The sequence below is a fragment of the Diprion similis genome, chromosome 11 (genome assembly GCF_021155765.1).
Source record: "Diprion similis isolate iyDipSimi1 chromosome 11, iyDipSimi1.1, whole genome shotgun sequence".
Lineage (NCBI taxonomy): Eukaryota > Metazoa > Arthropoda > Insecta > Hymenoptera > Diprionidae > Diprion > Diprion similis.
In genome coordinates, this window is record NC_060115.1 from 1,856,292 (window position 1) to 2,000,470 (window position 144,179).

The 144,179-nt window shown below is 44.1% G+C and overlaps 5 protein-coding genes and 1 long non-coding RNA gene across 9 annotated transcripts in view; 2 read left to right on the forward strand and 4 right to left on the reverse strand.

The window, feature by feature from the left end:
• The first annotated feature begins 1,172 nt into the window (after positions 1 to 1,172).
• LOC124412724 lies at positions 1,173 to 85,554 on the forward strand. The gene is made up of 23 exons (XM_046892846.1): positions 1,173 to 1,233; positions 45,739 to 45,812; positions 47,338 to 47,438; positions 48,191 to 48,309; positions 49,319 to 49,474; positions 50,453 to 50,606; positions 51,877 to 52,031; positions 52,494 to 52,622; positions 52,924 to 53,006; positions 55,752 to 55,922; positions 55,989 to 56,226; positions 56,779 to 56,919; positions 57,788 to 57,945; positions 60,788 to 60,913; positions 61,279 to 61,295; positions 61,394 to 61,513; positions 61,722 to 61,781; positions 62,330 to 62,785; positions 63,190 to 63,611; positions 63,648 to 64,847; positions 77,018 to 77,251; positions 81,715 to 81,780; positions 85,236 to 85,554. The coding sequence occupies exons 1-23, from the start codon at positions 1,210 to 1,212 to the stop codon at positions 85,407 to 85,409; spliced, it is 4,578 nt and encodes a 1,525-aa protein (XP_046748802.1). The 5' UTR covers positions 1,173 to 1,209; the 3' UTR covers positions 85,410 to 85,554.
• Positions 20,203 to 39,408, reverse strand: LOC124412599 (head-specific guanylate cyclase). Its single transcript, XM_046892611.1, has 11 exons — positions 39,190 to 39,408; positions 37,192 to 37,265; positions 36,422 to 36,504; positions 28,316 to 28,661; positions 27,556 to 27,946; positions 26,114 to 26,293; positions 24,995 to 25,133; positions 24,404 to 24,570; positions 22,681 to 22,824; positions 20,994 to 21,148; positions 20,203 to 20,844 (listed from the first exon to the last, which is right to left on the reverse strand). Exons 1-11 carry the CDS (start codon positions 39,406 to 39,408, stop codon positions 20,649 to 20,651), a joined length of 2,094 nt encoding a protein of 697 aa, XP_046748567.1. The 3' UTR covers positions 20,203 to 20,648.
• LOC124412601 lies at positions 58,044 to 59,544 on the reverse strand. Its single transcript, XM_046892613.1, has 2 exons — positions 59,278 to 59,544; positions 58,044 to 59,104 (listed from the first exon to the last, which is right to left on the reverse strand). Exons 1-2 carry the CDS (start codon positions 59,405 to 59,407, stop codon positions 58,212 to 58,214), a joined length of 1,023 nt encoding a protein of 340 aa, XP_046748569.1. The 5' UTR covers positions 59,408 to 59,544; the 3' UTR covers positions 58,044 to 58,211.
• Positions 85,555 to 85,741: 187 nt separating the features above from the next.
• Positions 85,742 to 109,146, reverse strand: LOC124412603. Its single transcript, XR_006929809.1, has 3 exons — positions 109,109 to 109,146; positions 92,302 to 92,308; positions 85,742 to 85,957 (listed from the first exon to the last, which is right to left on the reverse strand). It is a non-coding gene; the product is annotated as an uncharacterized LOC124412603 (long non-coding RNA).
• Positions 91,380 to 108,759, forward strand: LOC124412600 (synaptotagmin-10-like). Its single transcript, XM_046892612.1, has 10 exons — positions 91,380 to 91,530; positions 104,648 to 104,910; positions 105,000 to 105,146; positions 105,245 to 105,376; positions 106,182 to 106,329; positions 106,416 to 106,591; positions 107,131 to 107,251; positions 107,368 to 107,539; positions 108,093 to 108,293; positions 108,395 to 108,759. Exons 1-10 carry the CDS (start codon positions 91,440 to 91,442, stop codon positions 108,396 to 108,398), a joined length of 1,455 nt encoding a protein of 484 aa, XP_046748568.1. The 5' UTR covers positions 91,380 to 91,439; the 3' UTR covers positions 108,399 to 108,759.
• A 23,130-nt stretch (positions 109,147 to 132,276) lies between the features above and the next one.
• The window catches only part of LOC124412479 (neurobeachin), a 243,182-nt gene continuing 231,279 nt past the window's right edge, over positions 132,277 to 144,179 (reverse strand). For all 4 annotated transcript variants that reach the window (XM_046892370.1, XM_046892371.1, XM_046892369.1 and 1 more), the window contains exons 41-53: positions 139,190 to 139,302; positions 138,936 to 139,076; positions 137,158 to 137,277; positions 136,926 to 137,078; positions 136,779 to 136,851; positions 135,884 to 136,068; positions 135,635 to 135,812; positions 135,472 to 135,552; positions 135,216 to 135,383; positions 134,535 to 134,798; positions 134,266 to 134,462; positions 133,958 to 134,109; positions 132,277 to 133,814 (exon numbers count right to left, since the gene is read on the reverse strand). In XM_046892370.1, coding sequence (XP_046748326.1) covers positions 133,724 to 133,814; positions 133,958 to 134,109; positions 134,266 to 134,462; positions 134,535 to 134,798; positions 135,216 to 135,383; positions 135,472 to 135,552; positions 135,635 to 135,812; positions 135,884 to 136,068; positions 136,779 to 136,851; positions 136,926 to 137,078; positions 137,158 to 137,277; positions 138,936 to 139,076; positions 139,190 to 139,302 — 1,916 coding nt within the window. In that variant the 3' untranslated portion in view covers positions 132,277 to 133,723. The remainder of the gene's footprint in view (positions 133,815 to 133,957; positions 134,110 to 134,265; positions 134,463 to 134,534; positions 134,799 to 135,215; positions 135,384 to 135,471; positions 135,553 to 135,634; positions 135,813 to 135,883; positions 136,069 to 136,778; positions 136,852 to 136,925; positions 137,079 to 137,157; positions 137,278 to 138,935; positions 139,077 to 139,189; positions 139,303 to 144,179) is intronic.

Here is a 144,179-nt window from a genome sequence, read left to right on the forward strand (position 1 = left end):
TTATTCACAATCAGCAGGGTAGCGTTCGCCGGAAAAACTATCTACTCTAATATTCAACTTCCATTTCTAGAGGACGAATTATGGGGTAAGTAAACCAACGCTTGTACTCCTCCCGTCAATCTTATCGCGGGATTTTTAATCGACCATGTAATACCGAGACTCGTTGTTCATGTGTTTGCTCATCCTGAACCCTCGGCGTAAAGAACGTGGTCCTTAGAAGGGTGGTGCCCTGGTCGATTTCGACGTTGATGTATGTGCTTATCTACCAAATATCAAAGTCTGCGTATCTCGAACGCGAAAAAGACTTGACGACCCCATTCTACACGCAAGTATGAATAAAAAAAAATAAATAAATAAACAAACAATTCAACATATTTTCATTTGACGAAATAATGAAGGATATCACATGAATTCTACGGGCTTACTGTGTGTTTATTTATTTCTGCGTCTGAGAATAACTACGCGTTGGAGTGTTTTTGTTCAGAATTGCGTATAGAATAAACCATTTTTCGCGAAATTCGATATTTCCAGGTATCGAAATGATGAGAAGGACACGGAAAGAGACGTATTTCGTCGGGCGGTCAAACGATACGTGTAGAGCTTTGTTTACAGTTACGCTGCAGCGTTTTTCAAGGGGTGAGGGTCAAACTTTGGAAGAGTCAGTATTGCGAATGGTCGATGTATCGAAATTTCAAACAAGGGAAAATAAAATAACGAAAGATGATTTGTTGGAAATTTTATTTTCGAAAGTGTCACCGATTAGAATAGCTAGTAATCAGTGACACTTTCAAAACTCAATATTTTGAACAACTCATTTCACTTTATTTTATTTTCCCTTGTTTGAAAATGCAACTGAATGAATACTCGTACTAGAATCAAGAAAACTGTTAATTTCGTGAAAATAATTTCCTGCCAAGAAATTACATGGAAATGATCAGATACTTTTGAGAAAACTGATATCATCCTGTAAAAAAATCACACTCGAAGTAAATTTTGAAAATGATTTTAATTTTTTTGTGATTCCTGATATAAAATATTCTAACACACCCATGCACCATTGAAACTGATAAATATTTTGCAAAATTACAGTTATTCGTACGGCTGGACTACCTGAGGGGGATTCTGGGAGTCTGCCTGCAGAGAGCTGCCGGCATTGTTCGTGGCTAAAGCATGCTTCCACCCTAGCTGCAGCTTTCATTCCATGACCAGATGCATCGGATTCTCAGATATGCGGTAAGGATGTCCTTCTATCGTTCAATATCGAAAATACGGAAAAAGGGAAAGAGAATTTTATCGTCAGCCTGCGGCATGAGTTTATTCCATGTAATATGTGTACAGATTATTAAGTTGCGGGAGATGAATTTTATTTTCTTATTTTCAATCTTTGAGAAAAGAACGAGAATATTCAACTTCTTTACCCGTTTCATATCGTTCACCTTGCAAACAAGCGATGGCCGATATGAGAAATCAGTGGCTCGTAAATAAAAGGTGTAAAATTGAAAATTGCGGTTGCATAGGCGTGTATGTGTGTGTGTAATACGCTAAAAGCGTACGAATACAGGTATGCAAATAAACAGGATTCAGTGATATACGCGATATTGCGTTTCTCAAATGGCGAATGAAATTTCGCGCCTGTGCGAAACGTTTTCACCACGCGTCGCTCGGCTTTGTACCGTATATTAAACATATATCAGTACACAACAAGCGATAATGTACGAGACGCGAGGAGCCGAGACCGAATACCACATGTCAACGAGAAACGCGTGTTTGCGAAAACGACGAATAAAAACCCACACGCAGAAGATGGAATGCATAAAATTTATCGCAAAATTGGATTAACAAGCAAACGATCACGTTTCGATTTTTCGTTTATTCTTCATTCTCTTTACGCGAATAACGTTGCACAGAAAGAAGAGATAATAATAACATTATTATACCTATATATATACAGTTATACACACGAGGTGTAAATTGCAGGGAACAAACGCAGGGACTTCGTTCGGTCGCAGTACCAAACCGAAGGGGTAAAATGGAGGGCGAAGGTATTTTCCGCGAATGATACACTCCGGCGATTGGAAATTTTGGGAAATTCCAACCCTCGGTCGGAGGCTACGGGATCCCGTTTCGAGCCTGAACAAACACCGGGATTTCCGGAGGGGCTGCACTGCCCTGCAGCGTAGCCGTACAACGTAGCAGAGACGATATAACAGAAACCGCGGGGTTTTATTGCGGAGGGGATGAGCGACACCTGGTTCAAATGAGCGCCATAATACCCGGGGGAAATAATTCGGTTCGTTGGTGAAAGTCCCGCACCTTTGACCGACGAATTTTACAAGTTTTGATTGACTCGACGGGAAATCGACGAGCGAGCATCGCCATGAAGGGAAGTTCCATCCGCTACTGTCGACCGACTTGAAATTTGGAAAAAGAAAAACGTTATAAAAGTAAGAGTTTTTCTTTTCCGGTGCAGCAGCTCGACCACCTCCGGCATCCATTAGAGCCGCGAAAGCACGTCGTCAGCGGGATTTTCCAAGCCACTTGATCCGCGGTTCGAACAGCTCGACCCTTCGACTTCTGGAAGAGATTCGCCTCGCGATCGAACTCGGTTATACCCTGGCACCGAAAATGGGACTCGAGGAGCCGGGTCAACTTGGCTGTGAAATTCCGCGGCACTCGAGAGCCGGAGGGGTCACATGTGCACACGTGTCTACGCGCAAGGATCCTTCTCCGCATCCGGTTCCGGAGATCTCGCTCGAATTCACACTCGGATCATTTTCATCTGCTCGGAATTCTCGTCTCTCTGCACGCGGCAATCTGGCTGAAACCGAAGCTGCGTCTCTCTCTCTGCTTTTTCTCTCTCTCTCTCTTTTTTCGCTCTTCGACGATTTTGCATTTATTCTACCTGCGGCATATATGCAGCGATAAATCCTCGCCCGTTTCGCCAATTGAACGGACACTACCTGCTCTATAGCGTCGGCAAATTTTGTCCCCGTTCTGCAGCAATAATTAATAGGTTTACGCCGCGTTATTATGCCCCGTTTGTAATTAAATCCCACAATGCGGCTCCGTTCACGGGTCGCAGAGGGCGTGCAGTCAACCAAGGGTCGAGAAAATTTTCGCGTTAGTTCGAACCGTGCGGATTCGGTGCCGCGAATTATCGAATATCCGCAGACGTCGCTGAATTACTTACCCGAGATGGTGATTCGGATGTAGATTCTCTCGGAAAACTTTCCTCTGCATGATTGCAAATATGCGATCGATCCAAGCATGTGTGTAAATGGCTGCTGCACTTCCGTTCTACCGCACCACCGCATGATATTCTTCGTTTTTCTCCCTCTTCCTTCTTTCGGCGTAGGTAAAGGTAAAGGTAAAGGTAAAGGTTCCGTCCTCCCGACGGGCTTTAAAATCGCATTACTTTTCACTTGAACATTCATACTTTTCGCGCACGCCGCGATATCTGGCTCTATATGTGCTCCGAGAAGCTCTTTAAAGGTCGTCGTCTCCGGCCTCGAAGCCAAAAGCGCATACGCCACAGGTCTGAAAAGCTTTTCCCATTGCAGAATGGCGTATGGAGGGGGGTAGGGGGGTGAATTTGTTGCACTGAATATGACCTGGAACGCATAAAGCCGGCATACGGCCTCGTAACCGTGAATAGAGATATCGCCCTGAATCGCGACCCTTCGTCGATGTAGGTTGTAGGTAGGCACCTTGTAATATACCCTCGCGATACGTGCTCCGGGCGAAGCGTATATATTCTTATCTGGAGAATGACTCTTGCAGCTGTTTTCAGCGGCGGAAGGATTGAAAAAGTGCTTTTTACGCTCGCGGGCGATACGTGCGGATATACTGGGAGCGAAAAAGTACGCGCGTTCCCGGATGTCGTCAGGAAGATGACGAACTCCCTCGTCGAGACCAAGCTTCTACCTACAATACACCCACATTTAAGCCTTCGAAGCCGCTCTTCCACACCTCCAATTCGACCAAGTTCGCGGCAATAATTCCTGAGTTTGCCCGATAGGAACGTGACTGCGATTCCGCAGCAGCCACGGGATGAGACCTGGTGAAAACTCGACGGCGATGCTTTGAGTCCGGGTTTGCGGGGTCCGTACCAGCGGGGAGGATTAAACCTACGGGCGGAATAACGTCGTCGCCTGGGAACGCGGCCTCTGATCCAATCATGTCCCTTTTATTTGCTGTAACTAGTGGGTACCAATAAATAGTATTTATTAACGTCAATTGAGTTAAATTACGTTTTATTCATCGCGTCAAGCGCATTGTGCGAGACCCAACGAGCACTCCGAGTCCTGCTTTGATTCGTCAATCAGTCCATACTTCACCGGCTGATCTCCACGTTCGCGTTTCCTCTCCCCCCCCCCATTCCCCCCATAAACTACGGATGTACAATGAGTTTATAACCTAATGGTTTAAAAAAAAAAAAAAAATGCAAGAATGAGGTTATATTTCAGTCTTTCTTATATACGTATATCACGTGTATGATTGTGCAAAATAATTGTCGCAATTATATACAGTCGAGACGTCTTTCATTGCCAGCCAAAAACTACACGCTCTTTGCTATTCGTCTCGTCAATTGGGTTTTCCGGTCAATTCCCGAAGGCTTTGGTGAACCTTTTTGTCGGTCGAGGTGTGTTGGGATGAATTTTCTTTTTCTCTTCTTTTTTCTTTTTTCCCTTTCGATTTCGCAAAGTGTAATACGGTCCTCGCGCGTATTTTCCTGCACCTATTCGAAGAAAGGACCATCAGCGGGGGATGCGGGGGCTTCTTTTTTCTACGATACATAAATTATTTCACGGCGATATCGCGTATTCGGACATTGTAACCAGGCACAATAGAGGTCACTGGGTATGCATGGCGGCTCTGAGCCCTGCGGAGTTGTTCCTCCTCCTCCTCCTCCTCCTCCTCCTCCACCTCCTGGAGCAGAAACTACATTCCTACATAGATTCGTACGTGGGTACGGACACCCTTGAGCTATACCTCCTATACTCGCCTCGTGTAGGTCGGAAAATACGAGTAATTCACTTTTTCCCTGCTACGTGTATATCTATACTATACTCGACAGTCTTGCCGTTGCTCACGCCGACCCTTCCTCCCTTTTTTCAAGGGCTCGTTGTAGGCCCGAGGCTCTCCTTTACTACGCAGTTGTCAACCCTTCTTTGCCTCTCTTCGAAAGAAATGGTAAAACCGACGATGGAACGGAGAATGCGAAATAAAGGCCAAGAGATATACCTATATGTATATTATATGTATATATGCTCTCTTGACTTATCTGTGTCGTAAGGATGCTTTTTTTCCTAAAAAAAAAAAACAAACAACAATTTGATGTATAATTACACATATATTTTTAATTATTTTCCTTAAACTTTTTTTAGATTCAAAATTTATTGCAAAACAAAAAAAAAAGAAGGAGCCCGTTGCAGATGTCATTATTTTTTATTTTATTTTTTATTTTTTACGAGATTTTCAGTAATAATTGTACCGTAAAAAATTCTCTTATAAGATTTACGGAAGTTCGTTATGACTAATTAGTGAACCGACCGCAATAAACGGCAAGACGCGCGTAAACACAATCCGTGGTCGATTTACGGAAAATTGTCACAATTCGCTAATTGGATTCCGTCTAACGAAGGTCGCGTCACCCTCGTACAGATTGAGTTATCGCCCAACAGCCTCCTCTTACACGGTCGAATCGGAAGTCGTCGTTTCGTCGACAGAATTTTATCCCACGTTAATTGTGAGCAAAACTCTATTCATCAGCAATACGCTGTTGAATAAATTTAAAATGGAATTCACAACTTCGAATACGGTCTCTACTTGTCGAAAGTCAACCTTTCGAATTACGATAATCTTGGAATTCAGTCGCGATTTGAAGCAATGAAATAGCCGAATAGAATCTTCGTTAACGCCTTCACGAAACTAATCATTCGCGCGTGAAAAATATGGCACCAAAATCTAATCCGCAGTCCGAGTGTAAAAAATTGAAAATAAGTAACATAGAAACGCCGAAACATATTAGGTATACAGCAAAATCTAGAATCTGTATAAGATATATTCTACGTTTGAAATTCCACATTCTGGCCTTTTTTTTTTTTTTTTTTTTTTTTTTTTTCTTCATTGACTTTGTTTTTTGATCTTTCTACATTTTCACCCCCGCCAAAATTCTCCCGCCGGATAGAGGATCAAACAACGCACGCAAAGATGTACGATGGCATGGTGCTAAGAATTTGCGGGGTTGGGTATAATTTCGCGGCAGACAATGGACGGATATTTGTCTCGAGAGGGCGAAGGGATCGACGATGCCACCCAGCGAACTCTAAACTCTAAACTCTGAAGTAATATAAAGGGTAATGGGAACTGACGAAATATCTCCTCTCGATCGGCTTTCCAGGGTTCTAAAGCGTCCTTGAATATTCAATCCCGGATTTCCAACGCCTCTGAGAAGAAGAGATGTCGAGATGCATTTTCGGGGGAACAGTTTCCAAATTGAATTTAACCCCGTAGGTACTGCGCCGATGCGGAAATCCGTTTTTCACTCTCTTTTCAATGATTATACACGCGAGTTCGGCTACCGACAATCAATGTGTTTCTTTCGTTTTGATGGAAAATAACCATTAATATCCACGGAGTTAATGGCGCTCTCTTCCTTCTTCCCTCTTGCGGGTTCAACGGGGGCGAAACTGATAGCATGACGAGTACAAATCCACAAGCGAATTTCTCTCCTCCCTCTCCCCCTCCCCCGCACCCTTGCAACAATAAAGACAAAAGCTCTTTCAAACTCCGAATCTTCTTTCCTGTTCATTAATTCAAAGAACATTTCGCGTTAATTGACGAGCCCTCTTCACAACGGCTCATCGAACCCGCACTTATACGCATTATACGAGCATACCCTGTATATATATATACCAATTGACAACAATGGGAAAACCTCCGGCAGACAGAGACTCATTCCATTAGCCAATTCCCCCCCCTCGTCGTATCCACGGAACGCTTCTACACTCGTATTAATACATCAATGTTATATGTATATACCTATATATAGGTATAGGAAGGTTGCATTATGCCGACGAAGTTCCGCCGCTAATTCACCCTTCGGTCTTATCAATTTTTCGCGGCTGCTTCTTTCGCCGCCTTTTATCGGGAGGAAGCCGCTCTGTCCACTTCCAAAATCGTTTCATTTTCCACAATTATATATCCACAATAGAGTAGGGAGAAAATGAAGATCCGTGGCACAAAAATGCCTGCAGAAAATGGCGACGTAATGCTGCTGTCAAAAGGAGACAAACGAGAGGCGAGAGGTTCGATATTGGCCAAGTTACTTCCTGATTCTATGCCTCTATTCACCGGAAGTTCGATGTCAATTTCAAGCACGTCGAGCTGCTCGCCATGAAGCGTGAAAGACGAGCTATTGACAAAATTTGTTCGGTACGTGGCAGATAAATAAATTACCGGGCAGTTTCTTAATGAAACCCTCGGCGTCGCTTCCCTCACTTTCTGGCTGACTGAAGGGGGGAGGAACGCGCCTTCTCCGAGGCTATTTTTCAACCCTGCAGCCGGCGTCTCCTTCTCCTCGTCGCCTCGAGAGCCTCGAGGAAGAAGAACCGTCTGCACACCGAGCCCAAGAATTACCTTTGAAACATTGATATTGCGGTTGTGAGACGTCTCGATAGCTACACACCTCGGTGTAATTACTCTTCTGCTGCACATTCATTCGTCACGAAGCTGAGAGAAGAAGAGAATCGCCAGCGAGCATCAATCGAAGACTGTCTATTAGGGTGTTTAAAAAAAAAGACGAATTTTTTGTTTTCTTATGGCGTACAAAAATTGATAGTATACCTAAAACCAAAAATTTTGCCGCCAATATAAGCTCTTAATATCAATAATAAGGATTGCTTCTATCCATTTCTTTATTTTCTATTTCTATGCATCCCCCTTGTGCACAACTTCAGAGCAAGGAAACTGTGGTGCCGCCGTTATTGTACCGCCGTAGAAGGGGTGGAGGTCAAAGCTTGGAAGGTACGATATTCCGAAATATCAAAGATGCGAGAATAAATTAACGAAAGTGTTTTATTCAGTGAGATTTTCGAAAATCAAGATCTCGAACAATCTTTCTTCTTTCGTTATTTTATTTTCGCATCTTTGACATTTTGATGTATCGAACAGTCGAAATATTGAGGATTTCAAGTCTTGACTCCCACCTTGTACAAGTTGCCGAGGAAAAGGAATCGATGAAGGAAAAGAGACGAGCTGCAGCCCTGAGACAACGCGAGTTGATTACCCGTAAAGTCAAGTGCCCAACGCTCTTTAAACTCCCATGAATCCCCGGAAGTGTCTTACGGAGGCTTTGAAATGCGGGGAAATTTAGTGAAATTTCATCAAGTGGGTACTCAAGCTGAAATATCGTGAAATTCGTTATGAAGTCTGCAGATTGCGTCGAATCAGCCGAAATTCGACGAAGTAAGCAAAGCGAGGTTATCCTGGAAGCTCTCCAAAATTATAAGGATCCTTAGAGTCCCTTTTACCGGACGTAATGTATCCTTGAAAAATCGTGGCTGATCATTTGAGGTCCTGCGAAGACCTGGCCAAGGTCGGTCACACCACGAAGTCCTGAAAAGTTGTCCAAAGCTATGAATCCATCTCTGAAAGCATTTCGAACGATCAGAAACTAGCTACCGTACCTACATACTACGGAGGGTGGAGGTAAGGAGAAGGATCTCATATGAGTATTGAACTGAACAAGTGAGAAATAGTCGTTGAACGAGCCGCCAGAAGCCACGCTCTTAAGTAACAAGAGTTAGAATCTGATTGGCGCTTTCTAAAACTTTTGCTCCAGCAACGCCATCTTAATTTCCCTCTACTTTATGGACACTTTCTATATACACGAAGATAGTCCTCCTTACCTCCACCCTCCGTACCTACACCCCTATATAATATAACTGCAGATGAGATCTGAAAGTTGGCAGAAATCGTCAAACCCAAAAGTTCCGGGTTGGCATTTTCTTCGAGCTGATTGCCGCTCGGCGTGTGAGTGAAACGTGCAAAAGCTCGCAGAGTGCCAAATAACAGGGTTTATACGCAGGGTGGAAGGTGGAAGGTGGAAGTTCGCAATCAGTGATCGATCAGTGTTTTCTCGATGTTCCGAGATCCTCGACTGTTCTTGAAGCGAAAACAAAGCGGTACAAAGCCGACGCCTTCCTCGACGAGGATGGGCTCTCGGGTATCTCGAGAGTCTCTCCTCGGCTCGCCCTTAGCCTTAGAGTGCGAGTAAATCAGTCGGCGGGTCGTCCTGCAAGCGGCAAGGTATTTCCCGCGGCTTTTGTGTCCGTGCGAATCGAATCGCTACTTAACTCATTTAGCGCAGTCGCTCGGTCAGTGGCATCCTAGCCCTTCAATTAGGTCCTTCATACCAACGAGGGGTGGATCCCTCTTGGAGTCCCTAACCGGAGACCGCCTCGGACCATAGCGTGATTCGGACTCTGTTGTATAACTACATCTCGATCTTCCTCCTCGCAATCACGTTCCTCGTGTTATCTGTACGTACATAAGTGTGAATGAAAAATTTCTCGCTATGATAATCCCGTTTGGCTGATTGAAACGAGGTGCAACCGACGATTAGAGAAGCAGTCGAGTCAAGCGGTGGTCGGAGTTGTTTATAATTCCAACGAACTTTGATTGCTTCTTGTATGTTTTTCAAACCACGCCACATGCAGGTTTTCACTTCGTTTATTTAACGAACTGGCAACGGTCAGGAGAATGTCTCATCAAGCTCAGAATGCGAATCGCGTCTCTGATGGCGGTGCACCGCATTTCTTGTTTTAAATGTGTTAACACGTTCTGGGTCATACCTCGCGAGAATATCTCACTGAAATACTAGCGTTTTGCACATAACGCGAAAGAGATTAAAAGTGAATACCTAAGAGAACCCCGATGAGTACAGGAGACCCTTTCGTCACACTCTTCTTCTCTTTTCAAACCACATCGGCGAAGAACGGTCTCGTCTTCCCAAGATCATCCCTTCCTAATCATTTCCAATCCGGCCTTCGCGATGAGGAAGAAGAGAACCGCGCAGAAAAGAGGGTTCGCCTCAATCTCCGACGGCACGCGGTCAGCTCTGTGGCTGAGGTATTCCTCGTCGAATTGTGCCGATGTGGAACATATTATACGCATAATCGGATCAGACGGGAGCCAGGCGAAAAGCCCGGAGCTTCCAAGGGCGAGAGAAGAAGAAGAAGAATAAGAAGAAGAAGAAAGATGCGGAAAGAATAGCACCGGTATTCCGGCTGGCGTGTAACTTCGGTCTGCGTTTGCTACCTTGATGATAAAATTCCGGTATTTCAAGAATTTCTAATTTCTCGCAGGCCGTACCACTAATTTCTCCCCCCGCCTGCCTTCCCCTTTCGTTCGGCGATCCAGGGCGCCGGTTTTTCGACGGGCCCAAGGCTAAGAATACCCGACCTGCCCTGGTCTTCACCCGGCAGACTGGAGTCGTTTTTCAGTTTCACCCAATCCTCGAAAGGCATCAGCTTCCGTTCTGGCATTTGACGACGTGTGTTTCAAATTTTTAATCACCCGCCCTCGTCGTGCAGGGAGAAAATCACCGGCGTGGCGTCGAGTGCCAATTAGGCAGAGTTTATACCCGTGACTTCTTATCGTTAACCCGGGTTTTTAATTACCAACAAAAAAATTTTTAAAAATTTCAGTGTGGAGGGTGAGGTTTCCATACGTCAGTAAGCCGCTCTTATTTCACGGTGATTTTACCCAATTTATTGACTCGTTTCGAAATCGACTGCATTTATTACGCACGCGCGTAAGTATGTATATATATTAGGGTAGCGCAAGAAAACCGACGCAAGTTTCCGAAAGTTTCAGTTCAAAATTTGAATTTTGAAAGGTCGCTCATAATTTTTTTTCAATTTTTTGCTGCATTTCTTTAGATCTTTTCGAGCGACCTTTTAATATTCATATTAAAATTTCATACATTTTTTTTCTTCAATTTAGTAAGAAAGAATCTATAACAATACACCAGGACATGAATTAAAAATCGAACAAAATACTGAAAATATAATTTTTTCAATTTAATTTTTTGACGATTTTTGACATTTTAAAAAATTTGGAGCGACCTCTTGAAAAATTTTTTTTTGCGCTGTCCTTTGGAGTGGGCTCTTAAAACATCAAAAACTAACATTTTGTCACACGAGACTCAAAACAAAAAAAATAGTCGGTTTTTTTGCGCCACTCTAATATATTTACATGTCGTGTATAGCGACGCGTAATCGTTTGCCTAGTGTGACGTTAATCCAGCGATTTGTAGGGATGGGAATTCAATTTGTCAAATAATGGGTGGATATACGGAATATTTCATTCGCGGGTTTCAATTATTATTTTGTCGGAAAAACTTGTTTCGGTTCGATCGATCGTCACACGTGGTGGAAAAAAAAAAATTGCTCTCAATTTATGTGTGTTTTTTTTTCCTACTCGGAAAAATCGTTTTTCATATAAGTTGTTTTAGTCCCTTTACCGAAGTTTCCACGTTTGTTTTCATACACGCAAATCAAACACACGCTATTTTCCGTCAGTCACCTCCCGTATGCTTTGAAAATCGAATCAACGAGAGCGAATAATTATTTACATCACCGGTTACCGGTTACATATATATGCTGCATGGTTTCAATTACTCGTACTGATTTGCAATTAGTTGGACCATTTATTCGCAAATTGTCTTCCATACATCGACTTTATTCCACCGTTTAACAACCAACTCTCGTCGGGTCAGAAATAACATAAAATTCTCGCCACGCAGTTGGCGTGATTCACGGATTGTAATCGATCACAAAAATTGAAATAAATCAAAATAACATTTTTCTCATTTATTCTTGTATTTAATCATGCCGTGGGAAAATTTAATCGCGAGTCTAAAGAATTTTTTCGCAAAACTGATATTAGACAATTTTCATTAAAACTCGCATTCGCGTCAAACATAATTTATTACTATAAAATCCTTTTGAAAATTTCAGTGCTCTTTCAAGTACTTAATTTATCCCCGAATGAACGAGAGTGTTGAGTGAGATCTTCCAGCAGACACATTGACCGTATTTCGTGTCAAAGTTGTGGGGTAGTTGATATTTCGTCGCCAGTTTACGGACGTTTATTATACCCCGTCGCTTTTGGAGTTAGAATTCCAATTTGGAAGGCTCGTTCGTTATTAACTTGCCGCATAATAAACGACAAATGATCTCCAGCGTAATATCCTTTGAACCCCTCGATCCTTCCATCCCTGATTCACCGGACCGGCGGCGAGCGGGCAACTTTGAGGAAACAGTTTTGACCGCCGAAAATGGTTCCTAAAATGTTACGTCAGCGGGCGCGGTTTCAAATTACGTCACGAATACGTCGGCGTCGGTATAATACATACACGGATCCAAGTTGTTGGGTTCCCGATGCATTTTAACGCGAATTTCCATCTCCGTCCCTTTTTCGTGGCTAACCAAACGTGGCCGAGACCAAAGCGATCATATTCCAGGCTGCTCCAGCTTTCCTCTTGAGCAGTCTGCCGTCCATAATTATCGGAAATCATTCGAGGACTCCACGTGACATACAATATCACCTGGAATGAGCACGTGAAGTAAATTCCTAGAAATTCATGAAGCCATGCCATGTAATACGACCATGTAATTTCGATCTCTATCGAAATTGAAGCAACGCTCGTTTTCGCCTTCGATTTCCTCACGTCAAGTTGCCAATCCTACATTTTCTGGTATAAATTCTCACCTGTAATCAACTCTTTTAATGTAGCTCCTCAATTTTCGTATCAGATTGACTTTCAACCTGTGACGAGATGCACGATGTATTACATGACGTCCAACAGACGTCAACTAAATTGGTTGTCAGTTGTGTGAATCGTCGCTCATATTTCCTCGGTTATAGGTATATTCATCTTTAAACTCGTGGAGTCTCCTCGAACTGTCATATTCACGTCAACTGTTACCTACTCGATGGTCTTCTGCACGCTAGTCAACTCTGACCAGTCGGTTTCCTTCGAAACGTCACAATGTCACTATTCTAAAAATCAGACCAACATTTTAAGCGATTACTTTTTGGTGTAAAAAAATGTCTGTTAACCCAGCAAGTAATCTTTGAAAACGCAACCCCATCTCTCTCTCCTTCTCTTCTTCTCAACTAGCAATCGACCTGATTCCATTCCAGGGCGGTTCCCATTGTGCAGTAACCCATTGTTGAACTTCGCCTTGGTCCGAAACTCCGAAACCCCTTCATTGCAGGGAGAAGAAGGAGTTCCCCGCATTTTATGGACCCATTGTAAACCCTAACGTATCACCCCGGGAACCTAAAAAATCCCCTCCAAGTCGGCCTGCCTCATTCTAGGATCCTTACAGCTCCCTGCCGTCGGGTCGCAACGCGTGTCATCGTTAAAATTAAACCCGAGCTTTCTTTTCCATTGCGTCTCGCTTTTTCTTCTTCTTCTTCTTCTTCATCTTATTTTTCATCTAATTTTATACACGCTCAACGATACAGAAATTTTCATTTCAATTACGCGCAAGTTTGAACGAAAATTCAAACCCATAATTGGGTATACAACGAAAGAAAAGCATTCTTGTTCAAACTTCAGATTAAAGAATTTTCCAATTCCACGCTGTGACAAATTTCAGAGTCAGGATTTGTCTTACTCAATATTTACCTTACGCAAGAAGACGTTTCACGGACGGGGAAATATTTCCAGGAACGATTGCCTCAGATTGGATGTACACTCGTACGGATCGCGAAGGGCTCTTCGAGTGGCACTCACGCCATATTGTCTCCAAATTCACCAACTTTCGAATTCCATTTGTTACATGTGTAGCATGCGTGTACTGACATAACCGGAGATCCTTTCCTTTTATTTCTTACCGTGAATCCAGGATTCCTCCACCGCTTTTCCTGCCGTTCATCCTCTTATATTCTATATTTCACCTCATACGTACCACGTGGACTCGTCCATGGTTCAGCCCCGATTGGTTGGGCCAAGTTTATTACCCGTCGTTACGGGCAAACCGTATATATCTATAAATCCACGGCGCCCACATCGGCATCCTTTCCCAACACAGCAGCCTGCTTCTTTCCTTCCTCTTTTGATACCTCGGTTGGAGGCGTTTGATTACGACTCCCAGGCCTCCAGCACGATGTTTAATTTCTTTGTACCATTCCGCAGCTGCACCGCAGCTCTATACTCTTGGTGCACCTTTACATACGCGTGGAATAGTAACCAGGGCCTACCCAAGGCGTATTCTCTTTGTCAGGGAGAACGCGGGTTGCCTCGTTTTTAGATATTCCACCAGGGTGTACCAAAATAAAAACACAAAAAATTAAAGTCTCGATGAAACTTCAACGATCGTAAAACAGAGGGTGAGATTTTGTCCAAAACGTACATGTGGAAACAGTGATACACACTTAATCAAAGAAGTCGCGGGATTGAAACATTTGAAAAATCAGAGAGAACTCCAAATTTCTTTGGCTAAAATCTCGCTCCATAAAATTTAGTCTAATGATAATTTGTACAACATAGAAAAGCACGAATTAAACGAGTTTCGATGCATTTAAGCTTCCAAACTGTTTTCGAAATACGTGTCATTTCGCGGGGTTTAAAAAACGGTGGTTAAATGGGCAGCGGAAATGGCGTTGAAGGATATGTAGGAGAACGCGTAACGGTGCATCAGCAATAAAGTTAGGTACGAGTATATGACGTGGGCATCTCGCTGGGCGATGGGCCGTATCACGGAATTACGATCCGAATAAATTCCGCACCCCAAAGCCGCGTGCTTTGCAGGGTTGATATGAAGCCGCGTTGGCATGCGGCCGGTGCATCTGGGATCCACTGCATGGCACTCGTCGAGCCGAAGGCGATACAGACGTGGAACGTATCGGTGCTAAGAATAACGAGACGACCGCCGGCTTTTGTGGGAGGAATTCGAGTGCGTTCGAACCCATAAATGATAGATGCGGCATAAACAGTCTGCAGCTTCGTGATCCTCGGAGATGCTCGTCCCAAATACGGCTTGCACTGACAGTTGCAGTGAGCTGATGACGGATCGACATTTTTGCAACAACTGTTGATGCAAAGTGATGCGGAACCCCCCGAAGTGAGCACAAACCGAGGATGAAGACTCCGTGAGTTTGTTCCGTGTTGTGTAAACGGACCTTGACTGTAGGTCGGAACAACTCTGCTTGGGATGCAAAGTTATTCGTTCCGTATGCCACTGGAGGAGTCGAAGATACCGAAACGGGAAACTGGATCATGATCCGTCAGAGAGTCAGACGTCCGTGAGAATTGAATTCACGTCTTAAATCTTCGAGTGCACCTGCGGTAGTTTCAGGATTTGTTATCGAACGCGTGAAGGAAGGTTGATTGATTAAATACTCGGAGTGGTTTCCTTCTTCGCGGGTTTAGTTCATCGGTTTTATCGATTACGCTTGGTTTATCAACTCCAAGATCTCGTTGAGACTACAAATCGCCTCAAACTCGATGCGCGTTCTTTCCTTTGTGTTACACGCTCCTGAACTGATTCATGTCGAGTTTATTCTACGGTGTTATCGTTGTCTTTGTATACTCTGTGAAGACACTCGTCTTTCGTTGCTTTCTCTTTCTTAATCCTATAGACACGTTGCCAGTACGGAGTAGTCGAAGCTTTGTGTGAATAATTATTGATGCATCTGTTAAAGAAGATGCGAAAGTCCGCGAATGTCCGTGAATTTATCGTTCCTTGAAAAGCGATTTTTCTCTCGTTCCCATTCGAAGATAAAAGGATTATTGACGCGAGGTCAGCTCTAGCCTGAATCATTCAACGTTGATGTTGGTTCTTTGTTTCCAAGTCTAGACATCATCCCTTATGCTCACACGCACGCCCGATATTCATGCGGTGAAGAAAGGATCGGACTCAATTGATCGATAAGAATTATCCCAACGTAGGTTGGCCACGCATACGTGGGTCTGAGGTAATATTAGAAATGGACGAAATCGTTCGTAGCAGACGTTGCGTATGTCTATACGTACGTAGTTTGCTACCAGATATGAATATCGCACTAAATCCACACGAAAAACGTGATGGAAGATTCGCAATTGCGTTCACAGCTCAACTCGCTTTGTTCATGGAATAGAAAAAAGTCAGGGATCGATGCTACGCGTGTAGAGCCTTGATCGTTGTCGATCATTTTAACAAGTTTTTATCTCTTCGTTCTTTCTCATCATACCCGTTCATTAATTTTTCCCTTTTACCCAGCGTTGAACTTCTAACCATTTTCCCATTATTCGAGCATAATTTGCGATCAGAAAGGTGAAAACGTGAAAACGTACAAAGGCAACAATGAACACGCGTCATTATACCCACGTTAAATCTAGCTGTTCCTGAACTGACGGAATCCCAATTTTAGAAGTTATGGATCGTTTGAGCTGGAGTCTGAAAGAGGAGATTCCCCGAAGTGATCCAACGTCGCGTACAACTTTCCATGTAATTTCTAATTTGCTACTTCGATACCTTCCTCCTCGACTTTTATTGTATTTTGACAGGGTAAACGCGTTTGTTTTCTTTTCTCGGAAAAAGCTTGCAGCGATTTGTGTTCGACATTTATTCGACTGCTATAATGTACGCGGAGCCGTCCATAAACTAGGTCACCAGTTTTTAGCTTTTTCTCACCCCCTTCGCCCCCCTAAAAGTAACGATACTTTTTCGAAAAAATTTATTTTCAAATTCACATAACGTAGACAATAAAACAAGACCGTAAAAATGCAAATTGCACTTTTTTTAAAAGTTACGTTACTTCGGTGGATCCCCCTCCCCCATACCTTACCAATCGTAGGGGGTTATCCCAGTCCCAATACGCTGCGAGAAACGGATCAAAAGTTACAGCCGAAAAACTGCAGATTTTCATCGTCATTTCTCTGCTGTTGTTCCTACGCTCTTTTTAATGTGTTTTTTGAGTTCCTGGGGTCCCAATTAGTCAAGAAACGGTCATACAAATCAATTCGGAAACCAGAAATTTTCGGCTTCAAAAATCGCAAAAAAAGTAAGGCTAACCCCTTTGGATTTTTGACGAAAATTTCGCCTATTTTGAAAAGTGCTACAATCAATTTTGTAGGGCACTATTCCGACGTAATTTTGCGAGAGAAATCGATTGAGCGCATTCCCGATACGCCGCGAGAAACGTATCAAAAGTTACAGCCGAAAAACTGCAGATTTTCATCGTCATTTCTCTGCTGTTGTTCCTACGCTCTTTTTCATGTGTTTTTCGAGTTCCTGGGGTCCCAATTAGTCAAGAAACGGTCATACAAATCAATTCGGAGACCAGAAATTTTCGGCTTCAAAAATCGCAAAAAAAGTAAGGCTAACCCCTTTGGATTTTTGACGAAAATTTCGCCTATTTTGAAAAGTGCTACAATCAATTTTGTAGGGCACTATTCCGACGTAATTTTGCGAGAGAAATCGATTGAGCGCATTCCCGATACGCCGCGAGAAACGTATCAAAAGTTACAGCCGAAAAACTGCAGATTTTCATCGTCATTTCTCTGCTGTTGTTCCTACGCTCTTTTTAATGTGTTTTTTGAGTTCCTGGGGTCCCAATTAGTCAAGAAACGGTCATACAAATCAATTCGGAGACCAGAAATTTTCATTCAAATAAAAAAATAAAAAAAATACAAGTCGTAGATGCGAATCTTGCGGATTAGATAAGCTCAATTAATAATTGTTAAGTATATCGACAGCTGTCTGGGACGGAATTAAAAACAGGTCGATATCACGCCATAAGCTGTAGAACACACGTATAACACGTGATCCTAGAATAGACCGGATGTAAGTGCAGCTCGGCAGCTGATGAAGGCTTTTTAAATCGCCCCCGATGCAGCGGCGGCAGGCAGGCAGCATCGCCGAGATGAAGATTAGCCACGGCGGTTCGCACCGTGCATGTGTTCAAGACTCGGGGGTCGCTCTGAAACGGAGACGATGAGAAAAAAGGGGAAAAAGAAAAAGAAAGAGAAAAAGAGGAATAGAAAGAAAAAAAAACGTGCAGCCCGCGGGAGAAAATGAATTAAATGTTATTTAGCTCGGCAGTTCAGGTTTTATCGCCTGCACGGAACCAGCAGCAACGGGCGGAGACAGAAGAATAGGTTTGCCGGTTTTTCCATCTCATCCGCAAATTATTGCGCGCCTCGGGCCACCCGAGATACCCTCCAGTTTGCCTCACTTCTCCGGAGAAGGTGGGTGTATGTAGGTGCCTGTAGGTATATGTATAGGTACTGAGATACAGGTGCATGCCTGCATGCGAGGGATAATAATGAAAATGTGTGGACGCGGGATTGCATTGTACAGCAAACTGCATAAGTAATTCATATTTACCGGGGACGATGCTATATACCTACGCTTGTCTGTCCATTCCGTCTACACATGCGACTACGTCATACTTGCATTTTATATATGCATCATATTTATTTAACGCTGGCTATCCACCGGCTCACATAGTATATACGATAAAAATTCATAAGCCGAGTTGCGACGCCGCCGTGCAGCCTGTAACCCGATATTCTATGTATGCGAAAAATTGATGTCACAGCCTCCACGTGCCCTTTGCATTTACTATGCATTTGTGTGATACCCGCATTTTTTTCCCACTCATATTTTATGATATTCACTGGAATGACTATTTCCTCGACAAACTTGAGCAAATTTTTATACTTTTTATACAATGTAGTCGATTTGTTCGTTTCTTTTTTTTTCATGTGATGGTATTACGGAAACGAATTTTCATTAGGGTGGCCCTTATTTGGGGGTTGGAAAAATTTTTATCGGGACACCCCCCAGATGTGTTTCAAAGCGTTAGGAAAAAATTTGTGGCTTCTAAGTCAATTCGAACACGTGCCTCTAAGCTCCGAAAATCTTAAATGTAAAGTACGTGTAGTTTTTGTAATCAGTTATTTCGTTTTGTATAACTTTGGTATGAATTGAGGGATCGATTTAAAACTTGGCAGAATTGTTGCTTATAATGATAGGAACCAACCGTGAAAATTTCAAAATTTTATAATGATTTTTACGTGGATAACTAAAGAGCCAGTTTCCTTAGTGAACGTCGGTAACGAATCGAACCTCTGATATCCAATGTTGGTAAATCGCTTAATACGATTCTTAAAATATGATCAGATCCGCTAATTGTAAGTATAGCGCTTAGAGTACGCGATCTTTTTTTTGCAAACTCTCTCTCAACTTGGGAGAAATTTTTGTAGCCACAATTGACGTGATCGTAACTTAACGGCGGCAGTTAACGTCTATCGTTGTTGAGTGTTTTTCGTATCCGGAAGTTGGAAAGGCAGACTCCGTTTTACTTACCATGCGTCGATATAAAGTTGAGCAGCTTAAGAAGTGACTAAGAACTAAAAAACTCAAGTAAAATCTTGAATTCCATCATGGAAACCTGCGTATCTAATCAAATCACTGAAAATATCGCATTCTTTAAACTTATACTCACAACTGGTGGGTATTGTTGAAATTTTTTTATAATTACGCAGCTATCATCGCGATCTAATGATTTTTGTCGCAAAATCAAGGCTTCCATTATTCCGCAGCATCGTGATAATGTTGAAGAAGAAAAGGTGAATCATCTTTGAGAACGTGATTGTTTTATCTAAAGTTTCGAGTCTAAATCATTTGTACAGCGATGAGATGATTTTTTACTTGCCATCCCATAGATCAACATCCACAACAAATTCCAATTGTTGCTCGTGTACGAAAAGTTAAACAGAATAAATGCGACACATTCACGCGATGGTAAAGTAGATCGAGTCTAGCTTTTTGATCGATAAAAAAGATCGCTGTAAATAATTTTCCCCACATACTGTAATCGAGAAGTCACATCGCGTACGATATATGTATACCTAAAATGATTATCACAGGAAAAGTGGTGAAAGATAATGTATTTCACATACATTGAGACGTCGATCATTGTTTGCACATTTTATTCATAATAATATCATTTATACATTATATATAATATCCATTTACCGTAAAACTCTGCGTATAAATAGTATATCGGCATATAATAATAACATATTTGCAATAATTCTTCACGTAAATTATAATCTGGCCTTACAGTTTTTCCTTAAGGGAAACTTACGCTGATTTATTGCCTAACAACTTACACGTATATTCTTGCTTTAATATATTTTTTCTTTGTTCAAATTATCCTTACTGTAGTACATATTACTTGCGGTATCATTCTTCATCTGTCGTTATATAATTATATTTTCCAATGTTAACTCAATCACTGGACATTTATCATTACATAATACCATAACCATTATCGTCATTATCATTATTGTTATTCTTATTATTATTATTATTATTATTGTATTAGCGATACAGTATACGTAATAATAGTACATAATGTGTATATGTATATACGACGGTGTGAGTCTATGATAGCATAATTTAGCGTGGTACAGTAGCAGAGAATTTTCCTCGCGTAACATAGCACATGTATACATATGTATATACATATACGTTGTACGCGGATCAACTCTTGTTATTACACGATCATGATAGCTATACAAATATTGTGTACGTGTATACTTATAAGTATGTATAATATTTGGGACAGGTCGACTTCTACGTGCCGTTGCAAATGCCCAACTCGTCTAGGGCCGCGTTTACGTGATCGTCAAGGGGCGCGTCGTCCTCGACATCCCCGTGTTTATAGCCGTTCAAGAAGTGACACGTACCCGGTAAACTGGCCGGTATTTCTTTGGGTAGATTGTCCTTGGTCCTTGGTTCCAGGATGAAACCGGGTCTTTCCGTCAGGCACCTGCGGCAGATGGAAGAGTGGGGGAAAGGGGGAATGCTTAATAGGGTGGAAAAGCGTGAAATCCAGACTCCTTCCTTTTTTCATTTAAATTCATTGAGAGTTTATTTTTCAAACTTGCATCTGCATCTTAAATTTGAATACACACTCACGGATAAGTCGTTGGACTGACGTTTATTCTCAGGGGCTCGCTGGTTGACTCGAATTTGTTCGCCAGCGTGACGTTGTGTCCGAAAAGACAATAACGTGGCATCTTCTTGCCAACCACACCCGCCAGTACTGTCCCCGTGTGAATGCCGATTCTCATCTGAAATAACGTCGCGATGTATGTTTGGTGAGGACTTACGAAGACACGAAGTTAGCTACGCGAAATGACGAAAGAGGGAAAAGTTTTATGGATGCTGTTGGACGTTCGTTGTGGACTGGTTGAGGTATAGCGCAACAAATGATGTGAAATAAAGCTGGGAACCATTTGAGAAAAATGGCTTACTGCCAATAGACAATGAGAAAAAATATGTGGAAGCGTTTCATATTTCCAACAACGCAATGCTGCGGATGAAACGATTATTATCATTCCGGTATTATGGAGCAATTTTCTGAGGCTCGAATCTGTTCCTTTTTCTCGATCACCTGACGACGGAACCTTTTTCCCCCTACCCATAGATCAATACTCGTTTCCCTTTTTTTCACGGCTTCGTTATTTTCTGCCGTTGCGTTATAACCGCGGGAGTTATATTTATTGTATATGAAAACCGAAACTGCGCTGGGACGCAATTTTCTCAGGCTTGGATTGCGGATTTGAAAAAAAATATTTTTCTTGGTTCACGACGAGCTGATATCACGGTCGACGACTATAAATTCGACGCAAATAATTGCAAGGAACTTTCATAAACGGACAGAGAATTTCGCTACAGCGTGCAGTCATCAAAAAGATTTCCCGCATGGCACAGGAATAATCGATCCGATTGTCAGCGATTGTACGGACATTTTGTCTCGATGAAAAATGTTTATCATTCACATTCCGACTTGTAAAATATTACGCAAGAATTACTTCTACCCCTCCCTCCCCTTCGACTCCTCCCCATCCCCCGATATAAGGTCATGTATAGATTTTTAAACCCTCCGCCTTCCCCCTGGGACCCTTGCGTAATTAATGAATGGAAATTTGAACGATACTATAAATTATGAAAATACTTTTCCACTATTAAGACTACATACTGAAATATCCGAAATTTTGGTTTTATGTAAACCTTGTCAGAAAGAAAAAAAAAAACAAAATAATCGATTAATTTTTACCGATTGAATCGAGTCGTGTTCGATGATTTTTCTGGACTCGATTAATCGTCGAAACGATTCTTTTCAGCTCGGTGCCCATCGCTAGTCAGGGGGCTTTAGGAGGCTGACGAATCGCGTAATAACCCGACCAAGAGTCGTTGACGCTGCGGCAGGTTCGCCTTGGTAATTTCGGAAATACAATCGGCCTCTATTACACCGCAATTCTCCGATCAGCCGTGAGTAATTGTGTTCCCGGCAGCAGTTAGCTGGGAATTGAGTATAGCTACCGCGGAATGGAATCGCGATGGTCGAAGGCACGCGTTCCTCTAAGTGACCCACATGCCGTTCGCCATTAGGCTTCTGCACCCATCGGCTCTCGGCTCGTCCAGCTTTCGAGGACCCCCAGAATTCGAGGATCCTTCACCAGACAATAAATAAATAACCTGGCACAGCGGAATGCACGAGGCGTGCAGGAATAAGGGAGGAGTGGGGGTGGGGGTGGGGGTGGGCGATCAATGGTTGGCAGCGGCATCAGTAATTAGTCCGTGACCTCATCCCTCTCACCTTTATCGGTCGGCCGTCGTGTGTCAGGTGCCGAGAGCACGTCTCGATCATCTTTAAGGCCATCCAGGCGATCTGCTGAGCGTGGGTTTTCGTGTTCCTGTGGAGTCCGCAGGCGACGCAATAGGCGTCACCGATCGTCTCGACCTGGTGCGAACAAAACATCCGATAGGGTGCAGGGCTGGTATTATGCTTGAGAACCGGGTTATTCACGCCGCCCGACCCGCTTCGGAAAGCTCATTTCGACTGCCGATCGATCCGTCGTTTCACCTCGACGACGACGACGACGACGACGACGACGACGACGACGACACCGAACCCGTTCGTTGCATGCAACCATTTATTGATTTATTCGCGAAACGGAATTCCCTTGTCGACGAATAATTTACCCCCAGCCCCCCCTGTACTTATGCTTCGCGCGTGCGATAATAAAAGTCGTGAAAAATTTCTACGCCTCGAAACTTTTTCCCGATTAAGGTAATTGTCGAATTAGTATGATGTATATAATACACTTTTATTATATCCTTCCTTCTGCAAGTGCCGAGGGCCTGCGTAATAACAACGAGTTTTATTCATTTTGAAAGTTTCTTTTTCCACCAACCCCTCTTCGAACGAGCGCGTTTCAACCCCGAAGGCATCGGCAGCCGTTTCTACAGGGTCTCGCTAATCGCGCCTTTTTCCCGCTGACTTTAAGGCGCACTTGATCTAGTCTTCGGACCGCGTGGTATTGTCAGAGAAAACAGAACGTCGCGTCGTGACGGAAAAATGGAACGAGGGTGTCCGATAAAACGTTGGATAATCCGCTCTTTGGTGGAAGCAGTGAAAATATTTTTACACTTTGGCAAAAGGCTCGCCAAATATCGGTTGTAAAAAACGCTCTCATCCCTTGGGTTACAGACGGAGTTTATACGCTTAAATGTGTTGTTCCATACCCGGAGCTTTCAATATACGAGGAGCGTATAAATTATTCGGGGATTTCACGAGCGTTCGATTTCGAATTTTCGGATGAAATTTTCCCAGTTCCACGCACGAACCGTTAACCAAACCCTCACGATCCAAACTTTGGGCTGCTTACACAGGACCGCAGAAAAAATTCCGCTCCGGTTCTGCCGCGGGGAGCTATCGAGCGCCGTCCTTCGTCGCTGCTGGTGCAAAGAATGCTAATTTCAGAGTATCGCTTCGGCCTTTGTACGGGCATGCATATGCATAACGCTGTGACACACGCGCTTTTCAACTCGCCCGTTTCACTAAAAAATCCCATTTTCCCGCGTCGACTAACGAGGAAGAACAATAACGTTCGAGTCGTTCCGTTGCTTCGTGTTCCGATTCATCCCCCCTCCCCTTCATTTTGCAACCTTCCGCGGTGAAAAACGAGAAAATAAAATCCATTTTAACTTTTATACCGCGATCAGTTTCAATACCCGTGGCGTAATATAATAATAAGGTAAGTGTACCTGGTATTGACACCTTTATACCCAATTATCGACCCTTTTATCTTTCAACAATATAAATTGACGTCACAAATTGTGAATCTCTCGATGACTGAGACCAATTGCCAGAGGGTTGAACACTGGAAATTCATTTTTTTTTTAATTTTAGAACCAAGGGTCAAAAAGTTGCAACATCAAAAAGGTCAACAATCGGCACACTTACCTTACGCCGATACTTCGATGCACTGCAATACAATGCAAAGAGACATATATATATATAGCGTGTATAAACGTACCTTGTAGACGTCTAACTGGCCGCAGTATATGTCGAATTTCTCGTATATATTCTGAAGCATGTTGATGACCATCATCGGGGTGGCGGTTGAGCAAATGGCAGTGAAGCCGACGATGTCGCTGAATAGCATCGTCACGTCGGCGTAGGTCTTAGCTTCGATCGGCTCTCCTGATGTATAGAGGGGAAGTATGTGTATAACGGGGCGGGGTCTCGCGATTAATACATCCACTTACACCATGACGGTGAAACGTATACGTGTAAGAGGGTTTCCTGCGGTTCAGTCAGGGTGGCGTATGGCTCCGGGTAACGCTCGGCCCATCGTCGTCTGGTTCAATTCAGAAAACGAGAATACTAGAATCCACTCGCTCGCGGGGTTATCGGTTCTCCCCTTTACTTCACCCCCATCCCCACCCCCACCCCCCTTCGAATCATCTCTTGCAAAGAAGAGATATAAGTGCGATTCTCTCGCCTTTTCTCGGTCAATAAGTCAGGCGACCACGAGCTTCGCGTTACACCCTCTAGAGCTGCGAGTGTCCATGTCGTACATACATACGTGGATGGATCATACATGCACGACGTCCCGAAAACTTACCCAGCCAAAGACGCTTCGCTATGTCTGGCGGGAAGATAAGGTGGAGCAGACTGACGTTCTTCTCTCTTTCCGCGTCTACAGCACGGTTCGCTTCCTCGATGGAACTTTTCAATTTATCCATGCGTCGTCTGAGGCCATCCTGCGAAACAAACAAACAACACATGGTCGAGAAACATGAGAGAAGACTTTGGGAAAGTTCGGTCTTATTTTGACCTTTTTTACGATCTGTATTACTGTTGAAGAATATTTTCTGACTACATTTTGGAAATCGATTTACTATCATCGATTCGCAAAGCATCGAGCGAAATTAACGCGAACGATTTACCGATGATCGGAGGTAAACGGTTCTTTTAGCTTTGATCTTAGCGATTTGAGCTGACGAATTGCACGAAACAAAGGTGATCCTTCGAGCATGCGTAATGATCGCTCGTTTTTGTTCCTGAGATGAAAGTGCTCGACTCGACGATGCACGGTGAAGATTTTCTCTAAATCGTGATCAATCAGCGACCAAAAGATGCGGTCACGTATCCACTGGGATGGTAAAAAATTGTAGGTCGAGTTTTTAGAATGCATCACGGGCGGAAGAAGAATTACGGTTTTTCAAAAACGTGTTTATCGCGTTGTCTCGCACGCGTGATGCGTAAGGTGCTACGAAAGACTGGAAAATTGAATGTCAAAGGTATATTATGCATGTATTATACAGGGGACTGATTGCAACCCTTTGTGCTCTGCAAAGGTTGACGAAGAGCGAAAGAGAGTAAAAAAGAGACAGATAGATAGATGAATAGATGGGGCTTATGGAAACACGTATTTAAAGCAGTATCAAGAAATTACAATAAATAGAGATAAAACCAAATGTAAAAGTATGAAGATAGAAAGAAATTAAATGAAATGATCGATGGGTCGATGGGAAGAATAATATCCCGATTTTGAGCTTGGGAGTTGGGGGAAAAAGTCCGCCTTCGTGTCCGGCTTTCGGTGCGTATACAAAAATCCCGAAAGTCCGTAATTCCGTGGCACGAAGCTTTGTTCCTTCCCGTCGTCGGGTGGAATAAAGGAAGCTCTCCACCCGTGACGAAAAAGGGTTTTCCACCCCCGCATTCACCCCGCCTATCTTACCTGCGCTCTTGCCTGCTCGCCGACCAGAATCACGTCCCTGGTAGCGTCGTGGAGCGGAATGTCCGAGATGAAGAGGCCCCGGCCAGTCAGGCCCTCGAGGCCGTTCAGGAAGGGCGAGCTGACGAACAGGATGGAATCCGATTCCGGGCAGTGCACCATCTGACCTTTCAGCTCCAGACCCTGCGAAAACAGCCGATTAACCACCCCGTGAAACTACCCCTTAGAGAGGACCGCCGGCGACCCCCATGAAAGCGAAAGAGCCTTGGACACCCTAAGTGGTAATAACTGCCTATGTATACACTGCTTCTGTATTTCCCAGCTTCGGATGACCGGGAGGATGGATTGCGAGCAGCGGCTTTGATCGCGGGGGATGAGCTTAACAAGTTCATTTCAGTCTCGGAGATCGTCTCGATCCAATCTCGGTCTACCAAGTGCGTATCGAATGACCAAGTTTTTCAACGTCGAGACCCGCACGACCGCGGAAAGCTCTTAAAGACTTTTCCGAGGAAAGTTTTACAGCCCAGATTCAAGCCCGAGAAGTTCGTTCCGAGTGAACAAAGTGAAATAACTCGTCCATTCGGTCAGCGTATGGGTGGTTGCTGGTCGGGCGGTGGAAGGCTTGAACCCAATCAAGTTTTTATTTCGATTATGGTGTTGCTCGATTTTAATGTCATTGATTTTTACAATCGTATGAGAAGCAAATTCTTCTGCTTTTTGCGTCCCCTGGACGGGGTTCGTTTGGTTTTCAAAATTCTTAGGACATTTTGGATCTCAGGCTCATTCATGAAGCTGGGAAACTCGTGGGATTGAAATTCATCGTTATGAATGAACAAATTTGTTGGATATCTGCACCAAAGATATTCAAACAGTCCTCCTCCCTGCCGCTCAGTTTTCGTTTCCTCAGCCCCGAACTCCAATTGTTTGATATAATCGAGATGCAAATAGACCGAGGCAGGCAATTTCCCGAGGTATATACGATATTAAGAGAAAGTTATACCATCCCGGTGGTAATCGTTTCTGATCGTTTTCACCTTGATGAATAATTTCGCATCGGTGGAGAGCCGGTTTAAAGGATTAAGCGGGCTCCATAGCCGACGGAGTGTGAGAGGAATATAAGGGGGTGAAAGGAATATAAAGGAGTGAAAGGTGAACCACGAGTTTAACGCGATAATTAAGCAGCCATAGTAGGTCATTAATTACAAGCTATTATTGTATCAAAACAATTCGAACGATCGAGGCAACAAAAGTTCAAAGAGTTCAAACGCCGAGCCAAACTCCAAGTTTTCGAGTTTTCGGATCGCCCCGGAAAAGTTTGAAGACCTCTATAGATGCGCGTGCCCTACATCCGGAAGTAAATGGATCCCGACCCTTCGACCTTTTCGTCCTTCATCTTCTTGGCCTCTCACCTTCCACCGCGGTAGTTTATAATTAAATTTTCAAACCTCAGCCGCGAATTTTTCAACCCCTGGCGGCTTTCGAAGCGTCAGAACGAACGGCGTGTTGGCGCGCTTCAGGATCTCGTGAAAGCTGATCGTCACGCCCCTCGGTCGGCTGAAGGCGAAGTACGTCGATATGTCCATTCCCAGCCTGTTGAAGAGGTGCCCGAATATCCGCATGAAACCGGCGCCCAGCTGGACGAGCTCGAGTCTTCGGTCGACGACGAAGTGCCAGGGGAAAGCCTTGCAGAAGCTCGTCACGCCGACCATCAGGTCCGAAGCGTGCTTTGACAACGGTTGGAAGCCGCCCGATACGACGTCGCAATCATCCCCCTCATCCTCCTCTTCTTCCTCGTCCCCAACCGTCTTCTCGTATCTTTCCGGTGTTATTCGATATCTGAGGGCATCAAGATCGAGGCATCGCCTTATCTCGCTTGTCAATAACCATGCTCAGTCCCGAGAGAGGGTAGCAGAAGAGAAAGGGATGCCAAGGGGAGGGCAAGAAATAAAACGATAATAAAAATTTGAGAACGGAGAGAAAAGAGCGAGGCTCGAACCCCAGCGCGTGCTTCGAATTCTACGTCGAAACAGAATTGGCAAACCGGGGATTCGACCCGGGCTTTTTTCACAACTCGCAGCGCTGCAGCGAGGGTTGCAATTATAATAATAATCATACGTGCATGCGGACATTTTTTCTTTTCTTTTTTCTTTTCTTTTTTTACACGTACAGACATACTCACACGTCTACACTCGTATGTATGCTTACCTGAAGAATTTCGAGTTATAAGCGTCGGGTAGAACGCGGACGTCGGCTTTGTCGTTGTAGAACTGCCTCGCAATACCTTTCAGGCTGCCAACCAAAAGGTAAGCAACCGGCGGGTGTTCGGTCGTGAAGTGCAGCTCGAGGGCTCCTCGGTTATCCGTGCATACGAACTCGGCCTCGTTTTCCGAGCCCGACTGATGCTGAACGACGTCGTTCACCCCGTCGAGGGTCTTCAGGAAGGTGGACAAATCGTCGCCCAGACACCGGAAGGCTCGCTCCAGGATTCCGACGCACGCCGTCGCTATTAATTCCTGACCCAATTCGTCCAGGAAGCTATTTACATCCGTGTCTGAAAATCAGGCGTCACGACGGTCAAAGAAGTCGAGTATCGAGATATCGAGACTCGCCGGTTTGAGGGGAGGATTCAGCCGGGGGGGGGGGGGGGGGGGAATTCCGGATTTCTAAAGTTCCGGAAGCGCTTAATTCAGAATTATTTGCTGCCGAAACTTTGAGCTAAGATATCAAACTCTGGCGAGACATCAAAGTTTTTAATCGTTCCAAACTCGACGCTTGAAGTTCCGAAAGTGCAAATTTCCCGAAAGACTAAATGCCGAAAGAGCACAAGTCGAAGTTCGGAATGTGCGAAAATGAGAAAATTTTTAAATACGAAACGGCGAAGTTCCGAATGATCGAAAATTTACATTTCTGTGATTGTGAAATTTTACCACTTTGATCTTTCTTTTTTTTGGATTTTTGATATTTTTACGGTCATCCTGATTTTCGGTTTTTCTTATTTTCTGCACCCACTCGTTGAACAAACTACGCCTTGCGAAAATAATTTAATTTTCAGAATTTTACTCTATCGAAAGTACAATTTGAATTTTCTGAATCTTTCATTTCGGAACTTTTGACTAATCGGACTTTCGACCATTCGAAATTTAGTTGTTTCGTAAAACGTTGATTTCTTCACTTCGAGTTTAGACATTAATTAATTCGGAATTAGACGCCTTCGCACCTTTTCAAGTTCGGAAATTCAACCCCAGCCCAAAGGATTCCGCTTCGTATATATTGTTGTTTGAAAAATCGGGAGCCGATATCTTCCCAGGGGATGCATTCCAGAGTGAAATATCGAGCGACTGCAGGGGCCGATTCATCTTCATGAATCGCAGTCGAATCCATCTGTTCACTCGGCTATTTTTACTAAAAATAAATCGCGCCAACAAAAATCGCGGTTCTCGTAGATGCGAAGGTACCGAACGAGTCCCGTAGCTATATACACGGTCACGTGACGAAACTTGATCTAACGATAAAGCGTTGCTCCGAATTAGCGTGAACCCGCACTTCTGGAGAAACGTTGAGCCCTTCATTGTGCCTCCTTCTTCCGGAATAACTCGCAATGTTTCAGGGATCGTCACCAAAACGATGTTCATCCCCGGGAGTATTAGGGTACTCAGAAATCCCGGGTGACGGGAGCCGTGTATACAGAGGGATTAAACGGCACGGGGAGCGAACTAAACGATCCGTGACACTCGGGAACTGAGTTAGGTACGAAACCGTTGTGTGCGAGACTCAGGAGAGGCGGGGGGATAAAAAGCTGGGAATCAAGAAGGCGCCGTGCAATTTTAGCCCGAGGGTGAAGAGTCTTTGCGGGGGTGCAAGTGAGGCGACGTTTCCGGGTCCGCATGCGGAGTGGAGGTCGGTTTAAGCTTGCGCCGGAGATCAAGTCTGCGGAAAATTTCATCTCCTGGCAAATTGAGTGCACCTGAAAACCCTGTTTTTCTTTTCCTGCTTCTCGTCGTCCCGTCCGCCTCACCTTCTCGTCGGTTTTTAAACAGCCGTTGGTTCCAGCTCCATTAATCATTCGGCACGCGAACGCGAACGCGAACGCAGTACAGCCGCCAACCTCACGCCTACTGCAATTAATTTCTGCTCCGTTTGTTCCTCGACGAGTTTTCCCTCCTTCAACCACCGCTAACGATCATCGTCTCGACGACGAAACTCGTCATCGTGACACGTGCCGTACGTGGAGGTATGTAACTACGCGAAATACCATCAGTCGCTGCAGGGTCTCAGATGACGAACTTTAAAACTTACCGACTTTTGGCAACTTTCGAACTTGAGAATCGAATTCATCAAATGATTTTGACTTTTTTTTCTTCAGGTACAAATGCTTACACCCTCTCGAGACAAATTGAACAAGCTATCTGTGAAAAATAGACTTTCTGAACTTTTTTCACAAACGTGAAACAATCCTTTCATAGATCAGAGAAACGATCTAGACTGACCGGTAAGTTTTATCTCGATATAAATGATGATGATATTTCTAAGCACGTGCGAATTATGAACTATAAGTTTCGCGAAATCGGACCGCATCCAGTTTTTTTCTCGGCGTACATCTTTCTCATCGCTCTCTCTTTCGCTCTCAACTTCTGCTTCTTTTTTTCAGTTTTATCTTCTCCTCCTCTATCAGGCTCGACGCGCGCGAGGTAAGGAAAGATTGATGAAATCCGATAGCACGTGGCCGTCGAGCCGTGCAGCGCAAAAACGTCCAGGTCGGTGGCTGGGCGGGTTATGGATATACGAACACTTTTGTCCCGGCGGGTTTCGCGGTTCTCATCGCTAGAAACCTCCCCATCCCTTATTTCGGACCGAAAAAGGTTTCATCTCATTCCCTCCCGCTCACACCGCCAGCTCTTGCGGTCCCTATCTTGTTTTCCTTTTATGAGCATCGTGCTCTACCGATTCCTTCTTCGTTTTTTCGTTTCGCACGTTTCGGACCGCGCATACGCCTCTGAAAAGCGTGAAATATAAAACGTGTAAAATTAAAAGGATACGGGCAACGTAAGGAGAAAAGAAATTCGCGAAATGCAAGAAGGCAAGAGAATGACGCGGCCTAAAGTATATAGCATAGGCCAAACAAAGCGACGCTACAGGAGCTCTTGTTTGTTCGTATAAAAGTCCGATCCACCTGTCGTTTATTTTCCTCCTTCAACCGCTCTCCCAGTTTACGTCCGCCCCTCCGAGCCCCGGGACGAAAAGTCCTTTTCCACCCCTCGGCTTTCGCGAGACACGCTTTTCCCCTGCGGGGTGTAAGGCGCGTTCTTCTTTACGAGCGTCCGTATGCCTTCCATTTTCCGTGCAACCCTGGCTTACACACCGTATGAGCAATTCTGTATCGCAGAAATGGCACTACGGATGACTTCCGGGGTTTCCGATCGTAACCGAATCACTGAATAACGTCCTTTGCAGGAGGTATGGAATATGGATGGTACGGGGAGTAGGATGAAAACGCAGTTAAATTCACCGCCATCGCTTCTACCTTCCTCGCCAATTTTCTATTCGACATGCATAATGACCGAGGAATCCAAGCTTCGAGTATGCAAACGAGAATGCGAGTTCCAATGTGCAGGACTAAGGAAGAAAAATTTTGCTCGAGAATTGGGGAAACGATTTTATATGCAAGATTAATTCTTCGACCTGAAAATCACTTCTTTGTCGAATATTTGTTTATCGCTTTAGTTTTTAAAAGTCTTTACCCTGGATAAAAATTAATCGTAGGCTTAATACTTTGAGGAAAATATCTTCTTTTTTTCTGTACTTCGAATTGCTTCCGGTGATCGATTGAGCTCTCAAATTAATCACGCGCCTTGTCAAGTAGGTGAAGAATGAATGGCTATGAGTTGTTTGTCGTAAACGCGCCTTTGGCCGGGTTCACAGGTTTTACAACTTGACTTAGCTCGGACTATTAAGTCGCAAAAGTTAAACAAGTAGACAAATGCACGAGCGCAGCTAGGCAGGCGATGTAAAATATAGAAGCGACCTAACGCGTGACGGGACGGAGATCGTAAATCAGTAGGCATACACGCGTGTTATGGATGTACGTATGTACTCACGCGTGTAATATATCAGGCGAAGAGGGAAGATTTAAATTGCTCCGTTTCACCGATATTATTATACGCGCGGGAAACGTAGGTATAACACGAAAGCCATGAGCGATAAATCAGCGGGTGCAGGGCGATAAAAAAAAAGGCAATAAATAAATGAATAAATAAAGAGGAAAGAGGAAAAACGATATACGGTATAATTGCGATATTTATCGCGACGGTGAAAATGAACAAGCGAGAAAAAGAGAAAAGAGAGAGAGTTGGGAAAGTAAAAAAAGCTCGACTCTCATCGAAACGAATATAAGCTCCAGCTTTTCCATATCCTTCCTGGCGGATTTCGTGGCACTATAACGGCTGTTGAAATCCTCTACTCATATCTCGACTTTTATAAGTCGTAGTGAAATATACGACTTTGTTATACAGCGCATAAATTGTGCATGCGACTGACACTCGACTATCTACCTTATATGTATGTCCAAACATCCGTATAGATAGATGAAAGGAAAAAGCGGACAAACAGAGGAATTCGCGAGGATGAAGTGTCGGGTAAATTCTCATCCGTGCAGCAAGCGGTGGGTAGGCTTTGAATCTGCGTGTATAATTGTGTAGCAAGTACCGGGTTGATTTGTTTGCTCAGCACACACGAGGGTTGGGGCGCAGAAGCTGAGCTGCTCGACGATTAGCTCGCGAGGCTCGTTGGATCGTCGTGTAAAAAGTGGCTGGATTGTTTGTCGGAGGAGGAGGCGTGCAAGGCACTTGGTCCAAACCGCTTGTGACAGCTGGAAGAGAATTATACCCCGGAGGTATCGGCCACCGCGACGAGCATCGCAGCGTCGAGGGGTGAATCCGCAAATGGAAAAGCTCCCGTTAAATATTTATCGGCGGTGTAGGCGGCGGTATTTATTTCTCTCTTTCCGTCTGTCTCCTCCTCGTGCGTGTTATTCCGATTGCTGATACATCTTCGCTACCATCGCTCTTCCGTTTCCACCCCCGCCCCTTCTTTGCCAGGTTATGCCTACCATCAACTCTCAAAAGTCGGACGTACGCGGCGCGAATTACTCTCCATACGAATTCGTATCAACCCTCGCAACCTACGACGACGATTTAACTTTTACAATCTAACTTTCTTCAAACGCCTCGCGCGTAGGCATCCGCCTAGAGCGTTAAGATCCGACGCTCGTTTCGCGAGCTTCAAACGAGGATTTCACCGCTTCAAGCTCTGCTTGGTAGTCGAGCACGTTTCGTTGTTCCCTTCATCCGCAGAATGTAGGATTCGAGAGAAAAGCTCAAGTCTTTGGAACGACGAAAACTGAAACCTCGAATTTTTACGAAGTAGCAAAATGACTGAAACAATTAGCGTAACAACAGCAAGCTTGAACTTTGGGTTTGCGTCACTGATTCCAATTTCTTCGGTGTATAGCTTGAGGAATTGATTTTTTTTTCCAAAAATAATTACGCCGTGACCCGAGGCTCCGCATTTTTCTCCATTTGTCAAAGTTAATTCGTACCGGTCTTCTGATTAATTATTCTTGCGTCGTCGCGAAGACGGTGGAACAAAATGAGGAGGAGGAGTTGGAAGGAAAACGTGGTACCAGAGTTCCTCTTATTTTCCTTTAGTATTTTCGCATCATCTTTTTTCTCCTCATTCTTCCTTTCGCCTTAAGCGCCTTCCACGAAAATAGTAATTCGATCATTTTTCCACAAGTCTTATCCCAGATTTCCGGCTATACTCAGAAACCACTGAACTAGTTCGCAAGTTTTTTTCAACTTGAAACTGACTAAGCGAAGGATAATATTTTCTGCCTTATTTTATCTCAGATCGAAATCTTTCCAGAAGTAATTTCTCTCACCGTCAATCAGGCTGAAAAATCCTCGCATTTATAACATAAGACTTTGAACGTGAAAGCTCACAACAAGTAGATATAACGAAAACGGCATCCAGATTTTACGGACACGAGTAGTAAAATTGAATGGAATGTTTTTTTAACACCGCGAATTCGCGGCACGCCGAGAGGGAAAGATAACAAAATGAAATTAATCCACGGCTCGTGAAATCGCGCGATTACTCGTCTGCGAATGAAGTTTATATACCTATCGAGTTTGCTTTGAACGGGGGCGGAAAAGAGGCGAGGGGTAGTTCGGCAGTGGGCATCCCCGTCCATAAACTCACCGCGTGGCGCTTTCATCTTTGAATTTAGCCCCGGGTTGCTGGAAGGATGCCGACACCAGCCGACTATAACTGTCCGTGGAAGTTTCGAACTTCCTTTTCAGGCCCATCATGCCTATCCGTCTCTCAAACAAGACGATAATCAAGCCACTTGGGCCACGCTGTAACCGTTACACAAAGCCCTTCTCATACCTATCCGAGGCTCGATTCAAGGGGGCGAGAAAGACTTCCTCGAGTTAAGCGAAAATGAAAATGAAAATGAAAATGAAAATGAAAATGAGAACAGCGGGACGCCTCGAAATGCCGCCGAGTCTAGACGCCGTGGCTTCTTGTTAAGCCCCATAACTTGAGGTGTAAACCGACGTACTCGGCAAATAGTCCAATCCAACTATCTCATGTCTAAAAAGTTTCTCCCTGTTAAACCGGGAGGAATTCTGGAGCACAATTTCGCTTCGAACCAAACTTCTCAAAGTGAAAAGGCCTGGAACTGTTGGAAGGAATTAGGTAGACGAACGTCTTCGATGCAGCGGTAACGCATCCATTTGTTTGCGGATGTAAAGTTTTCCTCGCAGCACGAGGCGGCAGAAGGGAGAAAAATTACCGCTTTTTATCCCCCGTCAACAAGTTTACAAGCCATATACGACCGCGTCCGCACTCTCGGCGAGACGGTAACAACCCCGCGGTAATACGCATAATACGCCCGATACAGCCCTTGGCTGTTGACACCTTAATGCCATTATATATTGACATAATAGTAAATTCGTTACGTTCCACCAGCTCGCCGCTCCCTTTGATCGTCACTCGTCAGGATCATTATTGTTTCGGTTTATACGGCTAGAGCAGTAAAGCCTAACTCCCGTAAAATTGTTTGCTCACGCTTTCGGTCATAATTTACCTCGTTACGGTACAACTTGTCCGCCTCCCTGTCCTCTTATAATTGCACTGTACAGGCCACGTGGCATGCGCCGGCGAAAATTGAATATACCTTAAAAAAAATGCACTTTGATGGAGAGAAAATAAGCTAATGTGTAAAGAAAAAGAAAACGAACAAAGAAACGAACGTCACAGAGATAAGATTGAAATGTATTTTTTCTTCCTTCGTTATGATTTATTATTACTTTTTGATTTTTATTTATAATTCTCATTCTTCTTCTTCTTCTTCTTCTTCTTCTTCTTTCCCCTGAGTCTTTTTTACTTTACACTTTTGCATAACGAAATTATTAATGCGCGCGGGACGCGATGAAAATAATTCAAGTTTAACTGCGCGAGGAGAGGTGAAAGAGAGGGAGGAAGGGAGGATATGGAGGAGGAGGGAGGAAGGGGAGGCGCGGAATTACGCTGGGAAATGGATCGGAATGGAACTATTTAAACCGGGTGAAATTTAAAAGTGGCTCTCTCCCTCCTCCATCTCCTACTTCTTCGGCTTTGAATGTCAACGGAGCTTTTTTGTTATCCCTCAAGATCGTTCGACGCCTCGAAATGCAAGTCGCGCGCGCGCTAATTGAGGGGATTTCGAAAGAAAAATTGTGGCAAATTAAAAAATAGATATATGACGCATAGCCAGGCTAATATAATTACCCTCGACGATTGGATCGATGAAAAATTTTTATTCCAAAGAATTTTAACCCTCGCTTCGCTTTGAGGGGTTGTGAGGGTTGTTAGGGAAATTCAAGGGGCTAGTTAACCCTCGACGAGTTACCAGTCAATTAGTGCCACTGCATTTTTTACAGCCTTGTAGCCAGCTGGTATCGACTTTTAGACATATATATACAGTCAATTATTCAGAAGCTCTAACGATGGACTGATTATACTAAGATAAGGGCAGACAGAAATTGACGATTCGAGAAGCTTTTTCCGAATATCTAAAGAGGAACTTGAAATTCTTACGGCTAGCTGAATATTTTACAAATTTTCAAAATTTTCCAAAACCTTGAATCACGTTTAACAGACCTCAGGTCTGTTCCACTTTAAACAAAATCGATTCAACCAGACAGATTTAACCTATTTCCGTTGACTGAAAGAAGTTAAGAATAATACCAAAGGTAACGATCATCTCACCACAACTGCAATTCAGGGTTTCGTAGACGTCCTGAAGAAGGTTGTAGTTGACATCGGTATCGGGATTGTCGAGTAATTTGTTCCTGAAATAAGAGAAAAGCTCGTGAAAGTATCGTCGTAGACAGAAATCGAATGGAGGGTGTATCCATTAGAGAGAAGTACTGAAAAGAGGGCGGCTAATTCGATTATAAACTGAGCAGCCGGCCCGCGCTCGGTTCAAGGGAGGTTCGGGCGTTTGTCGCTATCGAGAAGAAAGCTCGGAGGGTTATCGTCCATTAGGATCACGTTTTCGGGAGTCACGTGTCGGCGACGTCGCTCCTTTCTTATTGTCCTTTCTCTCGTCGCAAAGATGGAAGACGGGGGTCGAATTCGGGGCGAGAAAAGAGACGCGTGCGCCTCGCGAGCACGCATCGGCCTCTTTGAATGCCATTTCCGTTGCGGTATGGCCGCACGAAAAGCGCGCGGAAACCCGCCGTGCCCGAAGCGAAATACGAAATACAATCTTCCCCGAATTTATCGCCCGGAAACTCATCCTCCAGAATCGCATGGACGCGCGTTGGGCTCAAACGAAGCGAGACGAGGACGAGGACAAGGACTTTCCGTCTCCTGGCCTCCTCTTCACCCCCAGGACGCAGGACGAAAAAATCAGGTGCCAGCGTTTCATCCCTTATATATTAAATCGCCGGCTCTTTGCTCCTCGCCGCTTCTACGAGGCATTGAAATTCGGACGTAGATTGAGATTATTAATTATTAATAATTATCATACTTACAAGGCGGCCGACGTCGAGATCGGCAGCTTCTCCTTTTTCACCACCGTTCCAAGAGCCGTCGCAATAGCTTCGTCCTGAAAATCGAAGATAAAGATGCGAATCGGAAAGACGAAATTCAACACGCCGTCTATAAGCGGAGATATTACCAACGCCACGGACAGAGTCGGGGGAAGATCGTTGATTAAGATTCGGAGAGAAAAGGCGAGGGTGGAATTAGGGGGAGGAAAGAAACGTCAAGCAAGCAGCAGCGCGGGGCGAAAGGGGTGCAGCGAAACTTTTCAACCCCCAATCACCGTGAATCCGAGTTCTTGCAGACGCTCCCTTATAACTCAGGGGGTGATAAAAGAATTTCAAGAAGGAAAAATAAAAAAGAATATGAAACGAAAGTAATGAGAAATATTAGCGCGGTAGAGCAGAATGACTTTTCTTTTTCGAATTCTCTTTTTTCCTCTCTTTCATCGTCCTCTTTGCTCTCTTCTGCATTTTATGGAATACTCGATGCGACTATCAATTCGAGTTTCACAGAGCTTCGGAAAGTTCCCAACTCCGATTTCAGCTTTTTTCTCTTCGACGATATATGTAATATAGCTATAGACTTATGTATAACTCGCCTCGTGTATTTACCAAGTTTTCTCTTCATTTTTCCCCGAGCAATTTTCTCCTTCTACGAACCGTTTTATGCCCCAAGTACCCACGTTCCCGCTCTCAAAACACTCCGGGATGATGTTTATCCCTTTTTCGATAATAATAATAATTCTTTGCCTCGGAAGTGACAATCTGACGGTATTTTTTCGCTTTGAAATATCTTATTTATTTAGTATATCTACAGACCGCGATTTCAGCGGGATTTCCGCAACGTTTTTTTCGCCTCGAAAGTCTTATACAATCCGGTGAAAAATTGTACCAAACTCAACTTCTGTCGTGGCCGAAATTTTTTTATTGAAAAATTTTTACTTTTACAATTCCATTCAATCAGAGCTTCAATCACGAAGGATAAACGAGCCGCTGAAACTTCGTTCATTAGTCGTTGCTACGAGTCTGAAAAATTCTTCTATTCAGAAATCAAGCACTTGCATGACTCGATCTGCATTTCCAAGGTACCAAGGCTTCAAGTAAGCGCATATCAAGCTTTAAATAATCCATTCCTCTACGAATTCGTGGGGAGTGACTCATAGCCACGAGTATTTTCCCTCAACCCCATCAGGCGGGGGATTTCGGCCGGTCCGCGATGATGATGGATCCGGTAAGTTTTACATACGGCTGATGCTGTTCGGGTTAGATTGATTAGATTTGCGAGGATCGAGCGAGTCGGCGCGAGTTCCCTTTTAGCGTGCAAATCTACCGACAGGCGAGGGCCGCGCACACATCACGGGGGTGTTCATCATTCACCCTCACTCTCGGAAAAGCTCCTCCTCACCCCGTCGAGATGCATAATCTGAAAGACTGTCAGTTCGCAGTCATGTTAGCATCCCGGATCCCGGATCCCGGAAACCACCGGGTGCAGTCGGCATTGCCATCCATCTGGCGAACGTCTTGGGCTTCCGGTTTATCCGACGCGTTTCATTACGCGTGGGACGGAAAGTCGTTGGGTCATGACTGCACCGCAAACGTCGCGATCGGCGGCGAATTTTCCCCAGAATACAGCATATCGATAACCCGATTTGCCGATGGGGTGGCGAGTCGGAAGGGATGTCAGCGCGGAATCGGGAAGAAAAACAGCGGACATGCGGGGCGCGACTAAAGTGGGGATAATTGAATCAGTTAACCGAGAATCACACGCTTTCGGCGAAAAAACTGGGTGCTCGATCAGCGAAGCGGAGGTCCTTTTGTCAGGTGAGGTCAGCCGAATAAAGGACGAGGACCTATACCGAAAGGGAGCAAAAGTCCGGCTATAAAGCGCCTCGGTTAGAGACCCTGGAAGTGCAGAATGATCTGACGAAATCGGCAAAAGAAAAATCGGAGAAAATCGGGGGTAATTTCAAGTGCATGGCGTATTACCGAGGGATTGGTAAGAACGAGGACCGCCGCTCTAAGGTGCTTCAGGTTCAGGGTCTGCGTGGCTTCTTGATCGTCGACTTCGTCGCCGACGAACGACGTGATCTGCACGGATGATTGTCGCGGCGGTCTCGTTCGGTGATCGTGATCCCCGGGTCGACGTTCCTCCTGATCGCCGCAACCAGTCGCCGGCACGTGTCTCCAAGAGAATGGACAGGCCATTTCGCACCCCGTCCTGGTCCTCTTCTTCCTGCTTTTTATCCCTCGATCCTCACCAAAACTGCTGCACGTACTGTCCCGCGGCTTCTTCACGGCGTCGTCTGCACCATCAGCTTCTTCGACGAGGTGCAGGGATCATGTTCATCGAAAACGATCACCGGCGCTGAGGAAGCGAGAAACGCGCTACTGTCCCATCGTAAATTCGGCGCGTTTAACGAGCCGCGAATCTGGGCACAGGTGACTCTCGCGGTCCCAAATCCGGGTTCTTAAAAACGGTCCACAGCGGTTGGATTATCCCTGAAACGGTCCTCCGGTAGCCCCGCGTCTCCATGACGCGGTCATTAAAATCACGGCGTTTAATCCGGACTCGATCGGAATTACTCGGTGCGCGTTAGGGGTGGAAAAAAATGATAAGAAATAGACGAACACTTGATACACACATGGGTGTGATTCGACCCGTTACGCCGGCCTGCAGCCCCCTATTAAGTGCCGATTTTAAGGTATCCAAGGAGGAATCGCTTGCGACGATGGCGCGGTATTATGGCAACATGCCGCAGCGCCGGTGGTGACGAGGCGCGTAGCGCCATACTGGATGAAAATTGACCGAGGGAGTTCTGCCAGCTCCGCGACCACCACCACCGTCGTCACCACCACTAGCGCGAGCAGCCACCCTCCGCGAGTTCGGGGGCTAACGCTGCGCGAACCCACCCTGAAACGGGTGGAGAGGGATGAAGAGGAGAGGAGGGGGGAGGGAGAGAGGAGAGAAGAGTGGGCGACGGGGGGAGGAGAGGGGTGCGCGTGCGTAACACGCCCTGGCCACCTCGACTTCGCCGACGACGACGACGACGACGACGACGTGCCTTGATCTTCATCCGTCCCAATTTCCACCCCCGTGAAGACGGCGTGGTTGCCTCTCGTCTTACCGATGTTGTTAGGTACCCGCGTTTAGAAGCACTTAGCTGCCGTGCAGCAGGCCAATTCGATCTTTCGAATGAACCGAAGTCACCGTGTAAAATAAACGCCTTTACTTCTCGCCACCCCTCTTCCTCCCCCCCCCTCGAATTATATTTCACCACGCCACCCACGCCGATCGGATCGCTTATCCCTGTAGAAATATTCTTCGCCCTCGATTATCTCGCCGAAAGTCATTCCGTTATGCCACGATGAGATTCTTTTCTTTTCTTTTTTTTTTTTTTCTTCTTTTTCTACTTTTTTCAACCCCCCCCCCCCCCCCCCCCGGCAAAGTCGTGCCGATTTAACTCACCCCCGCACCCTCCTCCGCTTACTCGGTACCGCGGAGTGTGACTAATAGACTAATCGAGTTTGGCAGGCTGTCGATATTCTCAGGGAAAAATGATCCTCCCGACGACGGGCGTGCACCGCTTTCCTTCGCAACCCTCCGCGTAGGTACACGCTTAATAAGACTTTGGTGATACCGAGGCATTTCTCAATTCTGGTTAAACGACGCAGGATTGCATATAAATTTTAACCGTGACTACAAATTACTTTATTATTCCGTGATTCTCTCCTATATGGTCTCTCTGCCGTTCCTCTATTCCTCTTCCGCGGTTGAATTTAACCCGAGTTAATCCCCACGTGTGACACCCCTTCCCAGCACCTTCGTCCTTTGCCAGATTTCTTGAATATGCATAAAATAAATTAATGTCTAAGCAACCAAGTTAATTGCGTATCGCGAGCAGAGACGACTAGAGGACAACGCTGTGATAATTCAAGGCGAATCGGATTGCTGGAAAAATATATTCCGAATTTGTGAGAAGGTCAGATTTCCATCGTGGATCGAGAGCAGACCGCGGTATTCATTCCATCTAATTCGACGGTGGAGCGTACTTGGCAGCTACTAACCCTCCCCAGAAATTCATTTCTTCCGCTGGGTTGAATAAAAATCAATAATGGGAGCAGGATCATCTATAATACATATAAATATCGTATACGTGCAGGGAGACATGTGGGTTGGGGAGAAAAAAATTTTTGGACACCGGTACGTCTGTGACTATCCATCCGTGGCGGGTCTTCTGACTTGGAATATTCAGCGTATGATATCCGTAAAAAAGAAAGTGAAAAAAAAGTGAAATAAGGAAAGGTAGAAATAAATAAATATAGGCAGGGAATTTTCTCGGGGTTGCAGGTGGTCGGACAGAATTTCACCCCCTGTCACCTTCGTCCGCGCGGCCGGACGCGGGGTGAAAATTTATACGAAAACGTGCGCCCCGCAAAACTCGAGGGGGCTGCAGGCTATCAAACTCGCCCCAGGCTCTCCCTTTCGAAATTTTAATCCCGCGAATTCACACCGGTCAACATTTACCCTTGAACAAACACACCCGGCTTCGACGAACCTGCTTCGAATTCTATATTAACACCTTCGGGTTCGATTCTGTTTTCGCCGCGTTTGATACAGCCTGGAGTTTAATATTAGGGTGGGTCCAAAAAAATAAAGACTTTTTTTTTTGTTTCGTTAGTCACCGTGAAAATATCGTTCAAGATGACGGACAAAAAATTCTGAAAAAGTTTCAGCTCTTAATATTAATATTAAGAGGTGCCTGTTTGTGATTTTTCATTTCGAACGATCTACAAACTGAACGATCTACAAAAAAGGTCTCTTGAAATTTCTTCGTAAATCTACTGGTTCAAAAGTTGATAAAAATATAAATTTTATACAATAGTTTACGTTAAAAACTTATTTCTTGTAAAGTAATCGGAAATTTTAGGAATATTTTGATGTTTCAGTAAAGAAGATAACATGAACCTTAAAGAATATTATATTTTTTTCGTTTTTCAATCATTATTTCATAGTGGAAATGAAAAAAATCGTGAAATTTGACGTAACTAATTTTTAACCTTAAACAGTTTTTGAACCAGTAGATTTACGAAAAAAACGCAATAGACCTTTTTTGTAGATCGTTTAATTTCCTGCAAAAAAAAATTTTTCTTCTTTACGATACGCTAATCCGTTGTTGAGGAATAATATTCCAAAATAAAAAAAAAATTAAAATTTCCTCTTTTATTTAAACGGGAAATGGAAAATCGCCAACGAGCACCTCTTAATATTAATATCAATAGCTCAAACTTTTGCGGAATTTTTTTTTTTTTTCATCATCTTGAACGATACTTTCATGGTGACTGACGAAAAAACAGTAATTTTTTTGGCCCACCCTAATATATATATATATATATATATATATATATATATATATACAGTAGGGGAGGTTGAGGTAAGGGATATGATGGAGGAAAACTAGGATGAGATGAGGAGACAAACAAATGGGCAAAGTCGCTAGCTTACCAATCGAGCTTTTCCGAGGCGATAAATAAATCCGAGCTCGAAGGGTTTATCGCTCGACGTCACGATATCAACGAGAAATCCATCGTAACGAGCTTATGCCTCGTGTGCGTGTGTCTGTGTAACTACAGTTTCTGTGTTCGATCGTTATAAAAATCTTGTTATTTTTACGATCATCCGCAATACAAACCCCGTGATTGCAAATCGATTTATACGACGTAAAGGCGACGTGAACGTTCCTCTCTTCTCGCATCTTTCATTCCCGTTTTACCTTGCCTCAAATTTTCTCTTCCATTTTCCCCGCTACTCGTACACGAACTTTCACGTCTTTCCAAGTCCCGCATCGACGTTCGTTTAACTATGTTGATCGATCGGCGAAGTTGGATACTTCGGGCAACCAACCGGTCCCGCGGGAATATCGCGCGGGACAATTCCTAGGGAACGTAACCGATTCCCGGTTCTGTTTAACTATTCAAAGAACGGGATGCGACGCGGCCCGAGGCGCGTGTCGTAAAACAATAAACCAGGCGCGATGGAAATTCGACAAAACTCACCCTGGATGCAGGACAGGGTGGATCCGTGGCCCCCGCGGTTACCGAGAGTAAATATTCGGGAGCTGGGCAGTAATGTAACCCCTCACGGTGACGTCGAAAATCAACCCCTCGAGCCTTTTTTCCTCCGTGACGTAAAGAGCAAAGTTCGCGGAACGCCCGCGGCGCCGGGACAACTCGAGAAAATCCGCAGAAGGGTTTTTCCCTCTTTGGAACCTGCAATCTGCGGGCTTATGCATTAATTAATCTCTATGCATTGCTCCAGCCGCGCCGTTTCCTCGGCTCCAAACCCCCGCCGCCACCCCCAACCATCCCCGACTCGGAAATTGTTTCCTCATACGTTACGCGTTCGTCTTTCTCTAGGCGAGCTACACCAGCTCATCCCCATTACTCATCGATATCCTTCTCGGTCGTATATCAACGTTTCAACCCCTCCGCGCATGCTGTAAACACTTACCCGCCGGCTAGATTTGTCCGTCTATCTGCACGCCACGCGGTGGAAACCAACTCTAGGAAATTTGTTTGCCGAACATTCTCTCGTCTTTACTTCCGTTTTTATAATGCCTGCACAGAAATTTACGACCATTGGGAGGCGTGTCATTTTTTATTTATTTTTTCCTTTTTTTTTTTTATTATCATTCGTTAAACTCCCCCACGTATAATTTACTTGCCCGAGTTTTCCATTTCGTTGTTGGAAAATTTTCGTAATTATCATACTCAAGTTGAGAGCTCCTGATAATGCTGATGCCGATTCGATCCACACCGGGAAAATTAATGCCGGCTATATCGAAAACGTCCTCGACTTAGACGGATGGAAATAAGAAAAACTTTGAGGCGTGTCAACCTCCCTCTCGGGCGGGGTGCGAATTTCCCATTTACTCGGATAATTTCCAACGACTAACCGAACGTCTCTCGGTCAACGTGATAATTTGCGTCGGTCCGTCTTTTGCAGGGCTTCGACTCGGATTGCGCAACATGCAGGAAGCTTCTCGAACCCCCGGCCAACCAGGGATGCGTGTAAACTCCTGAAGGAGGTGAGGCGGGGGTGAGTCGCCGCGAATGAACCGGAGATAACGCTTTATAAACCCAGCGACCGATTCCCGAGGGTTCACGGGTCTGTGGATATCTTCCCTGTGGAGTATCGGATCAGATCCTTTCCGCCCTTGGCTCCGCCTAGACGGAGCGTCATTTCCGTGCGGGCAGGACAAACTTTAATAGGCAAGTTTCCGATAAAAATCCGGCTCGAGATTGAAACCAGGTCGTCGAAATAATTCAAGTGGGTAGGTAGGTGTATACAGAGCTAACTATATAGATATATACACGGTACAGGTCTGGTCGGGGAATCAGGGAACAAACAAACGGCGAATCCTCAAATAATTCACCCCGTGGGGCTTGCAGACTGGTTCTCAACGCATTTAATCCCATTATCGCAAACAAGTCCATGTCCATCGATCAGCGTGGCCTAGGAGCCGAAGGCGAGGCGAGAAACCTACGAGCGAACGAAAATCACGAATAGTCGTTTCCTCCGTGACATTCGTTTGTATTCGTACGATCATTCCTCGAGTATACGAATAACGAGGGAATTTTCTTCATCCCCTAATTATTTTATTCGCCAACCAAGCTGCCAGTAGTACCTCCATTCACTTATTATTAACAGCTCGTTGCGAGGAATCTTCGCACCACTCACCCTCCTCTGCATTCGCGGGGTGTGTTTTACGCCGGCTGGGTGCGTTGCCGAATCTACACACGCCTAGTCCAACCACCCTCGGGCTCTGTCGTATATCTTTACATATTGTTGGAGGAGCGGCGTAGCTTCACTCGAGTAAGTTAAGCGGATTGAAGTTTTCGCGTCGGGTGAAAGAAGGAGCGAGAGAGGAGCGGCAAAGTGACGGGCGAGGGGGTAGAGAGAGGGAGAGAAGCTTTCATTGAGGGGCGGGAGAACCGAAGAGGGAGAGAGAGTCGGCGGCTATCTAGGTGGCGCAGCTGGAGTCGAAAATCGATACCTATCTTCTCTGGCGGCTGGTTTGCAGTCACTGCCTCGTGTGCACGAGGCGAGCACCATTCCATGGTTGGCTTCGACGCGAAATGGAATGATATTGGCAGCGAGCACATCGGGGGGCACCACGTTCTCGTACATTGTACATAAATTGTAAACAACTATGGTACGTCCGACGGAGAGGGTGGAACCACTGCCTCGTCACTTTGAATAATATCGACGTTCTCTCAGAATTTTTGAAAAAACTGCACTTGTTTGAACGAGAGAGAGGATAAAAAAAAATTTGTCCTTTTTTTTGGTTACGTTCGGTTATTCTAGCCAGTTTATTGTTTTCGATCTGTTTCTTTGTTATCTTCAATCGGAGACAACCCGTGAACGATTCTACGTTTAGTCGACGAGACGATGTAGTTTCATCGTTCGATTGTACCGATTTTTATATTCTTATTATTGTTTGATTTTGTAACAAACTTGTCTCGTTTGTTGTGCAGTATGGTTTTGTGAACTACGCCCTGGAATTGCTGGTAGTGAAGACATTCGACACCGAAACATGGGAGATTATAAAGTACGTAATTACCGTCATGCACTTGCCAAATTTCAACCCCTTGTCAAATTTTCACGATGTCTGTGTGTCACTGTTTTTCTACAATTCCATTCCCACCCCTTCGCACGCGATGCACGAAACCAGACACCCTTGAATTTCGATGATGTCACCTACGAAGGAAATAAAATAGACGTTTTGTGTCTGTTTTTATTAAATTACATTTTTATCAAAGTTTTCATTACATCTGATTAAAACTTCACAGAGATATGAGATAGATGACGAGAACACGAGTTGAAACGACGCGACGGCACCGATTCGCAAGTTCCTCGGTCTTTATAAAAATTCAGTATTTATTAAATCCCGTGCGATATTCACTCGGAATTCATATCGTTATTATTATTATTATTACTATTTTATCCGTGAATTTTTCACCCCTCGTATTCACCGATAGTCGGATACAAATTAACGTCAATTAAAGTCTGGCGGATTGAGTAGGGGTATCCAGGCTCGCTTTGGTGGGTGTGACAGAAAAAAAAACAAAAAAAAACAGGAAAATTTGAAACGGCTTAGAAATTAGTTTATCGATATCGAAACTACAGGTATCAGCCGGCCTGTTGACTGCTCTACGTTGTTAAAGCGGTCCAGCCTCGTTTCCACCTCTAATTCAATACAAATTGAAAACGGAAATTGGCTTAGATGTAATCAAGATCGAAAGATGTCACTTGTACCAGGAGATAAAAATTCTTTCCGTCCTAAATCCCGAGAGTAAATAATGAATATCCCACGGTGACAACAATAACGATGGTAATTGATTGATAGACGAGAAATGAAGAACGTGCGTGAAAATGACATGAAAAACGAATGATCGTGAGTGTGACTAAATTTTCATGAATATTTCAAGATTAATATTCGAAGAAGTTTCTTTTCAAGTTCGTCTTATGAAAAAAATTTTAAATACATTTCTCCAACCGTCGCGCAACGCTAATTCAAGCACCGAATTCGATTTACTCTTTAAGGAGCTTTTAAAGTTGTTCGGAAAATCGTTCTTCGGTGAAATCTTGGCGTCTTTCCCTCCTTATCGTCACGCGCAGATCGGCTCTCCTGCAGCCGGTGTGATCTATGCATGGATTACGTTTGTAGGTTATTTAACACAGGCAAACCGAGTTACAGAGATCACGTCAACTCGTAATGTATCATGTATACAGCCTGCAAAAGGAGGTAGCTCGGTACAATCGACAGTATCCGCGAAAGCTCGAGTTGCGTGACAGATAAGTTTTAAGGAAGTAATAACTGTAGTGATAATAACATTAAGAGCAACGAGATTTTGGTGGGAAATATTTCGCCTCCCGACATGATCTGGTATCTATTTAAATATTTTACAATTTTAAAACCGTTTTGTCCGAGTAAACGCCGAACGAAAGATCGTTTTATAGAAAACTTTGTTACCTACCGATTGGGGAGGAATTTTTTTCGTTTGCAACAACCCGACATTAGCTATTTTATACTCGGACGTGTTTATTCGTTTAACTCAATTTCATAACTGCAGGAAGGACGCCGCCGTCAATATGGAGGGCCAGTTTTTGGTCCGGCAGATTTACGACGACGAGATTACGTACAATCTGATCGCAGCCGCGGTCAACCGCCTCAGTAGGTATTATCGATACATCTATGATCCTTCGGGGTATTGATACTTCATTGATAACCCTCGGCCCGATAAACGCCCGACTCCCTTCCAAATCTCCCCGGGGGGTCTTTTCTTCCCCTTTCTAATTACACCCCTGACGGTGAGGAAGAAAAGAGAATGAAATCGGAGTGGAGGGATCAGGGAATCGCGAAGTGCGGTTTGACTCGGGGATTTTTATTATTACATACTTATATATAATATACATGTATATACGAGGAATAAAAGAAGCTGAAAACAGTCTGCGCAATTTGTCAAAAAAGGAAGTAAGTTGTTTTTTTTTTTTTTTTTGTTTTTATTTCGTTTCTCTTTCGCATGCTATATAATACAGACCCGCATAGAGACCGTCAGATTATGCAAAATGTGATTTTTCCATTCCTTTCTGTCTCCCCAATTTGCACACGATTCATATCTCTGCATTTCGCGTTGTGCGAAATGAAAGTTCAGGGAAAAGCTTTAGCGGGGATGCCGAGTTATTTCCGGGGAATTTACTTCCCGACGTTTTACATTTCTTTGCTTTTTCATTCTATTACCTGTATCGTTATTATACATTATTTTTTTAACTCGATTTTGTCCCCTCTTGACTGCAAGGAAACTCGCGAGCGCAGAGTAAAAATCCTCCGCCATTTAGGTCGAGCAATTTAGGTGTACGCATGGAAGAATTATAGTGCCGGATTAAGTTATTACATTAATGAAATTGCCGTGTAATTTATTGCAGACATCCCGGCTAACGAAATACTCGAACTATTCGGTAAAATGTTCTTCGAATTCTGCCAGGATTCCGGGTACGACAAAATTCTACAAGTACTTGGCGCTACCCCGAGGGATTTTTTACAGGTAAATATTTCACCGCCACCCCCACCCCCCTTCCCTTACCTCTTGTACAGAAGACAGTAAAAGAAAAAGAAAAAAACGAGCGCAGAGGATAACGAAAAGTTCCCTCTTACACGATGAATTCCTCGCAACGTCGCGACGTCAGAGATCGTCAGACCGGATCAGCGGCACTTATTCAAATGCTGCGGTTTTTCCTACGCGTTTCACGCCAATCGAGTTTGTCCGTCGCTCTATATATATATATATATATACACACAAATCTACAATTGAAATACGTTTTTAATCCAATTTCCATATATACGGAATCCCCTCATATACGGGGACGAAATCCGCCATTTCTACGTCGCGCCACGTCGGATTTAGAGAGGGAATTTTCACCACCTGCAGCCGCTCGTTTCGCCTATAATGTATTCTACGTGTATTGTTTTTTTTTTCTTTGTTTATTAATTTTTCTCTTTTTTTTTTTTTTTTTTTTTTATTTGCCTCGTATTCATCCGCGATTTCCGCCTCTCTTTTTTTCTCCGAATTCAATATTCCTCCGAGTAACGATACGCCGTCAAGCCGTACATATTATACCATTTTGTATACGACAATGTGTATTATTACGGCGATCAAATTCGATTAAAATACAAAAACGCCACTTTTGTAACACACAGAGAGAGAGAGAGAGAAAGAGGGGGGGGGGGGGAAGGGGGGAGAAAACGTTAAAAAAATTCTAAAACTCCTTGCGATTTAGTCGCGAGGCGTGAAGCGACAATCCGTCAAAACGCGGGGAGCTCTCAAGGCGGGTTATAACCGGGTCGCGAATTTCCACCTACAAAGGGCTGGGGCACGTCTCTTTGCACGGGTGTAGTTAGTTGCGCGCGGGAAAAGGCGACGAGAGACGTGCTTTTGGCGGTGGAAAATACGGTTTATTATGCTGGAGAGAACAAAAAGCGAGGGAAGGGTGGGGGAGGAAAACTAGAATGAGGAAAGAGATGGGAGGAGGGATAAAAATAACATGCAATCCAAGAATTTGGACGCCCTCCACGACCACTTGGGCACGTTGTACCCCGGAATGAGGGCGCCTTCTTTCCGATGCACGGAGAGGCCTGAGGACGGGGCTCTCATCCTGCACTACTACTCGGACAGACCTGGACTCGAGCACATTGTCATCGGTATAGTCAAGGTGAGGTTCGTTGCTTCGCAAAAAGGGTGAGTTTAGGCCGTAGAGTACATTGGAGACATTTTTAGAACCGAGTGATAATACGATCGGGGCTTGGGAAGTTAGGCTTGAGTTAGTTCAGCTGAATTTTATCGCGATGTGAATTCTTGGTGTTTATTTTGGGGGAAAATAGTTGGAAAACTTGGAATTTTTCTTTTTTTTCATGGAGAATGATTTTGGAGTTTATTCTTGTTCGTAAAAAATTCTTGGAGTATGTTTCAATAGAGAAAATAAAAGCTTTTTAATAAACTTATTATCACACTTTTTATACAAGCAGCACAGAATTTTGAGCTAATCTGCGTCAAGATAATTAGAAAAGTGTCGAAAATGAACGAAATTTTGAATGTCTGGCGGTCGTTCGACGAAATGTTTCAAATTTTTTTGAAACAACCTGGAATTCATACCGTTTTGAGTTGACAGTCTGTATGAGAATCTCTTCTCATCATCAGCATAAGACCAAAAAAATTAGAAGCCCCAATTCTTTTTTATTTTCACCACAAATTTATCCACCCGACTGTTCTCCAACACGTGTCAAAAAATTTTCAGCAAAATTTGATCAAACTTCCTGAATTTTTTTCTTCAAACCCAAATACTGCCGTGATAATCTGATGCAGTGAGCGATGTTCCACTCTCCGCATCTTGCAGGTACACACTCGTCGGTTAATTTCCCATTAATTTGCATGAGGGGAAATTGACGTTGAATAAGGAATACCGGCTCGGAAGCTCCGCAGAGGGATGAAGTTGCCCGGGAACCGGCCGGTTTTCTTCCTCCTCTCAAGTCTCCCGATCCTCATCCATGCTGAAAATTTTCTCCTACATTAAGATTCGCTCCTCTCGAGGATTAAACCGGAAGTTCTTTTCACCCGACCCCCACCCCCTCCCCACCACGAACTTTAAATTTTCAAAATTCCGTACAATTAATGGGATGTAAACTTTGCTCAGACCGTGGCGAAGAAGCTGCATGGAACGGACGTCGACATGCGGATATTGAAGACGAAGAACGAGTGCGATCATGTCCAGTTTCTTATAACGGATTCCTCGACTCCGGGAGTCGTTTCAAAACCGATGATCGCCGAACTGCAAACTTTGTCCCGAGGTAAGTGGAGACCTGGTCCAGGACGAATTCCGCTGTCCTTTGTCAAGTTGTTTTTCACCGGTTTCTTTCCGTCTACTTTCTACCCTCTTGCATTATGCCGTACCGTCTGCAGAATTTTATTCAGCACGAAAGTTTCCCGGCAAGATTGTTTAACATATCCTGTTTACTCGGTGAGTTTTTGCCGCGAGCTTGCGGCTTTCGAATAGTAAGAAACTTGGCACGACGAAACTTCTGGTCGCTCTTTTCAAAAGTTAAAACTAGGACGGAAAATTCCGGGCGAACTATGATATCCTTGCGCTTGGTTTCACCGAATTTTCCTTTGTTTTTCGCGTCGCTTTTTAAAGCCTCATGAGACAGAGTCGCTGATCCCAAAAGGCGCCAGACAAGCGCCGACGCTTCGGTCTCATGATTTAAAACAATACCCTCGACTACAATTTCTGGGTAATTAGCTTCGCCGCTTAGCGATGCGATATCATCTTAATTCTTGGCTTTCGCAAATTTTACTTTATTGTAAGACAGGACAAGCCAAAAGCTCCCTCAAGCGCCGGCTGCAGAGACGTGGAATCTTATTATCCGAGTAATCTTGTGTGCATTGAACGAATCATTCAGACTCTCCGCGTGTAGAAGTGAAATTAGAGAGGGGAAAATGGGCTTCGGGCTTTATTGTTACATTGACGTAATAGCGGTGGTAATGATAATAACAACAACAACGAGAACCTTTCACGATTTCGACATACGCCCGCACCCTCGCGCTCTGCTCTGAAACATGGAAAACAATGGGGACAAAAAATATGTGCTTTTTATTTTATTTCAAAGCTTCGCAAATCCAGCCGACCTGCCACACGCCAAAATTTTGCGCAAGATAATAACAACAAGCCGAGGCACCGGGCAGTTTTCTCCCCCATTTTTAAAATTAAAACGGTTTTACATGTACGACTGACTTTACATTTGCGATGAAGTCCTTTCTCTCTCTCTCTCTCTCTCTCTCTCTGTCATCTTTTTAATTCCTTTTATTACGATCGAATTGTCATCGTCACCGGTATATCCTCATTAATATCGATTGGCAAAATTTTATCGTCACACGTTTAAACTTCCATCCATTGAAATATTCGACTCTGTATCGAACGAATAAAACGACTTGGTTTTCCGCAGGGTGATAAAAATTTTATTACACCTCCAGTGACCGTATAAAGTTTCCTTTTGTCGAGCGGCACTCTTCTGCAGATCTGCACTTCATAGACACCGTCGATGTTGTTCATTGATGTTGCAGAGCCCAGGGTTAGTCCAGCCACCTTTTGCCGGGTTTTTCCCTTTCATCTAATGTTCAACAGACAGCTGACGATTGTGCAAACCGGCAGCACCATCACCCGGGTCATCCCTCAGGTTTCGACTGGTAATTGCAAGCTGAACGACATCCTGCTAACCGTAAGTCTCACTATTCTCGTATTTGTTTCTCAACATCTCCCTTTTCTCTCTTCTCAATTTCCTTTTTCTTCCCCTACGGACGTCGAGTCCACCTCAGAAATTCGGGAGAGGATATTTCCGATATCTGTCAAGTCACGTGACACTTCATTACTCATTGCTTCGAGTTTCTTTGGATTAAACTAAGCCCGTTCGGTCCGGGTGATGTAACGTTGCGTTTTGCTTTGTCGACGTTTTTTTATTTTTTTTTATCGGTTTAACGAGTTTATCCAAGCCCCGTGGAATATTTAGGGATTAGGCACTTACTCGAGGGCTCTGAAATATTAGAAATCTGACGACGCCACGGGGACGAATGTTTGGAACTTAAAGAAATCACGAGAACCATTGGAATTTTTTGATTATACTCTGACTGTCCAGCCTTCTCCTTATATTCTCACTTCTCCTTTAGTCAATTCATTTTTCCAGGTCCGGCCCCACCTCGAGTTGACTTTTGAAAACATATTGTCACACATCAACACGGTCTACGTCTTGCGAACTAAAAATGGCGTGATGAGGGTCGAGGCAGCTGAGGAATTCTCGAACATGCGTCTTAAAGTGAGACTAAAACACGTCATGCTAACAATGATTCGAGTCTTTTCATGGGGGAAACCGTTTCAGTGGAGATGAGTGTTACAGGATTTTGGTGAATCAGTGCGAGGAATAGTCGCGAGTTCTTGCGGGTAACGAGAAGATAAAGAGAATTGAATTGAATTGAATTGAATTCAATTGAATTCGCCGGTTGGCGGCGGTAGTTTGAAGGGGGATAGAAAAATTACTGAAACGGTAACGCCGACTGCGTAATGCTAAATAACAAAGTCGAGTAATCGGAGTAATCGGCATTCGCTTTCGCTCGCAGGGCCAGATGCTTTACATCCCGGAAGCGGATCTGGTAACTTTCTTGTGCTACCCGAGCGTGATGAATCTCGACGATTTGACCAGGTAACGGTAATATTTATTTATGTTAGGTCATTCCTCGAGACAGCGCATGAATAAATTGTGTGTATAGAATTACGTCACCTTATACCATACACGCGATCTGTCTCTCACAGAGCTCGTAAGATTCCCCCAAACTTCTTCCTCCGGCTTATAAGATTCTCTTCCCCTGTTCTATCTTCGCACACGCACATTTTCTTCTTTTTTTTTTTTATCATTCTTTCGTATTTTTCTTTCATATCTTTCACGCCCGACTCGTTCCCTCCCAGGCTTTAAATCGCGAATAAATTACTGCGCTGCACCGAAACCGGAAGGTAGGTAAAACCTTCTCCGGAACGTTCGATAAATTTTACCCTTTATCACCGCACCTACCCTTCTCCCTTCATCTCTCGATTATACACGCATCAATTAAACCCTCCTTAGTCTGATTTCAGCCGGCCTTTGTTCCTCGCGTATGCCAAATCACGCAAAGCCTCGTAGTTGGCAAACGTTTGTTCATTTTAGTTATAGTCTGTTGAACCAGTCGCTGGTCTGTAATATGCCGAACTTGAAACTGTATTACCTTTGCTCAATTTTCCTCAGTATTCTCCGCAGTTCAGGGATCTCGTGTTGCCGTGAATCGAGGGGGAAAAATTGTTTCGCCCCTTTGAATTGGTTTCATAAAAAAAATATTTTTTTTACCACCGAATAAAATCCCTTACGCAGCAGTATATATCCCGGGTGAAATTTTTTTAGGATCAATTTTGCTGGTATAAGTTCTCTGAAAATCCTTTCCACCGTCCCGTGTTTTCCACTTTCTTTTTATTCTCTCACTTTTTACGTTTCTTCTTTTGCTTATATTTCGCATGAATTTCAGCCTGCGAATTTGAGTGATATAAAAAAATGAAGTTTTGGGGGGGAGGATTTGCCGGGAGGAAGAGGGAGGGCGAATTTGTCACGTAATATCAGGAGGGGTGAACGTCTACGTGACAGAGTGTGATACGGAAGTGAGTGGGGCGAAAGGGTGGAGGGCTGGTTGAAAATGGAAGAAAACAGCCTGACGAACCTTTTGAATGGTTCCTGAGATCTCGTCATCGCTCCCTCGAACTTTCCGCCTTTCGTGTGAATATCCCTTTTCTCAAATATATTATTTCTTATTTTCCGAACGAGAAAATGGCTCGCCAAGCTTCACGCGCTTATTTTACGTCTCACCAGTCGTGAGCGTAACTATGAAGGTATTTACCTCGAGCCCCTCACGGGACATAACTCACCCTGAGATATGTCGTTTAATTCCATTGTTTCTACGGGGTGAAGTACCCCTCTGTCGACTCGCGAGAGCTTGTAACTCCCCCATACCTGCCCCTCGCTACCTCTCTCTATCTCTCTCTTTCTGTCTTCTCTTCTCTTCTTCTCTTTCTCTATCGATCCCTCCTTGCAGTGCAAGAAACGCCTTTGTTTCACTCGGTTCTTTCCAGGGGGCGACTTTTAGTGCAGAAGGAAACGAGCCCCGTATCAGCCCTTTGGCTGCAGCGAGAAATATTTGCCTCTGACACGCGATGTTCACCTGGTTTTTACTGCGCCAGCTGTTTTAGGGAGCAGGAATTTCGCCCGGAGACGAACCGTGAATTTTCATCCCTTCGATACCCGGCAAAAATTTGTCGACGACAAATCGGGCGGTTTCGATAACTCGCCCTTTTTCTTTCACCCCGTATTATCTTCAAATCGATTGTTCGCGCTTGCACTTTCCTGGGAACCTTTCGGCAAGCTTCTAGAACATTTTCACCCCCGATAAGGTCTCTTATCTCCCTCGGCGACCCGCGAGCAGTGAAATATGCTTCACCGGCCACGACCGAGTCTTAAGGCAAATCTGTACCTTCGAGATAATTTTCCCTACACTTTGTGCACCTGTTTATACTGTACAGGTTATGCATACGTATACACCTCCTTTATCTCTTTCTTTCCTCTTTCGCCCCTTCTTCGTAGCGAGTAATTTCCCTGGCACTCGTAGCTTTCCCTGGAGGGATTCGTAATTAGCGTCTCGGTACGCAATTATTATCAAATTACCTCGCAGGTCTCGTCAAACAGACGCAATTGTTCTCATCTCATTAACCCTTGCTATGCTTTAGCTTGTCTGTAGGCATATTTTGCATTATTCTGGTCTCTCTGAATAATTCGTGAATCAGGGATGACCGAGTTTCCTCAACGCCTTCCAAAAGCCTATAGGTATAGAAGAAAAAAAATCGTCGCTTCCAAGGAAGGTGATTTTTTCCAACCGACTCTGGGAATAAAAAAAATCCAAAGAATCGAATTTCGCTTTGAAACAAAGTCTATATAACCGCCCAGAAGTTGAACTACCTTATTTGTTTGTCTGTTTTCATCCCTGAGAACATTGCAGTGACGCAGATCTGATTTCATAGTAAAACTTTCTCTCTTTTTTCGCTTCATGTTTTTTTCATCTCCAAGTCTCTCTCAGTTCACTGCGAAATGGGTCAAAGAATCGAGCGAAAAACAACGCTGTAGTCGTACGATGAAGAGTTTTTTTCCCTCCCCCTCGATATGTATACGTACCTATATCTGTTCTTTATGGATATTCAATGACGATTTTATCGTACCTCGACGGGACAGACAGACGCCAGCTTCACCCTCGCAGTTGAATTTCATCCCCTACCAAAGTGAACATTATTTCTCCATGTCCCGTGATGGTAGTAGACGGTTTTTTCTACGGGTCACCCGTACAAGTGATTTGCTCGAGAACTCGTCTTGTTCCTTCAGGCGTGGACTCTATCTCAGCGACATCCCCCTTCACGATGCTACCCGGGATCTCGTCCTGATGTCCGAGCAGTTTGAGGCCGACTACAAGCTCACCAGGAACCTTGAACTGCTGACGGACAAGCTTCAACAGACGTACCGTGAGCTGGACGGCGAAAAGCAGAAGACCGACAGGTGAGAATTTGTCAAGGATTCGAATCACGTGACCTGGTTTCTCATTGTTTCCATCCTTTGTGACAGGCTCCTCTACTCCGTACTGCCGATATCGGTGGCCAGCGAATTGCGACACTCGCGACCAGTTCCAGCCAAAAAGTACGACTGCGTGACGCTGCTGTTCTCAGGAATCGTTGGATTCGGTGCCTACTGTGCTGCCCACACGGATTCCAGCGGGGCTATGAAGATAGTCAACATGCTGAACCAACTCTACATCGCCTTCGACGTGCTTACGGACCCGAAGAAAAACCCAAACGTCTACAAGGTGCGATTATTACCTCTCGTGCAAAACCCCGGCTTTGTTACGGTATGGTAACTTGTTGAAATGATTGTCGATTCGGTTACACGAGGGAAACTTTACAGCGTCTGTAATTAAACGCAACGTGCTTCTAATTGATGCATTTAACTATATACTCTGAGAAACGGACGCCAAGACTGATATATACCGAACCAGTTGCGTTGATGTGAGACCGGCAAATTAACCACTTATTGCCCAGCAACACAACACGCGGTTGGTTCTGCCACTTGGTATTAAGGCAACCGTACCTACGTCGATATATATAACTTGACTCGTGAATGGTGCTCCATCGACATTTCGTGTTTGGGTACAGTAATCGAAGCATGTCTCGGTTACGAATTGTCACGCTGTTGAATCGAGGGCTTGATGGAGGAGCGGGATGAATGATTACAAAAGGCCTCCAATTTACCAAAAAATTCCACACCATGCTTTCTTATTCGTACCAATCATCACCCTTGTAACGAAATGTATAACGAAAGTAGCGACGCTCATTTCCAACCTGTTCAATGCCTCCGTCAGGTGGAGACTGTCGGTGACAAGTATATGGCAGTCAGTGGATTGCCGGAGCCGTGTCGAAGCCACGCTCGCTGCATCGCCAGGCTGGCCCTGGACATGATGGATCTGGCAGCGGACGAAGTTCAAATCGACGGGGAGCCGGTGGTGAGCATTTTCTGTTTTTATTATCATCATTCCCGAAGCGCGGGCGGCAACTCGTTGAAATATTCATTTGGCTGTCGCTCGAAGAAAAGCCACCCCGACGATCAGATCGTTCTAGGATACGGATTTCATTTCCGTACATTTTCTTACCACCGTCAAAGTTTTCCTCTAGCTTGTATTTATTTGCATTACAGAACTCTCGCCCATCGAGTTTCTGTCAATTCCAATAGATCGGAACTTGATATATGCTCACAAGTTTCTGCCTAATGTTTACACTCAATTCATAAGGTTTTATGTTCGGTTATGATTAACGATTTCAGGGTAGTTAAAGTTGGCTCACTGTAGAAGTGGCGTCTTTCTTAGAGCGATCGACTTTCCTTCACTTTCCTTGTCAACGTGTTTCTCAAGTTTCGCACAAAGAGAACAGATTTGTTTTTTTTTATACGTTTTGACTTAAATTTAGATACAGAATATGTGCAACCTCTGGTGCTTCAAAAAGCACGTAATTCTTTCGTAGATCAGGGTTGATTGATCGGTTGATATAAAAATGTAAAGAAAAAAAAAGAGTGAACGGTATAAATGATGAATCGGAAAGCTTTTTTGTAATTATTGTAGGGAAGCTTTTCAGTCCGGAAGGAAAGATTGCGAATATGAGATTTCGAGGTAAACGAAGTGTATTTTTAGGTCGCCAAAAGTTCGACGGTGGAGAAGGGCTTTGATCGAGCAATTAAAATCTTGAATACATAACGGACGATAAGTCAGGCAGCCCGCCGAGTTAAAGGTCTGCCTGTTATTAGCAACCCCCGCAGTAGTATAGCTGTATAACGATGGGAGGAAAGAACCGAATGAAAAACGATTGTTCAATTTGCAGAAAATTACAATCGGGATTCACAGCGGGGAAGTCGTCACCGGTGTAATTGGGCATCGAATGCCGAGGTACTGTCTCTTCGGTAATACCGTTAACCTCACCAGTCGGACCGAAACTACAGGGGAACCGGGAAAAATCAACGTGTCGGAGGACGCATACAGGTATGTATAGTACATGACGAACATCGAATTCACTCAGCGACACTCACACCCGCTAATTGGCAGGCTTTTCCGAATCAATGAATCCAGGGCGCGGGTTATGTTCCGTCTGATGAATAACCACGGATGATAATTTATTGTCAAATCCCACGGTACACACGGCTCGACGGCAGTACAATAATTTATTCATAAAACTAGAGTGTTCGCGACACGATCCGCGCCTCGTCACCGCCAAACAATGCTGATCCCTCGATCAGGAATTCCGACTGTCAGTCGGCGAGGAGGTCCAGGTACTCCCGGAGGGATTGGGGTATTCTAAGTTCCTTAATCCCGTGGGGGAGGGCCCAGTTGTCGAAGAGCGACTGTCGCACTCGACATCTGCAAAGGTGTTTCAACTCGGGTGGAGACACGCCGCTTCGTTCGGGGGGCACCAGATTGCTCTCGACGAATTTCGGGTATTGATCGTAGAGCGGAACCGTCTCCACCCCGCTCCGATCGGCGATGTGACTCGGGGTATTGACCCTGACCAGAGGTACCGTCCGCAGAAGCACCCTCAGACAGGCGACCAGCTGAGCCGGATATTGACCGGGCTCCACGTCCAGCTCCGAGAATTTGTTGAGGATCATTTCGAGCGGGGACGGAGATAATCCGTCGGCGCAACTGGACGCTCCGTACCTCAGGAGGAGCAGCAGGATATCCGGGCTTCCGAGCTGGATGACAACCCGGATGGGAAGGGCTTGCCCGTAGGACTCCATTGGGACGTCGACGAAGCGACACTTGCCGGTCGAAGCGGGACTCGAGTAAAGGAGCCGGCCGGAGTTGGCGTGATCCATGAAGTAGATCAAGGCTCTGATGTTCTCCTCGCGGTCCTCGAAGTCGCTCTTCCACCCCGACAGGAAATGCGTCACCCTGGTACCGAATATCGCTCCGACGAATATCCTCTCGAAGGTCTTCTCGCAGTAGAATATGTCGTTGAGCAGCCGTGAGACTATCTCGTTATTGCGTAGCTCCCAGTCGAAGCAGAGCTTCATCGCTATGTACAACACGTTGTGGAACTTCCCCAGAAGACAGATCGACCCGTTCTCCACCAGCGTCAGGTTGTGGTAACGCAACGCCGCCAGGACCGCCCTCTCGCACACTTCCGTGTTCTCCAGCTCCTCACCTGGGGCAAGAAGAGTCCTTTGATGCTGGTTTCGAGAAATCGAGATTTCCCGAAAGTTTTTTTTTTCTTTGTTATCGGTGGGGTGAGAGGAGCACGACGGTTGATGCGGATATTCTTACCTTAGGTATTCTTCTTCTTTTCTCTCTTTTTTTTTTTTTTGTTCTTTTACTTACCTTTGGCACAGCCTTGGATAATTGCAGTGAAGTAATTGACTAAGGCACGTCTTTTGTACCGGGATAAAAGGCTGCTGCGTTCCATTTCGGAGAATATTTGATCAAAGTAACAGTCGATAACCACCTCCATTATTTTTTTCCCCGTCGTTTGAACAGCCGGATGAGATCAAAAGAAACGAATTAAAAATTGACGGGGTCGGGAAGGCGAGCAGTTGTGAAGAAAAAAACACGCGGTTGACACGACGGAGGACAGCGTGAATTTGCCGAGGGAACTTCTGTCCGTGGAAGAGTGAAAAGCTGGGTAAATTCGATTATACTTAGGGATGTATTTAGCCGGCTTCACGCCTGCAGTTCTCGCTCGCTCATCGTATTACACGGCTCGATATCACGTGACTCTCGCTTTCCGCGTATCAGGGGTGAAAAGATATATACCATTTTGTTTACCGTTTGTTATTTATTTCAATCCAGTATTTCACGAAAGGGAAAATTATATTTTCACATTTAATTTTCATTCCGAGTATTCAAACGAATGTTTAGCTACTAAGCGTGAAAGAAACGTTGAAAAGAAAAAGAAAAGAAAATCATTGATACGGTTACGGCGCAAAACGTTGTGGAAAATATTTTTTCCTCGACTAATTATAGAAGGCTTTGATCTCGTTGTAATTAACCAACTCACCGAGCGAGGACCGTTAAATTAAATACCTACCGGCGATTTTGCATCAACCCAAAAGTTTGAGACACGTTAAACGACGTAGCTTGGCTACCATATTACCTGCAATAACGAGTAAAAAATGATACAGATCGAAACTGCGTCTGTATACGTGTATACAGCACGCATGGTCAGGTACAGTTGATGAAGATTTTATTTTTTTATTTTTATCTTTCGTGCCAAATGAGTATGAACAGATCGAATCCTGGAGTTGATGAGATACAGGAGTAACGGACAAGCCTCGAAATGTCATAAGAATAATGACTATACTAAAGGCTTTATTGCCAACGTTTCAGACTCGTTCTAGATTACCATTATTATTATATAAAGTTTATCAGAGCGAATCTCGTTATGAATATGTATCGATGATTTCTGACAAAGATACGTATCATCTCTCTGGTGACACGCAACGTCTGGATTAGATCCGTCAAATCAACCCCGTTGAAGTGTTCGGAGGTACTTCTGATCCGCGTGATGGACGTACTCGGCGATAACCAAGTTTCTTGGGACGTCACGCAAGAGCACCTTGGAGTCACAATTACTTTCTGACGAGCTCGTGCCGAGATATTATGAATACGGTTTGTTAAGGTCCGGGAACCGGCTGCGCCGGAAATTGGCCGAGCCTCTGGCGTTTCGTTTCGTAAATTGCCCCGAAGCAGCTGTGCTCTGGATGGTGTGAGCTGCGCAAGATTTGAGTTTTGGAAAAAGGTGCAGGTACCTGCATGGAAGTAGGGAGTATTTTGAACTTTGGACCGTGGTCGAAACGGTGGCTTTCTTATCGGCGTACCTACTTTGTTCCAGATACCTTTGCATGCCGGAGAACCAGGACCCGCAATTTCTTCTGGAATACCGTGGGCCAGTGACCATGAAGGGGAAATCGGATCCAATGAACGTCTGGTTTCTTACCAGAGAAAGGGAGCTCGCAGCGTAACTCATGTCTTCAAGGAAAACTGTGTATACTTGTACTCGATCACGCCGTTACTTATTCATTTTCAAAAGATTCTCGAAATAGCAATAACCACACGCGTTAACGACCTACATATATACATACACACTTAAATATAAATTATATTAATATATACAAGATAACTGATGGGTAGGCCTAATAGTGAAATGTAATGATAATGTATACAAATAAATATCGCTGTTAAATATAGTTGCGATAACCGCGTTGGTCCTAAATTAAAAAATTAAAAAAAAAAAAAAACCGTTCATCGTAAAGTCGAATTTGGGCCGGTTCGATACGCGCCAACAGTTGAATGTTTTAACATCGTTCTATCTCTTGTGAGCAGGAATCTAAGCGTACTAGGCAATCTCTATTCTTAATGCAAATCAGGAAAGCCTTGTAACACTATTGTTGTTATCATACCATAATCATCATCATTATATTCAAGCGATGATCAGTAGTTCCCAATGTTGCTGTTGCTGTTGCTGCACTGAAATCACTATACTCACCGTCAGCGACAATTAGAATTACTAAGAACTCGAGAGAAACGATGACTACGACAACGAGGGGAAGGAGGAATGGTTTGCACAGCTTTCTTTCTTTCCACGAACTGATACTGATGAGCCAGCAAAAATTAACGATTCGTCGCGAGTCTTCGATCCGCTGCTCGCTGCTGCTGCTGCTGCTGCTGCTGCTGCTGCATGCAGGACTGAAAAATAAAATACAGTATGAAAATTCATTCCACAAATCATTGATTGCCTTTGATCGTTCGATTCTTCGATGGAAAAGATTTGAAAAAGCGAATGCATCACTGCACCAAACCCCAAACGCTTCGAAATTCTTCGGCCTGTCAGCAGAACGTGCATCGACATACCTGAAATCGAGGAGACGAAGAGCGAGCAAGTTAGTCAGAGAGTAACTTAACAAGTAAGTAAGTTCAAAAGCCAAGAAACAAGTCTCGTCTGGCCCCTGAAAAGAAAAAGTGTAAACATCGGACAGACGACGGTGCTAAATAAGCAATGAAAATAGTGCAGCTCATTAAATTGAGCGATGTGTGCCGAGCATACGTAGCTGCACAGTTGAAAAGGATATCAAAAATGCAGAGTCAGAAGGAGAAAGAGAGAGGGAAAGAGAGAGAGAGAGAGAAGACTGACTGCAGCTATGTGCCCTGCAGGAGAGGAAAAAATAATGATGATTCAAAAAGAGCCGAGGCAAGGTGGAAAGGAGGAAAAAAAAGGAGAAACAAACACGAGGTCCCCACTCGATGCAGGAATGCGGCGAGCTGAGGGAGTGTAACGGAACCTGTTCTAGTCGTGTTCTTCCTCTTCCGTGTCTCCGTCCGTGGGCAAGGTCAACGTAACGAATCCGCTCAACGATTTCATCCGATCGGACCACAGGTGCTGGGCTCGACCTGCTCGATGACTTTGAAGGCTCAGCGTCTCCGTTGACTGTAAGGTTAAGAACGAACGCCGATGAGAGAGGACGAGGTCCTGGACGAGGACTGCGTACCTGGAGTCCAGCGATTTCTGCAGGTGTACAGGTAACGCAGATATCGGCGTCTCGTCCGTCCCTGGAGGTGTATTCAAACGACAAGCCGGAGGAGACGATGCTTGGCGAGTCGTCAGAGGACGCCACAGCCTTCTTACCGAACCGAAAACTCGCTTCGGTACCATCGAGCCAAGGGAAAGGCGAAGGAAGGAGAACCACGGACGGCAGTCACGAGGATCGACTCGACTGGGTTCCCCACCCGAGAAATAAGGCTATTGGAGAAGGAGTGAATCGCGGGCCGATCGCACTCTCTGGTAACAGTTTACGGACAACCGCTAGAGCCGAGCGTTCTCTCAGTGTCTTAGGTGTTCTATCGTCCTTTTTGCGCCGCGTGGATACATATATATATATACATATATACATATAAATACATACACACATTATATATACTAGAATACATATATATATGTATGTATATATTTTTTTTTTCTCTCACCGCCGATCGGAGTATCGCGAACGGTAGTAAATCCTCGAGGATTATTGCGTCAAATTTAAAGTGCCGTTTCCACCTGGTGATCGTTATCTGGCCTGGAACGAGTAGCCGATACCGTCGAATGGATCCGGCGTGTCGGTTCAGCGGTATATCGGCGCAGGTAATAACGATGTGAAGATAAGAAACAGGGCGACAGAGAGATAGCAGGTGATACGGGAATCCGTGGATCGGGTCGTGGAGCCCAAGAGCGAGAGACCTTTTCCCCACTCGGGTATTAAATGGACGAGGTGAACGGAATGACCGTCTCTCCGGCACTGCCACCCAAGGAACGGAGCTGCAAGGTAACAGGGCAAGATGCGCGCCAGACGACAATCTCGATCCAGACTATCCAGAGCCTCTCCCTCCCCGTGGTGCCGGTCGGCGGTCGGACTTCCGAGGCCGGAGCAACGGTATTTGTCGGTGGCACAGTGCCACCAACCTCGGCATCGTCGGCCTGGCGAGTACCGGTGGTGCAGAAGTCGAACGGTTATCAGTCGCTGCAGCAACAGTCATCGCAGCACCATCAGCAGTCCTCGCAGCCTGCCCACGTTGTCAAGATTCGTATAAACCCTGACGACTCCGCTGGCAAGGTTGTTTCCACAGTGCGAGTCACTCTCGACGAGGAGAAGCTGTACGACAACGTTGCCCGAAGCGGGAACCATCACCACAACGACGACGAAGACGACGACAAGCAGAATAACAATAACAACAACAACAAAAAGAACAACAACAGAGGGGCGGAGGACGAGGAGGAGGAGGAGGAGGACAGCTACAAGAATAAAAACAACAAGAATACAAACAAGACGATACACAACGCGGACGGAGCGAAGGTGCAGAGTGCGGGTGCCCTGGTGAACGGTATCGCGAGTGACCGTGGTTGTGTCCGAATAAGTGTCGGTAGCAACGAGGCGGACGTTAATCGGGAGGACATGATAGTACAGCGTGAAGTTTCTGGCGCGTTGAGCTCCTCGGGCGGGAACAGATCCAGTTCCTGTTTCTACTACAGCACGTTTCAGGGCTCGATCGGGACGATGGTGATGTCGAGCGGACAGTGCTCGCCCAGCGACACCTTGGACAGCGGGACATGCAGCGACCTGGATGGGACGCCGCCACCCTTGCCGAAGAAGAAGAACGCCAGCACCGTTATCCTGAGCGGCGGCGGGCAGCACAACAGGACCGGGAGCCTGACCAGCAGCGGGGCCGAGATCGACAGCGATGACAACGAGAGCAACGTCAGCTGCGATTCGCTAAACAGCAGCGAACTGAACGCGGGCGCCGACGAGCTCGGAGGCAAGCCGAAGGAGCCCGACGAAGCTCGCAATCTCGCCGTCAAGGCGGCACCGATATCCGTCAAACTCCCGGAGCCCACGTCACCCGATAACGACGCGACTCTCAGTCAAAAACCAAGCCCCGACCGCGCTCCGTCACCCGCGGCATCGTCGATCGGGACCTGCTCCGTCTCCTCGAAGACGTCGAGCACCCCTCGCGTCCGGAGCCCCGAGGGCCAAGAGCCGACCCGGCGCTCTCCTCCGGTGGTCAAGGAGTGCGCCTACGAGGACAAGAAGATGGAACGCATGCGAATGCAGGACGAAACGGCCGCGGCCGAGTTTTACGCGAACTTCAACCGCGGGAACGGGACCAAGTACCTCTACGACGACGACAGGTTCTACAAGTTTCACGTGAACGAAAACCTGCAGGAGGCCAGGGACGTCGCCAACGCTGCCGCAGCCGCCGCCGCCGCCGCTGCCCTCGCCGATACGGAGGGTGACGAGTTCTTCGCCGGGTACAAGATGCTCGATCGCGAGGCCATCCGCAGCGCTCGAGGCACCGTCAGGGGCGTGAAGAACAGGGTGCGAGCCGGCATCGCCACTTTCCTCCAGCAACCTGCTACCAAGGTGTGTATGCGTCATACTAGCCTCGGGTTTCGGCCATCTTTCCGCGAGTCCTCTTCAGCCGGGTAACGGTAGTCCGACAACGCGTTCCGAGTAGTCCTTATCCTGCGGCTGTCCGAGCTCGTTGGTCCTGGCAAGGTGCTTCTTCCTCGGTATATTTATTTCGCCCCGGGCCACGGAGTTCGTTGATCGGTCGCGAGGCGAGCCGTCGACAAGAGTCACCTTTCTCCCAACTAATTTTAAGCAGGCTGAGAACCACTGTTCGGTACCTGTTTCGGGGACCGGCTCGTCGTCTCATCGATTTTTTTTATTCCTCGTTCTTTCTCCTTCTCTTTCTATTCTTTTTTCTTTTACTCGAAAATTTTATTTTTGCACACGCGCGAAGAGTTCTTCAGGTTATATACGAACTGACGACTCATCGGCCCCGGGTCCTCGCTGCGTGGTCTGGAAATTATCATCATCATCATCATCCTTTCGTTATTTTTATTTCTCTCCTCTTTCATCCTGTTTTTCTTGCTCCCGAATACAAAGCCTTTCTTCGTCGACGGATGCATTCTTGCAGTACCAGCTCCTCACCAAATCGTAGCCTCAAGGTTTTATTCCTCTACGGTGACCATCGTCCCTTGCAGGCAAGTTTTAGTCCATTGACGTCGAAACTTTCCGCGAAAACTCGCATTCCTGAATACGAACCACGACGTATTATTACACCGCGATTCACCGGCAACCAAAACCTCGCTAGCCTCCGGCGATCTAGGTACAACGTCCATGACGAACATCATATCCTCTCCGTGGCCTCGGGGGAGCAGAGGAGGTAGATACTAATAACAACGCGATTTGACAGCTGGCCACGTCACGTATTAAAAAGGCAACTACACAGGAGCGTGACAATTTCGTACACGGGAAATAAAAGCACTCTACAATCTACATACATACTTTACATAACAATATGCCATTTTATGGGCACTGAATCGGCCAACCGATCGAATCGAGAACCTCGAGACGCGGAGCGGAGGAATTTTGCTTGTTAATGCGGACAACAACAACGTGTCGACGTACACCGTAACTACATAACGGTGTAATTAATTGATAGAAAGTGCATGCACCGATGGTACAAGACTACGAAGCGTGCCAGATAGTCGATGGGGTACCGGTGCACCGGCCGATAAGATAACCGGGAACCAGGGTAACAGCGATTTCGATCAAGTGTCCGAGACGATACGAGGGTCGAACCAAGTGCACGCGTACGGAAATCGCTTTGCAAGTGCGACACGTTCGCTCGCTAGACGCGCGCTATTCGCTGTTCGATTCTTTTCTAATAGCTTCGCCTAGCGTTACCGTTTCGTGGCACGATTCAGTCAATCAGGAGGGACCCATAGTTGGCGGAAACGGCGGGCCCCAAATTCCCTAAATTATCGGACTTGACGGCCGTTAGTCGCGTCGCCGAGGCGATAGCCCGCGACATTCCAGTCGAGAGAAACTTTCGCCCAAGTTACGCGTACCTGCTTTGAACTTTTTACTCGGCCTAACGTGATCTGTTGCTGTTGCTGCTGCTCTGTACTGCTGTAAAAGTATGCGAGTATACAGACGGGATTTTACTTCTTTGAAACTGTTGTCAAGCTAACTCACGTGAAAAATGAACAGTCGAAATCAATACTGGTGCGTACTTTCGTCCACTGTTTGTGTGACGTAGGTAGACGGAACCGAGGATTCGAGTATTTTTTAGGAATTCCACGGGTGTCTCGAAAGACTTTACCCACCTCTTACCTTTGTCTTTTCTTTCCAATTTTTATCACGCCCCAGAGCTCGGGGTCTCTACAGCTGTTCTTCGGAATTTCACAGAGTCGATGTAAAAGCTGTTTTATACTGAATCTGATTAACGTTTATCCAGAAAGTTGCAGCTTTGCAGTGCGAGCGTTCTTACAGTTTTTAATTGATCGGAAAATCTGATGTCTCCGAAAAGGACTAAGAGAAAAAAAAAAACTGATTCTTAATAACCTTGTATACTTTCATTTGAGACTAATTGTAAGAATAGATTTATAAACTGTGACACGACTTTTCCGCAGATCGGGAAAATTTTTCTAATCGAACGAATCGATTTGATCGGGGTTTTTAATAAAAAAAAATAAAAAAACTGCCTGTTCTCGCTCTCCGCATTAACTTACTTATTGTTAATGGGATTCAAATCACTGCGTCTAGACACCCTAGGTCTTCGAAGCTATTTTCGCCCTCGTGTATCGTGGTTTTGGTTTTTTGAACCATAAATATACTCGGTTGCGCCCGTTACGGTCTCGCTACTAAATACCCATTACGTAGTGAAATTACGGCGAATCGTGCAAAACATCCACCCGATATTCCCCGCCTGATGACTTAAGTTTGATCAAGAGGCTCAAACATTTCAGTCGCTCTTCTTGTCGGCCTCTTTAGAGTCACGTTACAGGCATCATCGATTCTTCGATGTTTTCGCTGGATGGCGCAACGTATTCAGACCAAGCCAATGCATGGTTTCAATAACAATCCTGAATCCCCGAGTCTGGACCGTCTTCCGGGTTCTCGGGCCGCAAGGTTGTCTCCATACTTTACAATCTGAACGGCCAATCTTCCCGCCTGACGATTCCAAAGAAGGAGTCGTACAAGCGCCGTTCGTTACTCGCCGTAACCACGAATGGTAAATTTATTCACGTGTTTATTCAATTAAACGTCTCCGAATAACTTCTGATTAATTATCCCTCGTTGCGAGCAGTAACGCGCGATGTCGGTCACAATTAAAACAGAGACTGGCTGACTGGCTGGCTGGAGCCGACGTATGATACGACGCTTAAAAAATATCATCACCGTCAAAATTATGGACCAAAGGTTTTACCTTTCACAATTTTCGCCTCCCATCTGGCCGATGAATTTTGGGCAAGGCCGGGCAGCGGGCGCGCGTTTATTTACATATTCTCTTTGCGATTTGGTGGCCGCGTTATATTGCCCAATGCCAAAGTCCTGCTCTCGGGAATTTTTTTTTTTTTTTTATTCCTCTTCTTCTTTTTATTTCTTTGGCGAATTTGTTGGAGAGAATCGGGAGTGGGAGAAGACGTCATGATTTTGAACCACGTGACTCGGCGTTCATCTCATTCAAGGCATTCATCAAGGATCTCATAATCGCAGTGCGTTCAACAAAGCGTGCCGGATGTCGGCAACCGGATATCGTTCGCTTCTCGCTCTGGCTTCTCGGCGTTTTTCGCCAAGGAAAAGAAAAGCTCGCGAGAAAAATACTCGGGAAAAATATCGCTGACGACTACTCGGGCGTTACATGCCAGAGGTTGCAGATTCGATAACCCATGAAAGAAAGTTTTTACAACTGCAAAGTAGCCGTGAGGAATGCGCGAATGTTGACAAAAGTTTCACTAAATTCTCATAAATCTTTACCGGCCCCTGAAGCGCGACGTAATATCTGGATATGTGTGCGCGCGTGATATTTGTCAAGATGTTATACACATATTTGTGGATTGCCAAGGCTTAAAGAGCGACATTTTGTAACCGCGTGAGAGATGACGTTATACGCACGTTTTTGCAGGCCGCTCCTAGGCGACGAAATGCACACGAGTCTCTTATGAAATTTTTCAATCCTGGGAGATGAAATAATCGATGAAATGGGATTGCCAATAAAAACGCTGCGCAATACTTGTCGCGATATTTGCATTTAGAAGTGTTTCACTCGTAATCTCAAATACATAAATAATTATGGATATACATGAATGTGTGTATGGATGTCTATACGTTCACCACGCAGAAGGAGGGAGAAAAATGTTTGGACCAAACGAAACCTGGACAGAAATTAATCGACGTCGTTCCCGTTTAATTTCGTTTGCCGGACGATTAATTATTGTTTTATGAAAAATAGCAGCTACGGCGTCGGGAGGCTTGTTATTATTTACCAACGTAAATAAGATTAATCCAATTTTTGTCAAACGTCCAGTTGTAGAGGAGCAGAACGAAAGTTTTTTGCCCATACAGGGTGACGTGAGTAATCGATTTGCACGAGTAGTTGTAATAAATCGGACGGAATATTAGACTGGAACAAAACAATGAGTCGAAACGTATAATACGTTTATAAAATATTGCTGAATTTTGAATAAGCGAATAAGCTTTAATTACGGTAACCATTTTCTGGGAAAAAGTTAAACATTTCTGCAAGCGCAATGGCAGTTTCCATTTTTCTAATTCCTCGAGGTTTACTGGCGGTGTCGAGGTAGCCATTTAACAAAAATGCAAAGAGGACGGGAAGGAGAACCTTGACACTTGTTCTGAAAACGGAGACTCGCCCGTCTGAAGAACTTTCTACGGTGAGGTTAACAGGTTCCTTGTTCGATTTGCGCGTGATGCAAAGTTTCTTGACCTCCTAACGCCGCGTGTCGAATCGCATTTAAGGGAGTCCCGATCGTCGGGGGTGAGAAGCCGCGTAGCATTTTGAATTTCCTCGGCCAAGATGAGCGAGGGCGACGGTATCCGGTCCGACAGAAACAGCCATTATTGTCCCGGTGAATTTTCCATTTGAAGAAAACTCGGCTGCGGCACTGTCCGAATCAGCCGGAGGACAGAGATCGAGGGGGAAAGAGAAAGCAGGTCAAAGAGCCGACGAGCGGCGACAGCAACGGAGGCAGCAGCAGCAGCAGCAAATTCAGCAGACTTCTCTCTCCGATTCTTCTTCTGCTCCTCTCCGCCCGGCGACGACGTGCAGATGCGAAATCCGACGTTTCGTCAGATTCGGCCAGAGAGAAGGAGTTAATCTTCCATGTAATCGTTTTTGCCGACCGATATAATTTGGTCTCGTCTGTAGGACCTCGAAGTATGGCGAAAAACGCATGAAACAAGACCGCGATTTTATCCTCATTTTCTACCATCGTCGGTGCCGAAAAATCGACTCGTTATCCCCGAAGATAAGGGGGCTGTAAAAAATATTCAACAAAATAGAAATCCCTTGGGTAATTCGTTGATCACGAACCTCGCGGAAAATAGGTACGAATAGTATACATTTGTGCGATGGAGACGGTGTATAACGAGGCCTCACACACGCTTAGAAATTGGCGCTACCACGCAGAAGAACAAAACCCTGCAGAGCGAGCTGCTTGTTTCAACGACTACGCACGATCCGTCTTCTCCTTTTTTACACTCGTCGGTTAATGAAAGAGTTTCAAGTGCCGCGGCTCGTGCTCTATCCGCGAGCTTAGTTAGTGGGTACATTACACGAAACACGGGCCACATAAACTCCTGCGCAAGTACCTACGTTGTTTGTAATTATAAAAAGGTTGCTCAATTTTCGATTGCGTCAGTCCAAGTGGGTCGCGCAACGGGCAGCTCGTGTCTCGTTTGGAATTTCGCCTTTTTTCTTTCTCTCTTTCTTCCTCCGTTTTCCTTCAATTTTTTCCCTCGTCTATTTCTCTCGAATCATTTTTCCAGGAGTCCAATATGATACTCGACTCCCATTATCATTTTTCTCCCCCTTTGTAATCGTTTTACCAACATCGAGGAACGTTTGATATCCCCTATTCGATGTTAAATAAAAGAAAACTATCTCTGTCAGAAAGTGAAGCCTAATGCAATACAATCGGGATCACGTAGGCAGTACGTCCTATACATATATACACACACACACACATATTGAAGCGAGTTTATTAGTTTTTTGCCAGAAATTCAATCTGAAGGTTTCCGAACTTCGTAGGTAGGTATATAATACATCGTATGTACATCATGTGCTCACACGTAAAGACACAAGCACACGTTTATCCGTGACTGGAATATCACGTCGTCGGTACGGAGGCTTTGTTATTTTTTGTTCGTTTTTCACATTTCGGTTTGTTTGCTCCATTTCATTTCAACAGTTTTTCTAAGTCGCGACGCCTCTAGCCACCGTGCAGTTAGACGCAGCGTATTATATCGTACCCACGGCTCGGCTTAATGATCTATACTCCTGTCTGTGTCTAGGATTATACGTATACGTACATATAAGAAACGGATTACCTATAGGTATATAGGCATTCGGACGGACAAACGGTGTGCCGCACAGGTGAGAGCCGGAGACCTTAATAACTTCGGGTCTACCCCACCCAAATTTTGACATGTATTGGGTCTAATTGGCGGATATTTGAGCGGGTCGTTAGAGTTTCTCTCTACAGGTCGCGAACGTATAACCAGGCTTAAGATTTCCGTGCAACGTTCAAGCCACGCGGTGAAAAGGCGCATATCTCTTGCATGTTTACAGACAGAAATTGAACCTTGGCCTCGTTGGTCAGTTTAGTATGCAGGATGAATGGCTACGATCGTTCATTTGTTCACTTTATATATATATATTTTTTTTTTATCAATGCACCCTAATTATCCTCGATCGATCTTATAAAATTTTCCCAATCGCTCTCTCGGTTTCGATACCCGGCACCCACGATACACCTGATTACTCTTACGATTTCTACTTCCGTAGAATATATCAACACGACGGCATGAATTCGGTGCCCGTTCCAACGCGTGATATCGTGAGATCGCCGTCGTGCGATCGAGGCCGCGGCTGTGTCTCGTTGCGAAATATTCAAACCGCAATATCGTATATGAGGTATTATAACCCCGAGTATAGATGCAATCCGCGTAATCGTCGATGCATGTTGCTCGGCTCTTAAATCGAGCCGCTGCAGGCTGCAATCCGGGTAAAGAGGAAAGTCATATGATCCGTAAAATTAACTCACAACTATCACGGTCCTTTTTCTACTTTTCTACTCCACGCAGATACTCCGATCATAACTTTGAATACGAATTTAAACATCAGCTCGGCAGCTGCGTTTAAGTGGAGTGATCTGTCGCTCCTGAATATTATTATTATAATGAGGAATAAAAGCAGAAGAAGGAGGCGGCAAAGTACGTACCCAGCTAAACTAACAACTCTCGATCAAGGTGCCAATTTGAACGCTTTTACGAGGAAGAGTGATCCTCCGCTTCTGCAATCCTTATTCTGAAAAAATATTGGTACAATGCAACGCATACCTTATATATATAATGAAGCTTTTGTGGGATCGAGAATGGTCAAGAATAACGAAAAATAAGCTGTGATAAGCACGCGTGCGGAAGTGAGTGATGTCCATGGAAGACACGGCAAAGGGAGTTCAACAACGGAGGCTGTGGTGGAAGGGAATTACGTGGAACGTAGACGTCGTTTCCGGAGCTTGCAGAACAGCGGTTGGGTAAGAGAGTCCTGAAAGAAGCTTTGTTTTAACTCTTCTTCCTGTCTCTCTTATAACTCTCCCAGTGCAATTAGCGATTGCCGCCCCCTCATCCCTCCTGCACAGTTGGACCAGCTGTCGCGGTCGCCTAGGGAGCAATCGATACCTACAAAGCTTGGCTGGTATTATGCCAACCGACACGTGCCTGGCTACCTGCACACGCACACACACACACTACACCGCATCGATTCACCAAGGGTGCAGGACACGAAGGGAGGAATTCTGCAGGGCTTTCCGGCGAACGTGACCTTCGCGTGACGTCACGATTTACGAGGCAGCGTCTCGACGCATTGATTAGTCTCATCGTCACAGCTGCGTTACGTGTACGTAACTGAGAAGGAGGAAGAAAAGGAAGAAACGTTAGAAATGGAAACATTGCGAGAACACCTGATTGACAAAAGGTGTTAATCTGAGATCAGATTCAGATTTTGATAAGCCAAATGTTTAAGCTCTTCCAGTATTCTGCTCCTAAATGTTGTTTTCGCTCGTTACACTTGTGCTAGAGTTGCAAAATGATTCAGAATTTTACAGAGGGATGAAACGGTCGAGAAAGAAGAAAAGGAGACCGAGGATTTTCCTTCTCGAAGTCGAGTAAGCTTCGGAAATACCTGAGGATTTTCACCAGTTGCACCGTGGGTGAAATTCTTCCAGGACATAACAGCTCTGCAGTGGTTGAGATTGTCGTGGAGGATGACGTCTCATATTTGACGACCTTATAATTAGACGAGAATTGCATCACGTCGTTACGATACTCCGTTTACTTAATTATACACCACCAGCCCACAATGGGTATTATGAAAAAGACCATTCATGCCATATTGCGCACCTCGTGGGTCCTGACAGCTGCAGCCTACTACACTATCTCTCGCTGGAAGCGATGGCCAGTCATCGGCGATGAACACTCATGATCAACAGATCAACGCCGAAGCGTCGATCATCGATCTGAGTTTAATGGGATGGGTCGGAAGATGCAATTCGAAGACAATCCAGAAGCGCAAAGTCAATCGATATTCCATCCGATTCTCGAAAATAGAACTGCTGAGTAGCTAGCAATCGTCCTTTGACGATTAGAACCCCTGATTTTTTTACCGGTTAATAAGATTGTCATGATCAGTTCCTACTCCGGTGGTGATTACCCATCTCCCTGGGAAATCGTGGAACTCCTGTTGGGTACTGTCCAACTGACAAGGAACATCAGTTTGGTATACCATATATTTTCTTTCATCTGCGGAAAAACGGTTTGAAGGGGTGAAAACGACCCTTGAAACGTGATTTCTTGACGCGTTTCATATATTTGAATGAAACCAACACTGAAATATTTTTTTAATGAATAGGAAAACTTCAGCGTTAGTTTCATTCAAACCCATCAAGTGCATCAAGAAATCACCTCGTTGGGTGCCGGTCTTTGGCGGTCGTTTTCACCCCGCTAAACCATTTTTTCGCAGACAAAAAAAAGTACGTGTCTTAGTTTTCAATGTTCTACAACATACATTAGCCTCAACGAAATCAGAGGGGGAGGGGGGAGGCACCAAACTGATGTTCCTTGTGAGCATCAAAGAGACGGTGGAATCAATGAACACCGGGAAGAATTGGAAGGGACTTTTCGTGTCTGTTTTAGAGGACAGCAACGGGGCTGAATCGAACTCGTTATAAGCGGTGTGAAATGCTAACGGCAGACGATGGTGGACACAGTGTGGCATACCGCTAAGTAGTAGCGGTGAATTCCGGTCAGTGGGCAACCTGATCTGCCGTAGCATTACCCCAGTTGGTTGCGACGGAGAAATCGACTCCTACAGTCGGCGTGCAGCGATGCTCGATCTCGGTTTGTTGGCGTCGTTTAACAAATTCGATTTGTTGCTCGTATCACTCGACAGCAGTTATAGTAACCGCAGGCCGTCTCGTGGAGAATTTTCAAGTGATTCATCAGAAACCCGCGGAACTGACCAACAGCTTTATCCCATTCCCACGTATCATTGGGCAGGTTAATGTCATCTGATAAACATGACGCCTCGCTATTACTCAGCAGCTTTTTATTAGATAACAACTGGCATGACGAAGAAGTGCACGATCAGCCTTCAAACGGCGCGGATTACGGCGCTATCATGAGGAATACGGATTGTTTTTGTTCTATCGATAGCCGGTAACTCGAACTGGACGATGAGTGTGCCGGCCACTTGTTGTATCTCTTATCTCTGCATTCGGCATACTCGTTATCGTCTGCGCGTTTCCAAATCCCACTGCAAATTACGAGTGATCAAGTTTTAGGTTGTCTATTAGAAAGTCGTAGACTCGTCTGGTACCAAGTCGGTAAACTATTTAGCGGAACTACGTGCCTTTCTCGTAGCCATTTTACGGTTAAGGGGGCGGCAAGCGTGTCTCGGGACAACCACCATAAATGGAAGATCGTCGGCGATGAGCGTTTTCGAAAGCTCTCCAGGCTATCTGGTTGTAATTAGTTCCAGTTATTCTGCAGTGCCGCGCGGGAAAATGAGGGGGGCCTGGGGGGGCTGGGAATAAAGGGCGTTGCACAATTACCGGTGTAAGTCACGTTAAAAGTGTGTAATTTTCGGGCACTTCCTACGATTTAAACCGGGCAAATCGCCGGTCATTGTGCAGCCAACCGTCTGCTTTGATTCGCGTCATTTTTTACCGATCATCCATCGGTCAGCTTGTTACGCGGTTGCTGAAGCCAAATTTCAAATTCTGAGGTAAAATTGCGTGCAGCACTGGGTTTTCCTCGGTTTTCACCAATCTCAGTTCGCTCTCTCTGAACTGACGATACTCTTTGTTCGGTAATTTTCCGGTGTACACGTCGAACGTATAACCTACCTACCTACCTACCTACCTATCTACTTGTCGAACGGTAATTCAAGGAGTCTTCAATTTTCGAAACAAATGCCGTATCCAATTTTCCATTCGAATTTTCTCTCCTTCTCTTTTCACTTGAATCTCTCCCGTTGTTGAACCTTATCTGCCTCGCTATAGGTATACGGGAACAGAAAATTCAACGGCCTGTAATTCTAAACCATAGGAAAGCTCTGCCGAGAATCTCGAGAAGCTCTTCGCTTATTCGGCCTCGTTACAGTCTGAAACTCTCTGAAATACGAGAACATCATCGTACGTGCGTACAATTTTGTTGATCCGCTACCTTACCCAGAATTCCATTCTGCCAAAAAAACCCTTGATGAAGGATTGAGTGTCGGCGCTGTTGCAGCTTTTACATTTTCCGAAAATCACTCCCGCGACGAATTAACTTTATTTAATGCGCAAGTTCTTCCTTCCTTCTGTTATTAATCCTGCTCTATTTACGCGTCGTGGAATTGTACCGTAAAGCCAGAGACCAGGAGCCCAGTTTGCCAATAGACTTCAACAATCGCCTTGCGGTGTCCGAGGCTCGCGTGGATGCGAATCAATCCGAGTTCCGAGGAACCGTTATCGCGCACGGAGTACCGTGTCAGTCGTAATCGAGTGTATAGACAGGCACACGAGGAACGTGGAACGAGAGACAGTTATGAAAATCGTTCTGCGGTTATGAGTCGAGCAAATGCCTCCGGCCTGGTTCGACTGAGGGCGATATCCGCCAGAGCAGCAGGTGAATGATACGGCTCTATAATGCTCGCAGACGTATGTAGATCCAGTGTCCGAGGTACAAACAGTCTCTCGTATACACCGTCGCGGTCTTATACCAATATCTGACTGGGCAAGTAGGTAGGTACCTACACCCGGTGAAAGTTAATTTAACAAAATCATGATCTCTCTGTGGGACCAGGTTACGTAAAACGGACAAGAAAATATTAGAAGCTTTACCGTCGTCGTCGTCGTCGTCCACGTCGTCGTGGGGCCCGTAGCAATTCTCTCCTTTGCGTAACGTTGCATTATAAATACCTGCCTCATGCCTCGTGTGTTAGTCTGCGGTCTACTATGGCTGCGACTTTGCGAGGAAGACATTGAGAACCGGCCGATCCGTGTAACGAGCGTTTCAGAAGGTGCCAAGAGTGCAACCGATGTTGATGAATTCTTATCGCTGTCCGTTCCGAGGTGACAAATCGTTCCCATGACTGCTTAGAGGATGGATGAAAACCCAGAGGTCGAGGACGCCGTCACGCTGCCTCTACGCTGATTCCACGCAGCCGGCGGTGGATGCCTCGGGGAATGGGACCCGGCAGGGCTTACATTTGCCAGCCGCGTACTGGATTATCATTAAAACTTCAGGCACGTTCCATTTTCCCTCGAGCCAAGCTTACACTCGCGGGACCGCACCTCGAGTACTCCTTCAGGCCGCTGAACCGCGAGTTAGCTAATATCGCTGGTGTAAGTGAGAGTTGGAGCGATTTTTCGACCGCCGCTAATCACGCTGATGCGTTTTATGCATCGGAAGAAAGTGTAACCTGACGATGAAATTTCCGCTGAAATTGCGAGATCGACCGTGCAAAGGTAGAGCAGATGTTTGACAAAGCTGTGAGGAATTTCGAACACCTTCCTTCGTCCAACCGCTTTTACCGAACACGAATTCCGTCTAAAGCATGATTAGTGACGTGTAATCCTGACCGCAAACAAAACCGCTCGTCCTCGGTAAAGCAGTGGTGCTCTAATCGCACTAGTCTAGCGATAAAACCGAGTGACCAGTATTCACTGATAATAATCGTTATTATACCGACCTGCACAAGATTATTTTCTTATCGGAAAATTTCAGTAGGTGACAACAACGGAGTTTTGCGTTTTAAAAATTCGATTATCCGATTGTCTGTATTGTACCGCACGAACGTATGTCGTCGCAAATGAGTTTCGAAAGGCTGAAAGTGGGCGCGCGACCCGGAAGTTGAGGAATTTCGTTAGGGTACACCTTCGGTTTCGGTTTCCTGGCACGCACCTCTCTCTCTCTCTCTCTCTGGCTCACCTTTCAATCGGACTTTTTTGTTTCAGAATTACAAATTGAAGGACGCCGGGAAGGTTGTCGTCTACACGACGACAATGGGGATCGTAAGAGAGACCTACTACGCTTGTACAAAGGTCAAACAGATACTCAGGACGCACATGGTTAAGTACGAGGACCGTGACATGTTCATGAGCACCGAGTACCAGAAGGAACTTCGCGACCGGATCCAGTCCACGACCATTCAGGTCCCCCAGCTATTCATAGACGGGCAGTATATCGGGGTGAGTGCGACAGAAAGCGAATCACGATGTATTCAGCATCGGGAAAAGCCGTCTGACATATGGAAATAAGAGTCATTCGAACGAACTGAATCGTGTGAGTTGCTTTCAAAGCAGAGCTGAATTCGACGGTGAAATGAGATAATCGATTGAAGCGTAATCGAAATTTGTTCACAAATTATAGAAACTATCCGAACGTCGGTCTACTTTTGTCGACGGACGACTAAGCTTTCGGCGTTAGATCGGTTCGAGAGCTCGTGCGAAACGTGGCACGCTACTTCTCTATATTCATCCCATTCAATCACACGACGCCCACGAATGTCCCGCCCAGGATCAATGGTCCCGTGGGCGAAGCGCACCGGAGCTGGCCTAATTATTCCGTTTGTTTAATGTCTCTGCAAGCTCCTACCTAAAGCTCCACCTGTTTTTCTTCCCACCGTTTTAGCGTTTCACCCGAGACGTTGGCGCAGCCTTGCATTGCACGTGATGGGCGAATACGTGGGACTCTCACGCGGACTCATCGACGGCGCATATTATGTGATGATCTGCATCTGACGGCGTCGATACTGGTTCCCTGTAATCGATGGAAAGACATTAACACGTTCGACCTTTGCAATGGGTGATTTCCTCTTTTCTCTTCCCGTCATGCTCCACGTGGAAAATACTCCACGTGACAAGCTCCCCACCCCACAGGGGTTCGTTTCGTTATCAATTTAATGAACTGAATATAGAGTTACTACGTCACTAACTTGTCTAGGAAGCCGTCAGAACCGAAATCCCGATTCCAGCTCTTCGGTGTACGTTCGAAGGTAGTTACGCAAACTGACAAAATTATAGATAAAATGCGCGTCTGCAGCTTCATTTTCACGGTCTCTCCTCAATTCTGCGTGTCCAAGTCGGTGAATATATAATGAATATCAATTATTGCGTGATCCGGGTACCGCAGATGCAGACTGTATTCGAGTCGGGCTCACCAATTACCATAAAGCGAAGGAGAGAGAAAAATCGAGGAGAAAAAAGAAACGGTACCGACGTATGATTGCGTATGATCTTCTCATAGAAGGATCGTGAGAACTTGCAGCGTGTGACGGAGAGATTTTGGTCGCAGGGATCAGTCGGACATTGCTGCATCGGTTAAACCATGTGCGTCTCGTCTTGGTCCAACGAAATTTAGTATAATGTAGAGCCCCCTGGAATGTTTGGTTGTCAGTTATCGTCGCGATGGGATTACAGGGAAAAAAGATTCTTGAAACACTCGAGACGTCCGAACGCGACGCTGCCGCGCTGCTGAGCTGGCTTAATAAAATGGCCCTCCTTCCAGATTTAATGGAAAGGATCCTGCCTTTGCCCATCCTCGGTAACGATCATCGATAACGCAGAACAAGAGGCTCAGGATGATCGAGGATGTTGCAAAAGTGGCAAGAACTTTGGGACCAGCTCGACTGAGGCGTGAAATATTCTCGCACGGTTAAAGGTCAAGCTAGTCGAAAATCAGTGTTTGCTAGGCATCGGATCGGACGAAAAAAACAGTCTCGTCATCCGGTAGAGGTGTACGTAATATCGTGTGTTTGCTTACCGTGAGACGACTGGCACGTATGCTTGTAAACGAAGTGTTACGTAAGACCCAGATGGACATGCGTGTGCTCCGCGGCTACTCGAGCTTGAAAAAAACGAATGGTACCGTGTGGGGATTATGTGATTAGTATGTGGACTTTTTACGATGACGATTAATGATCGTCGGTGAAGCGTGTCTGCGGTCTCTTAGAACAATAATCCAATCTCACAGTGCTTTTCGTTCATATTCGTGAATCCGGGAACTCAAGAGTCGTAATAGCGGTTCGTAAGATTCAAAAGTGGCGACGGATTTGTGCTTTATTTAGATTTCGAGAACTCCGTCTCGGGAATTTGACCCATCAGACGAGGTTTGCTTGAAAACGAGATCGATATGTTTAGTTTAGCTCCGGCTGGGTGGAATGAGGTAAACAATTCGGTTTCAATTTCATCAATCGATGGATGCGGTTAATTAGGCTGACAACGAGTCCCCATATCCTGTGTTTCTTGGTCGTTAATATTGCCGATACGGCGAATGAAAACTCTGAACTAGTCTTCGTGTCAGTGGCAAAGCAGAACAGATGACCTTTGGAGTTAAATTGACATTGCAGGCACTGCCAAGAAAAAAGGTCAATGAAATTCGAAGACGCTGGTAGCATGAGAGAGAAAGAAAGAAGGCTGACCGAACCATTCAAACGAAACACCTTCCATCTTCTATGTAAAATTATACCCACTTGTGGAAGAACCTAAAGAAGCTTCTAGGTGCCAGAGGCTGGCTGAGATCCGAAGTGATTGTGATTCGTGAGGTTCCAGCGTAGTGAAGTGGATATTTAAAAATCTCTTGGCACTACGACTGCAGTAGGGGTTTAAAGCTTCTTTCGAATCCAGTATCACGGCGCATTTTACCAAACTTGTTACCTTCACCCTTGCTGAAAGGGTGTCAATCTTTGCGCAAATTGTTTCCAACGCTCGTCACTGTGACGGAGATCTTCGCGACGGTTGAAACGTGAGAATTCACGAGACGTCAAAGTCCCTCAGGTCCTCTTGACTCGAGGAGTTGGCAATAGGCGTAAAATACGCCACGAAGAGATCCAAGCAGGTTGGGTACAGCCGGATGGATAGAAACGTGCCTACGCCGTGTCGTGTCGCGCTCATATGTATTATATTCGAATGGATATGTGTACACATACGCAAGTGAAATGTCAAGCCATTTGATCCAAGGCCGTTGGCGAGAGGTGAGGCCAAGCCTGCCACCTAGAACCACTTCTTCATTTATACACACAATCTCACCTGGGCAAGTCTCATGCGCCACAAGCCACGTGCGTACAAGTCACTCACACAGATCAGTGTAAAAGGCTGCATTCCAATTCCCCTGCGTCACATTATTATTTTACACACTCAGCGAATTCGAAAAGTCGTATTATAAGTACGCTCTTGGCAATAACGACGATCGACGATTACCGGCGATCATTAACGGTGCATGATCATCGGGAATGCTTCTCTTCGATTAAATTTTCATTATTAGAACTGGATTTACGATCTGTTCGCTTTTAAATTTTTAGTCACCAGCTTATTTCCGTCAACGTGGTATAATTTTATAACCGTTTTTTTCCTCGTCTGATTTTTTCTTACTTTAATTTAACGTCGAAAATACGGTTAGTATAACCGTTACCACCGCACCCTGCATACATTATAAAAGTTTGAGGCCCGCGTCGAGTGGCAAAAATCTCTAATCTTATCCGATCTTAATTTTGGCCCTGCGAAGTTGGGTATTGAAATTTTATCAGCTATTCAGTATCCAGCTGCCATCACCACTTTCCACGTCGTTCCGGCAGATTCTGTAACTTCATTTTACCGTCCAACATCCCCGGGGTGATCGAAATTAAAATTTTTTTCTCTTCTTTTCTTTTTCTGTCATTTTTTACTAGACACAAAATAAACAATATGCGAATGAAAAATTCGCACTCAAAGTACCTATACAGACAATCGTTTTTCACGCGTCTCGTCAAATTATTCATTAGTACACAGTACGTCATACGAGGAGAGGAGCAATAAATAAATTATCATCCCGACGAGTGCGGAATAGCAATAAGTTTAAAAAAGAAAACGATAAAACTACTATAATCAGCGTATACCGCAAACTGATTATATCATCGGTCTATACAGCTTCTTCGTACGTGCGAGAGCAACTCGCTTGATAAACATGCGGATAAACAAAAAGCATCAAGTCGTTTGTGTACGTGTATATATATAAACACTGTATACGGAGTTGCTTCGTTTTCTTTGCCTGCCTTTTGCCACAGTCGACAAAGCAAATTCCATGCATCAAAAGAACCGCTTTCTCGAATATATATATATACCTTATATATTATAGGTAGCTATATACACCCGCAAGAAGTATTTAATGTCAAAAATTCTAGAAACTTCGATTAAACAGCGATTTATAGATATGCTGGTGTGTGAGAGTAAAAAATGAATAAAAATTAAAAAATGCCAGCCGATTATCTCAGAAAAAAAAATTCGTCACGTAACATCAATTAATTCGAATTCGTTCAGCGGATAATCGGTACACTTAATAATATAATACCACGCCGAAGTGACATAGTAGCCGACAGTAGCAATTTTCTTGGATACTTATAAAAGCTGTCGGTCGACAAGCGAGACGTGACGAGGCAACGTCATTTTTCTTCCTTTTATCTTCCTTCTTCCTGTTCTTCTTGCCTTTCCGCGGTTGTAATCAGTGTCGACGATACCTGAACGTCCAGCCACGTAATTTCAGTATCTACCTCGTCATCGACGAGAGTGACAATTAGCAACGGCGATCCGATTCTCTGAGTTCAAACAGAAATTCTTAATTCTCTCTTACGTTTATTCATGATTTTCTTTAACAATTGTTATTTTTATTTTTGCCGCAGGATGCTGAAGTGGTTGAGAGGCTGAACGAGTCCGGAGAATTGCGACGCATGCTGAAGCCATACAAGGTATGCATCATCTTGTAACGTCGTTTAGTATAAGTCAACATCATACGCCCTTTGAAGTTTTTCATTTAATTTTCCTACGTCTCGTTTATTTTGGATTCCCTGCTCCCTCATTGAAGAGAGAATTTTCTAATTTCATTGGATCGGCGACTCCTGAAATACGTTATTTTAATATATTCACATAGATATCGAATATTTTAACGATGTGTTCGCATGCAATTCTCACAAATTTTACGAGCCAATTACCGTTCAGTGAGGACGTTATTTTATTTACATAAAATCTATTTCTGCGGTTGAACAACGCCTTGCGCGATTATGCTACTACTTTCCAAACTGATTATTATTCTTACTTTTACATCAACGGTGCGTTTTTACAAGGGAATTATACTTGTGAACAGAGTTTGCATTCATCGTCGAAATATAATACAACTCGCAATTATTTCCCTCATGGTGAAATTCGCACCTTATACTCCGTAGTTCAATATGAGTTTGAAGAGTAAAATAAAACAAATATGAAAAAAAAGGTAAAGGAACCAGTAAAACGGTATTACCGTTTTTATCGTTGAACGGAAAACGTGCAAAGTAAAAAAACAAAAAAAAAATAAAAAATAAAACTCGCATCGATGACGTCTCCGCGAAATGAGAATCCGCAGCTCCCTGGATTTCTTTTATCGGTGATAACTCGAGAAAACTCTTTTATACACGCGTTTACGCGTCCTTTTTATTTCCTACGCTCTGTGCGCGGTGGCGCTTGTAAAATTTGCAAACCCCTGAATATTTATACGCCACGTGTATAGAAGCCGGGAACATCGGGATATGAATAAAGAATTGAATGAGTTATATATTCTTCGATGTTTTCGTTTATTTTGTTTGATGTGAACAATTTTTGAAAATTTTTACAACCAATTGCAGACATTCACGTAGCCGTTTAAGACATAATAACAAGTATCGGAATTTGCATCACGTTTTTGCGACACGCCCAACGCAATAAATCACTGCTCAATATTTTCGGAGGCTATTATTCAGCTCGCGATGCTCCCGTGAGTTTACAGGAACAGAGTGTCTCGTTTGCCAAATAGTAAAACGAAGAAACCGAAGTGAAAAAATGACGCGAAATAAACGTTCAATCCTTATACACTTGGCTAATAAATCTCTTTCCCATATGAATAGGGTATTCCTACGTGCAGGCAAATACTCATGGAACGAATATATTCACACGTGTATGTATATATATATATATATGTATATACATAAGCATAATATAACAACGAGCAGAGCGCTGTAATAATACAATCCGCCGTAATTACCTCTAATTATCATTTCAATCTCACGCGCGTCATCAGATCAGAATAATTAAACTTTCTGTGTTTGAAAAAACCTGCAGCCGGTGGGACAAAAGTGACAAAAATCGTAAGAAATAAAAAGTTTCCACTTCGGAATGAGAATTTTTGTCCGATCGTTTAAATTTCAAGTCAAGCCTTCGATTCCTGGCATATTGGCAGAAAATTTCTGCAAAGTGAAACTTGATACGAAAAACGAAATTGAAATTAGTCTGATATTAAAAATATGAACGGAAAAATGTTGCGCAAATACTTCCAGAGGCGAGCCTCCAAGGAATCCGCAGAACAGACGACGACGTTTTGCTGTACCTATCTATCCGACAATCGGCTTAGCCGAGCTCAGCTAAGCTCAGATCTCGATTTGGGTTAGGCTAGGTTGTGGCGAACACAAGGTTGTACAAATCCTTTCACTTTTATCCGCCGCTATCCTACAACCCCCTACCACTTTTCCCGATACTTCGTAGAGCCACAGCCTCACTGGAACACCACCACGTTGTTACCGCCATCTCATATTGCATCGTTCGCAATTTTTGGTGCCAAGCAATAACGCGAGTAAGCACATATACGTACATCCGAGTCAGGTTTCGCGTGCAATAAATCGGTACTGAAATACCTGCCAAAGTAGATGCGCCAAAAAAATCTTTCAAGCACTTGTGGATTCTTTCTACCAGCAATGTTTCGAATAAGTATAACGGGTTTTCAAAAAGTCCTGTAAGAGAACGTACCAAGCGCGTTTCAACGTAATGCGTAATCTGATCGTGCGAACTTGAGAGGAGAAGAGAAAGAAAACTGTTGATCAAATCGCAGAGCGCTCGAGTTCAACGCCATGATGCTCGAGTGAGCATGGAATGCCCCATATACCAAGTCCAGTAATGCTTAGCTGCGGCAGCAAAGGTCGTTACACCGGGACGGCGGCGACCAGCTTCCCAAAAATTCTACCATTGAATAGTTGTTCTAGTTTTACTGCCCGGAATATGAGCTGCGGTAACGCTCTGGTAACGTTCTGGTCGCCGCTTACAACGATTGCGGGACCGTTGCACTTGCCTGATGGTCAGTTATCCTCTTCGGTCGGTCTTCTCATCGTCAGACGCTGGCACGAACGGTTTCTGGATAGTTTATATTCCATAGTAGGTAGTGAGTGAGAAATTTTGCGAAATGAAATGAAAACTCATTTTTATAAACAATAAATTGCGTGAAGTGAAACCGAGGTAGAGCTGGAATTATAAATTAAAGAAACCTCGAATTTTGTTCGAAAGAAATAATTAAACATCAAGCTCGCCTAGACAAACCTGATTTTTTTACTCGTGGGGAAAAAGGAAACACAGCGAACAAGTTGTTTTACTTTTTTTTCTAATTTATTCTTTTCGTTAATCCTTGTCCAATTCTTTTATTCGTGCTTTTGAATTCGGCACGTGATCTCGGGGGTCAAGTGAAGATTTAAGGAGAGTTCAGAGAAAGCCGTATTATGATGAGAGGCAATTCGTTGGAAGTTGGGCGTTAATTCTGAGTTGTTGAAAAAAAGGAATAAATCTCCTTGTAATTATTATTCCCACATGAATAGAAAAATTTCTATCGTTTAATATAGCGAGTGAATATAATGAATGTCTGGCAGTCCAAAGTCTCTAACAATGTGTGAAATAGGAAATATATGACATCCGCGAAAGCGTTTGAGTGGCTTATACCGGATTGCATATAACCACCTTTACTTTCGTTTCTGACGTTGTATCTCACGTAGACCTGTTAAATAGTCGTATCACGCTTTTCGTACGCCGCCAGGTGCGAGCACAAGGCAGGCCGTGCAGATATCGTCGGAAGGCAAAGAATGGCGAAAAGTAAAATTGGAGCAATTTCTGTATCAATGAATTCTAAGAAAATAAGAAAAAAGCATTTCCGCAGTAAAATTTCTCGCGAATGAAATTATTTTCGAAACCACTTGTAGAATTAAAGCGCCAAAATGGTTTCAAATAAATACAGAGTTTGGTAAATTGGCTAAATTTTCAGCTTAAAATTACACCCAGGTTGTAAAATTTTTTCCTTGGTTGTCGCGGGTGTCGCCGTTTGAAACGGGGAAGGAAAATCGTCTCGACGTAAGATGAAAATATGTCTTCTAAATTCCAGAGTCCGGACGCGTGCACAACTTGCCAGATCTGCGGCGGCTATCGTCTGCTTCCCTGCTCGGTCTGCAACGGCAGCAAAAAGTCAGTGCACCGCAACGACTTTACGACGGAATTCGTCGCGCTGAAGTGCATGAACTGCGACGAAGTTGGTCTCGTGCGATGCCAGCACTGCTGACCATATGGATAACGTGCCTATGATCCTGCTCAACTCGAATCAACTCAACGCTACCTTTCAACTCACCTTCGTCCTAACGATTATAACTTGCAGGGAGGTTAAATTATTAGTATATAAAAAGACATAAATACGTTAAATAATAATCGGCGGCAATTAAGCTATAGACCTTACGCTATTTATAAGATTATACATATACATATGCTATACATAAATATAGATATAAATATAAATATGTGAAAGTGCTATACGTGTAAGAGTTATATAAAATTTTATTATGTAATGACAAAGTAATCTATTTTTTTTTTTTTTTTTTTTTTTTTTTTCATTTCCAACTTCTTATTTCTAATCGAAGAAGAGACACTCGTAGGTGAGTTATGTATCGTAACTAACGCATATCGTACTTGGCAAGTAGTGACTAATTGACGGTAGGGACGAAGTCCGCGCCAGTCGTTAATTAGATGATATATATACCTACCTATGATCGATAATCAATTGCGTAAATATGCTCGTGCCGTGGAGCTTTTGAAAATAAAATAAAATGAAATACACTGTAAAATACATTACATGTAATTTAATTATAATCTATGTATGAATAAAATATTAAATTTTCTTTTTTATAATTAAAACAAAAAAAAAAACAAAAAAAAAAACAGAGGAACCAAACAAAGTCTATATATACATGTATGTAGGTATGCTATATTTAGGTTCAGGTTATTGTTGCTCCTTAGCGAAAGGTGGATCCGGTTCGTAATTTTTTTTCGGCTATTGATTTTTTGAAAGGAAATTTTCGACCTTGCCAACCCTCGGACGTTGTGACAACGCAAACCGCATTAGAGTGGAAAAATATTGTTCTTTCTATCCAGTCAGAGGAAGAGGAGCCTCTCTCAACCCAGAACGCCAATTTTAAAGTCAACCCGAGACTGAGGAGCCTCGAGAGGTAAGAAAACAGAGAGATTCGCGTTTCGAATGGCCGCGTGTATTCACGGGTAAGCTGTTTTTCATTTTTCCAGATGTAGAATAGAATTGAGAGAGAGAGAGAGAGAGAGAGAGAGAGGAGGAGAAAAATTTGGAAAATACCACCGGCAACTGGTGTCCGATTTATCGAGGACTTCGATTATATCGCGTCGGGGAAACTCGGGATTATTATTTAGCCTTCTCGTTACACTGCTAGCCCGCAAATCGAAAGGATGCGCGAGCATCACGGATCGAAGAAGCGACCTGATATACAGTTCCGCCACGCCACGCCAGGCTAAGGCGACCCAGAGGAAATGACTTTATTGGGAATGTAGCTGCCGCGAGCACGTGCAAGACGCGATGAAAATTTCCGAGGTGAAGCTCAAAACAACGAAGATCTTTTGTAAAAATATCCACGTCTTTATAAGCTTTTCGAATGAAATGGAAATAAGAAAGAAAGAAATTTTATTCTCCGTGTTAAGCTTCCTAGGAGAATATTCTCATGTATGCAAGGATCCAAGCCGCACGCCGAGATAATCGATCCTGTAGATTGTGGATGAATTCCCGGGCGATCCTACAGCTTTTTGGGAAACTCTTCGCTCCAGATATTCTCTCATGTTTCTTGTACAATGGTAAAGATGTAAAGCTGGAACTCCTTTCGGTGATCGATTATGACGTATCACCCTCGATTCTCCCTCAGCCGATGTGCCTACACACATATACATATATACCCGGCGCATTTGTGTTCTCTGGTTTTTACAGCGCCGTTTCTGACCTACTTTTATCAGATGTCTTCGCCTTTATCAAGCTTGATACGTTCTCGCTTCGCGGCGGGTACTTTGAGTTTGGTAAAAATGTTTTACTTGTTATACGTTGAAAAATTGGGGGTATCATTTCATCCTGCAAAATTTTTCCTCTTTCGAGATGTGGTATTAAGGAAAAAAAGAAACGTGGATTCCCGGTGGAAAGACGCCTGGGAAATCGAGTGAATTTAATTCATTGGGATACAAGGGCGAGTTCGGTGAGTCGCGAATGATCGGGATGCTCGTCACGGCTGCAGAAGCGGTACTCGATGATCGAGTTTGCCAAATCAGTTCATTTTCGCTCGCGTCGGTATAACGTGCACGTTTCCCGACTGGCATAACGACGCGAGGTGAAATTACCTCGACGATTGCGATAGTGTGTCGGATCAGAGAAGAGTGAGAATAAATAATCTCTAGCCTGCAGTGAAGTTTGGTGAGAAAAAAATTATCCTGTCTCGTTCGGTAATAAAACGGGTCTAATTTTTGAAATTCCGTAACTGTCCGAGGGCCGCGTAGCGAATATTTTTGTACGCCGTGAGCGAAATTCTTTGCGATATTATGACAGCGCAATTTTGGGGAATTTAGAAAATTTATACGAGAACAGACGTGTTTTTTTTTTTTCTTTTTTTTTCTTCCGAAGGCTGTATCGAGTCGATATTGGCGATCAGTTTTCGATGGCATCGAATCGCGCAGGAATGAATATACCTTTCAGGGATCTTCTTAGATGTGCACAGAATGCATTATACGTATACATCGTTCCAGACGCATTATGTGTAACGATATGTATTCGTTCGCTGTATAACGTATTGTAACGTTTCAGATTATTTTTTTTTCTTCTCTTCTTTGTCGATTCTTTTCACTCTTCCACCATCATCGAGCAATCTATCAAAGTCCTGTTACTGTATTATTCAAGCATATAATACACACCGTATACGTATATTTACGACCGGAATTCTTTCCGCGAATACTGACTCTCGAGACGAAAGAACCGCTCGTCTTTGAATCATGTTCTTCCGTTGGATCGACAAAATATTGACGAAAATATGTGCTAATTTATGCCTGCGATTGGTGCATTCGCCCGAAAAGAAAATAGTTGATAACGAAAAAAGAAAGCCTTTCATAACACGGCGTTTTAATAATCTCGAAATTATTATTTGTCACGCCTTTTGCAGCAGGATACAATAAACCGAATGAATATACAAATGCATGCGGCGTTTGCATGTTTTCCTGCAACTGCTGCAGTATCGATTGCACGTACGGATCAACGTCACGCTATCAGTACTCGAGACATTTCGGAATGCACTCTTGTTCGCAAACAAATATATCTCGTTTGGGCGATTGCATTCGACGACTCGACGGTGAAATATTACGGCGAATACCGATAAGATATCGTCGGAAAAATCGTTCCAACCCGTATAGTTTGCAAGCTCTGCTCGACGCATAGAGCAGGCCTCGATTATAGGTATCTGAGCAATATCTGCGCCATCACGAAATGGTTTCTCAAATTGGATAGATTTGCATCAGAGTTACCCAGCGCGTCGAATTTGCAAAATTAATTGAATATTCGGGGGAAACGTGATGGGACCTTGACATCGGTAATCGGGAACCATCATCGGAGCGATTAAATTGCTCGTTTAGATTTCGCTTCTTCGCAGAATCGGGAAGAAAAATCGAGATTAAATCAAAGAAACCAAAAACCAAGTTTTCAGTCCAGAATTCGAGAGCCGATTGACAACTGTAATGTTGCGGGAACAAAAATTGAAAGCACAGGGGGTGCGATAACGGGGGTGGAATTCTCGGGAGTGCTTTACAAGCTTAGCCTGACAGGGAGAGAGAGCTTTGTTTACGTATGCAACAAGTTGAATCGATATTCTCCCCTCGGCGGCCTTGACAGCGCAGAAACGGAGGGTGAGAGTCGGTGCAGGCCGCGAACAGCGGGCTAAAAATGAACCTGCAGCAGTTGTCCGTGGGTCAGGAATCGGGGGTGTTTTTGTAATAATTTTGGGGCGATACACCCCGGCTGTTTTTTCGCTTTTACTTTTACAATATCGACACTCGTGAGCTGGCACCCTGTTTTCCTGTTTTCAGGGGCGCGTTTACTCGGCTCCCTCGATTATCAGCGTGTCCTGCACCCCGCTTCGCCGCCCGTCATCATCTGTACTCAGAGGGTGGAGACGTGACAGCTACTCATTAAGAAAGCTTCCGCTTTTGGGCGGAAAATTAATGCTTCCAGTTACCACCGATGTATCATCACCGGCTCGGTATCATTGTCTTTTACGCTCCCTGTTCATCAAATTTTTGCTAGAAATTCCTCGCGGTTTAATTCTGCGGATACAGTAGAAACTTTGACACATTAGGCTGTGGGAGTGGCCATTAGCAGTTTCCATTGTACTGTGAAAGTGGAAAAATGATCGAGAAAGTGAAAACCGCGCGATAGAGAAAAATTATTCTCATCATTCGCGCAAGATGACGTTTTTTTTTTTTATTTTTTACTCCAGTAGATACAATTTAGAAACTCAAAAAATATCGTTTTTTCACAAAGGTAGTCGACTGTCCGTTTGCCGTGGGGCAAAAAAATTGTCAAACCTACGAAGAATGGCGACAGAAGTATTTGGTTAATCGGAATAAGTGTGAATTGCACTTGACAATATACGAATCTTCGTATTTACCATTTTTTCGGTAATGTCACAAGCTGTTGGGTTTTGCCAATAAACCACTCTCTTCGAATCTTGGCCATATTTGATCGGCGTATTCCGTAAAGCAAGCAAATCCTTTTTCTGCGTGTATGGACAGAATTTCCCCGTGTCATTGATATTCTGCATTCTGTACGCGGCGCTTCGGCGCTCTTATCGGCATTGCCCAAAAATGTGCCCGAAACATATCGATTCACGTTGGCTCAGACGTATCGCGTACGCGTATCTCTCAAAATAGGTACACCCTCGACTCCCACGCGCGTCTGCGAGCTTTCAGGATATACACACGGGGTTAAGGCCACGGGAGTAGGACGTATCTTATCAACTGAAAGATGACAGTTCTCTCTGAGTTTTCCACCGAAAAATCGAAGGGAGAAAGATGAAACGCGTTCCAATAACATTGGCTACTAGCAAGCTTTATCGAGCCATGTCGTAATGAAATTTTAAACCTAGCTAGCTCTCTCTCTCCTCTCGTTTTTCAATTTCACAATATTTCAAGGCACACGACGTGTGGACGAAAAAAAAAACGGTGTAAACAAAATGAGAGGAAAAAAGCGACCTTCCGCGAATTAATTAGCTCGCGTACAAACATCCGTTGTTTTTTTCTCAGAATTTTCTCGTTTCCAAATTGACACAACGTGTTGATGTTATTATTATTGTTGTTGTTTCACCTTAATTTTAACTGCTCTCGCATATTTTCATTTTTCAATTTTTTTTTTATTACAAGCAATTCTTAAATTCATGTTTTTCCAAATCGGAAAATTTCTGAACAGAAAATTACAGATACTGAAGTAAATTTCACTGTTTTCAACATTTTCTCTCAACTTCCCATTGAACTGCGCCTGACCGGGAAAACCTTTCGGTACACCTCAGTTTGAAATAGGTGTTAAGGTTGGGGAGCAAAAGCGTGATCAAACCGTGGCTCGGAAGTTTGGTAGAGAGGAATGCAGCAACAAGTACCTAGTATACGAATAACAGGAGTCGATCCAGACGTCTGTGCAGTTCCGGAAGTACAGCGGTAAGCAGACAACGGAGTGCTCTTGAAAAATGGAAGCCTGGTGTCAAAGACGGCCTGCAAGGGGGTGGGTCTCATCCCCAGGAGTCGCCGCGCGTGGCGGTCGCGTCCTCAGCTCCTCGTCCCCGTCGATCCTGGCCCGCGGCTGGTTTCCCGCGGGATGCAGGGGAGCGGAGGGGCCGCGACCTTCACCGAGACCCAGTTGCCTGCCCCACGCGTCGACATTGGACCCCCAGCATCCACCATCCCCTGCAACGCCCGGCCGCGACTCGCCTCTCTCAACCCCTGCTGGCAAACCGAGCAGGTGAATACGCGCACATGCATCTCCAGAACCGCCACCGCGGCCTCGGATTCTCCCGCAGGTTCACCCGGCGCCCTGGCTCCATGCATGATGCGTGGGGCTGGGAGCAGCGCGTGACGTCAGCGCTCGGCGCCGGCGCGAATCGTCGACGGAAAGCACACCGCGAGGGAGAGAGAAAAACGACGCCGAGTGGCGTCGGGACGCGTCGGTGCGACTCGCGACACGACAGGTAGCCGACCTGGCTCGACTCACTGAGTTCTCGTCATGGGAGTGGTGAAGACGGCGTCCGAGAGCATCCTCGAGGAAACCGTTATTCCCAGCGAGGAGGCAAACCACTCTCTTCAGGGGCATGCCGGTGAGTCTTTTTCTACGTATATAATACTAATATCCATTCGATTACGACGAGCCCCTTTTTTCACTCCCCTTTTGCTCTTGTTTGATCCCCGATTCGGAGTCTCGGTACCTACTTGAACCACACGCGGTGATGACACTGCACTGGGATACTATCGCGAAATGGCTGTTCGTGCGGTCACGTTTGAACAGTCAAATCACGAGTTGATATTACGATTCACGAGTAGCTGTAATTTGATGAGTTCCTAGTCATCGATACACCGCATCTTCTCGACGCTGGCTACTTTACCAATTTTTATCAATTTACTATCGCAACGATTACAGAATCACGATATGTGTATACAGTACGAGTGAACATCTCTAGAAACGTCGGTAACGATAACCAGTCATTTTGTGTGTAGCTGAAAGGTTCGTTTTTGTCGTTCAACCGGAACCTCGTCTTTCGGTTATAAAACTGAATATAGTTGAAACGTCAAGTTTAATTTCTTTTCCGTCCAGTCCGTTCTCGTACTTATTTTCATTTTTCGGGAAAATCGCTGCTCGTTGATTTCTCTCCTCCCTTTTCCTCTCACGCGGATGGGATGCAACACGGTCGACCTTGAGCGCGACTAACAGGTGTTTGGAGATACAGATATAGACCTTTCCGTGCCGTCGACGGCCGAGGTGTACGGTTCTTCGAATACACTAAGTACAGGCTTCGACCACTCACCTAAGTACACAACCACGTCCCGTTCTCTTGGTTCGTGTTTCAGTACATCCACGACATGCCAAGTACATACACTCTTGTCACGATCACTCAGCGCTATAAGGCTTGCGAAAATGGATCGAGCTTTTCTTTATTTACAATTTTATTCGAATTTCATTTCTACACAATATATTTATTCCTTTTATAATAATAATAATATTCGTAATATCTTAAACAGAATTTCTTATTCCCTCGAAATTCTTCGTGCGAAATTAATAATGTTAACTTACATTATGCGATTAACTTAACGTAACTAGGTTCAATTTTCGACGAATCCACTTTTCAGGGACCGGGTACACAGAGATCAGTTTTTCAAGTGCCTACGTACCTGTGGGAGAAATTTTTTTTCGTACTTCGTACTTCGGTAACTTCATCGGTGTATCTCAAAGTCCATGTTCCCCAAGTGATCGGTGCAAAACCCGAGCACTTTAATATTCTCCATCTAATCGGAACCCGAGTTTTCGCGTCATCAAATGTTTGCCGAAGGCTAGCTACGTGTAAGTTTCAGTTGGCGAGTTAATTAAGTGTGCAGAACGGAGGAGACGGGTATTAAATTCCTATACCACGTCGACGAACGATGAAGGCATGCATGTCAGGGGGCCCAGGGGGGTGCATTGTACGGGTACCCATACTCGCTCCGGGAAACTGGCAGCGTCGTTGCGAAATACGCGCAGCGGATACAGAATGCCGATAATTTTTCATTCCCACTTCTCGGTCGGGCGATTCCTAGCTTCCGCAGGCGTGAGTAAAGTGTATACGAGCCGATCATCGAGGAGGCCTAGAAACCGGTGCCGTTTGTGCTAATTAATCGCAATTCGTTGCAGTCGTAATTCAGCCAATCTTGTGCAACGGTTTGATACCTTCTGTACGGAGCGTCAATTACATATTCCGCGAGCACCATATTCATGTCGGTAATTAAAAACCCCATGGGTTTACCCACGATCTGATTTACTATTCGCAACTAAAGTGCTTACAGCTACTTTTTACGATCGATCAGCACTCGGCGTCGTATGAAACTTTGTGCTTTACGATCCTATCCATGGGTGCAAAGCGCGATGAAACTTTTTCTACAACTTCTAACTCGCCGACGCTGCGTAGCGTCTGTTTTATGGTAAAAACAGTGTCCCCAATGTCAGGACTTGAGGTTGGAATTCTCGTCATTTGATAAGTCCGTCCCTCTTATCGGGCCACTTATATATAATTCGATATAAATTTTGTACGGTCGTTAAACAACGATATAGCATGAAATAATTTGGAAAAAAACACGGTAGATAATTGCTCGATAACGCGCTACACCAGCCGTCAACTAAGGCTTGTACGCTAGTAACGATCGGCGCTACTGAAGCGCTAATAACGTCGAAAAAATCAATCATCATCCGGTCGCGGCTCGTGCAATCCATCACGCGAGGTGCCAACCTGTAGATAACCGATCTACTCCGGTCACAAAAGTCCGACACGTTTTTCTCATCTTTGCGACTAGTACTTAGCGCACAGTGAATCGGCGGATTTTTACTTTTCCTCGAATTTCATCTTTCATTATTTCTCCTTCGTCCAAACTCGAGCCTCGATGGATTATGTCGCGGAAAAAGAAAGGAAAATTGTGTAAGGTGAAGCCATCAAGCAAAGTCTGAGGGTTCAGTGGTTCGGAAAAGAGAGTTACGTATTTTTAAAATATCGATTCCTCCGACGGCAGAGGGGATCGAGAAAACTCCTCGCCCTGACGCGAGCTAGTCTTCGTCTACTGCTCAGCCTCATCGGCCGAGCTCCGTGCTTCCCTAGGATCCTCGAGGATTTCGGTGTCTGCGGACTTTGCGCGGGTTCCGTAGAAGGTACAGTCGACCGTCGCCTCCTCGCTGTCCTGCTCCGTCACCGAGGGTTCCTTCGTTCTTTTGAGGTACTGCTCCGCGCCGCTGTCGACCTCCTCCGGAGGCAGCAGGTCCTTTTGGAGATCCTCGATGGCCGCGAGTAGCACGCTCATAGTCTCGGTGTAATCAGGCTCGAACATTTTTCCCTCGGGATTTTCCCTGAACAGGTATTCGGCCTGCAATTAGTGCAGAATAAGCGTCGATTTCGTGGGTTTGTTGGATCGATCGAACAGTGCAGAGCACGTGCTGCTCACCAGGTAGTCGACCGGGTCGTCGGGTCGCAGTTCGGCAACTTTTACGAGGCCCTGAGTCAGGGTCGGGAACACGTACTTGACAAGATAGTGACGCAGAGGTTCGCCCATGATGCAGAGCCGGCTCTCCTCCTCTTCTTTCAACTTCTCAAGGAGATTAGTCTGCGGGACCGTGCCAGGAAAACCGGAAGTCAAATTATACCCGAGCACCCGATGCGTGCAGTAGCCAGGATTTTATTACACGTGACGAGGTAAGGCGCGGTGAGATTAAAGCCACGGATCGATTCTCTTATCTTTGGTGGATCACGAGTGCTCGTCCTCCCTCCGCGCTTCCAACCGATAAATTCGAGCGTAATTAACAGGTGGCCGCATCGGGCGGCAGGAAGTCGAGGATTCTTCATCCCTGCACGCTGTAGGTACAAGTGCGCCCGCCGTTGCGGCTCGAGTTTAATCCAGGCAATTATAAACCCCCGGGATGCGATGTAACTAGATGAAAAAAACTCCTCCACCCCCCTCCCCCCCGACTGCCTCTGGCGATTATGGTAAATTTAGCCCACGGTTACAGGCTGCAAGTTGCTTCGAGTAACAACGTTGATTGAAGCAGAGTACCTATCCAATATTGACTGATCTTGAAGCTCGATTTATTTCATGAGACAAAAATTTATAAAACGATACTGCCAAACACGATTTTCTGTAGTGATCCACTTGATCAAATCTTATTCCATTACTTAATCACATCATTCACGGAGGGTTGAGTCTGATTAAACATACCGTGATCGTATAAACTACCCTAATAGAGGAAGGTGAGCGAAAAGAAATCCAAGAAGGAGAGCTGAGAGGGTCAATTATTTTACCCTCGTTACTAAAAGTGCGCAAAACCGATTGAGGAGGTGGAGACAGCAGCTGGCTGTACTATTCGGCGGAAAGTGGAAAGTGAAAAAGTGACGATGGACGCGATTGCACGTGCAAACTTTGCGCGAGATCGCGGGTAAAAAGTTGCGGAGTATCAGTGCAGGAGAGACTGGATGAAAGTGGTTGGAGACGCGTTTGCTCGTGCAGCCGGAGAAGTTGGAATGAACTTTGGACGTTAGCACTTTCAAGTAGGCACTGTGCGGTTCAAGCACACTCCGTATATTGCGCATTAGTTGGACATCACAGACGCCCTTGAATGCCCTGGTGTACTTTTAAAGGAGCCTGAACTTTCTCATCCGGACGATATCCCAGCCGACTCTCTCTCATCCCTCATCCCAGACACATTTTTATTGCTGCTCCCCTCACATCTGCGTTTAATATCCCGATTCGCATAATTCCCTCGACCGTTCTTTGAGTCGTATTTTTCAAGTATTTTTCTAGCTTACCTTTTGGTTCTATTCTCTGCAGACGAGATTTAAACCCGTGGTTAGAATTGAGGTATGGAGTTTCTATCATATCGCAAAGCCGCTTTGATCATAGTATAAGTAAATTTAAATTCGATTTATTTAATATTAATTGCGCGAATGAAAATCGATGAGAAATTAAGAAAAGAATCAGCGGTAAAAAGACCATCTCGTAACGCTCATTTTTCACCCCCAGTATCTGCAAATACTGCGTTCTTTACGGCTTTGAAGACAAAAGCGTATACGAATATAGTCGAAGCGATGCCTACTTTTTTCTTGTTATTATTATTCTTATCCTTATTTTTCTCTTCAAACAAATAATGTAATTTACAGTTTGTTCTAAGGTCCAGTCTCGTGTTTTTGTTCCTTTCAAGTTTTCTTTCGTTTTTTATTTTTTCCGGTTAAAGTAAAGCCAAAGCTGCTACTACAGGGGTATAAAATTTCCCAACCCCTTGAAGTATTGTGACCCTTGATTTCATTCCACGAGGTCAAGCGATTTTTCCATTAATTAGTTTCCAACGAATCTTTTGAAATAATAAGACGTGAAATAGCTACAGCATAAAAGTACTGGGACACGAGCTTTCGCAGCAACAGCTAGGACAAAGATTTTCCGTCGAGCGACTTTTCAACCCTGCAGTCATAGGCACGCCTCAGAAACCCAGAAGGTCAGAAACGCGAAACGCACCGCCTTTAGAATAAGGTGCAGACGATCCAGGGCTGCAGAGGGTTCGGGGCTGGGAGATTTACGCCCCCGCCATCCCGACGGTTCACGACCGGCGCTTGACTTGAACGCCGTTTGACCCCGAGCTGCAAAATTTTACATACCCAGATGCCCGTGGTACAGAGACGTGCAGCAGCGCGGTCGCTGAATCTTAGGTCATAAGCCGGGTCATTTCAAGGTTGTGAAATACGACACTGACTTTAACGCAACGACCCCGACGACAAAGACCCAACTCAACGGGCAGATTATTACCGGAATAGTATATAGACGCGTGCTTTACGGCGGGAATACACGAGAGGCTTGGAATTACGACACTTTCTTGAAATAATAAAAGTCTGAAAGCTCGTGACCACAACGTCATTTTTCTGTCTCAGTGATGGTACAACGTTGCATAATGCTCCATTGGAAGTGAATTTCATCCCCAGTACGAAACGAAATTGGAAAGACGTCGTTGCTTGGATTTGCTTCTATCGATCGACACTCTCTGTTCAAAAATCTCCCCCTCCTCATATCAGTGATTAGGATTTTACTTTCTTAATCCGCTGATTCTCTGCATCAATAGGGTATCGCTATATATGGACGTGTGTAGACAGAAGGAGACCCTCACCCTACACCGACACTGTTGTTTGAGAAACGTAATTAAACTGGAACTTCATCGACTGACATATGTTTCTTCGCTGCTATGACTTAACCGGCTCTTTCAGGTTACCCCTAACACACTTCGAGACTCTTGGGAGCCTTTGTTAATTAAAACTGATTGAATAACCGTGGCAACGTGGTTCTTACAAGCCCTCTCGTCGTACGACAATTTCAATCTACCTATAATGTAACCACGAGTCGATACTTGCGCGAGTTAAACCCTCGCGCTGTAACCTGATACCGGGTATTTTATTTCGTTATATTATTTATCATTTCAATCGTGTGCATATTCGGACGTTATATCCCGACACTGCACCTTACCTCGATAACCAAATAAACCAGACGGCGTCTCTGCGCTTCTCTTACTAATCCGATTTCACCTCGATAATTTCCTTACCCACTCCATCATCTTCTCTTCCCGCCTAGCCTTCCTGTTCAATTCTTCAGCCCCTTGTCTCTCCCTCTCGACTGTTTCAGCAGCCTTCGCTTCGGCCTCCATTCGCTTCTGAAGATCGGCTAGTTCCTCAGCCTCGAGTCCTAATAACAAGCAAAGAAAGAGTTGACGACAGTCTTGACTTACAGTTTTTGCTCAGACTAGATGAAATCTGTTACCGTAATTCCTCGGCGATCCAATCTTCTTCAGACAGAGGTTGAAGCTGGAGAACATATTGGGACATGGATCATCCTCGATTGAAATGAAAAGTGGATGTACTTCCATTTCATCAAAGAACTGAAGTGGAGTGTTGTCGTCAGTGTTTCGTTCCCTGTCACGCAAATGCAAAGGATTAGTCACAGAATCGTGAGTGAACATCTTCACCAAGGCGAACCTGTATTCGCGAAAACGTCGGATCAAATGCTCTTCCGTGTAGTGAGTTCCCTGGATTTCAGCTTCGGAAAGAGTGAGCAGTCTCTCGGTAAGGAATTCGTCTGTTGCATCTAGAACGGCAACCAGCTCTGGCATGATTTCCGCGTTGAAGCCCTTCGTCGCCGACTCTTCTTCTTCCTCATCATCAACGTCATCCTGGTTCTCCTCTTCCTCGACCGTCCCGAAGAGCTCCTTTGCCTGGTGAAGGGTTTTTGGATATCCGTCGAGGACGTATCCCTGATTTTGGCACTCCTTCGAGGCTAGTTTCTTTGCGAATATTCTGCGAATTAGGAATTCGACAGTTCAACGTTCGGATTCTGCGAGACGATTCCACCCCAGGAATCCCTGTAATTCTTTCTCCGGCTTGTTTATGGTTCGATAAAAATTCGAACACATGTCCATGCCCAGCACATCCGCGAACCGTGTTTACTGGTTGAAAACGCTTCGCCCGACTACACACGCATGTGATCGAAATAATTAGCTCATCTAACAAAAGCGACAGTCTTTCTACTCTCTCGCTTAGTTTGATAATTATAGAACAAAGGATTCACCATGTACGCTCTGAATACCATGAAAGCATCACTTAATGACAACGTAATTTGATACCCGAAATAGTGGGCGCGTCCTTCCGCGCGAGATGAGGGATTTGTTTGCCGTATGAAAAAAAAAAGTTCGCCAAAAATTATTTCGCAACAGGGTGTAACGGCGCGTCAAGAATATCCGACTAACTTGTTTAAGATCGCGTCATCCAGCCGTCCCTGATTCTCCGATAAATTCTGCCTAATTTCGTCCAGTTCCGCTTGCCAAGTCTCGACCACGTCAATATCTTCCTCATCGATTTCAAACTCTGCATAGTCGTCGTCACCGTCGTCGGTCTCGTCGCCAGCTCCTTCTAAATCCTCCCCCCCTTTCGTAGAACTCTTGGCCTTGCTCGCTGCCTCGATGTCGTTAGTCTGTAATGCCAAGGAACAAAATGGGATCAACGAGACTGCACCGGAAGCACCAGCGATACAACCGAGAGAAGAAGATCTCAACGACAGCTCACGAGCTTGTTGATCCTATCCTTGATCAACGATTCAACGTGAACGTAATGGAGCCTGTAATGTTCGGCCAACATCTTGGCGAGGCGAGTCTTTCCCGAAGCTGGAGGTCCAAGGACGATGATTTTAACGGGGTGCAAATTCCTTGCCGTTTTGTACTCTTTCACGATATCCGCGATGTTCATGCTAAATGGTAGATCCGTGTACCACTCCAAATTCGCATCTTCGAGGTAGGCGGGTTCGATGTTCAGGTCCAGGGTTACCATGTCGTAATCCTGCTGGGTCACTCCGTTCAACAGAAATGCCTCCTCCGGGTCGATCTTCCTCACCTTTCCGCTCGCCATGGCTTTGCTGATTTTCTGCTCTCGCAAATGAAGGACAGTATTATTCTCGATGACTATGAATAATGCGTTCTAAACTCGACACTTTGCATGATTTTCACTGAATTTGAACCCCGTGCCAAGTGCCAAGCTCGCTACGGCCATAGATTTTGAGCAGGGTTAACCCCTTTGCCCCGGATGACCCTCGTCTACTGTTTCGCTCGACTGAGGTACATGTTTTGAAATGGCCAAAGCGTGCGTATACAACGAACCGGAGATTTGGGGCTGCTTCGCACCGTAAATCGCACTTTCAGAAGACAATATGCTGAGAACCATAATGAATCGAGGTATGTTCAGAAACTCGGGATATATCGTCTAATTCTGATAATGGATTGTAGCGGGTGCACGGAAGGGGGTGAAATAAATTAACACCTCGGGTAACCCCGACCCTGCCGGACTCCTGTGATCAATGAAGAGAAAAAATATTTCAAGGCTGAAAATTTTATCGCTTTGTGATCCGTCGCGCAGATATAATCGCTCTGCTCGAAATGTCTGCTCGCACCTGTGGATGGCGTGACCCCAACGTTATTTGCTCATCAGTTAAACGCAATCAAGCTCAATTAGCTTTCATTCGAACCGGCAAAATCTGCAGACCTTTGATATCGACGGTAGATTTATACTACATACGGGCGAGTTCTGGGCGACGAGTTGTAACGTATCTGCAGCACGACCTCGTATTTCTGTCATTTACAGAAAACAATGAGATCTATTTCCCCGATAGAGTGAGGCTGTTATTGGAGCTTGGACTCTCCGTTAATTGAAATAGTGATAACACCTCGCCCGTCGCTCACCCTGAGGTTATAATTGAACCTTCAACCTGGTTCACTTTCACCTGAACATTCCGAAGCTGTTAATTTCCCAAAGCAAGCCATGACCGTTGTACACGCACCTTAACGATTGTCTTCTGTGACATGCGCACGTGCTCAACAGCGACGACGTATCGTAACTTTGGCCAATTTCGAATAAACATCAAGATGATCCTGCAATACGAATTTGACACCACAGATAAAATCGCTAGTTCAACAATTGTGGATAAAGTTTTAAACTCACAAGGGCAGATTGCGAACGTGCAAAACCGGGATCTTGTTGGTACCTTCGCCAAAAATAGGAAGCTCGGTTGCGTTATGCCAAGCCATTTTGAACAGGTAGTGAAACGGACCCTCCTCGTCACCGTAAGTTACGCCGCAGCAGAGAACGATCGTCTTGAGCTTGCCTCTTAGCTCGGGGTACTTTTTCATAATTACAACATCCTTCTCGCACTGAGTGTGCTTTTTGAAATTCGCATGCGGTCTTCGCTTTCTGTAATCCGCCTCCGTAAAAGGCAGCTCTGGATCCTCGACGTAAATGGGTTTCGATAGCGCCCATGTCATCACAGTGGAGATTAAAATGAAGTGGCGAACCTCTTGGCTCCGCTTAAAAGCCTTCGGTTTCTCGGTAGACATTTTCCGAAGCTCGCTGGCGATCGCTGCTCACAATTACATGTAAGTAGGTTCACGTGGTCTCGACATTATTCTCAAATCCCTTTTCTTAGGGGTATTACTCCGTACGGCAGCAAATTCTATCTTACCTTCGAGAGCCCACTGGGCTTCGGCTATTTGAGAGGGATCTTGAGTTATGTCGTACACTATTACTCCGCACCTCATCAACTCCGCTAGAAACGCGTCTTCGTTTCCCTGACCACGGCTTATTACCATCAGCACGTCTTCCGGTGGAGAGTACTACAAAGATTACAGGACACGTTGAGATCTCGAATTCTTTTTATCGATCTCCCCATCGCACGGTGAGAAAAATTATGCCCAATTTAACAATGCTGCGATTCCACCGTGGTTCATTATAGTGTTCTTCAACACTGAGCACGGAATCATTGCTCTTCAATACATTTCGTTTTTTACCTTGAATAATTTCGGTATGTGTGAATCGACACCGAACAGTGTTGAATTTAACTGGAAAAGTGCGAAGCACTGTGGAATTTTAACAGGGTTAGATAAACATCAACAGTTTTTTTACAGTAAAGAGCAATGTATAGGTACGTGACAACCTGACCTTACTGTCCATCACGGTGCCAACCACCTCGTATTTCCTGGATAATTTCGTAGGAGCGTCGGCTTCCTTTGTCTCTTTCGTTTCTTCTTGTTCCTCCTCCTCCTCCTCTTCTTCCTCCTCGACTTCCTTTCCTCCTTCTCCATTTTCTTCCTCTCCTTGCTCTACTTTGGCCGAATTCTCGTCCTCGTCATAAGTATTTGCGGTGTAAATTTGCTCAGGGAAGAACTAAGTGAAGTCGGAATTAATTATACTACGTCTCTTGAATCATATGATAACGTAGAAATTATACGGCTACGTTTACTGGCTATACAGTTTTCAAGGTCTGTCCTACGTCACTGAAAAGCTTCGATTATTAACACCCTCTAGGATTATATAACTTTTACAGGGTGTGCTAACGGTACAGAGTGCCTTTAGTTCCGGCGTAACAAGTCAAGATCAGTCAGTGAATAGCTAATGTACAGGACTTGCCCATATATACTCGAACATTACATGCGTCGACATGGTACATAATTCAATTGATTTCTTGGTGGCTGTACTTTGCGCCGGAGATTCGCCCAGTTTTCGAGGGTCAAGGCTAAACGCTAATTTTAACATCAAGCAGCTCGGCTCTGATAATATTACACTCACCACCGCAGCCAGGCACCCCCTTAAAACGGGAATGGAATCTCAAGTTCTTTAAGAGAGAAAATTTCACCGACGGCGGGGTGTCGCGCCGCCCCGTTTCATCCCTGAATTATGTTATGCCTCACGCTAAACGAGATCCCTCGGTAATTATTTCGATAACAAGACAACTTCGCATGGCTTACGTCGGCCAACTTCTTCCCGTGGTAGCTGTCTATCTGATTGACAAAAACCCGCCAGGGTACAAAGTCCTGGGTTTCGTCGACCTCCACCTTTCTTCCAGGAATATTCTGCAAATCGTTTTCCAGTTCCTGGATATTCTCCTGCCCTGTCGACATCGTGTTATCTGAATATCCTGCGGCAGTAGACTGGCAGGCATTGAATCAAAGCCGGAAGAAGAACAAACGAACATCTCGAAATCGACGATCCCACATCCGCCAGCTATGCTACCGGAGATTTTGTACCAGTATACCTAAATTTGTGCGGTTATAAATTGGAGCCAGAAAATGTCGCGCAAACCGCCGGCAATGGTGCTCTTTCCTTCGAGGAACGACGAGGATCCACCGAGTCCTTCTCGAAGGCCGAAGAAGAAGCGTTATGCCACCAAACTGCAATCAGTTGTGGAGAGGTTCGACAAGATGGCCAATGCTCACATCGACGAACACGACAATGGTTTTTCGTCGACGGATGAGGATGACAAACTGCTTTCGGGTCCAGCGGAGAACCGTCGACCGGTGAAAAGCGTCTCCAGGAACTTGGCGGGCAGCATAACTGGCTTCGATATCGCCGAGAGCATCGGGGTTCAACACGACAACGAACTCGCTGAAGCTGTTGAGAAGCTTATCAAAGCCGAGGAGACCACCAGGTTCACCGAACTCGTGGTAGCAGCTGAAGCCGCCGTGGCTGCCGCCCCTCCGGAACTTGCCGAGGAAGCCGCACTCGCCGTTGCCCACGAATACCAAACCCAGAACCTCAGCATGATACAGGAGGAGATTCCCGGGGATACCGTCATCGAGGTTATCGGTTACGTCGGCATCCGACGGCGCAAGGACAACGACAAACGCAGCTGCGTTTGCTGACGAGGCGTCGTACCTACGTCGCACGTGAATTGGCTTGTCATAATCGTCTGCAGTCTCTCCGTCCGTAAATTCATCAATTTTGTATCGTCAAATACAATGTGACACATTTTTTGGATTGATTGATTACGTTTCTCTACTGAAGATTTAAGCAGCTTATCGATAAGTGTGTAAGTCTGCAGTGTATGTTGAAGAAAAATACCGATAGAATTCTGTGTATCGGGGAAAAGCTTTGCTCGCCATTAATTCAGGGATGCAAATCGCGTCGAATTCTAGCGACTCTCGTTCCCCCTAACTGAACTCACACTTTTTCCATCTCCTTTGCTTCGAGTCTGCAGAAAAAGGGAAAAAAGGCGAGAGAAAAAATAGAATGAATAAGTTTTTAGATACCATGAATGCAAATGGGTCTAGCTCGATTCGTGCTCCGGACTGGAAACGTTGCAAGAATTTTAATTGAGCAAACGATTTGCGGCAATATATGCGTCCTTGACTTTTCACACCTCGAGTTCTAGTCACCCTCGCTTATTACCTTCGTTTTATTATAACATCGACGGAAATTGACCGTCTCAATTGCGCTCGTCTAAAATTTATTATTATATCTCATGAAGGACGTTTCACCATCCTCTCCTTCAATTGTGTTATCGCATCATTTTTCATAAAGAAAATCCGGCTCCGGTAAGAACGATCCCGGTAATTCGAAGGTCAGGTCATGTCGCGCACTCTTTCCGTAAATATTAGCCATTGAACGAAGTTGAGTATCGTTCTCCGGAAATTGGATGAAAGGAACAAAAAGTAATAATGATAATAACGATAATAAGGTATTCGAGCTACTCACACAAACGAACTTGAATTATTGTTATTTACTCAGAGCTTTTTTTATTTTATTACGTTACCATGCAACCAAATCTGCCATAGTCTGAAGATTTTATTCATCAAAATGTTAATTTATCAACTACTTATCGAGCTATATTTGTCCTCTTATTAAACACGCATGGATCTCGTATTGCATTTTGCGATCATTTCGCAATTTCAATGTTCGCAATCTCTTACGAACAAAGGAAGGCACCTGGTACCACCCCTTTCGAAAACGAGTGAAAACACGAATAGCCCCGCTTACGTAAGTGATGCCAATTTGCGCCCACTAAAGCAAAGCGTTTGGCCTTCCCCTTTAAAGCATGCCGAAAAGCTCTACACTACGGTGAATCGATGTCCACGCCGTATTTTCTTTAATAAATCCGCTCACCGTCGGACTGTCTGAGCGTCTATAAAATTCACCGAAAAGTTTCTCAGTAGCTACTTTCATATCGAGATTAAAGTTCATCGGCAGTCCTTAGCTCTTTTGGACAAGGTTAAGCGAATGATTATAGGAGATATCGAACCAATTACCGGCCGTCGTTCTCTCTCCCAAAAAAATGAAAAAAAAAAAAATAAGAAAACCATCAATCCACGTATTCTCGAGAAAAATGGTCCACTGAATTGTGTCGTGAATGATGTTGCAGAGGAGTGGACTGGCAGCTTCCCTTACCAGTTATTGATAGGTGTTGGGGTTGGACTGATGGCACTGGTTCTCCTCGCTGCGGCAAGTTTTCAGTGTTCAGCTACCTGGCGTTGGCTGATGGGTGTCTCAGGTCAGAATAACGACGAGGACACCGATGGCGATATCGGGCATCAGAATGCCATCCGGATCAGCCATTCCCTACCGGATCTCCAGTCGGAGCCAATCACTCACGAATACGTTCAAGAGCAGAAGGACAACAAAAAGGTTACAGCGTGGAAATACATGAATTATTGCGCTCGATGGGTTATCCGGAAAGCTGCGAAGTTTAATGGGTGAAATTTTTCCGGTTCTAGGTCCTGCGGCAAACGACTCTACCGATCGTTCCCATGCGCCATCAAACCTTTCAGCGGCAGTTATCCCATCGGCTGGATTTACCCAACATCAAGTTCAGCATTTGTAGTCTCGAAAACCGTAGCGACTCCAGTCTCGGATTGCTCAAGGCAAGTGAAGTCCGGTTCTGGACAAGCAATATCTTGTTTCCGATCTAACTCTGCGAAAGGAACGAATCAGTTATTAAAGTTTTTGACGAAAATTTCAGCCCGAGTTGTACAAAAAGGATCTCACACGGCAGGCGAGCACCGAAAGTTCAAGTACCGTTGAAATGGAGTACTCCGGTAAACTTCACTTCGCCTTGCGATACGACAAGGAGTTTGAAGGCCTCGTTGTTAAGGTGAGTTTGAAAGGACGCCTCGAGGCGAATAACACGAGCAGGAATTCCGAATTGATCATAATAGCTGTAGCTGTCTGTACACTTGGGTAGGAGTGCGAAAATAGCTAAGACCGAACTGCTCATGCATGTTTAATAACCGTGCTGAACTGGCGTTAACCAGAACCTAATACGCAACGCTCATTGCGAGGTTCCACGTCCCGCAGTCACGAGCTACATTTGATCATTCCCTTGTACTTCCTGGCATAAAATTCCCCGAGAAATTTAATTAAAGCGCGAATGGAGCGACACACGTACCAGACATTGCAAAAAGCGAGCGGTTTAATTCGTTTTATTGTTAATATGATATAGCCCACAATGAGAAAGGTTGAAAATCGCGTTAACGGACCACGTTGCGGACAGTAAGTGACGCTGGCCAACATTCCTGTCCCAGTTTGCTATCCTTGAGACTTTTTACATACTGATTTATAACTATTATGTACCCATTGCATCATTAGTCGAGCTCCTCATTCCGTAATGAAGCAGTAAGATATGCCATTTCGCCATTCCGGACCGATCGTAGTGGGCCCAGAAACGGAATAATCATCGGTTATTTTTGCCGGAGAAAAACTAGTTTCGGTTGAACATATTTGAAGAAAAAATATATAACGAGTCCTATAACCCCCACCCTCACCGAAATTCCAGAACCGTGCGTCACGCGTGAAAAAATACGTAAATTCATCTGTGAAAATTTAAACCGTTCAAACTTTTACTTGGAAGTTTGATTTCTTTATATTAACTTAGCGACTCCTGCAACTTTTCTACTCAGGTTTTGGAAGCTCGAGAATTGCCAATTAAGGATGTTACTGGGAGCAGCGATCCTTACGTCAAAGTCTACCTCTTGCCGGATAGAAAGAAGAAATTCCAGACGAAAGTTCATCGTAAAAATTTAAATCCCATCTTCAACGAAACCTTCATCTTTAGGTTGGTAAATAGCACTATGTAGGTTAATAGTCCGAGGTCTCAAAATCAATTCTAAACATTCTCTGAAACTTTTGCAAATTTTTCAGCGTACCATACGACGATCTCCGCGAGCGTTATCTCCAATTTTCGGTATACGATTTCGACAGATTCTCCAAGCACGATCTGATCGGCCAAGTCGTTCTCAGGGATCTTCTCGACTGTACTGATCTTGAACAAGAAATCGAGTACACGATGGACATTTTTTGTGCTCTTCAGGTATAACGCTTATGTGTATAGTTATTCCCTGAAATATTCTTTCACATTAACAGAGAGATCAAAAATTCGTTTTTAGCGCTATCACACTACGACTATATTTTTTTCTTTAGCCACATTTCTTGTATTTTTATTCGTCGTGTACACAGCTCCGTATATTTGATTACTTTCATTATTCCAAATTGTTATAAATATTCATTAAACCGAATTGCCAGTCATAAACGGTTGAATACTTTCAAACGACTGTGGCTCACAGCTTTCGTCCGTGTTTTATTCATCTGTACTTTCTTCCGAACCGTGTATATAATTGCAGATAACTGCAAAATGAATAAAAACACAGAGTTCTTACGATTACATTATAATAATATCACGACGTATCGAATACGTATGGTTAACAATTTTCGGAACAACTTTCTACAAAGATATAATGAAATAAAAACGAAAACCATTACTTCGCCCCTCCGTATTTCCGCGAAGTTTTAACAGCCTTCGAGTAGTAATGGTTCCAATAATACGAATGATTCCTCCGGTTATTCTCGCAGGAAAAGGTCGACCGAGGTGAACTGATGCTGTCTCTCTGCTACCTGCCAACGGCTGGGCGACTGACTCTGACGGTGATAAAAGGCCGGAACCTGAAAGCAATGGACATTACAGGTTCCTCGGGTAATTTAATATTTCATCATAATATGTTTACTCAGTAAATGTAGACGTACGATTCTCAAATTCTCCATAAATTGCCGAGTCCTTGACCCTTAACGACTGATAGATCGCTGTTCCAGATCCCTACGTGAAGGTCTATCTACTGTGTCAGGGGAAGAGGATAAAAAAGAAGAAAACTACGGTTAAGAAAAAAACTCTCTGCCCGGTGTACAACGAGGCCCTTGTCTTCGATGTGCCGTCAGAAAACGTTGAGGAGGTCAGCCTCGTCGTGAAAGTTCTCGATTACGACAGGTACGACATATGTATATAGTATACAATATATGCGACTATACCTCCCTCCAACTTCCATCCACAAAGTTTTATAACCAAATTTTGAGTTTTTCTCATCGGAGAGACTGAAGTAAATATCTTGCGTACGTACCAAGATCGGAATCTGCCGAGACACTAAAACTAAGTAAGACGTTCTACGCTCCTTTATTGCATCATTATTTCGTGTTTCTCGGGCAATAAGATCATCCCCCGGTTTTACGTGGTAACAATTGATGCGACCGTCACAGGCCTCTCAATTCATAAATTGATCAGGATCATTATCCAGTTTATTGGGCATTTTTACGACTGCGGTCGGCTTGACGACCCAACTGAGGAACATCTGTAGACAACCGTCGTCTCAATCGGTAGTTGTTCTGTTCATTCGCGTTCCACCGTGGCGGTTAATTATCCCAGCGACCTGATGACGAGCATGATTTCCCGAGGCAGTTTGGCCGACCTGAAACACGTGGCACGAACAACTTCGTCCCGACGATTTATCGCCGATCATTTACATCACTTTTTTACTCGGTTTCAGGATTGGCCCCAACGAACTGATGGGCTGTACCGCCATTGGCGCCAGCTTCATAGGCATCGGTCGTGATCACTGGCTCGAGATGCTCGATAATCCCAGAAAACCTGTGGCTCAGTGGTACCCGCTGCATGAGACAGTCGCCGGACACATACCAGCCGTCACCTCGGAACCGCTTCCCGTCAGTCTAAGCTGCCTAAACAGCAGGTAACGGCAGCGTTAACTTTGAGAGAGACCGTTTTTGGCAGTGGCGATGAAGGTGGTTCTTTTGCCTGTAATAACGAGCCGAAATTCTCTGTGACTTGTAGATGAAGAAAAAGCGATTAACGAAGCCGTCAGCGTGGTGGTTGAAGAATTCTCATCGTAAGTACTGGGCGTCAGCTGGCTTGAGAGATCATCCCTTTCTGTCACTACTCGTATTATAATGCACGACGTCCTTCGACTGGCTTATACGCGAATTACGAACGAGTGAAATCTGGCTTGCTAAGTCAGAATGTTGAAAGTTTAACGTTGAAAACTTGTATGCAGGGCACCAATCGAACGCTCTGAGCATGTCCGATAATCAGAGTGCAGGATTGATGATGAAACGTTGTAAACTATGTATTTTTGTCCTTAATTTTCCTCTCTCTGTAAAATAACGATGTTGCATAACGATGTTGATCATATATATATATATAATCTTCTTTACACAAATTCTTTACATTCAGTTTTATTCGCTTTGTAAAATTCTTATATATATTTACGTGTATAGATAAGAATTTCACAGAGCAAACAACACTGAATGAAAATTATTATTTACTATGTATAACTGTGTTACTAAAGCCTTTGCAACGATTGACAACCGATATCGGTTGGGTATCAATTGGAGGTTCATAATTAATGTTGTTATACACATATACATGTGTAAACGGAGATGGCCGGCTGGAAAGAGGATCAAAGTCGCGGCTATAATAAGTACTTCCTATAACACAAATCTGTCAATGTGATATAATTATACATAAATATATCATAAATCCATATACATATAAATATATTATATATGCATACATAGTATCGTAAACTATACATATTATACAGAAAATTTCACTACTATATACCTGATATACGAATGCATAATCCGTACACTCCTAGACATAATATCGGCGGTATAGGCGTAGCTGAAAAAAAAATCAGCGTTCAGGTAATGAAACGGCATGATTTATTGACTGATGTGTAGAAAAAAAGAGCTTATCAAGCTCAAGCCAGAGTAAAGAGTGGATGAATGTCAATCTGATATACGCAGACTACACGCTATTCGTTGGATATGCAGATCCGTCGTCAGTGTTACAGTTCTAACAAGGATATAAGTATGATACAAATACTTGATCTGTCATTTCAGCTTCGTTGATGCAGTGTGTGCGGCTCGTGTTGCGCTCGGGCGTAAACTCGTTTTCAGACATACGTCTGATTGTCACAATAGCAAAAATGTAGAGAGTAAAGAAATGACATGGTTCAATGTCACAATATATGACCTTTTACACCGTTCGATAATTATTTGGTGATGATGATGATCGTGAAGATGATGTTGAAAAATTGTGAAAGCAAAAGCGTGAGTAATTGATTTACGAACGTTGACAATACCTGATGGAGCTGATAAATTAACGATTTTGAAGTATTAACTGGAATTCTGAACTACGTAACAATAACTGTAATGCTTATATCATATTTTACGACTTATGTGTACACAGTTGTTCATGAAATTGGTGTAATGATGTTATGTAAGTACAGGTCTTTAGCTGATAAGTGACGTTATATATATATATGAACATTTACCAAGATTCTATTTATTATATTATACACAGGCGTATACAAATCTGTTCAATGATATTCAAAGCAAAGTTCGATACCTTCGCGAATTTGTGTTGTACATTTATATATTTTGGATTGACTATGTCCTATGAATGAATTCAATTATAATGTACGTCATACACACATAGTAATAGGCTAATGTTAACGTGATTGCGATAATTAGGGCAAAGATAAGTCAGTGTGTATAATAAAAAAACTTCAGTTGCATATTCAATATTGCTTAGACTTCGCAGCTATCCCTCGAACAGCTGGAATTCGTGTCGCGCATTTCCAATCAATAAACATAATACCTGTGTATCATCACTACATTCCCAGAATACCGTTAGTTTAGAAACTACTTGTTTGGATTTCTGGCGTGATTATCAATAAACTTGTGAAGTGCTGCAACCACTTCCTTGGGGCACTATTCGGACGAGAGTTTGCGTGAGATATTACTTAGGCGTGGTCCCAGTACGCTGCGGGCCACGCCTATGAAGTTACGACCGAAACGATAGAGATTTTCGTCGTCATTTCTGTGTTCTTCAAAGTAAGGCTTACCCCTTTGGATTACTGACGGAAATTTCGACGATTCTGAAGAGTGCTGCAATCAATTTTTGCATCCCCTATTCCGACGTAATTTTGCGAGAGAAATCGATTGAGCGCAGTCCCAATACGCTGCGAGCGATAGCTGAAAAGTTACGGCCGAAAAACTGAGGATTTCGATCGCCATTTCTTTCCTGTTCGTCTGAAGCTGTTTTTCATGTGTTTTCTGAGTTCCTGGGGGTCGAATTACTCTAGAGATGGTCATACTAATCGATTCCGAGGAGAAAAATTTTCGGCTCCGAAAATGACCAAAAAGTAAGGCTAACCCCTTTGGATTTTTGGCGAAAATTTCGACGATTCTGAAAAGAGCTGCAATCAATTTTTGCATGCCCTATTCCGACGTAATTTTGCGAGAGAAATCGATTGAGCGCAGTCCCAATACGCTGCGAGCGATAGCTGAAAAGTTACGGCCGAAAAACTGAGGATTTCGATCGCCATTTCTTCCCTGTTCGTCTGAAGCTGTTTTTTATGTGTTTTCTGAGTTCTTGGGGGTCGAATTACTCTAGAGATGGTCATACTAATCGATTCCGAGACGAAAAATTTTCGGCTCCGAAAATGACCAAAAAGTAAGGCTAACCCCTTTGGATGTTTGGCGAAAATTTTGACGATTCTGGAAAGAGCTGCAATCAATTTTGGCATGCCCTATTTCGACGTAATTTTGCGAGAGAAATCGATTGAGCGCAGTCCCAATACGCTGCGAGCGATAGCTGAAAAGTTACGGCCAAAAAACTGAGGATTTCGATCGCCATTTCTTCCCTGTTCGTCTGAAGCTGTTTTTCATGTGTTTTCTGAGTTCCTGGGGGTCGAATTACTCTAGAGATGGTCATACTAATCGATTCCGAGGAGAAAAATTTTCGGCTCCGAAAATGACCAAAAAGTAAGGCTAACCCCTTTGGATTTTTGGCGAAAATTTCGACGATTCTGAAAAGAGCTGCAATCAATTTTTGCATGCCCTATTCCGACGTAATTTTGCGAGAGAAATCGATTGAGCGCAGTCCCAATACGCTGCGAGCGATAGCTGAAAAGTTACGGCCGAAAAACTGAGGATTTCGATCGCCATTTCTTCCCTGTTCGTCTGAAGCTGTTTTTCATGTGTTTTCTGAGTTCCTGGGGGTCGAATTACTCTAGAGATGGTCATACTAATCGATTCCGAGACGAAAAATTTTCGGCTCCGAAAATGACCAAAAAGTAAGGCTAACCCCTTTGGATTTTTGGCGAAAATTTCGACGATTCTGGAAAGAGCTGCAATCAATTTTTGCATGCCCTATTCCGACGTAATTTTGCGAGAGAAATCGATTGAGCGCAGTCCGAATACGCTGCGAGCGATAGCTGAAAAGTTACGGCCGAAAAACTGAGGATTTCGATCGCCATTTCTTCCCTGTTCGTCTGAAGCTGTTTTTCATGTGTTTTCTGAGTTCCTGGGGGTCGAATTACTCTAGAGATGGTCATACTAATCGATTCCGAGAAGAAAAATTTTCGGCTCCGAAAATGACCAAAAAGTAAGGCTAACCCCTTTGGATTTTTGGCGAAAATTTCGACGATTCTGAAAAGAGCTGCAATCAATTTTTGCATGCCCTATTCCGACGTAATTTTGCGAGAGAAATCGATTGAGCGCAGTCCCAATACGCTGCGAGCGATAGCTGAAAAGTTACGGCCGAAAAACTGAGGATTTCGATCGCCATTTCTTCCCTGTTCGTCTGAAGCTGTTTTTTATGTGTTTTCTGAGTTCTTGGGGGTCGAATTACTCTAGAGATGGTCATACTAATCGATTCCGAGACGAAAAATTTTCGGCTCCGAAAATGACCAAAAAGTAAGGCTAACCCCTTTGGATGTTTGGCGAAAATTTTGACGATTCTGGAAAGAGCTGCAATCAATTTTGGCATGCCCTATTTCGACGTAATTTTGCGAGAGAAATCGATTGAGCGCAGTCCCAATACGCTGCGAGCGATAGCTGAAAAGTTACGGCCGAAAAACTGAGGATTTCGATCGCCATTTCTTCCCTGTTCGTCTGAAGCTGTTTTTCATGTGTTTTCTGAGTTCCTGGGGGTCGAATTAATCTAGAGATGGTCATACTAATCGATTCCGAGACGAAAAATTTTCGGCTCCGAAAATGACCAAAAAGTAAGGCTAACCCCTTTGGATTTTTGGCGGAAATTTCGACGATTCTGGGAAGAGCTGCAATCAATTTTTGCATGCCCTATTCCGACGTAATTTTGCGAGAGAAATCGATTGAGCGCAGTCCCAATACGCTGCGAGCGATAGCTGAAAAGTTACGGCCGAAAAACTGAGGATTTTGATCGCCATTTCTTCCCTGTTCGTCTGAAGCTGTTTTTCATGTGTTTTCTGATTTCTTGGGGGTCGAATTACTCTAGAGATGGTCATACTAATCGATTCTGAGACGAAAAATTTTCGGCTCCGAAAATGACCAAAAAGTAAGGCTAACCCCTTTGGATGTTTGGCGAAAATTTTGACAATTCTGAAAAGAGCTGCAATCAATTTTTGCATGCCCTATTCCGACGTAATTTTGCGAGAGAAATCGATTGAGCGCAGTCCCAATACGCTGCGAGCGATAGCTGAAAAGTTACTGCCGAAAAACTGAGGATTTCGATCGCCATTTCTTCCCTGTTCGTCTGAAGCTGTTTTTCATGTGTTTTCTGAGTTCCTGGGGGTCGAATTACTCTAGAGATGGTCATACTAATCGATTCCGAGACGAAAAATTTTCGGCTCCGAAAATGACCAAAAAGTAAGGCTAACCCCTTTGGATTTTTGGCGAAAATTTCGACGATTCTGGAAAGAGCTGCAATCAATTTTTGCATGCCCTATTCCGACGTAATTTTGCGAGAGAAATCGATTGAGCGCAGTCCCAATACGCTGCGAGCGATAGCTGAAAAGTTACGGCCGAAAAACTGAGGATTTCGATCGCCATTTCTTCCCTGTTCGTCTGAAGCTGTTTTTCATGTGTTTTCTGAGTTCCTGGGGGTCGAATTACTCTAGAGATGGTCATACTAATCGATTCCGAGACGAAAAATTTTCGGCTCCGAAAATGACCAAAAAGTAAGGCTAACCCCTTTGGATTTTTGGCGAAAATTTCGACGATTCTGGAAAGAGCTGCAATCAATTTTTGCATGCCCTATTCCGACGTAATTTTGCGAGAGAAATCGATTGAGCGCAGTCCCAATACGCTGCGAGCGATAGCTGAAAAGTTACGGCCGAAAAACTGAGGATTTCGATCGCCATTTCTTCCCTGTTCGTCTGAAGCTGTTTTTCATGTGTTTTCTGAGTTCCTGGGGGTCGAATTAATCTAGAGATGGTCATACTAATCGATTCCGAGACGAAAAATTTTCGGCTCCGAAAATGACCAAAAAGTAAGGCTAACCCCTTTGGATTTTTGGCGAAAATTTCGACGATTCTGGAAAAAGCTGCAATCAATTTTTGCATGCCCTATTCCGACGTAATTTTGCGAGAGAAATCGATTGAGCGCAGTCCCAATACGCTGCGAGCGATAGCTGAAAAGTTACGGCCGAAAAACTGAGGATTTCGATCGCCATTTCTTCCCTGTTCGTCTGAAGCTGTTTTTCATGTGTTTTCTGAGTTCCTGGGGGTCGAATTACTCTAGAGATGGTCATACTAATCGATTCCGAGAAAAAAAATTTTCGGCTCCGAAAATGACCAAAAAGTAAGGCTAACCCCTTTGGATTTTTGGCGAAAATTTCGACGATTCTGAAAAGAGCTGCAATCAATTTTTGCATGCCCTATTCCGACGTAATTTTGCGAGAGAAATCGATTGAGCGCAGTCCCAATACGCTGCGAGCGATAGCTGAAAAGTTACGGCCGAAAAACTGAGGATTTCGATCGCCATTTCTTCCCTGTTCGTCTGAAGCTATTTTTCATGTGTTTTCTGAGTTCCTGGGGGTCGAATTACTCTAGAGATGGTCATACTAATCGATTCCGAGACGAAAAATTTTCGGCTCCGAAAATGACCAGAAAGTAAGGCTAACCCCTTTGGATTTTTGGCGAAAATTTCGACGATTCTGGAAGGAGCTGCGATCAATTTTTGCATGCCCTATTCCGACGTAATTTTGCGAGAGAAATCGATTGAGCGCAGTCCCAATACGCTGCGAGCGATAGCTGGAAAGTTACGGCCGAAAAACTGAGGATTTCGATCGCCATTTCTTCCCTGTTCGTCTGAAGCTGTTTTTCATGTGTTTTCTGAGTTCCTGGGGGTCGAATTACTCTAGAGATGGTCATACTAATCGATTCCGAGACGAAAAATTTTCGGCTCCGAAAATGACCAGAAAGTAAGGCTAACCCCTTTGGATTTTTGGCGAAAATTTCGACGATTCTGGAAAGAGCTGCAATCAATTTTTGCATGCCCTATTCCGACGTAATTTTGCGAGAGAAATCGATTGAGCGCAGTCCCAATACGCTGCGAGCGATAGCTGAAAAGTTACGGCCGAAAAACTGAGGATTTCGATCGCCATTTCTTCCCTGTTCGTCTGAAGCTGTTTTTCATGTGTTTTCTGAGTTCCTGGGGGTCGAATTACTCTAGAGATGGTCATACTAATCGATTCCGAGAAGAAAAATTTTCGGCTCCGAAAATGACCAAAAAGTAAGGCTAACCCCTTTGGATTTTTGGCGAAAATTTCGACGATTCTGAAAAGAGCTGCAATCAATTTTTGCATGCCCTATTCCGACGTAATTTTGCGAGAGAAATCGATTGAGCGCAGTCCCAATACGCTGCGAGCGATAGCTGAAAAGTTACGGCCGAAAAACTGAGGATTTCGATCGCCATTTCTTCCCTGTTCGTCTGAAGCTGTTTTTCATGTGTTTTCTGAGTTCCTGGGGGTCGAATTACTCTAGAGATGGTCATACTAATCGATTCCGAGACGAAAAATTTTCGGCTCCGAAAATGACCAAAAAGTAAGGCTAACCCCTTTGGATTTTTGGCGGAAATTTCGACGATTCTGGAAAGAGCTGCAATCAATTTTTGCATGCCCTATTCCGACGTAATTTTGCGAGAGAAATCGATTGAGCGCAGTCCCAATACGCTGCGAGCGATAGCTGAAAAGTTACGGCCGAAAAACTGAGGATTTCGATCGCCATTTCTTCCCTGTTCGTCTGAAGCTGTTTTTCATGTGTTTTCTGAGTTCCTGGGGGTCGAATTACTCTAGAGATGGTCATACTAATCGATTCCGAGACGAAAAATTTTCGGCTCCGAAAATGACCAAAAAGTAAGGCTAACCCCTTTGGATTTTTGGCGGAAATTTCGACGATTCTGGAAAGAGCTGCAATCAATTTTTGCATGCCCTATTCCGACGTAATTTTGCGAGAGAAATCGATTGAGCGCAGTCACAATACGCTGCGAGCGATAGCTGAAAAGTTACGGCCGAAAAACTGAGGATTTCGATCGCCATTTCTTCCCTGTTCGTCTGAAGCTGTTTTTCATGTGTTTTCTGAGTTCCTGGGGGTCGAATTACTCTAGAGATGGTCATACTAATCGATTCCGAGACGAAAAATTTTCGGCTCCGAAAATGACCAAAAAGTAAGGCTAACCCCTTTGGATTTTTGGCGAAAATTTCGACGATTCTGGAAAGAGCTGCAATCAATTTTTGCATGCCCTATATCGACGTAATTTTGCGAGAGAAATCGATTGAGCGCAGTCCCAATACGCTGCGAGCGATAGCTGAAAAGTTACGGCCGAAAAACTGAGGATTCCGATCGCCATTTCTTCCCTGTTCGTCTGAAGCTGTTTTTCATGTGTTTTCTGAGTTCCTGGGGGTCGAATTACTCTAGAGATGGTCATACTAATCGATTCCGAGACGAAAAATTTTCGGCTCCGAAAATGACCAAAAAGTAAGGCTAACCCCTTTGGATTTTTGGCGAAAATTTCGACGATTCTGGAAAGAGCTGCAATCAATTTTTGCATGCCCTATTCCGACGTAATTTTGCGAGAGAAATCGATTGAGCGCAGTCCCAATACGCTGCGAGCGATAGCTGAAAAGTTACGGCCGAAAAACTGAGGATTTCGATCGCCATTTCTTCCCTGTTCGTCTGAAGCTGTTTTTCATGTGTTTTCTGAGTTCCTGGGAGTCGAATTACTCTAGAGATGGTCATACTAATCGATTCTGAGACGAAAAATTTTCGGCTCCGAAAATGACCAAAAAGTAAGGCTAACTCCTTTGGATTTTTGGCGAAAATTTCGACGATTCTGGAAAGAGCTGCAATCAATTTTTGCATGCCCCATTCCGACGTAATTTTGCGAGAGAAATCGATTGAGCGCAGTCCCAATACGCTGCGAGCGATAGCTGAAGAGTTACGGCCGAAAAACTGAGGATTTCGATCGCCATTTCTTCCCTGTTCGTCTGAAGCTGTTTTTCATGTGTTTTCTGAGTTCCTGGGGGTCGAATTACTCTAGAGATGGTCATACTAATCGATTCCGAGACGAAAAATTTTCGGCTCCGAAAATGACCAAAAAGTAAGGCTAACCCCTTTGGATTTTTGGCGAAAATTTCGACGATTCTGGAAAGAGCTGCAATCAATTTTTGCATGCCCTATTCCGACGTAATTTTGCGAGAGAAATCGATTGAGCGCAGTCCCAATACGCTGCGAGCGATAGCTGAAAAGTTACGGCCGAAAAACTGAGGATTTCGATCGCCATTTCTTCCCTGTTCGTCTGAAGCTGTTTTTCATGTGTTTTCTGAGTTCTTGGGGGTCGAATTACTCTAGAGATGGTCATACTAATCGATTCCGAGACGAAAAATTTTCGGCTCCGAAAATGACCAAAAAGTAAGGCTAACCCCTTTGGATTTTTGGCGAAAATTTCGACGATTCTGGAAAGAGCTGCAATCAATTTTTGCATGCCCTATTCCGACGTAATTTTGCGAGAGAAATCGATTGAGCGCAGTCCCAATACGCTGCGAGCGATAGCTGAAGAGTTACGGCCGAAAAACTGAGGATTTCGATCGCCATTTCTTTCCTGTTCGTCTGAAGCTGTTTTTCATGTGTTTTCTGAGTTCCTGGGGGTCGAATTACTCTAGAGATGGTCATACTAATCGATTCCGAGACGAAAAATTTTCGGCTCCGAAAATGACCAAAAAGTAAGGCTAACCCCTTTGGATTTTTGGCGAAAATTTCGACGATTCTGGAAAGAGCTGCAATCAATTTTTGCATGCCCTATTCCGACGTAATTTTGCGAGAGAAATCGATTGAGCGCAGTCCCAATACGCTGCGAGCGATAGCTGAAAAGTTACGGCCGAAAAACTGAGGATTTCGATCGCCATTTCTTCCCTGTTCGTCTGAAGCTGTTTTTCATGTGTTTTCTGAGTTCTTGGGGGTCGAATTACTCTAGAGATGGTCATACTAATCGATTCCGAGACGAAAAATTTTCGGCTCCGAAAATGACCAAAAAGTAAGGCTAACCCCTTTGGATTTTTGGCGAAAATTTCGACGATTCTGGAAAGAGCTGCAATCAATTTTTGCATGCCCTATTCCGACGTAATTTTGCGAGAGAAATCGATTGAGCGCAGTCCCAATACGCTGCGAGCGATAGCTGAAAAGTTACGGCCGAAAAACTGAGGATTCCGATCGCCATTTCTTTCCTGTTCGTCTGAAGCTGTTTTTCATGTGTTTTCTGAGTTCCTGGGGGTCGAATTACTCTAGAGATGGTCATACTAATCGATTCCGAGACGAAAAATTTTCGGCTCCGAAAATGATCAAAAAGTAAGGCTAACCCCTTTGATTTTTGGCGAAAATTTCGACGATTCTGGAAAGAGCTGCAATCAATTTTTGCATGCCCTATTCCGACGTAATTTTGCGAGAGAAATCGATTGAGCGCAGTCCCAATACGCTGCGAGCGATAGCTGAAAAGTTACGGCCGAAAAACTGAGGATTTCGATCGCCATTTCTTCCCTGTTCGTCTGAAGCTGTTTCTCATGTGTTTTCTGAGTTCCTGGGGGTCGAATTACTCTAGAGATGGTCATACTAATCGATTCCGAGACGAAAAATTTTCGGCTCCGAAAATGACCAAAAAGTAAGGCTAACCCCTTTGGATTTTTGGCGAAAATTTCGACGATTCTGGAAAGAGCTGCAATCAATTTTTGCATGCCCTATTCCGACGTAATTTTGCGAGAGAAATCGATTGAGCGCAGTCCCAATACGCTGCGAGCGATAGCTGAAAAGTTACGGCCGAAAAACTGAGGATTTCGATCGCCATTTCTTCCCTGTTCGTCTGAAGCTGTTTTTCATGTGTTTTCTGAGTTCCGGGGGGTCGAATTACTCTAGAGATGGTCATACTAATCGATTCCGAGACGAAAAATTTTCGGCTCCGAAAATGACCAAAAAGTAAGGCTAACCCCTTTGGATTTTTGGCGAAAATTCTGACGATTCTGGAAAGAGCTGCAATCAATTTTTGCATGCCCTATTCCGACGTAATTTTGCGAGAGAAATCGATTGAGCGCAGTCCCAATACGCTGCGAGCGATAGCTGAAAAGTTACGGCCGAAAAACTGAGGATTTCGATCGCCATTTCTTCCCTGTTCGTCTGAAGCTGTTTTTCATGTGTTTCCTGAGTTCTTGGGGGTCGAATTACTCTAGAGATGGTCATACTAATCGATTCCGAGACGAAAAATTTTCGGCTCCGAAAATGACCAAAAAGTAAGGCTAACCCCTTTGGATGTTTGGCGAAAATTCTGACGATTCTGAAAAGAGCTGCAATCAATTTTGGCATGCCCTATTCCGACGTAATTTTGCGAGAGAATTCGATTGAGCGCAGTCCCAATACGCTGCGAGCGATAGCTGAAAAGTTACGGCCGAAAAACTGAGGATTTCGATCGCCATTTCTTCCCTGTTCGTCTGAAGCTGTTTTTCATGTGTTTTCTGAGTTCCTGGGGGTCGAATTAATCTAGAGATGGTCATACTAATCGATTCCGAGACGAAAAATTTTCGGCTCCGAAAATGACCAAAAAGTAAGGCTAACCCCTTTGGATTTTTGGCGAAAATTTCGACGATTCTGGAAAAAGCTGCAATCAATTTTTGCATGCCCTATTCCGACGTAATTTTGCGAGAGAAATCGATTGAGCGCAGTCCCAATACGCTGCGAGCGATAGCTGAAAAGTTACGGCCGAAAAACTGAGGATTTCGATCGCCATTTCTTCCCTGTTCGTCTGAAGCTGTTTTTCATGTGTTTTCTGAGTTCCTGGGGGTCGAATTACTCTAGAGATGGTCATACTAATCGATTCCGAGAAAAAAAATTTTCGGCTCCGAAAATGACCAAAAAGTAAGGCTAACCCCTTTGGATTTTTGGCGAAAATTTCGACGATTCTGAAAAGAGCTGCAATCAATTTTTGCATGCCCTATTCCGACGTAATTTTGCGAGAGAAATCGATTGAGCGCAGTCCCAATACGCTGCGAGCGATAGCTGAAAAGTTACGGCCGAAAAACTGAGGATTTCGATCGCCATTTCTTCCCTGTTCGTCTGAAGCTGTTTTTCATGTGTTTTCTGAGTTCCTGGGGGTCGAATTACTCTAGAGATGGTCATACTAATTGATTCCGAGACGAAAAATTTTCGGCTCCGAAAATGACCAGAAAGTAAGGCTAACCCCTTTGGATTTTTGGCGAAAATTTCGACGATTCTGGAAAGAGCTGCAATCAATTTTTGCATGCCCTATTCCGACGTAATTTTGCGAGAGAAATCGATTGAGCGCAGTCCCAATACGCTGCGAGCGATAGCTGGAAAGTTACGGCCGAAAAACTGAGGATTTCGATCGCCATTTCTTCCCTGTTCGTCTGAAGCTGTTTTTCATGTGTTTTCTGAGTTCCTGGGGGTCGAATTACTCTAGAGATGGTCATACTAATCGATTCCGAGACGAAAAATTTTCGGCTCCAAAAATGACCAGAAAGTAAGGCTAACCCCTTTGGATTTTTGGCGACAATTTCGACGATTCTGGAAAGAGCTGCAATCAATTTTTGCATGCCCTATTCCGACGTAATTTTGCGAGAGAAATCGATTGAGCGCAGTCCCAATACGCTGCGAGCGATAGCTGAAAAGTTACGGCCGAAAAACTGAGGATTTCGATCGCCATTTCTTCCCTGTTCGTCTGAAGCTGTTTTTCGTGTGTTTTCTGAGTTCCTGGGGGTCGAATTACTCTAGAGATGGTCATACTAATCGATTCCGAGAAGAAAAATTTTCGGCTCCGAAAATGACCAAAAAGTAAGGCTAACCCCTTTGGATTTTTGGCGAAAATTTCGACGATTCTGAAAAGAGCTGCAATCAATTTTTGCATGCCCTATTCCGACGTAATTTTGCGAGAGAAATCGATTGAGCGCAGTCCCAATACGCTGCGAGCGATAGCTGAAAAGTTACGGCCGAAAAACTGAGGATTTCGATCGCCATTTCTTCCCTGTTCGTCTGAAGCTGTTTTTCATGTGTTTTCTGAGTTCCTGGGGGTCGAATTACTCTAGAGATGGTCATACTAATCGATTCCGAGACGAAAAATTTTCGGCTCCGAAAATGACCAAAAAGTAAGGCTAACCCCTTTGGATTTTTGGCGGAAATTTCGACGATTCTGGAAAGAGCCGCAATCAATTTTTGCATGCCCTATTCCGACGTAATTTTGCGAGAGAAATCGATTGAGCGCAGTCCCAATACGCTGCGAGCGATAGCTGAAAAGTTACGGCCGAAAAACTGAGGATTTCGATCGCCATTTCTTCCCTGTTCGTCTGAAGCTGTTTTTCATGTGTTTTCTGAGTTCCTGGGGGTCGAATTACTCTAGAGATGGTCATACTAATCGATTCCGAGACGAAAAATTTTCGGCTCCGAAAATGACCAAAAAGTAAGGCTAACCCCTTTGGATTTTTGGCGGAAATTTCGACGATTCTGGAAAGAGCTGCAATCAATTTTTGCATGCCCTATTCCGACGTAATTTTGCGAGAGAAATCCATTGAGCGCAGTCCCAATACGCTGCGAGCGATAGCTGAAAAGTTACGGCCGAAAAACTGAGGATTTCGATCGCCATTTCTTCCCTGTTCGTCTGAAGCTGTTTTTCATGTGTTTTCTGAGTTCCTGGGGGTCGAATTACTCTACAGATGGTCATACTAATCGATTCCGAGACGAAAATTTTTCGGCTCCGAATATGACCAAAAAGTAAGGCTAACCCCTTTGGATTTTTGGCGAAAATTTTGACGATTCTGGAAAGAGCTGCAATCAATTTTTGCATGCCCTATTCCGACGTAATTTTGCGAGAGAAATCGATTGAGCGCAGTCCCAATACGCTGCGAGCGATAGCTGAAAAGTTACGGCCGAAAAACTGAGGATTTCGATCGCCATTTCTTCCCTGTTCGTCTGAAGCTGTTTTTCATGTGTTTTCTGAGTTCCTGGGGGTCGAATTACTCTAGAGATGGTCATACTAATCGATTCCGAGACGAAAAATTTTCGGCTCCGAAAATGACCAAAAAGTAAGGCTAACCCCTTTGGATTTTTGGCGAAAATTTCGACGATTCTGGAAAGAGCTGCAATCAATTTTTGCATGCCCTATTCCGACGTAATTTTGCGAGAGAAATCGATTGAGCGCAGTCCCAATACGCTGCGAGCGATAGCTGAAAAGTTACGGCCGAAAAACTGAGGATTCCGATCGCCATTTCTTCCCTGTTCGTCTGAAGCTGTTTTTCATGTGTTTTCTGAGTTCCTGGGGGTCGAATTACTCTAGAGATGGTCATACTAATCGATTCCGAGACGAAAAATTTTCGGCTCCGAAAATGACCAAAAAGTAAGGCTAACCCCTTTGGATTTTTGGCGAAAATTTCGACGATTCTGGAAAGAGCTGCAATCAATTTTTGCATGCCCTATTCCGACGTAATTTTGCGAGAGAAATCGATTGAGCGCAGTCCCAATACGCTGCGAGCGATAGCTGAAAAGTTACGGCCGAAAAACTGAGGATTTCGATCGCCATTTCTTCCCTGTTCGTCTGAAGCTGTTTTTCATGTGTTTTCTGAGTTCCTGGGAGTCGAATTACTCTAGAGATGGTCATACTAATCGATTCTGAGACGAAAAATTTTCGGCTCCGAAAATGACCAAAAAGTAAGGCTAACCCCTTTGGATTTTTGGCGAAAATTTCGACGATTCTGGAAACAGCTGCAATCAATTTTTGCATGCCCTATTCCAACGTAATTTTGCGAGAGAAATCGATTGAGCGCAGTCCCAATACGCTGCGAGCGATAGCTGAAAAGTTACGGCCGAAAAACTGAGGATTCCGATCGCCATTTCTTCCCTGTTCGTCTGAAGCTGTTTTTCATGTGTTTTCTGAGTTCCTGGGGGTCGAATTACTCTAGAGATGGTCATACTAATCGATTCCGAGACGAAAAATTTTCGGCTCCGAAAATGATCAAAAAGTAAGGCTAACCCCTTTGGATTTTTGGCGAAAATTTCGACGATTCTGGAAAGAGCTGCAATCAATTTTTGCATGCCCTATTCCGACGTAATTTTGCGAGAGAAATCGATTGAGCGCAGTCCCAATACGCTGCGAGCGATAGCTGAAAAGTTACGGCCGAAAAACTGAGGATTTCGATCGCCATTTCTTCCCTGTTCGTCTGAAGCTGTTTTTCATGTGTTTTCTGAGTTCCGGGGGGTCGAATTACTCTAGAGATGGTCATACTAATCGATTCCGAGACGAAAAATTTTCGGCTCCGAAAATGACCAAAAAGTAAGGCTAACCCCTTTGGATTTTTGGCGAAAATTTCGACGATTCTGGAAAGAGCTGCAATCAATTTTTGCATGCCCTATTCCGACGTAATTTTGCGAGAGAAATCGATTGAGCGCAGTCCCAATACGCTGCGAGCGATAGCTGAAAAGTTACGGCCGAAAAACTGAGGATTTCGATCGCCATTTCTTCCCTGTTCGTCTGAAGCTGTTTTTCATGTGTTTTCTGAGTTCCTGGGGGTCGAATTACTCTAGAGATGGTCATACTAATCGATTCCGAGACGAAAAATTTTCGGCTCCGAAAATGACCAAAAAGTAAGGCTAACCCCTTTGGATTTTTGGCGAAAATTTCGACGATTCTGGAAAGAGCTGCAATCAATTTTTGCATGCCCTATTCCGACGTAATTTTGCGAGAGAAATCGATTGAGCGCAGTCCCAATACGCTGCGAGCGATAGCTGAAAAGTTACGGCCGAAAAACTGAGGATTTCGATCGCCATTTCTTCCCTGTTCGTCTGAAGCTGTTTTTCATGTGTTTTCTGAGTTCCGGGGGGTCGAATTACTCTAGAGATGGTCATACTAATCGATTCCGAGACGAAAAATTTTCGGCTCCGAAAATGACCAAAAAGTAAGGCTAACCCCTTTGGATTTTTGGCGAAAATTTCGACGATTCTGGAAAGAGCTGCAATCAATTTTTGCATGCCCTATTCCGACGTAATTTTGCGAGAGAAATCGATTGAGCGCAGTCCCAATACGCTGCGAGCGATAGCTGAAAAGTTACGGCCGAAAAACTGAGGATTTCGATCGCCATTTCTTCCCTGTTCGTCTGAAGCTGTTTTTCATGTGTTTTCTGAGTTCCTGGGGGTCGAATTACTCTAGAGATGGTCATACTAATCGATTCCGAGACGAAAAATTTTCGGCTCCGAAAATGACCAAAAAGTAAGGCTAACCCCTTTGGATTTTCGGCGAAAATTTCGACGATTCTGGAAAGAGCTGCAATCAATTTTTGCATGCCCTATTCCGACGTAATTTTGCGAGAGAAATCGATTGAGCGCAGTCCCAATACGCTGCGAGCGATAGCTGAAAAGTTACGGCCGAAAAACTGAGGATTTCGATCGCCATTTCTTCCCTGTTCGTCTGAAGCTGTTTTTCATGTGTTTTCTGAGTTCTTGGGGGTCGAATTACTCTAGAGATGGTCATACTAATCGATTCCGAGACGAAAAATTTTCGGCTCCGAAAATGACCAAAAAGTAAGGCTAACCCCTTTGGATTTTTGGCGAAAATTTCGACGATTCTGGAAAGAGCTGCAATCAATTTTTGCATGCCCTATTCCGACGTAATTTTGCGAGAGAAATCGATTGAGCGCAGTCCCAATACGCTGCGAGCGATAGCTGAAAAGTTACGGCCGAAAAACTGAGGATTCCGATCGCCATTTCTTTCCTGTTCGTCTGAAGCTGTTTTTCATGTGTTTTCTGAGTTCCTGGGGGTCGAATTACTCTAGAGATGGTCATACTAATCGATTCCGAGACGAAAAATTTTCGGCTCCGAAAATGACCAAAAAGTAAGGCTAACCCCTTTGGATTTTTGGCGAAAATTTCGACGATTCTGGAAAGAGCTGCAATCAATTTTTGCATGCCCTATTCCGACGTAATTTTGCGAGAGAAATCGATTGAGCGCAGTCCCAATACGCTGCGAGCGATAGCTGAAAAGTTACGGCCGAAAAACTGAGGATTCTGATCGCCATTTCTTTCCTGTTCGTCTGAAGCTGTTTTTCATGTGTTTTCTGAGTTCCTGGGGGTCGAATTACTCTAGAGATGGTCATACTAATCAATTCCGAGACGAAAAATTTTCGGCTCCGAAATTGACCAAAAAGTAAGGCTAACCCCTTTGGATTTTTGGCGAAAATTTCGACGATTCTGGAAAGAGCTGCAATCAATTTTTGCATGCCCTATTCCGACGTAATTTTGCGAGAGAAATCGATTGAGCGCAGTCCCAATACGCTGCGAGCGATAGCTGAAAAGTTACGGCCGAAAAACTGAGGATTCCGATCGCCATTTCTTCCCTGTTCGTCTGAAGCTGTTTTTCATGTGTTTTCTGAGTTCCTGGGGGTCGAATTACTCTAGAGATGGTCATACTAATCGATTCCGAGACGAAAAATTTTCGGCTCCGAAAATGATCAAAAAGTAAGGCTAACCCCTTTGGATTTTTGGCGAAAATTTCGACGATTCTGGAAAGAGCTGCAATCAATTTTTGCATGCCCTATTCCGACGTAATTTTGCGAGAGAAATCGATTGAGCGCAGTCCCAATACGCTGCGAGCGATAGCTGAAAAGTTACGGCCGAAAAACTGAGGATTTCGATCGCCATTTCTTCCCTGTTCGTCTGAAGCTGTTTTTCATGTGTTTTCTGAGTTCCTGGGGGTCGAATTACTCTAGAGATGGTCATACTAATCGATTCCGAGACGAAAAATTTTCGGCTCCGAAAATGACCAAAAAGTAAGGCTAACCCCTTTGGATTTTTGGCGAAAATTTCGACGATTCTGGAAAGAGCTGCAATCAATTTTTGCATGCCCTATTCCGACGTAATTTTGCGAGAGAAATCGATTGAGCGCAGTCCCAATACGCTGCGAGCGATAGCTGAAAAGTTACGGCCGAAAAACTGAGGATTTCGATCGCCATTTCTTCCCTGTTCGTCTGAAGCTGTTTTTCATGTGTTTTCTGAGTTCCGGGGGGTCGAATTACTCTAGAGATGGTCATACTAATCGATTCCGAGACGAAAAATTTTCGGCTCCGAAAATGACCAAAAAGTAAGGCTAACCCCTTTGGATTTTTGGCGAAAATTTCGACGATTCTGGAAAGAGCTGCAATCAATTTTTGCATGCCCTATTCCGACGTAATTTTGCGAGAGAAATCGATTGAGCGCAGTCCCAATACGCTGCGAGCGATAGCTGAAAAGTTACGGCCGAAAAACTGAGGATTTCGATCGCCATTTCTTCCCTGTTCGTCTGAAGCTGTTTTTCATGTGTTTTCTGAGTTCCTGGGGGTCGAATTACTCTAGAGATGGTCATACTAATCGATTCCGAGACGAAAAATTTTCGGCTCCGAAAATGACCAAAAAGTAAGGCTAACCCCTTTGGATTTTTGGCGAAAATTTCGACGATTCTGGAAAGAGCTGCAATCAATTTTTGCATGCCCTATTCCGACGTAATTTTGCGAGAGAAATCGATTGAGCGCAGTCCCAATACGCTGCGAGCGATAGCTGAAAAGTTACGGCCGAAAAACTGAGGATTTCGATCGCCATTTCTTCCCTGTTCGTCTGAAGCTGTTTTTCATGTGTTTTCTGAGTTCCGGGGGGTCGAATTACTCTAGAGATGGTCATACTAATCGATTCCGAGACGAAAAATTTTCGGCTCCGAAAATGACCAAAAAGTAAGGCTAACCCCTTTGGATTTTTGGCGAAAATTTCGACGATTCTGGAAAGAGCTGCAATCAATTTTTGCATGCCCTATTCCGACGTAATTTTGCGAGAGAAATCGATTGAGCGCAGTCCCAATACGCTGCGAGCGATAGCTGAAAAGTTACGGCCGAAAAACTGAGGATTTCGATCGCCATTTCTTCCCTGTTCGTCTGAAGCTGTTTTTCATGTGTTTTCTGAGTTCCTGGGGGTCGAATTACTCTAGAGATGGTCATACTAATCGATTCCGAGACGAAAAATTTTCGGCTCCGAAAATGACCAAAAAGTAAGGCTAACCCCTTTGGATTTTTGGCGAAAATTTCGACGATTCTGGAAAGAGCTGCAATCAATTTTTGCATGCCCTATTCCGACGTAATTTTGCGAGAGAAATCGATTGAGCGCAGTCCCAATACGCTGCGAGCGATAGCTGAAAAGTTACGGCCGAAAAACTGAGGATTCCGATCGCCATTTCTTTCCTGTTCGTCTGAAGCTGTTTTTCATGTGTTTTCTGAGTTCCTGGGGGTCGAATTACTCTAGAGATGGTCATACTAATCGATTCCGAGACGAAAAATTTTCGGCTCCGAAAATGACCAAAAAGTAAGGCTAACCCCTTTGGATTTTTGGCGAAAATTTCGACGATTCTGGAAAGAGCTGCAATCAATTTTTGCATGCCCTATTCCGACGTAATTTTGCGAGAGAAATCGATTGAGCGCAGTCCCAATACGCTGCGAGCGATAGCTGAAAAGTTACGGCCGAAAAACTGAGGATTTCGATCGCCATTTCTTCCCTGTTCGTCTGAAGCTGTTTTTCATGTGTTTTCTGAGTTCCTGGGGGTCGAATTACTCTAGAGATGGTCATACTAATCGATTCCGAGACGAAAAATTTTCGGCTCCGAAAATGACCAAAAAGTAAGGCTAACCCCTTTGGATTTTTGGCGAAAATTTCGACGATTCTGGAAAGAGCTGCAATCAATTTTTGCATGCCCTATTCCGACGTAATTTTGCGAGAGAAATCGATTGAGCGCAGTCCCAATACGCTGCGAGCGATAGCTGAAAAGTTACGGCCGAAAAACTGAGGATTCCGATCGCCATTTCTTTCCTGTTCGTCTGAAGCTGTTTTTCATGTGTTTTCTGAGTTCCTGGGGGTCGAATTACTCTAGAGATGGTCATACTAATCGATTCCGAGACGAAAAATTTTCGGCTCCGAAAATGACCAAAAAGTAAGGCTAACCCCTTTGGATTTTTGGCGAAAATTTCGACGATTCTGGAAAGAGCTGCAATCAATTTTTGCATGCCCTATTCCGACGTAATTTTGCGAGAGAAATCGATTGAGCGCAGTCCCAATACGCTGCGAGCGATAGCTGAAAAGTTACGGCCGAAAAACTGAGGATTTTCATCGCCGTTTCTCTGCTGTTCGTCCTACGCCCTTTTTCACGTGCTCGCCGAGTTTCAGGGGGACTACCTAATCTGCGAAAGGTCATGCAAATTGTCTCACGGACAACAAATTTTCGACCCATAAAAGAAGTCAGGACAACATCTCCGGAGTTTCGTCGAAAATCCAGACTATTCAACAATCATTCTTCTGACGCACAGTAACGGTGTAATGTTTCGAGAGGAATCGATTGTGCGCAAACCGAATATGCTGCGGGTAACGGATTACGAGTAACAGCTCAAAAACGCAAAACTCTCGACGCATTCACTGAGCAGTCAATTTGACGCTAATTGCGAAGTCCTTACTGCATCTACGAAGGTCCAATCAGTCTGTTAACGGTCTTCCTCAATCATTTTGTGCTGATCAAGTATGTGGTTCGAATATGAAGAAGAGTCACAATCCCAAACCCTTCGCATGTTCGTTGTCCGTTCTTGGTGCTTATAAATAATGCGAAAGTATTCCCAACGAGACCACATATCCACGCAACTTTTAGAGAAGTCGAACGCGTGCAGTCCACACCAAGCACACTGCATGCTGATAGTTGAAAGTTACATCCGAAAAACAGATCCTTCCGTTGTATCTCCCTTGGATCTCTGCAGCTGTTGGTCTCAAAATATCCAAACATCATTTCTTTTAACTCTCAAAAGGTCATTCCAATCGATTTCCAAACCAAAAGTTTTTCGCCGCAAAAGTTACGAGAGGAAGGATAACTTCTCTTGGTTTATTTTTGGAATAAAGTCTGTTGTAAAAGTTGTACGGCGTGTCCCTGAGGTGTAGAAGTAACAAAGTCCAATAATGAATTAGGCAGAGTAATAAATGTACCATGAATCTATTTCACTAATTCTCACATTATAATCTACCTTAAGCTAGATTACAACTTGTTTAGTAAGTTACTTTTCTCTTTTACATGACATTGTTATCCTAAGTATAAAATAAGCTTGAAAGCTCATGCGTTATATGTTTATAATCTATCAATTTAAGTTTAGCAACAACTTGATCATTTCTACATCAAATATTTCTTTAGCCTGCTAAAATCAACCGTGGTGTTTGCGCCGAAGAAATAGGATTTGATGACGATTGATTCGGTTATACGCCCACTCCGGCATGATCAGATAATCTATCAAGTACTTGTATTGTTCAAAGCAGTGCTGTACGTCGAGCAATACTTACTTTTGAATCTTTCTCACCTCATTCGTTCTATTATTCGATACTGAATTTTCTACAGTGAAATACGTGTATATCGTATATCATACTGACTGCAGTATTTTGTACTGCCAGTTATAGTTTTCGATTTTGCATAGGTTTAAACACACACTTTTTCTGTTGATTTCGAGAGAAGTTCAGGCTTCGTACATTTATAAAATAATCGTGATCATTTTCACTTTGCAACGGTATTTTGCAACGAGATCGACTTGTGGATTAAATACTTCTAGAATAGCAACTTTTAATATTAACAAACAAGTGTTTTAAGTTAAATATTATCTTGGTATTATTTATAGTGATCATTATTATCTTTCTTGTCAATTTTTCAATTTATGAATTCTTTCTTCCCTTTAATTTTTATCGAAGTGAGTCTTCTTCAAAAGAATCTAACAATCAAGTGCCTGAATATGCATAGTTACTCAATCCACTTATTATTATAACTTCTTCATCCGTATACATGATTATTTTTCTGTTTACCTTTTCATCAGCAATGAGTTCTTCATTTTCGTCAATGTTCTGTAAACGTAGTACATATCAGTAATAATTACTCATAACATTATGGATATTATATCATGTATGATCTATTTCAACGGCAGGCTTACACATTATAACAGACCGGATAAAACTTTGTTACACGATTTTGTTGTCATACCTTAATTATATCCTATTTGTAATAATAGTAATAATAATTACGTAAGCTAGTAAACGTTTTCAAAGATTCCACGCATGAACATTGAATGTGTGCCTAATTATAGAATGTACAAATGTATACTTTATGCTTCATCAAGAATCAATATTCAATGGTAATAATGACAAAATGATGAAAAGAAACAACAATAAAGACAATAATAGTATAGGCAAACTCTTATTACATATGTATATAGCATTGTACTTAGCGTTACTTATAATATTTTACAGGTATACGCATGTGTATACTCATGTATTATATGCATAATGACGAGTTACATAAGTTCGGACAGAAGTTGATTTGAGTTAAACGTTTTCTCCATATTGTTCTCGCCATTTTAATTTTTTTTTTTTTTTTACGTATTTTTATCAATTTTTTTTTTTCTTTTATAATTATTTTTTCTTCAATTTTAGCAAAATGGAGGGATTTCACTAACAACTTGCTTGAAAAATGCGCTGCACCATTCACACCTATAAACAAATATAAAAACCTCTGCGAACACATTCATCATCCCAATAATACGCTGCATTTTTGAACTCTTTTCTAATTATGTATATGTATGCATGTGTGTAATTTATATTGAATAATATGAATATTTATCCGTTAATTTTACTATTATTATACATAGCTGTGCATGGAAATTAAATATGAATGAAAGGTATATAACATCGTAGGATGTCTATGTTTTGCAGCTCAGACATTGATTAGCATAGCCTTTCGTTACACCGCGACATTCTGCACTTTCATTGCAATCTACAAAAACCATCAAGAAGATGCATACATATAGGAAACAAAAAACTACATACATGGTTTCTACAATACAATACTGCATTACTTAAGTAACGTACACACGATATTTTATAACATATATAATCTATATCTGCACAAATTTATGTTGAATACTATTTGAGTTTTACAATCACGTAAACGGGATTTCTTTCATTCTGCTATTTTTTACCTTCTTTCTTTTCTGCCTAGTTCTTAAATGTAGATAAAACTGTGCTTCATTATAATATGCCTGCGAAGCATCTATTTATTATCGATTAGCGGGTTACTTATCTGGTGCATTTGATAAAAGTAGACTCTGTAAAAATCAATAATGGCAATAATAATGATGACGATGATGATGATGATAATAGTAATTAAATGTGTGTAAGTAATGCATTTGCAATACAGAATTCATACATGCATTTATATTTATATCAATGCGTAGATTAGAGTACTATTTATAATTGTACAATACTCGTAAGAGCACAATAAATTATTTTTGATTGCTGAATATTGTAGTTTAAAAGAATTTTTTTTTTCCTTTTGCTTTTTTTCTAATATTATCTGCATTTTTTAACTGTGTCACACTTACATCTGAGGCATTTTTTAATTTCTCGTATTCCGTTTCGATTTTTATATTCATTGAAAGTTTAACTTGTGTTACATTCCTTTCAATTTTTCAGAGCTTTTCGTATGGTAACTTTTACCCACTGTACAGTGTAAGTGATGCTCACTTGATTTACTGACTGCGCGTTTACGCGTATTATTTGTTTTTCTTTAATTTGAAAAAATGATAAGAGTTTTGATTCGGTAGACCAATTATTATCTACGTCGATTTCATGCATGTTCCTTTGATTATTATTAACATTATTATTATTATTATTGTTGTTTTTATCATTATTATCATTATTATCATTACCATAATTATTACGTTTTGCATGCGAAAATATTATCATAAGAAATATCCTCCACAAAGTTAAGCTGGACGGCTTTGATGAAATTATAGGATCTTGGTTAATTAAAGCACAAGGATGAGTTATACGTATATGTATATGCTTGGGGCTGTAGGGAGATCAAAGTGATGGTTCATCGATATTTATATATTCAGAATAAAAACTTCAGCCAGTATCGTGAATGGCTTATCAACGTAATTCGAATTGGTGATCTTCGCAATAACAGAATTATACATGTATGTTGTACCTGTATCTTGTACGTATACAAATGTATAATTTGTAACAGCTACAAAACCTCTTCCTTTGGAAATCCTACCTCCACGGGGAACAGAATTATGATCCGATAATGCATATATTGTACATATGTAAGGTAGACATATGTATGCAGCGTATAGGTATGTATGCAGGATATTATTAACATGTATTATGTACAACGGGTACCACGGTATAATTTATTGAGACAATTATTGGCGCCAAACTTACGTTCAAAGATGCATAAAAATAATTTACGCACAGTTTGGCATCTTTTTGAAATGTTCTCTTTTAAACGTTTTATTTTACTTAATTTTTTTTTTTGGTAGTTGTAAGCTTTCGAAAGATTGCAACGTAGACAGTTATATAGTAGATCAAAGTCTCCGTAATTGACTAGCGTTAATGTTAATAACATATCTTTTAGTTACTTATTATATACACATAATTATGTATATATATATAAATAGCCAAGCTTTTACACGTTATGCAGTAAACGATTCGAAAACTATCATATACTCGACACAAGAATCATAATTATTAAATACCTCGGCAGATTCAGTTGTGGATTGTTTGATTTATACCTATTATCATAATATTTTTCTCTTAATTTTTTGCCTCAAACGAAGTTCTGTGCAGAATCAATAACTGTTATTATATTGAGGGTGAATAACATTGTTATTACGCAAAATACCGAGATACATATATACATATGTACCCTATTATTCAATACATAATCAGAAAGTACTTTCTTAACACCACTATCATATATATAAAACATCTAGGCGTAAGTACATACTGTGCCTAACGATCACGCTGCAAATCGGCGATCGATCCGATACGTTAAAAATTATTATAATCATCAAAAACACCGATTGCACATAGACGACTGTTCGTATAATGTGAAGATTACACGGTATAAATATTTGAAACATATTTCTTCTTGCTTCACATCGCGAGTTAGTGAATAAATTATATATTATAGATTTATATTCGCGGTGATTTTTAATAATGTAACAAATAGTTCGAACAAGATTATTATATAATACTACATAGTATTCGTTGTTGAAAATTATCTTCTCATTCTTTCCTATGTTGCTTATTTTTTCATTTCTTTACAGGGTTGAAAAAACAATTTAACAAAGAGAACAACTAATGATGATAGTAATGATTAACAAACAATACTTACAAAGTAGATTTCGCAATCATGCTAAAATCATATTACATGAACATAAACGTAATTGCTCCAAAATAAAATCTAATCGAAATCCTGTTTCGATTGTACATATTTCCATCACTCTTCTCTCTTTTAATCAAATAAGTAACACCATTTAGAACAAAATCAAAGTTAGAATAATAATTATAATTATAATGGAACCACTCCTAAGTCTGTTTTTTTCTTCCAGGAAAATTAGGGAATTTTGAATACAACTCTAATAAAGAGTTAAAAACCTAGTTAAAATATATCTTTAAAAAAAAATCTTTGAGTGGTAGTTGATCATAAAGTAACTGTAGTTACTGAAAAACTGAGCGAAAAGTTTATCAGCATTATTCAAGCGATTTTCTAGACTTATAATATAATGTATCAAGTTCCGATTGTTACTATTCTTTTTTCTTTTTTCTATTTTTTTTTGCCATTTTTAGTGTTTCGTTTTATCAATTTGCGTCTGCTTCAAAGTATAAAAATGCGTATCATCACAGCGATAATGGAATGACTGATTTCTTCTTTACTCTGATTATCTCGCTCGCACGCTTATCCCGCCGTTCAGAAGAATTCAGTAGCGCTGCTGAAACTCGTGATGCCATCTGTTAAAATCTATGTGGAAGATGACCATCGAACCGTTTGCCAATCCGGCTAGAAGGAATCTGTAACATGAGTGAACAGAACGGAATGAGCTACAGAAGAACGGAGGGGACCTGACTTACCACCGACGGTAGGCCAGGACGTGGTGGCACCTATATCGGGTCTACACTTTCTCTTGGCGTCAAGACGCCAGGGTGGTACGTACTTTTGGTCGTGCGATAGCGCCAGCGATCTGACACTGCTTTCGCAGGCCGGGAACGCGTAGAGCAGCGCGAGATTGAAGGTCCGCCAGACTTCAACGATCCCCTTGTCTCCTCCAGTCATCAGGTACTCGCCGTCGCGGCTCAGGAGCAGGCACTAAACAAGAAATAATGTCGACCTTAAAAACTTGCAGACATTTTTTTCTGTTTCGGATTCCACAAATGCCTGTTGCAGTAAGAATCCTTGCAATGAATTTCCCTAATTGTCATAAGAGTAGGAGAGTTGCACTCCGATCACGATCGACAACCGTACCTGAAGATTATCGTTGTGAGACTCGTGACGAAGTCGTTTTCCGTTTATCGTGAAAGCCGCGACGTGTCCCCGTTCGTAATTGACTACTATGACACCCTCTCGGGACATGGCAATGTTTTCAGGTGAAGAGTAACCCGACGGAGCGTCGAGGGACCGGAGAAGATCGCCGAAGGTCGTGTGCACGAGGACGGGGCCGTCTTTAACAGAATTTCAGGGTGAAAATGGGCCGTTTGAAAATTGGAAAATCGTCGGGGCTTTCGGGGACTTACAATGCGATCCTGAAACCACCAGGCCAAGCTCGGCTGAGATGACGACGGCTGTCACTGGCTGCTCGTGGCCCGTCAACGTCGCCCGGGGTGCGGGGGCCTCGCCTTCGCCGACTATTGTCTGGGTACGCGCGTTCCAATGCCAGAGAAGAACCGTGCAATCCGCGCTTCCCGAGGCTATGTAGCAGTCGGATGTGATGTTGCACTCGCTTCGGGAGAGGCAGGTCACCACTCCGTAGTGCCCAAAGACAATCTGGACTATTTTAGCTGCGGGAAAAGATAACGTGTAATGAGGAAATGGAACAAGGAATTTATTTTTTCCGAGATCTTAATATGTGTGAAGATTGTTCCATCGCACGTGGTTTTAGGCCGCCTCGAGAGCGATTAGAGTCCCTTACGGTTTCTGTCGTAAATCTACCGTTTGTAGACTAAACTCAGGCCTCTTCGATTCTAAAAGGTGTCCTAATTGAGGTGTTTTGATTTTGTCTGTTTCAACTAAATGTAAACGTGAATCGTGAAGCGAGAGGAGTTTCTTCACACCAGACAAAGTCATTAGACAGCCGAAACTTAGTACTTTAATATGAATTTTTCGAGTTGTTTCATAGGGGTTAGTTAAATGTGATTAAACCGGACCTAAACTTTTTCCATTTCTTGTTTTATTTCTAAAAAATCGAAGAGTTCTACCTGTCTCGGTAGAAAATACGCGGAAACTGTTGTCCCAGAATCCGCAAGCAACGAGGAATCTGCTATCAACTGTGGTGACGAAGCAGTTGCTCCGGATCTTTAACTTCTGGCTGAAATTATCACCCAAGTGTCGTCGGAGCGCCGGATTCGAGCTGTTTGACGTTTGAGCTGAAATACGAAGGGTAATAAGAAAAAAGATTGCAACGGTAACATAGAAACTGAACAGCGATACACATGCGTTTTCTGTTTAACTCACAAAGAACCGGATCCATCGACAAGGGCTGATTAACTGCCTGCGTTTGCGGAGTGTCAGCGTAGCTCGGAGACTGAACCGATGCTGAAACGTTTAATACATCAGAATGCTAAGCTTGATACATGGAATGAGCAAACATGATGAAATCTCTTCCGGACAATCTTACCAGCGTAGGTTGTGTTCCACCGATTAACAGCAAACTGTTGTCCCGTGGTCACCGTCACGACGGAGGGCAACGGAAGCTGGGGATAAGTGTTGGCCGATATATGGCAAATCGGCGAGTTGGACGGGAACTTGATCGTCATGCATACGTCGTCCGGAATGCTCGAAAACATCATTGGGGACTGCGAAGAAAGAACGGAATTTTATTCCATCATTTAACGTCCTAAAATAAATTTCTTCCCCCCTCACTTACCAGGTGCATCGCTGAGCTTCTGGGAGGATGCGGTTCCATCAACAGCTGAGACGGCGTCTGTCCAAAATTCCGGATCTGGTTCTCGATAGCCTCCTTCATTACTGGGTCTCCGATCGAGTCAAGTTCCACGCTGCCCTCATAGGTCAGGTAGTAAAATACGTTCGTCGCCCTGACCGCTTCCGGACCTGCGGAAAATAAGTGGTTTTTCCTTTCCAATAAGACGGAAAATACAAAGAAGACACTAAACGTTTCGCGATATTGTACAAAAGCACCGAACAGAAATGTGGCCTCCACCTAAAACGCATACATTCCGTTCCGCGTAAGGAGGAATGGAAACGAGAAACACGGTTGTCATTTTGTTATTATTTTCTTTTCCCGTTGGGATACGAGTCTCATCACGCAAACCCCCCGGATGGGGAGGATAAGGAAACGTGTTGCGTATTACAGGGTGAGGCCGAAAGCACGTGGCTAATTGGCGAGGAGTTGCTTTTTCTCTACTTCTCTCCTTCTCTCTGGATTCGTAGGAAAGGCGATCGAGCCGAACTTAAACCTGCACGGCTGTAGAAAACTTGCGAGTAAAAGCCGTCGAGAGGAAGAGAAGCGGATTGGGGACCGGGCGCAAACTAAAAACTAATTCCTTCCATACGGTCTCGCCTGCTACGCGAAGGGAGGGTGAAACAGTCTCCCGCACTAGAAACAGGGCTCGGGGACATCTTCGGGGAAGCGCCGGATATAGAGGCGTCTCAAACAATTAGCATCAGCCAAAAATTTAATTTAAACCGATCCCTGTGTACCGACACTCCGGCAGAAGGCGGCGCCGTCGAGACGCGACTCGTGGTGGATTTTAAGTAGTTCCTGAGACCTCTTTTTTCGTTTCTGATCAGGAATTACTCACCTTTCTGCTTGTACCCGAATATCAGGTCGATCCACTGATGCAGCTGGCAGGAAACAAACTCGGACTCGAGTGCCTGCGGCGGAAGAACAAATAGAGTCATTTAATTGCACTTTCATTTTATAAATATAAGATTAGAAAGATCCTCACCATTCGATTGATGCGGATGAACTCTTCCGGCGAGGATGCCCACGGTGGTAGATCCACGTCGCCGACAGCGCTTCCGTCCTCCTGTCTGCCCAATCGGTAGCGATTACTGTTGACAAGCATCTCGGGCAGGAAGAAAAACTCCGGAATTAATTCCTAGATGCAGGAAAAATAGCAGAGAGTAGAAAAATTGACACAAAAAAATAGGAATCACGAGGCTATTTCGCACACAAACCTTGACGTCTGACGTGTCTCGCTGACAATTCTTCCAGGAAAGTGCGATAGACGAGAACAGCCTGTTGGGGTGATCAAACTTGCCCCCCTGGAGCGCTAGGAACATTGTTGTCATCGGTTCCTGAAGCCAGAAGAAATACATTGAATTTGAATAAATGGTAAGAAGTGAAAAGCAAGAATCAAAAATGTATTGGCATGAGTTCGATTCTCACTATCATCCGATTCGTCTTCTTGTTCAACTAAATTTCGTTTTCACGTTCCGTAGGACTGAATTTAATTCAGGGTTCCATTAATAAAATACAGGGTGACAAATAAAACGAGGTTTTCGGACGGCAGGCGCGGTGTTAGAGTAAACGAGGGCTGATAAAAACTCGGGACATTTAGATGCAAGTTTAATTCCAAATAAGTCATTATTCTAAAAGCGTCCAGTCACGCGTGTTTTCGTGTGAACCAGGGAGAGCCTTTGGCCTCGGCGTACGCACGAGTACGGCTCAATTATTTTCACCACCAGGTGAATATTCGACCTGCTCCAGGAAGTTGCATGGCTTTTACGCGTGCCGTAGGAAATAAGGAGGCAGCCGGAAAATCCGGAGCAAGGAGCGCCGAAGGCAGCGTTGTTTACCGCCTCGGTAAGGAAGAGAAAAAAAAGAAAAGAAAAGAAAAAGAGAAGAAAAAAATAAACTCGTCTATGCTCCGTAACACCAGGCGGTGTCGAGTCCGTCTTCAAGACCTAAAAGCCGCCACTTAGCGACACTCAATTCTCAACGGGGCCCTCAACGCGCTTCCTGACATCCTCAAGGCGCCCCGACGCCTTGACGAATGTTACCCAAGTGTCCCGCACTTTGACTGGGAACCAGAGGACTCGTCAAAAGCTCTCCTTTACTCTTCGTCTACTATCTCTCTCTCCCTCTCTCTGCTTTACGAATAAAAAGTAAATGAAAAACGACGTTTTGCAAGACTTTTAAAAGAAGTTAAAGAGAGAAGAGCGGAGTATTTTTGTTGCTATATGTTGAACGAAAAAAAAAAAATTTCGATTCCAAAGAAAAAACCTCTTAAGAGAAACTATCATCTTGTCACAACACTACGATTGTAATTTTTTTACACACAGTACAAGACAGTGCTTCGTGGTTTTTTTTCTTTCATTCTTGATCAAATGTTTCGTCAAAATATTAAAAAAATAAGAAATAACTACGGCGAAGTAGAAGGAGAAATAAAATCAAAAAAATTTCGAAAGTTAACGACTGCAGAGTAAAGCTACTCCGAATCGGGGTATCAACAAGCGGGACACTAAAGACGCAGGGTGTCTTCTTAATTTATGATCTGTAAATGAGTCGACTACTCAACAAAAGATAGAAGTCGGAAGCTCTGCTCGGCACACAGCCGCAGCCATCGTTGCTCCATATCTCATTCGGCCTCGGGATGAAACAGCGACAGCTACAAACTACTTAACGAACGACTGACCTTCTCCCATAAGTTACACTCCTTAATACCCCTAAAGCTAGATGTAAGCCCGTGATAAGGCGTCAAAAAAGCTTTGAGCAAAAAACTCTTTCTCGAAAAAATTTTCCGTACCTCTAACTTCAGATTTATACCCGCGAAAATCGTCGTCTTCGACTCGGAAACAAGCATCGTCACTCGATTCATGGATGAAAAAAATGTTTATCGCCATGAAACTCCTTTTACATCTCATCTCATGTCAGGTGTTTCTTTTTCCTGTTTCTTTCACTCTCGAATCACATTATCTTAGGAGTACAACGAACGAAATCCAACATCACTCACCACACGAATTAGCCAGTTGAGAACGAAGGCAGCGGTTGAATAGTGAGTGCCGTAGTGAAACGGTGGAATACTATCATGTTCCCAGCTCTGGTAGCGTTCCTCAAAGTAGGCGCGACGACTCGGGTTCAACGCGCCGATGGGCTGAAAACAGGGTGAAAACAGAGTGTTCAACATCGGTGTTAACAAGAGCGAACCCGGTCCACTGCAGAGGCGAGCGAAGTACATTATGCTCGTACATATATTGTGCAACGCACCTTAGAGAGGTCCCGATAGTTGCTCGGGAGGCTCAGGTCGAGTTCCTTGGTCTCGTAGTTGGTCAGAACCCAAGGAAAGACGGGGTACTGATTGAGGTCGTTGTAGGTTCGCCCTGGAATCAGAAATGAGGATGCATCAGGAAAAAGGGATGCGGCACGAAGCAGCGAGGAGACTTTCGAACGTCTCGATATGACGAATGGATACGCGGTTTTGGCTTGGCCTCGGTGCCAACTCTGGATCCCGATAACATCGAAGCGATCCGTCACTGGCGGTCGTAGGTGGACGTGCAGTCCAGTTCTTATCGCGACTTTCGCTGCAGAAGTGAGTCGGGCTACACGCGAAGTACAGCCGGTATTACATATTGCACGAGGATCATGCAATACCCGGGACAAGGATTGACTTAATAAATCGGAGGATGTGAAGTCTCTTTGCATTAACATAAGGAGCGTGTAACGTAATTATGTACGGACGCACGTGTACCGGAAACGGTCCTCCTTTGCCACCGCGAGAGCAACCCGCGTACATACAAGCTGATGGTCGTTGCAGTTCGAATCGCGCACCGCCACGATTTACTCGCCGCATGTGCCTTATACCCGCAGGCCTCCCACTGTACGGACGATGCGCCGAGTTAGTCAGCTCATTAATAACACTCCGGGGATGGTTTTCAATTAAGAAAGTAAAATACTGGCTTTGCAATTACTCATCACGTGCCGAGCACGTGAGGAACGGCGGGACGCTTTTTCGATACCAGAATCGTCGGGTGACGTCAGCTCTGGACCGCTATCGGTGCAGTCGTATCGAACAAAATTTGATGATCATTTCGCTGAGTGATTTCTTAACAGACCCGATTCGATTTGAGATTTTCGATTTCGAGTCTTGACAAACTTACAAGTCAAAATTCCGCATCTACGTAGCCGATATCATTGACTCCGTTTACTGGTTTGAAAATCGACTCTTCAAGTAACGGTTCGTCATGGTCTTCGAAATGACCGGAAGCGAAACTCATGGGTACAAAAACAAAAACAAAAAAAAAATATTACGGTAATACAAAAACCCTTGAGGTGAAGTCGAACTCATTTACATCCAATCTCTGACAAGAGAGTTCAAGTATAAAAATGAACAAGCGTGATAATTAAGGCAGGTTGATTCCTCGGGTCAGACGTAGAGTGCCATTGACAGGCGTGAATGCACGCGTGCCCTGAGGGGTGAATGTCAAGGATTGCGTTAGCCGAGGACCACCCACGAGATGTGCGGGTTTTGTTTTTCAGAAAGTTGAAGCGAGGTATATAATCCTAGCTAGTTTTTGTAAATGACGATTGACTGTCAGCCGCGTAACGACGACGACGACGACGACGACGACGACGACGACGACCAGAAATTCTTTCGGACATCTTTCTTGTCCAAGGGTTTTAAGTTACACTCGTAGCACATATCGATGCTGGAGACTTTCCACTTATGATAAATGCGAATGAAACGTGATCCTTTGAGCACGAAGTCGCGGCGATATTGCTATTCGCTGGTATGCCGAGCCTCGAGATCCGAGCGAGGCCTAATAATTAATGCGTCTTTCATAATGCCACGAAGTTACGACGCCTGCCTCGTTATTGAAACGATCTCGTCGCCAACGTCGCTCAACGACCCCCATCCACGCGCACGCATTGTTTTTTATAAAATCTGATAGAGTGCACACCTTCGTTAAGAATGCTCTTTAACTTCCTGTCGCTTCAGGGTCATTCCAAGATTCTCGAAATGGAGCCATGAATTAACGCAGAGTCATGCAAAGATGAGGAATTTATTTTCGGAGAGAAATTCAAGAAGAAGCTAATTTTCGAATTACGAAGCGACCGTCTCCCAACTCCGGACTCTCATCTTTCCCCCCGGGCTCTTGGGTTTCTTCCATTTTTACACGCAGCAGCGGAATGGATACACCAGTGTGCGTTACGCGCTCACACTTGCGCATTTCGGGGCGTCGGTCGTTCTATTTCGAAGCAAACCGAAGTCGGGCTCAATGGGGCGCGGTAGCCCGTTTAGGATGAGCATAACTCAGAACCTCTCGCCTAATCGCTTCTGAAATTGTCACTCAGGTCACCCGCCCCCCGCCCTTCAGCATCCCTATCTATTTTCTTCTCGCCCACAAGAATGAACAAGAATTAGTAACGGCAGGCAGCCAAACGAACGGACCGCTCATCATTTCACCACCAACCGCAGGCATACACACGCTAATTAAAACGTGTCACCGCCCCGGCGGGAGGCGCCCGCTTAAGGATACCGGTAAAAATTAAAACGGGAGTAGATACGAAAGCTAGAGAGTAAGACAAGTGTTGAAACAAAAGAAGTAGGTATGTAAGACGATTTGAAGGAATTACTCTTAGTATGCGGGATAAAGGATAAGATTCCGATTCCAAGAATTATAAAATTATATATACGAACGATGGTGATGATAACAATAAACACACGAGGGATGCGAGGGGATAATTTTCGATAAATCATTAGCCGAGAAGAGTGGCGGCGGCGGCGGCGGTGGAATATCGCGGTGAATAACGCTGGAGGAGAGCGTTATGCGTCAAAGTGATAATAAATGAGGGCGTCCACGTGAGTGAGAGTCTGGGGACGTCGTCGCGACACGAGAATGCGGGGGACGCATATCCAGAGACCGAGACTTCTGGTTAGAGGGATAACGTGCGGTGTCTTGCTACTCCTATTCACATCCTTCGGCCCGCCGGATAGGCTTCTTCGGGTACGCGAAGCCGACCTCGAGGCGTCTCTGCGCGGGAGGATGGCCGTCCACTTTTACACGCACGTCCAACCTCGTAATAATAACCACAAACAAACGCGACGCAAGAAGAAGAAGAAGAAGAAGAAGAAGAAAAAGAGGAAGAGAAGAGATGAGGAGACACTCCGTTTTCCGCTCTCCGTTCTTAATCGCCTCGACGAGCAGTGCACAGCTAGCCGTACAGGAGATATAATTCTGATAGAGCCGAGAGCGAGAAGCCGGTTAGATGTAAAATCTTGATTGATGCTGTGGCGGAAAACGAAGGCTATATTGTATCAATTTTATCTTTTATCCCTGGTCGCACGTACGATATTCCTGAATGAGAGCAACTGTGTTGGTGTTTTTTCTTCTTTTTTTTTTTTGTTTTTGTTTTTTAATTAAACGTGCATTCGCTCGATATTCATTCGCGAGTTTGCCACGTAAGATGCGATCAGGCTGCGATAGGGGAAAAAAAAGATGTAACAGTTTTTGACCGAATGATTTATACGGTTCTTTATTTTTGTTATTTTTATACTGATCGAGAAATAGACATACCTGTGCGGTGCTCGTTACGTGACTTCTTCACACGATGTACGTCTTGTACGGGTTATTTTGTGATCATTATAGAATTAAGTGCCCACTTAAGGCCCGCCGTTGTACAATAACAACATATTACATCACAATAAATCCTATCTCGTTCGATTTTAAGAGGTGAAACTTGCGAAAACGAGAAGCACTGAGACTGCTGAATTAATTATTACTTGGGAAAAAATAGTCAGAACGAGAATCCGAATCCGAATCCGAAGACGATTTAGAGGGGCAATTCAGAGAAGACTCTAATTCCGAATGAACGTCCACCAGGTGGGGAGAAATTTTTTTATTTTTTTTTTTGTTTCCATGAATTCCTTCTCTCGATTCGAAACTCGTAGGAAAATTAATCCAAGTAGGTACATATATAATAGTTACGTAAAGATATCGCGCAAGGCGGGTGTATCAAGGATGCAGAATTCCTGCAGGGGAAAGGATCCTCGCGATGTTTGCGGGTAGATATCTTACCGATAAATCATTCGCCTCCGAACAATAATTCACCGGCATGCCGGGCTGTGTGCGGAGCGAGAAAGAGAGGCCTGGAATCGAGTGAAGGAAGGAGAAACTGCGGCCGCGCGGCGGAAGATCGAGAAAGATCGAGACACTCGGTAGGATGCATATACGCGGAGGCCTGCAGATACGATCGAAGAGGCGAAAGCAAAGACCTGTTGGCAGCTGGTTTGGTATAGTTTCGTGTCGGACACGGCCGTGAGGGATGGCCAGGCAGAGTGACGGGGATGAGGTGATTCGAGCGGGATCGGCGGCGAGGCAAAAGCCTCTTGCTGCACGCGTTATGGGCCGCAAACTAGTAGAACGTAGCCGCGGAACCGCGGGGCCCATTTCGTATTTGCACCGGGTTGACTGCCATCAATTTTTGGCAAACGAATACGGACTACAAACGAACAAACAAACAAACACCCTCGAAGCGCAGGAGCCCCTGCAGGACACCGAAGACCGGTTCCCGGTTCCCGGTTCCCCGGGTTCGCGTGTTTTATACCCCCGCATACTCGTATTTATTTATCCGCGCAATTAATATATGCGCCTCGTAAATACCGGGAGAAACTTAAACAGCCCGAGAATCGTACGTACTAGTATCCGGTTTAACTGCGGGACTCTAATTACTCGCCTGTGCCACGATCCACTCTTTATCAGGCTTCATATACCGCCGACATCCTGTTACAGGGATTGAAATGCTGCGAAAGTTGCACGAGATTAAAACGAAGCAAATTTTAGACCATTATGTTTATATAGGTCGAAGATTTCTTGCCCGAATTTCCGTATGAGCGGAATCAGTAACCCCGACAGTTACGGCTTATTTCGAAATCGTTAAGCCCGATTTAAGAACTCATCGCAAAAAAGAAGCCCCAAAGAAATCTGCAGAGTCTGTTCAACTCAATTATTCGTTGAAATCGTGACAGAAAGTAAAGATAAAGAAGTGATGAATTAGCAAACAAAAGGATCATTGACCGTCATTTTTCGATCCTGCGAAATAATTTGATTTTATCAAGGATGCATATACGTGTGAAATTATTGATTATACTTTGTACAATCTTCGAGTCTAAATGAATCATTTTTCTCTTCTTTTTTTTTTAATAATGAAAAGGGGTATTTTACGAAATCCGCATTTCCTCGATTCCCGAGATGGATTC

Bases quoted from the DNA above. Each gene is read 5' to 3' on its own strand.
- LOC124412600 (XM_046892612.1), top strand. From the start codon at position 91,440: ATGGGAGTGGTGAAGACGGCGTCCGAGAGCATCCTCGAGGAAACCGTT. The intron at 105,377-106,181 runs GTGAGTTTGAAA...TTTTCTACTCAG, and splicing joins TTGAAGGCCTCGTTGTTAAG to GTTTTGGAAGCTCGAGAATT. The intron at 106,592-107,130 runs GTATAACGCTTA...TTATTCTCGCAG, and splicing joins ACATTTTTTGTGCTCTTCAG to GAAAAGGTCGACCGAGGTGA.
- LOC124412724 (XM_046892846.1), top strand. From the start codon at position 1,210: ATGCATCGGATTCTCAGATATGCG. The intron at 50,607-51,876 runs GTAAGTGGAGAC...TTGATGTTGCAG, and splicing joins ACTGCAAACTTTGTCCCGAG to AGCCCAGGGTTAGTCCAGCC. The intron at 61,514-61,721 runs GTTTGCACAGCT...TCGATGGAAAAG, and splicing joins AACGAGGGGAAGGAGGAATG to ATTTGAAAAAGCGAATGCAT.
- LOC124412601 (XM_046892613.1), bottom strand. From the start codon at position 59,407: ATGGAGGTGGTTATCGACTGTTACTTTGATCAAATATTCTCCGAAATG. The intron at 59,105-59,277 runs GTAAGTAAAAGA...TTCTTGCCCCAG, and splicing joins TATCCAAGGCTGTGCCAAAG to GTGAGGAGCTGGAGAACACG.
- LOC124412599 (XM_046892611.1), bottom strand. From the start codon at position 39,408: ATGGCCTGTCCATTCTCTTGGAGACACGTGCCGGCGACTGGTTGCGGC. The intron at 37,266-39,189 runs GTAATACGCCAT...TTCGATTTTCAG, and splicing joins TCGTTCTTACCAATCCCTCG to GACGAAGCTATTGCGACGGC. The intron at 28,662-36,421 runs GTGAGATGATCG...CCTGATTTTCAG, and splicing joins AACCCTGAATTGCAGTTGTG to ACACGGATGTAAATAGCTTC.